The 144179-nt window shown below is 34.3% G+C and overlaps 4 protein-coding genes and 3 long non-coding RNA genes across 9 annotated transcripts; 4 read left to right on the forward strand and 3 right to left on the reverse strand.

Moving 5' to 3' along the window:
- Positions 1 to 1606: 1606 nt before the first annotated feature.
- Positions 1607 to 3005, reverse strand: LOC119066863. Its single transcript, XR_005085816.1, has 2 exons — positions 2348 to 3005; positions 1607 to 2018 (listed from the first exon to the last, which is right to left on the reverse strand). It is a non-coding gene; the product is annotated as an uncharacterized LOC119066863 (long non-coding RNA).
- Positions 3006 to 3114: 109 nt separating this feature from the next.
- On the reverse strand, positions 3115 to 3470 carry LOC119066864. Its single transcript, XR_005085817.1, has 2 exons — positions 3391 to 3470; positions 3115 to 3271 (listed from the first exon to the last, which is right to left on the reverse strand). It is a non-coding gene; the product is annotated as an uncharacterized LOC119066864 (long non-coding RNA).
- A 726-nt stretch (positions 3471 to 4196) lies between these two features.
- LOC119066862 (serine protease HTRA2, mitochondrial) lies at positions 4197 to 6091 on the forward strand. The gene is made up of 7 exons (XM_037169534.1): positions 4197 to 4665; positions 4892 to 5010; positions 5067 to 5294; positions 5348 to 5422; positions 5478 to 5570; positions 5634 to 5817; positions 5878 to 6091. Exons 1-7 carry the CDS (start codon positions 4325 to 4327, stop codon positions 6047 to 6049), a joined length of 1212 nt encoding a protein of 403 aa, XP_037025429.1. The 5' UTR covers positions 4197 to 4324; the 3' UTR covers positions 6050 to 6091.
- A 1318-nt stretch (positions 6092 to 7409) lies between these two features.
- LOC119066865 (structural maintenance of chromosomes protein 5) lies at positions 7410 to 13252 on the forward strand. Of its 2 annotated transcripts, XM_037169536.1 has the most exons (17): positions 7410 to 7586; positions 7627 to 7722; positions 8162 to 8303; positions 8362 to 8768; positions 8835 to 8981; positions 9043 to 9241; positions 9296 to 9592; positions 9654 to 9755; positions 9820 to 10189; positions 10290 to 10419; positions 10482 to 10687; positions 10754 to 10971; positions 11043 to 11267; positions 11326 to 11550; positions 11622 to 11779; positions 12759 to 12876; positions 12949 to 13252. In XM_037169536.1, exons 2-17 carry the CDS (start codon positions 7643 to 7645, stop codon positions 13054 to 13056), a joined length of 3132 nt encoding a protein of 1043 aa, XP_037025431.1. In that variant the 5' UTR covers positions 7410 to 7586; positions 7627 to 7642; the 3' UTR covers positions 13057 to 13252. The 2 variants fall into 2 exon arrangements, with proteins under 2 accessions (XP_037025431.1, XP_037025430.1); XM_037169535.1 differs by having other exon boundaries at positions 7410 to 7722.
- An 18082-nt stretch (positions 13253 to 31334) lies between these two features.
- LOC119066866 (protein cortex) lies at positions 31335 to 51494 on the forward strand. The gene is made up of 8 exons (XM_037169537.1): positions 31335 to 31581; positions 49159 to 49305; positions 49360 to 49627; positions 49689 to 49998; positions 50157 to 50416; positions 50830 to 50982; positions 51043 to 51162; positions 51226 to 51494. The coding sequence occupies exons 1-8, from the start codon at positions 31447 to 31449 to the stop codon at positions 51360 to 51362; spliced, it is 1530 nt and encodes a 509-aa protein (XP_037025432.1). The 5' UTR covers positions 31335 to 31446; the 3' UTR covers positions 51363 to 51494.
- A 3724-nt stretch (positions 51495 to 55218) lies between these two features.
- Positions 55219 to 81772, forward strand: LOC119066867. The gene is made up of 3 exons (XR_005085818.1): positions 55219 to 55234; positions 81095 to 81109; positions 81762 to 81772. It is a non-coding gene; the product is annotated as an uncharacterized LOC119066867 (long non-coding RNA).
- A 35545-nt stretch (positions 81773 to 117317) lies between these two features.
- Positions 117318 to 126091, reverse strand: LOC119066869 (ammonium transporter 1-like). Of its 2 annotated transcripts, none has more exons than XM_037169539.1 (8): positions 125933 to 126091; positions 118945 to 119196; positions 118704 to 118875; positions 118496 to 118633; positions 118396 to 118435; positions 118189 to 118337; positions 117924 to 118116; positions 117318 to 117862 (listed from the first exon to the last, which is right to left on the reverse strand). In XM_037169539.1, exons 2-8 carry the CDS (start codon positions 119134 to 119136, stop codon positions 117379 to 117381), a joined length of 1368 nt encoding a protein of 455 aa, XP_037025434.1. In that variant the 5' UTR covers positions 119137 to 119196; positions 125933 to 126091; the 3' UTR covers positions 117318 to 117378. The 2 variants fall into 2 exon arrangements, with proteins under 2 accessions (XP_037025434.1, XP_037025435.1); XM_037169540.1 differs by lacking the exon at positions 125933 to 126091 and adding an exon at positions 119281 to 119402 and having other exon boundaries at positions 118945 to 119194.
- Positions 126092 to 144179: the final 18088 nt, after the last annotated feature.

Raw genomic sequence — 144179 nt, forward strand, 5'->3', positions numbered from 1 at the left:
CTAGTATGTGATAGTAGATTACATACTTGTGCGGAAAATCGTTGTTTTGAAGAGTGTGGAGTTTGTATTCTGACAATGATAAAACAACGATTTTCGCACAATTATGTAAGTTATTTTACCTCTAAAGTGCGGCGAAAATGAATTTTTCTTTTGCGGGTCCTCTGCGAAAAATGAATTTTCGCAGCACGTAGGAGGTAAATATCCTTACGCATTTTCTAGTAAATTATTGTTTTGCCTCTGGTTTGTTCCGCAATTATCACACTCGCCAAACAACTTTACAAGCAGGTAAGTAACGTAATATACTATTGCTTCGAGCTATTTAACAGAAGTTGTAATATACGCGATGTTTCTACTGATAGTGATATGCTCACCGCGCTCACAGCCTTATGCCCAGTTTATATCTAGAGTACTCAAACTGGACAAGGTGTCTTCCAAATTTTGGTACTGCACAATAAAAAAAATGTTGAAAACATTTTCTTTCCAAATGGTACTCTATTTGGCAGGTGTCATTACGATCGCTTATGCTTTCAATTCAATAATGGTCATCATTAGACGTACATGATCAATAAAAAGTTACAAGGAGTTCAATCTGCAAATACTCTCTCTAGCAAACAAACTACAGAGATTTTTTTTTCGATTTTTTAAGAGAGTTTGATTGCTTGAGTTAGTTTTGGTTTTGAATTACATAGACGCTGATGTAGACGTCTATCATAGACGTCCCCTTTGAAATGCCGACATGACCTTAATGCTCAAATGCTGAAAACAAACGAGGCATTGAAAACGTGTTTTGGTCCTAGTTTTCATTGACAGATGCAGCAATCGCGATTTAGAATAGAAAAAGAGATGTGACGTTGTTTGAACCGAATTTCAACTCTTGGAGATTATAAATTTTTGAGTTACAAAAGGAAAGTAGACGATTGTAAGTGGTAAAATATAAATTATCCCAAATTTGGTACGATTATTTTACCATTGTTTTCCTTAATCTGAAAGCAACATATTTTCGACAGAATAATCAATACGGTCAGCTTTTTCTCATTAAAATGAATCAAAAACTTTGGACAAAGTCGTCCAAAGTTACGGTCTCTGTCCAAAGTTTTCAACTTGTTTTCATGAGAAGTAGCTGACCGTAACTTTGGACGACTCTGTCCAAAGTTTTCAACTTGTTTGTATGAGAAGTAGCTGACCGTAACTTTGGACGACTTTGTCCAAAGTTTTTAATTTATTTTCATACAAAGAAGCTGACCGTAACTTTGGACGACTCTGTCCAAAGTTTTCAACTTGTTTTTATGAGAAGTAGCTGACCGTAACTTTGGACGACTTTGTCCAAAGTTTTTAATTTATTTTGGACGACTCTGTCCAAAGTTTTCAACTTGTTTTCATGAGAAGTAGCTGACCGTAACTTTGGACGACTCTGTCCAAAGTTTTCAACTTGTTTTCATGAGAAGTAGCTGACCGTAACTTTGGACGACTTTGTCCAAAGTTTTTAATTTATTTTCATACAAAGAAGCTGACCGTAACTTTGAACAACTCTGTCCAAAGTTTTCAACTTGTTTTTATGAGAAGTAGCTGACCGTAACTTTGGACGACTCTGTCCAAAGTTTTCAACTTGTTTTCATGAGAAGTAGCTGACCGTAACTTTGGACGACTTTGTCCAAAGTTTTTGATTTATTTTAATGAGAAGAAGCTGACCGTAACTTTGGACGACTCTGTCCAAAGTTTTCAACTTATTTTCATGAGAAGTAGCTGACCGTAACTTTGGACGACTTTGTCCAAAGTTTTTAATTTATTTTCATATAAAGAAGCTGACCGTAACTTTGAACGACTCTGTCCAAAGTTTTCAACTTGTTTTTATGAGAAGTAGCTGACCGTAACTTTGGACGACTCTGTCCAAAGTTTTCAACTTGTTTTCATGAGAAGTAGCTGACCGTAACTTTGGACGACTTTGTCCAAAGTTTTTGATTCATTTTAATGAGAAGAAGCTGACCGTAACTTTGGACGACTCTGTCCAAAGTTTTCAACTTGTTTTCATGAGAAGTAGCTGACCGTAACTTTGGACGACTCTGTCCAAAGTTTTCAACTTGTTTTCATGAGAAGTAGCTGACCGTAACTTTGGACGACTTTGTCCAAAGTTTTTAATTTATTTTCATACAAAGAAGCTGACCGTAACTTTGGACGACTCTGTCCAAAGTTTTCAACTTGTTTTTATGAGAAGTAGCTGACCGTAACTTTGGACGACTTTGTCCAAAGTTTTTAATTTATTTTGGACGACTCTGTCCAAAGTTTTCAACTTGTTTTCATGAGAAGTAGCTGACCGTAACTTTGGACGACTCTGTCCAAAGTTTTCAACTTGTTTTCATGAGAAGTAGCTGACCGTAACTTTGGACGACTTTGTCCAAAGTTTTTAATTTATTTTCATACAAAGAAGCTGACCGTAACTTTGAACAACTCTGTCCAAAGTTTTCAACTTGTTTTTATGAGAAGTAGCTGACCGTAACTTTGGACGACTCTGTCCAAAGTTTTCAACTTGTTTTCATGAGAAGTAGCTGACCGTAACTTTGGACGACTTTGTCCAAAGTTTTTGATTTATTTTAATGAGAAGAAGCTGACCGTAACTTTGGACGACTCTGTCCAAAGTTTTCAACTTGTTTTCATGAGAAGTAGCTGACCGTAACTTTGGACGACTTTGTCCAAAGTTTTTAATTTATTTTCATATAAAGAAGCTGACCGTAACTTTGAACGACTCTGTCCAAAGTTTTCAACTTGTTTTTATGAGAAGTAGCTGACCGTAACTTTGGACGACTCTGTCCAAAGTTTTCAACTTGTTTTCATGAGAAGTAGCTGACCGTAACTTTGGACGACTTTGTCCAAAGTTTTTGATTCATTTTAATGAGAAGAAGCTGACCGTAACTTTGGACGACTCTGTCCAAAGTTTTCAACTTGTTTTCATGAGAAGTATCTGACCGTAACTTTGGACGACTCTGTCCAAAGTTTTCAACTTGTTTGTATGAGAAGTAGCTGACCGTAACTTTGGACGACTTTGTCCAAAGTTTTTAATATATTTTCATACAAAGAAGCTGACCGTAACTTTGGACGACTCTGTCCAAAGTTTTCAACTTGTTTTTATGAGAAGTAGCTGACCGTAACTTTGGACGACTCTGTCCAAAGTTTTCAACTTGTTTTCATGAGAAGTAGCTGACCGTAACTTTGGACGACTTTGTCCAAAGTTTTTAATTTATTTTCATAAGAAGAAGCTGACCGTAACTTTGGACGACTTTGTCCAAAGTTTTCAACTTGTTTTTATGAGAAGTAGCTGATCGTAACTTTGAACAACTTTGTCCAAAGTTTTTAATTTATTTTCATACAAAGAAGCTGACCTTAACTTTGGACGACTTTGTCCAAAGTTTTTATTTACTTTCATGAGAATCACCGCAACTTTGGACGATTTTTTCCGAAATATATTTCAAACATAAAATCATAACCACTTCATTATTTCACTTCATTTGTGCATAAGGTTTGAAGAAAAATTCAACACATTTGGTTTGTGCCCAAACTTTGGACATTGGACCAAATTAATCGACGTGAATTTCCTCTGCTTTACTAAGGTGCATCAAATGATATCTCGATTCATTTCCTTTATTTCTAGCAATTTCTAATTTATGATATTGAATTTTAGTAATTATCTTATGACACGAGTTCGATGACTGGTAGCTCGTGCTTCTAATTTACAGTACTGATGGCAATCGCATCCGAAGTACTTAGAAAATGCGTGAAAAGCCAGTGGCGCTCTGGATATGTGATATTACATTAATAACTGCGTCTTTAAGGCAAATATTAATAGAATAACCGTTTACGAATAGCACGAGATGTTCTTACGTATCATTTGTGTTAATTAAAAATGTTTATAGGAGGACACAAGAATGCTAAATCGCCAATAGAAATAGAAAATTGAAGAGTCGGAAATGTAAAGATTCCAATAGATAAAAACAAAATCGAATAATAGCACAGTCTTCGTTAAAATCACTTGGCTGCGTTCTCCATACTCCATTGATATTGTAAACAGATTGTGGTTTATCTATCGCCCGTCAGAGGACAGGTACAGCTTTAATGTAAATGTGCTTTAGATAAAGCTTTTGATATCTAAAACATCATGCAGATTGAACAAAAAGAAATACTTACGTACGTACTTTTGTAGAGTACTCATTTCATCGGCGCTTTGTTCTAAACAGCTGATCTACGGTATTTTTGACACTCGTTGACACCACAGTATTTTTGTTTTATTTTCATTGGCGATCGGGGTAAAAATTAGTTTCATCATCACTTAAAAATGACTTCTAACTTCTTTAACCGCTGTTCGGTGCTTCGGAATTATCTGTTTAAAAATGGTCCTCAGTCGATTGAAAATCGTTTAAATTTTCGTACTTATTACTACGAATGGAATAACCGTAAATTTTTGTTTCCTGTCATCGCAATTACCGGTCTAATTTACTGTGCCGAGTATAAGAAGAAGTATTGGCAGCTATTACCAGCTGTTTCAGCGGCTCGACCAACCTTTGAAAAAGGAAATCGAGAGAAATTCAATTTTATTGCCAACGTTGTGAAGCACGTTGCACCCGCTGTTGTCTACATTGAAATCAAAGACTTACGGATGAAAGATTATGTTACGCGGTGTGGCTCAGATCTAAAGAACCAACGCACTCCAAAAACAGGGAATGGGACCTATTTTATAGCCTGTCATTTGGTCCTTAACAACCTGAATTTACATGCGAATTTTGGACTACTGCCTCTTGGAAGCTTCTTATTTAAATTCAGTTCTTTTGCCTGTTCTTGGAGTGCATTGGTAGAACCGACTTCAAATACGGTGCTTTTCAATTGATTGTTCTTGATTTCGCAGGCAACCTCTGACAGCCTCAAATGGTTCCGGATTTATTGTTGATTCTGATGGTTTAATTCTTACGAATGCACACGTAGTCATTAATAAACCTCATACTCAAGTTCACGTTAAGCTGCAAGGCAAAAAGATTTGGTTGATGGTTCCGTTTAACTTTCACTAACGAAACACTTTTCAGATGGTCGAACCTTTATCGGAACCGTGCAGGATGCAGACCCACAATCGGATTTAGCGACTGTAAAAATCAACTGCAATAATTTGCCAGTAATGGCACTCGGCGAATCGTCGAGTGTGAGGTCCGGTGAGTGGGTGGTGGCAATGGGAAGTCCGATGTCACTCAGCGACAGTGTCACCGCTGGAGTGATTAGTTCTACCTTTCGACCGTCAAGAGAATTAGGCTTAAGAGGTTCGACTTAACAAACAGACGAGCAGGATCGCTTTTACAATTTAACTTTGCAGGCAAGGACATAAATTACTTGCAGACCGATGCAGCAATCACATTCGGCAATAGTGGTGGACCTTTAGTTAACTTAGGTAGTCTCTTTGCCATTAACTATTCGCGTTGAATTACATTACGTTTAACTCTCAGATGGAGAAGCTATTGGAATCAACAGCATGAAAGTGACGGCAGGAATAAGCTTTGCCATACCCATTGATTATGCTAAAGAATTTTTAAAACGAGGTATGCAGCACAGCCCGCACCAGTTTTGACCCAGCTTGAACAAATATTTCTAACTCTTTAAAGGAACTGAAACACGATCGAAAGGTCTATCGACAATGCCTTCGGTCAAACGTTACATGGGAATAACAATGCTGACGCTGACTGACGATATTTTGAGGGAATTACGACAGAGAAGTAGCACTGTTCCGGACGATATAAAACGCGGCGTACTTGTGTGGAAAGTCATAATCGGATCGCCAGCAAACATGTATGTTAAAACCACAACAAATGTAATCTTCTCCTGACAAGAAGAAATTCTCTTCCTCAGCGGTGGGCTATATCCAGGCGACATAATCACTCACATCAATGGTAAAGCTGTGTCCAGTTCGGGAAATATTTACGAAGCTTTAGGTGAAAAAGGATCAAATCTAACTATGACAATAGTTCGTGGTAATGCGCGGATGCAATTGGTTATAACACCTGAAGATTATGATTCATAAAATGGACAATAAAATTTGGAAGAAGAAATTTTACAAGCAAAATTCCCGTCTTTGTCCATTCAATACACACCCTTCGCAATCCGGTTTTTTCCGGCATCGTCTAATTAACGCGAGACTTTCGAGTCATAAAAATGTATTTACTCTCATGACAGAGTAAAACGTGCCTGGTTTGACTCTGCCGTGATTTCTCTGCAATAGATGGTCGGTAGCAAAAAATGGTGTTATAAGAGGCTAAAGTAATGTGCGAATAATTCAATTTGTTACTACCTGCCTCATGCAAAAGTCGACCATAACATAGCAATTTGCCCCCTGCGAAAATGTTTCATTGCGTGTTCATGAGCGCGTTGTGGTTATTTTCTCACCTCAATAGGCCATGAATTTAATTGCGATTGGTCCAATGGCAATAGAACTCTTCTCATTTGAACTGTCACTATGTTTATGTTATCGAAAATGGTGTGACGAATCGATGTTTTCGTTGTCCTCAACAAACGCACTCCAAGACGAGGCACGAGAACAGAATTTGATTAAGAGGCCTCCACGACGCAGTAGTCCAAAATTCTAATATAAATTAAGTTTTTTTATGTTGGTGTAGGCCACAGCGTTACGGACGTTCCATACAAAATAAGAGGCCAAATGACCGGTAAAAAAATCTGTTCTTGTGCCTATTGGAGTGCGTTGGTTCTGACAGAAATAGGAAATTCCAACTCGTGCGAAATTACGGCCCTCGCTTCGCTCTGGCGGCAAACATCGCTCGTATTGGAATTTCCTATTTTCGCCCCTCGGTAAACAAATAACTATTCCTTTTCCTATGTCGACAGGTAGAAAGCCAGAACACATTGGATGCTGCTACTTACGTCTTCGGAAACAGCTTTGTGATGTACGCAACCTCGCTCGTGTGTCTTTGAGCAGCTTGCTTCGGCAACAGTTTTTCGACAAGTGTAATTGTTTACCTCGCCTACGGCTCGGAAGCTTGTCGACAATACAGCCACTGAAGGTTGCAGTGTCCAATGTAACCTACTATTGTATGTCAGATTTGTCTCCAATCACCTTTCCGTTCAGTCTTTTTCTTGACTTGAAGAACCAAACAGACTTCAAGTCTCTGTCTCACTCACATCTGATAACACTCGAAATGTTGTTTCTATTCAACTATGGTTATAACACTGATACCATTATCACCTTGTATCATGTATCTTGTAACAAACCGCCTTCTTCATCACTCAAATTCATATCACCCAACGTTTTTGAATCTTCGCTCCACTCAAACTCGATTAATTTAGTACATACTCAATGGCTTAGTACCATTAGCACTTTGATACCATTGACTAAATAATATGTATCGTACCGGTATGACTATACATTTCGCAACATTCAAATGAAAACAAAACATTGAAAGAATCCAAAGAGGTTGGACGTACAAACGTAAAATCTCCAATCTTTGGGCGAATATAATAATTTTTGATGCTGACGATGCTGACCGAATCGCATGCATAAGTGAATTGAAACTGTATTTTTGTGTGTGTTTATGTTGTTTCTTTGCAAGCGATGCAAGAACACAACATCGAATAATTTTTATCCATATAACCTCCAAATAAAATGAATTCGCTAACAAACGGTCATCACAGTGAAGAATGGTACAGAGGCAAAATACACTCCGTCGAAGTCACGAATTTTGTGTAAGTGTGAAAGAACTGATCATAACTGTGTCAACGATTAATCAAGGTCGTACAAATCGATGTTCGATTTTTGATTCCGTTTTGTGATGCATTCAACATAAATGGCGGGAACATAATTGTAGATTACATGAAAACTTTTGTATTGTGCAACCGGTTGATTCCAAAATTTCGCTTTCAAATAAAAGAATTTTTATTAGACGATAGCTGTTATATTGAATATATTGAATATGCAGCCTGTAACATCGCAGTGCTTTGCCTGTAATAAAGGTTATGTGAAACCTACATTCAACGTACCGACTCTCTTACGCACAGCATTGCTCCTAGTATTAATGCTGAATTGACAAGTGTTAAATTTGGAAGCTTTAGTTATAAAAGAAGCTACCATGCAAGTCTATGCCTCAAGTAATCAGACATTACATTGTTTAAAACTTCGTTTCAGCACCTACGACCATGTTTTGTACTATCCTGGACAATACCTCAACATCATAGTCGGACCCAATGGAACAGGGAAATCAACATTGGTGGCCGCGATAGTTTTGGGCATGGGCGGCACTCCGAAAGTTCTATCCCGATCTCAAAATGTATGCTTCCACTCCACATCCGATCACATCCGTTGCTAATTCTGTCGTGCAATTTCAGATCGAGGACTACGTAAAGAACGGGAAACAAACCGCCACAATTGAAATCGTACTGCTAAGGGATTCAAAACGCAAATCGAAATTCAAGCGAGTGTTCAATATCAACGGCCAGAATAAGTACTACGTCGATGGAACGGAATGTACGAATAAGAAGTACCTGGAATCCGTCGCTCAGTTCAACATTCAAATAACCAATTTGTGTCAGTTTCTGCCACAAGACAGAGTACAGGATTTCGCAAAAATGAATCCGCAAGAGTTACTCCACAATACACAGGCATCGGTGTGTTCGCCGGAATGCAGTGAAATGTTTGAGAAGCTCAAAGATTTACGTAGCCAGCAGAAAGGTGATGGGAGTGCTTTGATCGCTCAGATCAATAAGCTGAACGAACACGAAGGGAAAATTGCTGGGTAAGCTTGTTGAAACGAAATGTCGGTTATCTCTTGGGTGATGTGATTTCCATTGAATCCTTACAGTATGAAAGAGCAGGTCGACAATATCAATTTGAAGACCAATTTGTCGGACCAATTGGATATTTGTAACAAGAAAAAGGCCTGGATGGAATTTGAGGAACTCTTTATCAAATTCAAGGAAATCGAAGTTGATCTGAAGAAGGGAAACGAGTAAGTTGTGACTTTTCAATCCGCTTGTCCAGGTTAACACCCGGGGTTACCTGCATTTCAGCAACAAGAAACGTGTTGAAGACGAACTGGCTCCACTCACCCAACAGGCGAGTCAGATAAACCGATTGAAGCAAGTGCATCAGACGAATATCAAATCGGAGGCTGACAAAGCATCGAAATTTTCGACTGAGTTGAATAAATTGGACGAAAAATCTTGTAAATGTGAGGAGGCGATAGTGAAGGCTGAAGGCGATTTAAAGGTACTTGCGACACTGCCTTCTGTACGAGAAATTAATTAAAAATTTTCTTTTCAGTTCGCTAAGCAGTCACACGGCGAAAGTAAAAAGGAATTGGAAGCGGCATTGGTCAAGCAGCGAGCCTTACTCGAAGACGTCAAACGCTCTGTGACAATTGCTGGAAGCGAACAAGACCGGAAAACTCAACTGGAGGAGATTAAGAAAGGGCGGGGCGTTCATGTTGAGAAAATTCACGTACTGAGCGAAGCAAATCGTAAAGCCGTTCACAAGTTGAATGAGGAGATCAATCCACGCTTGCGGTCAATCGACAATAAAATCAAACAAATGGAGAACAGTAAAAATGTCAAACTGGAGGTTTGTGGGCTCGGTGGTATAAAATTGAGACGAAAGTTTATTTATTGCTCGTTCGTTGTAGTTGCTGCGGTCGCAATTCCATGACGTTTATGAAGCAGTTATTTGGCTGCGTCAAAATCAAAGCCAATTCAGAGGAAAGATTTACGAGCCGATGATCTTAGAGGTAACAAATTTCCATCCGATTTTAGTAAATCGACTCCAGTCACCAGTTCCAACCCATATTTCAGCTAAATGTGAGAGAGGGCTATGCCAAATACTTCGAAAATGTGATATCCATACGAGATCTGACTGCATTTTTATGCGAAAATCAGGATGACATGGAAAAGCTGTTCAAATGTCTAAGAACGGACCAGAAACTGCAAGTTAATATCGTTTCCGTCAAACCTGTACGCGCACTCGAATTCTCATCGCCGTCAATATCAGAAATCAGTCGATACGGCTTCAATTGCTTCCTACTCGAATTGGTTGATGGTCCAATTGCAGTTATCAACCATCTGTGCAAGATGAATAAAATTCACAACATTCCACTCGGAACCGATCAAACGCTATCGATGAACACTGAAAATATTTCGTCGAAGTATCCGCTGTATTTCACACGTAAGTCTACGAATGGTTGAATAGATGATTCCGTTGCGCAATCATTTTTGTATTCAGACAGTTCGACTGTGAGCTAATTCGATTTCTCTTTCACCAACAGCGAACCATCGTTTCAGCGCTACACGATCGAGATACTCAAACGAAATATCGTGTGAGTCCAGGGAGATCACTGGTCACAATCTTCTCTCTCTCAACATCGACCTGGGTTTGCTGGAAAATCTCAAGTTGCAGTAAGTTAAATCGGATATTCATGCAACGAATGTTTTGAAGTGAAATGACAATTGATTTACAGACGGGACGAGGTGATCCGGCAATCTGACAGATATCGCAACGAACAGGGGAAAATCGAAGTTGACATCAAAGACCACGAAGTGAAAATCAACGATTTAGATCAACGAAAAGCCCAAATCGACAAGAATTTTTACAACATTGACATGTACCGCCGCAATTTGCAGCGGCATATGAAGCTCGTTGAAAATTTGCAAAACAATATCGTCGGTACGTGTTAACCTGTCCTTAAAATCTTAGCGAACGTTGTACCAACAATCGTTCAATTACTTTCAGATCTTGACAAGGAAAATGAGAAGTTCGTTAAGACGTGTGCAGAAACCATTCAAACACTAACGACGATACAGAAACAGAAAACGGAAACTGTGGAAAAATTGAAAGGTGCAGCAATTTCTGCCGAGTGCCACCGTAAGAAGCAACGAATCTTTCTCAGATCCACTGCTGAATTGGAAAATCGAATACAGGAGGCACAGGAGAAGTTGACTCAAGCAATTGTATGCGACACCAATCAGATAAATCAGCGTCGCGATTTTCGGTTCGATTAATTTGAAAATTTCCCTTTCAGCGTTTTGTCAACCACATAAAGACCGCACTAGAAGCTGCCAAAGAGAAGTGCAAAAGGCAACAGGCCTTAGCCAGTCAGTTGACGGACAACAAGAAACCGAGCGACGCTCGTAACTTTCCATACAAAAAACAGTTCGATGAACTACCCGATACCATGGACGAATTGGTAGATCATATGAACGAAATTCAAGGACAAATGGAATGTGTTCGGAACTATAATCCGGAGGTTGGTGCTTTCCTTACGGTGCATTGGCATTTCATTCGCAAATCAATTGAAATTGTAGGTTATCACCGAGTATGAGAACCTTCTGAGTGAGGTGGAGCGGTTAAAGGGCGAAATCGAAGCGGTCCGATTGAATCACAGCAATTTGGATGCACAAATGGATTCCGTGTTCAAGAAATGGAGCGACCTAATTCTGAAGGTTGTGACGGAAATTAATCAAAATTTTTCGAATTTCATGGAAATGATGGGGTTTGCCGGCGAAGTGCAGTTGATTTGCCCGAATGAGGTTGGATTGTGAAAATGAATTTTAGGAAATAAGAACACGGATTAATGCGAAACGAAATTTGCTGTTGACAGAGAGACTACGCTGACTATGGAATCGCCATTCGGGTGAAATATCGCAACGATGAACAGCTTCAAGGCTTGGATAGATTCGTACAATCGGGTGGTGAAAGAGCCGTGGCTATTGCTGCGTATACGCTGGCGTTGCAACATATGTCCCATGTACCATTTCGGTAGGTATTGCGTTTCTAATATATCTCGAAATCGGGTTCAATTCAGGTCAAAAATGAACGCTTCAGGTCTTTGAAGATGCTGAAGGTAAAATGTCCAGATAAATCGTTCAGGCTGGGTTTGTTAGCTAAGATTTGACAGTTTTCCGTTCGAGATGCTAGTTTTCACTGGATTTACAGGATTCAGAGGATGAAACCGAAGCTAATGAACCAATCAAAATTTGTGTAAACTGTGACCTCTCTGTACCTTTAAGTTTTACATATCTGAACCTGAAGCAATTAAGTTTTTCTTATCCCTCAATACCTCATGATAGAGTGGTAACACTGGATACGCAGAAATATGTGTCTAAGTGAGCTATATCGGGTGAAACCTTGTGTGTATGTCAACCGTCTCATATTGGAAAAGAAATTCTAAGTTCAAGTTGCCACAAAATTAATTGAAGGCCTCAATGTGTTAGGAAGAATGCCATTCCAAATTGAAGATGAATTGTTGAACATTTTTGAAGTTTGAGCTTGCTTTTCGATACAGATTTTATCTTTAAATTGCACTCGTTTAGAGAAGGATCTGGAAATTACGTTTGGGAAATGCGTTTTTAGCCGCGCTCTTACCTTTGCGGATATATTAGTAACTGTTTCCCTAATCCAAATCGGAAATGATAGAGACTGGACTTCTACCTGGATTTACCTGAAACCTGATTGACCTGAAACATAATTAAATGAATTTTGACCTGCCCTGAAACGACATGAAACCTCATTTCGAATTTAACTTCCGACCTGTCAGTTCAGATTGCGGCTCGACCTGAAATTTATGAATAATTTTGGAAGAAAGTTTCAGGTCAATCCGAAACCTGACCTGAAAGGTTTGAGATGTTCAGGTTGTTTCAAAGCAATTTTTTTAAACCACGGTCGACTTCGGTCGACCTTTGCTGAGCAATGACAAATTTACCAATCATGTCAACACTAATCTCGATTCTTTTGACAGATGTGTCGATGAAATCAATCAAGGAATGGATCCAACAAACGAACGCAGAATATTCGACATGTTGGTGAAAGAAGCATCGCAACCGGGCAAATCACAATTTTTCTTCGTCACGCCAAAGGTTTGTTTTCTTTGTCTAGGCTTTACGTTTTACTTAAAAGCCGATTTTTAAATCATTTTCCCCCCAATTCAGCTGCTGATGAATTTGTCATACAACGCGTACATGACTGTGTCAATCGTGTTCAACGGTCGTTTCGTGGAAAATGCATCCATTTTCCAAACATTGGACCAACCAAATTAGTTAAATGCACAAAGAGAGAGAGAGAGAGAGAGAGAGGAAATTCCTATGTGCCTCGCATTTGTTATATGTAAATTTATCGTTTTGTCTTTCGAAATGGATTTTCTGACTTTAAAAACAAAATTGAGTTGTTTTTACCATCTTTAATATGAGCAGACGTATGCATCAAGATCGTCAATAAAAGTACTTTCGTGAACAACTGTGGGTATAATTCCTAGAATAGCATAAGATACAAAATTGTCTAAGAAAACATTTTGCCTTTTCGATATTTTACGACTCAACGAGGCTTTTTCGAGCCATTTAGAAGTTGGAAATTAATTTGTATCCCACGGGCATGCAGAAATTAGTTGTCATTTTCACCACGGCGATTTTGAACGGTAAGCTAAAAATTTCCAAAACTTATTGATCTGAGCTCAAAGGGTGTCGGGGAATCTCGCACACGCGATCATAGTATGCGTCCTTTTACGACATGTAACGAAAAGTCATGACTGTGCGAGATTCACCACTTAGAGGTGAATCTCGCACACCATGAATTTGTGTGGTGTGCGAGATTACCCTACCCCGCTCAAAGTTATTTCCTTGACTGAAAGTGTTCACTACTATGATTGAAAATACATGGAATGTATGACCAAAAACCTTAAATACAGAAAATGTTTGTCAAACTTTGTTCATTCCTTACCACGATAACTTCAGTAATTCTAAACGGATTTCCAAAAACTTTTTTTTAATCGACGAGGAATTAAATTCTTCAGGTTAAGTTCGAAGATGGGCTATGAAGAACCGATGATCTTAGAGATATTCCAAAAATAATTTTTGTCTCGTCGCTTGTTGCCACGATAATTCGAGTAGTTTTCGACGGATTTCCATTTTTTTTTTTAATCGACGAGGAATTCAATCCTTTAGGTTAAGTTCGAAGATGCACTATAACAGACGGGTGATCTTAGAGATATTCTCAAAAGAATTTTTGTCTTGTCGCTTGATTCCACGATAACTCGAGTAATTCCTAACGGATTTCCAAAAACTTCTTTTATGCGAAGGGGAATTAAATTCCTGAGGTTAATTTTGAGGACGAACGATTGATCTTAGAGATATTCCCAAAAGAATTTTTGTCGCGTCGCTTGATAGCACGATAGGTTGAGTAATCCTCAACAGATTTAAAAAAAAAATATTATTTGACTAAGAATGAAATTCGTGAGGGTAACCAGACCATCATCTGTCTATATAGTCTACTTATCATACGGAGTAATTACTCGGGCTAAGTTCGTTAATCGAAATACTGGAGTAAAAATCTGCGATTTATTCAGGAAAAAACTTGCTGTCTATGCTAGAAAAACAAACTAACGAGTGTGAACTTTGCGGCCAGAGCGAAGCGAGGGCCATAATCACGCGAGTTGCATACCTTATTCATAAGCAAATAGGGCAAATTTCTGTAGAACATCGAAAATATTTGACGTTTCATTTGAAACATTCAGCTACGCTGATTCGACAACTTTGTCGAACGAAAATGTTCCCTTAGAATTATTTGCTAAAAAAGTCTTATAATCTAGAAAATTTCAACGAGTGCGAACTTTGCGGGCAGAGGGCTGTATTCACACGAGTTTAAATTTATTCAGAAGTTTAGCAAGAAATACGTCCTCATTAAAGCGTCTTTTAGCAGGCGATACAGTAATATCGAAGCATCTTTTGTTTGAAAATGTAGAAATAAGCAAGGTTCAGAACCTTGAAAATAAGCTCCCTTTGTTTATTCTGAAATTTGATTTTCAATAAAATAAAAGGAGCGAACAATTTATGACAAAACAAGACAAAGAGCTACTTTCAATCTATAATATTTTTGTAACAATTACAAAAATCTATTGAGAAAATATCAGTCAAGGGACCTGACCCACCCATAAGGTGAGCCTAGTATTTAAGAGATCAATATTTCATGGACAAAAAATTCTAACTTTTCGGATTTCGAGGAGGAGGTTTCTTAAAAACCTTACAATCAGTTGTAAAAGAAATATAGATGAGATGACTTCTCCTCGCGAGATTTACTCTTTCCATAAAATGTGAAAATGTGAATGTTCTGAACTATGGAATTCATCAAAAAGTATGAATTTGCTTAACAAAGTTGTCCTCCGCAGGAGAGCAGGACAAGTAGGACGAATTTCCAAAAAGTAAGACAAAGTAGAAAATTAGGACACTGTGAGAGCGCTGGTTGTATTTTTAGGCTGCTTGCTTGCTATTTTGAGACTACATTCCAGATGTTCTCTATCGCTTATTTTTCTCGTTACTGATTTTACTAAAATTGTGTAGTAATTGTGTACTGTGTAGGTTCATGCATCCAAAGAACTTAGCCTGTCACAGACGGCAAACACATTAACAGCTTTAATATACAAACTATTATATTTCATTTGATCGAAGATTTTCAGAGATTGATCTCAGAAATCTTTTACTTTATTTGTTTTGAACCTGCTTTATCCTATGTAAGACCTCATTAGTTAGAGCTTGTTGTTTATTCTTGCTGTCGTTGTAGATAACAGATGACAGCCGTCTGTAACAGGTTAAACAACTGATTTCTATGGTATGATAGCCCCCTTTTTTGTCACGATTCGATGGTACGATGCGATTCATCAACGGACTAAAAATGCACGTTAGGACTACCCGACAACAAACCAAACACAACGTCTAGAATTTGCACTAACACAGGTTCATTTCCTCTCTTCTTATCCTTAAATTCCACGTTAAGTGAACATGGAATGAGATGATTATAATCGGGGCAGGTACGCTGACAAAAAGAAAGAAGTTTGAAAATTCTCAACACTCACGAATTTTGTGATATTTCTGTTGTTTTACGTTACCTCATAGATTGTTCTTATAAGTCCTTTCCATAAGAATGTCTCCCCAGATTATATTCATCGTTAATTTGATACGAAAGCTTTTACAGCTTCGAGTAAGTCAATCAAGTCCTAAGACAATTTGACCGTGAGTGTTTTTATGGTCAAGCTTTCCTAGCTGCCGCTCGTATTTTTACAAAAGCTAAATTTTGCTACATCTCGCCTTCCTAAAAGATTTGCAAAATGTTGTATGGCATGTACAATGTATACTAATATTGTGATTCCGGCTCTAAATTATTTCGATAAGCGTTCAATCCTTCTGTAATACGATTTAAGCAGCATGTTCCCATATCAACAGACTCGTCTCACTCTAGCTTTGTATTGTATTACATCTCATGTGTAGCGTGCCATAAACAAAACAAAAATCGAGATTTCCATCCTTAACTATAACAAGCACAGAGACCACTGATTTACGATTTAGGTTTATGTATCGTAAATATAACTTTTTCTGCACAGCGCAATAATTCACATTTTTATTGTAATATCGACACTGTGAATATGCTTTTTTGTGACTTCCGCGGAGAAGAAGCAATTTCATTTGCTAGAGTTTATTTGCTCTGGGAACAGTTTCATCTAAACAACACATATACGTGGTTGCACATTATATAGATTTGTATCTACTTGTACCATATCGTAAGCTCGTATGTCAAAGTAGAGTGAAAGGTTTCGCATTGAATGTTTTTATGCTTCAAATGATTCCATTTTTTTCAATTTTATTTTTTGTTTAAATTGAAATATGTGAGCATAAATTCAAGCTTGATATCCTATTTTTGGACATTTGCAATATTTATTACGATTTTCAATATTTATCGGTGTCATAATGTATATCCGACAGGTGTAGTCTTTCCACTGAAAATAAAAACCGTTTGAAGCTTTTAAAATTGTGATTTCATTTGCATCTGCAAATCAGTTTAATCAGTTTGGTTTAATTATCATTAATGAAGATCTGGACGCTACTTCACATTTAGTTTTTCCTACGTTAGATTAAATCTGGTAGAACTGGAATCATTTTGAATGAAATGATCACACAATCACACAATATCCTTAGGTTGGTTGAAATACAATGAGATTAAGATTATAATTGGTCGTTCGATGTACACTCGCGGAATTTTGTGTGTGTTTTTATATGGAGAAATCCGAAACTCAAGTAAAACACAGAAAATGTGTCGGTTTTCGAAATTCTGTGTGTGTATTTCGTATGTGGGGTCACATTGTTAGACCATTTAAAAGTATTCGATCATTGTGTGTATTTAGAGTAAATTTCCAAGAGGGCTCAAAAAATCGGAATGGTCCCGGATTTTCACGGAAGATGGCGTATCGGAAAGCTCGAAGGAAAGCTTGAAAAAAAATGCATGCTGAAATCACACAATAATTGAATACTTTTGAATAGAAGTAGGTAAGCCAAGCGGCAGACCAATCAAAAGAGTTGCAATGAGTTGAATGAGTTACACGCTTAAAAAGAGAGTTTCACTCACAGTAAAAAGGGTTGCAAATTAGTTACGCGAGAGACGAAAAAAAGATTGCAGGTTGTACGGAAAAATAGTATTTTCATGCTTCGGTGCCGAAAATGAGGGAGTTTTGAGATTTTTCTCGGGTTTTCGGATCCTTACATGAAAATTTTTTTGAGTATCTGTTTTGGACGATTAATTTTCGCATGTACAACTCGCAAAATTTCCTAACATCAATCGTCCAAAACAGATACACAAATAACTATTTATGTCTTTCAAGAAATTAGCAGAACTGACGCTCTCTAGCCTGCCTTAAAAATAAAAAGAATGACTTCTGTAAGTTATATAAAAAATGCCAGTGAAGCACATCAGACAACGTAGCTGTTGATTTTTATTAAGATATATATTACATTTGATTGATTTCCACTTACCAACAAAGTACTCCGTGTGACCGGTGGGGGTTGAACAAAACTTAAATAGAGTCGCCACATCACCTCTGAATTTTCTTCATGTTCTCATTAAGGAACTCGAGTACTAAAAAGAACCACTTAATGTTCTCGAATCCATCCAGCCGTTTCGGAGAACCGGCACTCATGCCTCATGGCCGTACAGGTCCGACGAGTCAATTTGAATACAGATTGTTATCGCAACAGATAGAGAGACTAATTCTACGCTAATGAAATAATGAAATGGCTTCCCTCGACAACCTGACCACGTAGTTACAGCCAGCTAAGGTCGAAAATTCGATATTTTTAAATGAATAAAGCAAGGGCCCTCTCAATAGAACAAACTGACAAATTAAAATGAAAAATCATATATTTGAATGTGTGTGTGACAGCTCCGTGTACAGACAGTACACGGTACTCTACATGTCAAAAATAAAGGGACTCATAATGTCAAAAGCAAAGCAAAGTTGACGTTTTCGTGTTAGTGGTATGTGTGATATAATTTTTCAATGAATTTCGGTCATAATTCCTCTAGGTAGTCTACCTCTATGGAATAAAGTTTGAAACCCTTTGAACGGCGATATTGGTAGAGGATTCCATGCTGAGAATTGATTTTACAAAATTTGTCTGAATTGTACAATATTTGAAAAAGTTTATTTTCATCATAATCGGCGAAACTTGAACTTGTAATACACAGGTATACCAGGGCCTATTTTATGGAAATTAAATTACCAAAAATTCTCAAATTTTTCCATCACTTTTCGTCATTTCATCTAAAATCACAACAGATTGCATCGTAATGTTGTTTTTACTGCCTTTTTAGTTGTTTTTCATGTCTTTGAGCTTAACTGATTACTTCGGAATGAGATCTAACAGAAATTTTTTTTTGGAAATTTTAAGAATTTGTGTGAAATTTTGGAAATTTTTGGAAATTAAATTCCTTAAAATAGGCCCTGAGGTATACCCTTCTTGCACCAAAACAATAATGCCTGATCAGCCTGCAGTCTTCCTTTCACATTTTTGAAAGAAGAGTCGCATACGAAAAGAATTGCAAATGAGGTGCACTGAAAACGAGTTGCATACGAAAAAAAGAGTTGCATCGGAGTTGCACGCTGAAAAAAGAGTTGCAAATCGAGTGGTTTGCCCCTTGACGTAAGCTAACAATAACATTTTTTGCAAAGCCAACTCTCCTCCTGTACGAAAAAACAACACATGAAAAAATCTTCAAAATACATGGAGCGTATCCTCCCAACCCTAAATGTGTACATACTATGTGAATGACCCTAAAATATAAAATCGACAACTTTTTACAAGAGACAAGTGTATCAAGGTATGAGCAATCCTTAAATCATTAGATATACTGAAAACTACTTCCGTCAGCTACTTCCGTAATTTCCGGACAAGATATTAATATTAGTAGAAGAAAACCGATAAAATGTTGCAACTTGTTCAATACTATAACTGGTGTTTAACTGTTGAAGCACGTTCGGCCATATTTAAGTAAATTTTTCGAGAAAGAAAAAATGGAAATGGATTTTTTTATCACAAACAATCTGCATGAGCCTGCACTTACCGTTATGAATTCTTATGGAACAGCCTCATAAATAAAGTAAACTCCACTGAACGTAAAATGTTTATCCAAGTTTATTGTATTGCTTAAAAAGAAGAAAATAATCACTTGATTATACGATGACCGGAAAAATGGAAAGCTCTAATGTAAGTAACTCCATTCCAAAAACGTTTTCATGAACAGAATGCCTTCTTCACATACAATAAGCTCAAACATAAGTTTAAAAAATCCGTATCGGCTAGACCGATCTTTGTCGAGATATCGATCTAAAGTGTTCATGCCACCTGAATATGTGAGTCAAATACAATCGAATACACTTTTTTCTACGATTATATTTTTCGGGTTCGGGGCTTATTGCTTTTTTCCATTCTGCAATCTACCTTAATCGTTTCGTTGGAGGAATATTTATTTTATTGATTTGAAAGGAATGGGTCGGCTAAAAAAAATCGTTTTATAGACACAAGACACACACACACCACACACGTTGGTAAAATGCTGTTGCCATTATCAAGTTTCGTCTTTTAGAACATAAAATTTGATTGATACTGTGATTGCAAATTGCTAGATAATAATTTCATGATTGTTGTATAGCAAATAACAATTTCGAAAATTACAATTACGTGTAATCGTAAACTAAATTGTTATGCGTTCCACATATTGAATCGAAATTGAATTTATACCATCCATACCACACCACCAAGATATAAAATGAGGTGCGGACAGAATATTGGCCGAATAGACTGAGTGGCGACAAAATTGATTATTTTTAGTCGAACAACACAAAAGTTAATAATTTTGCTTTAGTACTCACCCGCACTGGCCCGCGCTTTGTTCCTTGGCTAAATACCCCTGATCGGGCTTACATCCAGTAGTCGATAATAAAGGCTATCAATATATGGGTAATTCCACCTAATTCGAAATATTTTCACCAAATGAAAACCGATTTCGGTAAGCTTTTTTTTCCTTGAAAGCTGTTCACCAGCCGCGTCGTTTAAGCTCCATATTAGGTCGGTGGCCGAAAATCTCGGGGAGATACCACCATTTATGCTTGTTTTTAGCAAATTTTTGAAAATTCTAGTTTATTTCACTAAACCTGAACCGATTTCACTAAACTTTCTTTTTGCTGGAAGCTATTGACAAGACGCGTTATTTGACACCATTATGACGCCATAGGCATAACGTCTCGGGGACCAAAAAGTATTTGTTTGTATTCGACATCTCAATAAATCTCAAATGATTGCACCAAATGACACGAAATTAAATTTTTAGAAGATTTTTGGTTCATTCTGCTTCGAAATAAGGTGAAATCACCTCGACCCAAACGTTGCCAAAATTACATTTTTTCATATAAAAACTGAAGATCGGTGTCATTCGAAAGCTACAGCATATGACTTCACTAGAAAAATAACTTTGACTCGATCAGGTTAGTTGAGTGAGTGAAGTAGGTGAAATCAGCTTCCCAGTGGTGATAAGTGTCATCCTCTAATTTTGACTCGTCGAGGTTATCTCGAAAAATTTTGTAACCATTTTTAGCCCCGTACGAAGTACTGGGGGCTTATAAGATTAATATGCCGTTTGTAACACGTCGAATTGGAAGCAGACAGTAAGGGCAAAGCATTTGGCTATGTTCATAGATGACGAATCAGCAATAAAAAAAATGTCCGTCCGTCCGTCCGTCCGTGACCCCTCTAGCTTGAGTAAATCACAACCTTTTTTCAAAATTCTTTTTTTTCCCGACTGGTATCGACAAAAGTAAGGTCAAGTTCGAAAATGGGCATGGTAGGGTCGGCCCCTCCAGAGCTAGGGCCCTATAGGTGTTTTTCAGTCTTTGAACGATATTTACCGAAATACGCACGCAATAGCTGCTTGTGATATATCAAATGAAAGGTATTGACGAGTTGAACAAAGTTGCTGAACATTGTTTTTGGGTAAGATGCAACGTGGGCTTGTTGGGAGGGCTCAAAGGTCGTTACTCGGCCCTAAGTGTTTTTTGCACATGAATCGAGTAAATCTCATCCGATTTTGCTAGATTTAGTTTTTTATGGAAGATAATTGAATACCGAAAAGAACGTGGCGGAAAAAGTTTCAAATTTGGGCCCTTGGACTAAGGCCGCTACTCGGTCCTAAGTGTTTTTTGCACATAAATCGAATAAATCTCATCCAATTTTGCTAGTTTTTGTTTCATTTGAGAGATAATTGAATGCCGAATAGAATGATGGCAAAAAAAGTTTCAAATTTGGGCCCTTGCACTAAGGCCGCTACTCGGCCCTAAATGTGTTTTTTGCACATAAATCGAGTAAATCTCATCCGATTTTGCTAGTTTTTGTTTCATTTGAGAGATAATTGAATACCCAATGGAAAGTTGGCAAAAAAAGTTTCAAATTTGGGTCCTTGGACTAAGGCCGCTACTCGGCCCTAAGTGTTTTTTGCACATAAATTGAGTAAATCTCAACCGATTTTGCTAGTTTTTGTTTCATTTGAGAGGTAATTGAATACCCAATGGAAAGTTGGCAAAAAATTTTGGGTTTCTAAAATAATGTCGTAAATTGTTGGTTTTATTTGAAAGGTACTTCGTACGGGCTTTCGTAATTGCGCTATGCGCAATTTAAAAAATGAACAGTTTCAGTAAATTTGACAATGCCCAACTTGACTTGCATTTTGGTAACAGACGCATTAGAGGGTTGTAGACGTATTAGGGTTCCGGGCTTATTAGGGCTACGGACGTATTATGGTTGCGGACGAAATAGGATTACGGGTTGTACGGGGCTAAGTCGCAGCAAACGCTCCGACTGTTCTGATGCCTTGTTTTAAACGATTTTGAGCGAAAGCAACATTTTCTGTGGGGCAACAACAACCAATTTCGAAAAAAAAAAATTCTGGCTATTAATGACCACCGAAAAATATCACTTTTATAGACATATCTCCCACACATATTGGGCTTAAACTGCGCGTCTTGACCATAGCTTTCAAAGGAAAAAAAAAGTTTACAGAAATCAGTTTTTATTTGGTGAAAATATTTCGAAAAGTCACAAACGTGTAACGCAACTAACCGCCGACTTCTTCGACCACACAAGTTACACTTCGCAGGCTAAAAATTCCAATTCTTCTTGGCTTCCTAAGTATTAGAAAATATATAGACTTTATGCCTCAGAAATGACGAAATTTGTAACGCAACTAACCCTGGAGAATGTGCTGTCCAAACTTTCATATTTCATATTTTTTTCACATTTGTTTCACATGTGTGAGCACACCTGTGAAACAAATGTGAATCTCAATTTTTCAGATTTCCACATTTGATTGGTAATTTTGTTGTGGCACTCATAAAAAGTATTTCTATCCAAGAAATGTGGCAAATATGCCACGTCTAGGCCAAAGTCGAAACCGGTCAAAAAGTGTTTCTTTTTCTGTTATTTTTTTTAATTTAGCTGTAACCGTATTTCTTATTGTTTTCTTTCGATGGAATTAGAATAGCTATTTTTATAATAAGGTAGTAAATGGGATTGTTTTGCGCACTAGATGTGAGATTGCCGATACGAGCGAAGCGAGTTCGGCAACACATCGTGTGCGCAAAACCCCCATTTACTACCGTGTTAGGAACAAGGTTTTATCTCCTGTAATGTCATAATCACCATAAAAAAACAAATTTCAAAAATCAAACTGAAACATAAACACGCCATGACGCCGTCACTCATTCATATTCCCCACAAATAAAACACACATCTAGTACAAGGCTGTATACTTTGGGGAGGTCACGCAGATCGCCATTTTATTAGATACGCGGGAACACACCTTTTCCATAGAAACAAATTCACCAAATTTGAATTTGTATGGCGTGGTGAATTTTTTGTATGAAACGTGGTGTGTAACCCGCGTATCTGCATCTGCGTGACCTCCCCAAAGTATACAGCATTGCATCTAGTATACTGTCAAGAATTTGTCAATTTTCAGTGAATAAATGAGAAATTATCGAAGTTTTCCGTGAATAAATGTGAAATTATCGAAGTTAGCCGTGCGCAAATGACCATGTATCGAAATTTTCAGTTAAAAAACGTACGTTCTGTGAATGACGTGTTTAAATCTAGCCCATTTTGATTCTAAAAGTGACACTCAAATTGTGAATATTATGACATTACAGGAGATAAACTTATTTATAATTACAGGGTAAATAGTGTCACCTTCACTCTTTTATGTAACCGATGTAAAGAAAGTTTTACGTAAAATAATTCCGAAAAAGAGTTAAACATTAAGTTCTTTTGGACTTGTCGTCTTTAAAAATGCAGAATTAACACGTTCATACTATCGAGTATATTCATAGTATCCATTTACTGAACTGAAACATCTTCGGAAATTCGATTTTCATTTTTTTAAATGTGGGACTGTGTCGTTCGGTAATAACGAGCCATTGTACAAATTATAAACGATTCCCGCAACTCTCTCTTAAAAAACATCAACCGTTACCTTTCACATGAATCCTCAACCACATCATCTGTTATCGACTCGACATCAATGACAACAATAACCAATAATATCGGCTAATTTGGTCTTATATAGTAAAAAGATTGTTAAAACAAATGAAGTAAAAGATTCTTTATAAAACACTGCTTTGAACAAAAGAAGCAACAGATTCAGTGATTATAATTGAAATACGATTTCCGTTTCTGAACCGTTATTAAAATTGTGGATTGATCTACGCTGTCGCTCTAAGATAAATGCGATGCGAATAGCAGAACTAAAATAAAAATATTTGAACAAGGAAATTACAAAAATTCTATATTTAGTTGCCATTTCACTTGCCTTCGCTTGTGGCTAATAAATCATTTCGAAAATAATTTTAAGACAAATAAGTCTTAAGAACAAGAAGTCAAAAGCCACACCCTAAACTGTTCTAATCCAATATCGTACGAAGCTGCGGGAATTTGCTCATAGATAGGCCTCACAGATAAATGGAATTTTTGGCTAATACTTAAAACATATAATTCCAGTCATTGAAAGTGTATTTAAAATTCCACGAATCAATGCTAACTTTTTGCATTATTGTTCTTTGAAGAACGAATTAAGTACAATGACGCTCTTAACGATAACTCGAAAAATTAGACCGAAGTTCTGTGAGATATGAAATCTCAATATTCCCATCTGCGTAACAAGCGCCTTTTGCAAACCAAAAAATCCATTTTATTATACGAGCCTATCACGCAATTTTTTTCGTTTTAATAATTTAAAATTAAACCTTTCCAGCTACCAGTCTAAATAAAAAAGACAAAATTTCGATTCTGTGAACAATAATCATTCAAAATCAAAATTATACACAAAAATGCGCGCCAACAATGCGAATTGAATGATTAAAGTGTGCGCATTCCAAACGTTTCAGATGTATGCATTGCACAGTGCTTTTTACGGCAATAAGATAGCCGTGCCTTTTCGCCCACAAATGTTCTGAGTGATATTTTGACCAAAATGTCCGATCAATCTTCACCAAACTTTAGAGAATGAAAGTTCCCCACGACTTTTAACGATATTCCCAAAAAACAAATCAAAAAGTTAATATTTACTATGAAAACGAACTCTCTCAAAAGGGCATTTGGGGTGCTATATAGCACCCCAAATGCCATTTTGAGAGAGTCCGTACGGGAACAAAAACAAAACTTTTTGAACTTTTTTTGGGAAGTACCGCTAAAAGTCGTGTGGAACTTTCATTCTCTAAAGTTTGGTGAAGATTAATCGGATATTTTGGTCAAAATATCACTGAGAACATTTGTGGGCAAAAAGGCACGGCTATCTTATTGCCGTAGAAAGCACTGTGCAATGCATACATCTGAAACGTTTGGAGTGCGCACACTTTAATCATTCAATTCGCATTGTTGGCGCACATTTTTGTGTATAATTTTGATTTTGAATGATTATTGTTCACAGAATCGAAATTTTGTCTTTTTTATTTAGACTGGTAGCTGGTAGGTTTAATTTTAAATTATTAAAACGAAAAAAATTGCGTGACAGGCTCGTATAATAAAATGAATTTTTTGGTTTAATTGCAAAAAGCGCTTGTTACGCAGATGGGAATATTGAGATTACATATCTCACAGAACTTCGTTCTAATTTTTCGATTTATCGTTAAGAGCGTCATTGTACTTAATTCGTTCTTCAAAGAACAATAATGCAAAAAGTTAGCATTGATTCGTGGAATTTTAAATGACTGGAATTATATGTTTTAAGTATTAGCCAAAAATTCCATTTATCTGTGAGGCCTATCTATGAGCAAATTCCCGCAGCTTCTACCGAACTACTTGTTAATTTCAGCATTTCTTGATTTAAACCGGCACAAAAAACAGTTCCGCTTATAAACATTTCGCATATTAACGTTTAGTGCCTGGCAATAGATTCGGTTCATGACATGGAAATGCGTAGGCGATCTATATTCTGCACACTGCGAATTCACGAACAATAGACAATAATAATAACAATAAAATATAAAATGTGCACGTACCGCCGTTCCATAGTCAGTGTCATAATGCAATTTCTATAAGCTAAATAATGCAATCCACTCAACTCCAAACTAAAATTGATATTGGAAACTATGCAAATTTAATAATTCGTATTAAATCACAAATTATTGCACATTTATGTATAACTGAATATAAAATGATTTTTTTCCATCGCTTAGTTTAGTAGCGCTAGAGTATCGTTGGCAATTCAATTTGGGTTGATCGCATAACTTACACGTTATGGCTGTATGTAGCACTGTAATTTATAATTATCGAAGGCGATAGTTAAAGCAAACGCTATAATTTTCCGAATTTAAATTAATAATTAGAGAGCATAAAACTGGTCAAACTATTTATCTGATTTGTCGTTGCGATTAGATCATTAAGGGGAAATGGCATTTTCAAACTAATTATGGATTTAAAAATGAAATTTAATTGAATTTACACATCAAAATGTTAAAAAGAAATATAATGGAAACTATTGGCTCTACTGGTCGGGCGGACGTGACGTTATTTCTCATCGCCTGGAACAAGTTATAGTTGCGAAAAGTCTACATAAATAACGAGTGATGATGGTAACTTATAGGATAGGTGATGGTTACATACTCAGATAAATAATCAGACAAACACTTTACTTGGTTTCAAAAATAATTTAATTGAAAAACATTATATAATGGTACTGCTTATCATCTTACTATTTACAAATATGAGGTCTTCTTATTCAACATATCATTAGTGTAGTCGACACATACTTTTCCTAGTTCAAATAGGTGTCTTAGAAAAAGCAAGTAATCAAGACCTTAAATTACATTAAATAAACTTTAAAAGAAATAAATTAAATATCAAGATATGAGGGATTCTTTTGAAAAACCACGTTCCGAAATCGGTCGCATTTTTTATTGGAATTTTTAATATGTACCTAGAAAGGACTTCGGCCCTTCGAGCCAAAACCACTTTCAAATATTATTTTTCGAAGCTTGTGGTCACGTTTTGTGTGCCTCGAGAAATTTCTGTAAGAACAGTGTAAGTCTTCGGTTGAAAACTTCAACAGCGTAAATTTCAGTGTGGATAAATTTCAAACCCAATAAGTCCCTATTCGGCTCAATAGAACATGTGATTACCTTTCTAATGACACCCCACACGACCCTGTACGGCTCGTGTAACTGGAGTAATTTTTGTAAGAAAAGTTCAAGTTTTCGGTTTTTGATCACCATTCACCAGCCACAGAAGCTGCGAAGAATTTTTTTGAAAGTGATTTTGGCTTCTAGGGTCAAAGCGGCCGAAGTCCAAAAAAATTCCAATAAAAATGCGTCCGATTTCGGTAGGCTGTTATTCAAAAGAATCCCTCTATACAACATTCTGTAAGAAGCAATACACTTACAAAAATTAAGTAATTATCACATTGGAGTTGTCAACAGATTCCACATAATTACCATACTCGCAAAGACAGTTATGAGATTGATTGGCTTTTTGGTTTTGTCCTAGTTAGCTAGTCGTTATACTTGTCCGTGTGTCGACTGCGAATCTGTGGAACAATAAATATCAGATCCTACAACAAAACAAAAATGTGATAATTCGTAATTCGTAATCACGGGCATGCTACGTGCGTCAAAAACCGTATTCAATCCCTACTTTCGACGCCATCAGCTTATGAAACGAATAACTTTGAACAAAAATAAAAAGTCTCGGCTACGCCTCGAATCAACAAAATTCACACGGAAACTCTACTTTTCATCGCGAGTTATATCATGGATTTTGTATGCTGAGAGCGTCGAAAGCGGTGCTAAAGCATAACAAGTACGGTTTCAGACGCGAGTAGAAGACTATTGATGCGCAAGATAGCCTTTCGTTTCCGTAAAGCTTACCACCATTAAAACTAACGAATCTGTTACTTATTTTGTTTCAAATATTAGTCAGGGCTTATTATCGCTGCTTTTGGGAAACATAGTACTATTTAAAAAAGATTATTTTATGTACGGCACTACATTATAACTATTGAGAACAGAGCATGAATCTAGAGACTTTTGTGGTAACTCGACTCAAGTAGTTTTCAATGTCGCGAATTCATTATGTATTTCCAACACTCTTACAAAAATGTACCCTAACTTCGGCTAAGACCCTTGTGCTGGAAACCTTTCATTCTCTAAAAAAAAGTTTTCTTTGCAACGGATCTGCTTTTATGCCTGTTTTGGAGAGTTTTCATTCAGGAAATTTTGGAAATCTTCAGCAAAGTTTTTTGAAATTTTAAAAACTAGATTTTCCAAATAGCTAATGACACCTTATCTGTGCTTCACATATCTTGCACAAAACTTTTCATTTTCTAACTTGGGCTTGATAGGAAAATAGCTATTTGAGGTTGTGATACGAGAAGTAAAAATATTCTTTTTTTATGTAAATCAAGTCAAACTAGATCAACATAATGTTGATAACTATATGTATAAAATTAAAACTAATGATGATTGAAAGCCAGCAAAAAAAACCAGATGACATCCTTCAGAATTTCCTCCTTTTAGTTGACATAAATGCTGAATTTAATGGGATTCAACATTTATTTACTATATTTACGTCCCTCGACACAAACGCATTCCAAGGCGTTCGCTAAACAATGGATTTGCGAGAAATTTCTCCCCCAAAATTGATGAACCTGGCAATCAAATACAAACCAATTTAGTCGGAATTAACATTAACATGCTTTCAGGAAAATGTTTTGAAGAGAGAGGTAGAACGAATATTTTAAAAGTTCCATAACCCATCTGTTATTATTATCATTGGTTTATCTTTGAAAGTAATAAAATATGTCAAAAGCCTGTCAATGTTGCGACATCTCGATGATCAATTATTTACGGGTATAAAGCTCTGGTGAGAGGAATTTGGAAATTTATTTTTGTGTAACGGAAAATTTAATTCTATTAGAAAAAGGTTTTCTAGAGTCACACAACTCAATTCATCGCTGTCCAAATCCAGCAACAACAAGACATTCAGACTCAGACTCTGATTTTAAAGTAGCGATCAGCTAATCTTGTGCTTAAATATATCCTATCAAAATACGTCGTTCAGATTTTGTTTATTTCTCCTCATTATTGATAAAATCCAATGAATCTTTATGGTAATGCTCTAGAAACTAATTTTTCTCATGTGTGTTAGTGCCATGTTTGACTGTTAAGCAATTTATCTTTTCCCATTAATTGTAACATTTGCATTTTGCTTGTCTTCAAGCAATCATCATGGATATAAACTTTTCTTTACAATATTTTAAAACATTGTGTTGTTGTTACCCATGTACCTTATAATGTAAGGAGATATAAACGTACATTAAATGAAGGGAAGACATTGAATATGAATAGCTTGAATAGCATTATAAACAGCCGGTACTAAGATCATGTAACATGAGTTTAAAGATTGTAATAAATAAACACTCAACATGGTTTCGTAAATTAATTTTTCGTATTAGGAGTTGATGTACAACTTGCGCAGAGTCAGTCAGTCACAAACTGTATCTTATATGCATTTAATGAACATGATATGTGACTAGTAAAAATAGGCGATTTATTCATTTGTTACAGTAATTATTCCTAATGATACGTCAAAAAATTAGTAAATGAAAATAAAACACAGAAATCTCGTTCTGCATTTAACAACTCTTCAACTTGTTGGTACAGTGTTGTCCAACTATAAATAGGTGAGAACGTTTATCCAGAATTTATTACTGTTCATTTCCAGTGTAAAAACGAATGAATTAATAGATCGTGCAGTTTAATAATACTTTACACATTTCACTGCTAAGTGACGAAAAGTGAAACTTTCCATTGTAAAAACTCGATAAATAATAGTTATTATGCAACTCATCATCATAATGAATCTCGGGGCAAAGAACTCAATTAGGCTCACGATGTGTATTATGACACATCTAGAACCACGACATAGTAAAGTAAACCAGGCAGGAGTGTATAATTTAACATCAGATCATTTTCATGACCTTGTAAACGTCAGACACGATCCCAACTGTCAGACATGTCGAGAAATATCGAATGAATTGAACGAACGATTTTCATATAAAAATCAGTAAATTGAACGCAGTTAACGTCAATTGATTGAGGTTAAGGACTACTTGACGAAAAATTAAGTGGGGTTACGTTGACAAGTACCGTATAATGAAAATGATCTATTGTTCTTTTTCCGAAGGAATTCCAAATTTTCGGAAAGAAAGAATTTGGTTAATTGGGGCAAGCGACTTGAATTACGTCAGTGTTCATTTTCATACAGTGTATTAGGTCGCTTATTTGACGTTTCAAAAATGAACTGCTCCTGCCTGGTTTATTTTACTCTGCCGTGCTAGAACGTAATAAATAAATTATTTTGCACTCGATGTCATGAATGACCATTTGCGTATATGTTTTGTAAAGATCTAAAGTCAACCATTCAACGAAGATTCACAAAAACATTTTGTTTTTTATGCAATAAGTTGCGAAATGGGTTTCTTTTTGTCACTAGATGTGAAATTATCAAACGAGCGAAGTGATAATAGTTACAAATTACAAACGCTTCTTAAAAAAATCATTTATCTCAGAGTTGAAGACAACTTTTTTTTTTCAAAAGAGCTAACGAAAGTTTTACATTTTGCCACTGTGTTGAGAGAATTCTTTTCTGCAACGTTTCCATTCATAAATTCGGTTTTTTCACTCAAGGTTTTGCTTTTTGTTACTAGTTACAAGCAGACACCGGTTCCAGTGGTGGCGATGGCAGCGAGACGAACATATTGTATGAATATTGGTCTTGCTTAAAAGATAACTGTCCTAAGCTTTCTGATTTCACAAGCACTTCACAAAGAAACATTTTTTTCTTCAATCTTTCACAAAGCCAAGCATATCTAAGGATTATGGGACTCTAAATTATTAAATTTTGATGAATTCCGAAATCCATTACCTCATTTTCGTTGTAAATGGACAGGACCGGTTGAAGTTAAAGTTCAACCCAAAATGAAACACGTATTTCAATGAAGCTCCTCTTTTTTTTGTATATTTGTATATTGAAATCACATTTTGGCCCTAGTTTTCATTCTATACATAGAGTTACACTCGAAAGGTGACATGGTGGCGCTGATGCTAACCGACATCCAAAAATTACATGGGCACCTAGACATGTTTAAAAATGAAAGCGCCACCAATGGTGGCCCACCATGCCATCTCTATGATTCAATCACGAATTTCGTTAAGAAAACTAGAACCAAAATATGTTTTCAATGTCTCTTGTATATTAAGTATAATCGAGAGTGGCGCCCCCTGCAAAAAAGTTCAGTTTCCAAAAAAGGGAGCCGAAGAACGTAATGTCCTATTAAATGCTTCAGCGATTGTATTACTATACGTATTTCGTCGTCCAATTTCAATTTTGCCTCTGGCGCCCTAGAGTTAAAGTAAAGACGGCACTGATTCTGCTAGTGCCACTTTTCGACGTCATAATTTATTTGTTCAAGTTGGCACACACGTTTTTACTCTCAGTATATTTGCAATCGCAATTAGTTTAGACCGTGTGAAGTGTTTCGTTTATTTAAATTATTGTAGTGAATTTAAGAATAAAATGAGTTCATCTCGACGTACTGGGATTGGTCCAGGTGATCGATCCAAAGACATTACTCGGACCGATAACACCACAATTCAGAAACCGGTCAATTTAAAGAAAAATAGAGATGCATTGCGGAACGAAATTATGAAGGTTAGATCGCTGATTTTTACTTCGAATCTGAGTATTTAAATGAACTGTGAAGCGTGATCAGGATACTGTCAAATTGGTACATGTAGCTTCATTAGCTCCATTGATCTTGATTCAATGAAACCGATGGAGCCCTAAGAATTCTTTTCGTAAACAAATCAATCAACTAACGGCAATTATCTCATGCATATCATGTCATTCATAAAGATGTGATAACGATGCCGCTTGAAGAGACTTCAAGCTGCGATAGTAAACAAAACATACGCATATGAGGGTGTTTCTCGTGTTGTAATCTTTTCTGTTATAGTTATGGACAGTATGAAGGAAAAGTTTTCATTTTATTTAGATTAACTTTTGCAAAAAGATCGAATTGCAATGCAATAAACTACACGACAAACACTGACATTCTGTCTTGGCATATAAGGTATTTATTGTTCCGATATTGAAACTATTGTGCTAAACTTGAGTATTATATTGTATTATGGGTGACGTTGTCGGAGATTTGAAATTATTTTTATCTTCAAAAAGAACGTGATACAATCTTGACAGCCACAAATGCATTTTCATCATATCGTTTTATAGCATTTCAGCGGAGTCATTTTATCGATTTATTTTGTGTGTGTTTAGCGAGGTATTAGAGAAATCTGATATGCTTTCTGTGATGCGATGCCGAATGTGATACAAAATTCATATCTATTCTAATAAATAATGTCGATCGCATAAATTGTAGCGATTCGAATTCAAAAAATATATGAAATCTCTGCCAATTGTTGACAAACTGAGATGAAAGATCGTGTGTAATGAACAATATCACCGATCTTGATCTAATGAAAGGCATAGAAATGTTTGCTACCATAGCAGCTCTGTGAGTGCTGCTATGTTGCGACACATTTGAAAGGTCTGTTGCTTTTGGTTATAGAAAATGCTTAAAATTTAGAAAGACACCTCGTAGCAATGCAAAGCGATCTCAAAACACTGCAAAAGTGATGAAATTTGTTTAAAGAGACAATCTTAAAGCGAATTTTTAGGTGAAGAGGTTACAAGATACGATTAAATCACGGAAATGTTCACAAAATGAACAAAAACTATCGTCCGTCCGGCATGAATAACCTTATGGTCTCACTGAAATGCGGTGAGAAGATGGAGTATTGTTGACGCTATATTCTGCCCCACAACGTATAATCCGTTACATAAATCCCGAGGTAAAAATGAAAAGTCACGTTTTCGTGGGTTTATTAACCTCGGCTTTTTGCCTCAGACCAACAAAATTCACACGAAAACTCTCTTTTTCATCTTTTTATCCCTATTATGTAATAGTATTTTACGGATAAAAAGATGAAAAGTATAGTTTCCGCGTGAATTTTGTTGATCCGAGGCGTAGCCGAGGTCAATAAACACACGAAAACGAGAATTTTTACTTTTATCCCGAGTTATGTAATGGATTCTACATGCTGAGGGCGTCGAAAGGCGTGCTTCAAACATGAAATGTACGGTTTTCGACGCATGTAGCATGTAAAATACTATTACATGACTAGGGATAAAAAGATGAAAAGTAGAGTTTCCACGTGAATTTTGTTGATCCGAGGCGTAGCCGAGGTCAATACACACACTAAAACGAGTTTTAATTTTTATCCCGAGTTTTGTTATGGATTTAACATGCTGAGGGCGTCGAAAGTAGTGCTTGAAACATGAAAAGTACGGTACAAACTATCTCTCTTTGCAACTGTCATTTTGTTTTGGTTTTAAAAAGTGGTGCAACAAATTGATGTATTTGTTTCATCTATAAAAACGTCTCAAGCCATACACGGACCTCGGGGAGAAATTAATGTCCTATAGGACATTCCAACTCGAGCCAATAGTGGCTCTTGTTTCGTTCTGGTCGTAAACTTTCGTTCTTGTTGGAATTTACTGTCTTTATTTAGACATTAGACAAAGTTGTCTTTCATTTCAAGACTAAATGCATTTTCATTGATTTTCACATAAATAAAAACGCATTTCAACAAAATCATTAAATCTGGTACTTCATTTGAGTTGTAGGTGTTGGCTCAACAAAATCTATTACTTCAATATTTTTATTATACATTACTCTTTATAAGATAACAATAGTCAGAGCTTTCTCTTATACTCATCGTCGTTGTCTGTAGCAGATGATTAGCTGTTTCTGAGAAGCTTTTGAATCAAATGTTAAATCTTTTCTTCACCACAAACACAGATCTTCGATATTTGTGCAACTGAATATTTATGTAATCTAACTGAACGTATATAATGCAGAAAAAAATGTCAAACCCACAAAACAGCGGTAGGGAGACGGAAAATGTAACAGCTAAAAGCAATTTGTCATTTCTAAGTCTAAAATTAAATTTTTCCCATTTCAATTTCGAAAATGTTGAAAGATAAATTTGAAAGGATCAATCGGTGTTCTCTTTATAATCCATTCTCTAAACTTGGAAATGAATTTTAAAATTGGCCCTATCGAAATTGTTGTGGTTGTGTTGTGCCATTATTTGGGATTTTCAAGGGCATTACGAATCAAATACAACGTAAATGTCACAGAAAAATCCCAATTGAGCGCAAACAATCAATGTACAAATACAGAAAGCTTTTTAGTGGAAGGGGTGCTGGAAATGAAGAAAATGATGAAAAATATCGACAAAATTTATTAATTAATTTTGATTAAATTACGATTTTGGAGTGTTTTTAATATTTAGAGTACAAGGTGGCAAAATACAGTTGGAAATTTAAGAAGGGTGTCTTAAGTTGATGAATAAATTGATTCAACTCCTGTTCGAGAAACGAAGACCATTTTCGCAATCTTTCCTGTAAAATTGCTAACTCTGTAAGGTACACTCGTAGTTCCTTTTGAAAATAAGCCGCTCCAGCTCACAATTTTTTATGAGCTGATTTAACAAGCATCCAAGCTAATTTCAACCTTTCGGAGAAGAAAGAAGAAGCATCTAAGCATGACCTAATCAAAGAGTTGAGATCATGCCTCTACAGTAGCACCGAAAATCCCCTTCATCGCATTTTGTAATAGATACTTCGGTCACAAGAACGAAAAGTTGAAAAATCGAGTTTTCATGTAAAGTGTTTTGATCCTAGGCGAAGCCGAGGTCAATAACCACCTGAAAATGTGACTTTCATCGTTGAAATGCAACATGTTTTCGTGTGGTTATTGACCTCGACTCCATCTCGGAACAACAAACTTCCCACGAAAACTTGACTTTTCAACTTTTCCGTCATTGTGACGTTAATATCTGTCCCACCATTTCCTACATTTTTTCAAATATATTTTTACAACACAGGCGAGAAAATAGTCATTTTCTAACCTTAGCTGAAACTTCGAGAGGCTTTGTTGTGAAAAATGTTATGTTGACCGAGAAAAAAGTAGGAAATTTCATTTTCTCTGGTTCTTGTTGCCCTCGCTACGCTCTGGTCACAAACAAAACCCTCGAAATGAAATATCTACCTGTTTCCCTTGGTGAACAAAATACTGTTTTTGACCAAGAAAAATCCAGAAAGATGTGGGAGAAAAATCTAAGAAAATTTGGAAAAAAGTTTTTTTCCCAAAAATGATTCCTTACTTTACTTTGATGATACTTTAATAGCTACAGTGGGTTTCAACATTGTTCCCATGCTTGTTCTACTCAGGTAATGCGAATAACTTCAATGAATAACCAACTAACTGGTCCATCACCTATCTTTGAATGTAAAAACGACGGCTTTACTTGTATGCAAATGCTTCATCAGTCGACAGTCAGTTTCATTCAAATAATCAAGTAGTTTTACGGCCGCATAAATTTTATCTAAACTAAACAACAAACACCAAAGTCTATGTTATTCATGTCGACCATTAAGCACACCGTGCGCACAAATATAAAAATCATTTTCCCATGAAATATTAGTGCCACTAGTTAAACGTCTTTAACTGGACGAAATTATATATGATTTTCGTTATGACAGAGAAATCATGTTTTTTTTCTCTCTTCTCCTATTTATTTCTATCAATTCTTTGAAAATTTTATGTGAAACCATAATGTTCAATTGGTAGTAATGGTCGTAAAAGATAGCTTATAAAAAATACGTATGGATCGTATAAATAATGACCAATTACGTGCGTTAAGAGCCATAGCTAATAAATTTTTGGTATAAATCGCTGTTGTCATTAAATCAATATAATAAATAAATTCGTTTTTTTTGTTCTCCTCTCTCAGCTAACTTTTTCGGTTTGATTGCAGCGTATACTATATATAAATACAAATGTGTTTGTACGTATTCCGTCTCTCGGATCAATAAAATAAAAACATAATCGTTAACATTTTCCTTTATTCCTCAATCAAAAATATATGGCACTTCACTTTCGAGAACTGGCTGTTTATTTATTTTTTATTTGTATTTTCAATAAAAAAAAAACACACGACGACCGAAGACGTTATATTGCATGTTGCACACATAAAAATAATCATCGACTATTCTATATGTGAAGCGAAAATTACAGGTAGTTCAATAAAATTAAATTTATCGTTTCGATGTAATAGGAATTTAATAAATAATAATAAGCGCCCGGTGAGGGAAGCTTTTCTATACTGTACCCAGATTAATTACACAGCGAAATTCTTCTATTGCGCACAGAAGAAAGAAAAGAAAAAAATGCGAATTAAAATCGCACCTTCTTTAGACACCAGTGCATGTTCAATATGTTCAGTGAGTTTATACATTTCCCTTGATCATATTCTCAGTAGGATAAGTATTTGAGCAATTGAGCATGCATGTTCTGTATCATTCGGCATATTTTTCACAGATTACCAGCTAACATAACATCAGGTGGTTAATTGCTGTGATGTCGAACTGAAACGCTAATTTATGGGTTGACATTATATTCTTTTGCTTATGAGCGAATTTATGTCATTGTCATTATAAAGGTGTTCTTCCATAAATTACAAATTGAAGCAAAGTTAGTGTGGTATGGTATTGTCGTTTCTGTTTAATTTCCAGTCGTTGCGCGATTACAATATTTATGAATTTGCTTAAAATATTCACTTGGATTGTGTCACTTCAAATATGGTGTGGTGCATCATTACAGTGTTTGTATTGGAATCGTGCGGTGTGGTTGCAGACACTTTTTTTTAAAGACATATAGCGATAGGAAATTAAGCAAGCAACGTTCTTAGGTTCATACTGATGATTTAATAGGATTTGCTTTAAGATTTGGAATAGAAATATGTAAATTTTTACGGTCGATTGGCACGGATCATTTTGTTGTTGCTAATTTCTTTTCACTATTTCTGGCCAATTCGAAATCATCTAGGCCACAATGGTTAGTCAACGAATACCTCTTCTGAAACCAAAAAATAGAAACGGTGGTGGCGAAAGTAGTGTCCTTAACCGGTACATCCGGTATACATTCAAAAATCAGTCTACTCGGTACCTGTTCAACATTTCCATGGTCCACTTCCACAAAACTCGTTCATATTTGTTGGACGTTCCTGCCAAGGCACAATACAGTGTCGATAAGTGATGTTTAATTTCCAACAAGTTGGGACTTAGTAGGCCAGTAGCAATCGAACTCAACTTCTGATCCACAAAATCCCATCCCGATAGAAATGGTTAAAATTAAGTTTTAATTTGGCTCTGCCAAAGTTGTTTCACATCAACAAAATACCTAAATTTTGAGAACTGAATGATGGAGCTCAATGGGTTTCCTATTCGATTTTAGTATTATGGTAGGAAACTCGAATCAATGTTGATTCTAATCAATAACCACGGACAATAGAGGTCAGATCTATAAAAAAAACGTCGCGTCTAAACTACAAGCCCTGTGACGAAATCATGTATGAAAGAAGATCAAAAAGGTCAAGACTTTCCACACACATTTTTCCAGGAATATTAGATTAGACAGGAAGAACATCGAAAATTTATGAATTTTGGTTTTCACCGATACCATGGGGAAGTGATCTTTAATTTCCACCTTAGTAAATAACAACCCACTTTTCGTAGGTCTAGCGTTTTCATCAACTCTAATTTATATTTATTCCTGAATATTGTTATCTTGGCAAAACCATTGCTGTACATGCACTGCACTGCACACATATTCTACTGTTATACATTAATTTTTACTTATCCTAAATTTAACATTACAAATTCTTTCACTTTAGGGCGTGAAAATGACTTTTCGATTGTAAACTCATAATTTAGTGCTTTAAGAAGCAACTCCTCTTCCACCATAAAAAAATATTTCTAAAACAGAAGTACATCATCATCAGCAGCATCGCGTATATAAAATGTTTATGAACCTGTTGTAGGCAGCGTGTTTCATTAATATATACGTATACCTCAGCGATACAAGACAATAGGCGATTCGTTTTATTGTATTGCAGATTTATTATATCTCCGCGCTTAAATAACAACCATATTATGGTCTGATTTTAAATTTATATATTTTTGCGTTGTTGCTGTTAACAACAAAAACCCATGACAAAACACTACATTGGCGCGACACATAACATTGCTTAAACGAGCGACTTTGCACGTTGCCTGTCATTATAACCAGCACATTATGGAATTTATATACGATTTGGAATTACCGATAGGTATACAGAATTGTAGTGTGCGGTCTTTGGTGTAACGTGGAACGAACTGGGTAACCAGTGCTATACAATAGATAATCATTTTATAGCATTTTAAATGACTTTTTTTTGTTCCTATAAAACATATTTTCTTTACGGGAAAAATTTAAAACATAAAGAGAGCTGCGCGCACACAACTTTTTATTTTGCTATTTGAATTTTGCAAGTTGATCATCTTATATAAAATGTATAAGAAAGTCGCTGCTGGATCGAGTTAAAAAGTATAATGCAACTTATGGTCTTAACAAAAAAAAAATTGCATGAATAAGATTACCATCTGCATCGTTACACTTTTTCATAATTTTCATGTTTGTATGTGTCACTGGCTTTTCTATTAAATTCCGTTAAGCCTTAGCTCATATTCCTTTTCGAACAGAATATATAGAGCGATAATGATTAAAAAAACCGATCTTTTACGAATATATTAGCTGCGTCAATTCTATAAAAAAAATAATTGGCAGAAATACTGATTGATAGGAGACACATACTCACTCATAACAGGCTGCTTGTCGTCAAACTGAAACTAAATAATTTATTTTTTATTTAAAAAAAAGTTAATAAAATCAATGAAAAACAACGCGTGTCATATAATTTGCGCAAAGATAAGTGTTGCATTAAAAAACTAGAAAATATTATAAAAATGACAGACCGTTATCAATGCTCCAGAAGAACCCAATGCAATGTCTCTACCAATTTTTTTAGACACACAAATTGCGTTTTCATATGCCGCAACATATGCCTTAAAGGACATAAAAATCGAATTCTTTCCAAAGTTCCTCATGCTACATAGTAATTTATACAACCGAGTGATAAATGTTTTTTTAGGCACTAGATGTGTAAATTGTCACTCGACGCGGTAGGGCGAGTGTGACAATACACATCGTGTGCCTAAAAAATCATTTATCACCGAGTTGTATACAACGTTTACAACGTGTATAGGACTTTCCGTTGCCTTTATTGCGAAAAATGTTTTATACAACTCGATGATAAATTCTCGGTTGTAACTAGTCCCGGTAACCAAAAATATGGAACAGACTTCCCGGTCAATACATTTCTTGCTGATTTTTTCGATTTCCCGGTATCCAGGATACCGCATTATTTCCATGGCTGACCTTCCGTTTATTTGATAAGTTGATCTAGAAATCGTAAAAATATTTCGTTCATCAGCGAACAATTCGTGAGGGAAATGGATAGTTCGAAGGAAATTTGCGAAACCATCACGCTAGCTATCTATGTCAAATCTCATCTCATCTCCTTGTTTTAATCTAGTACTATAGGAAATGGGATGAAATTTGGTGCCGGTTAGATCACTCGTTCCTGATACCTCCAGGAAATGAAGTAAGGTGTAGAAAGTTGTGAAGAAATTCCTAAAATCGACGATAATTCTAAGAAATATAATGAAATTTGACCATTTTAATTGCGCTGCATCAAAGACACAAAAAATGATAATTGAATGACCTCATTATTAAATGTGGAAATGGAAGCTTGAAGGCTTAAACGAAAGTTTGACGAAATTTGTAAAGTTACAGCGCTAAGGAAAACGTTACGAAAATATCTGAAAATTCGTTCTAGCATGATGCATTTAGGGCAAATACGGACGTGCTTGGCTTGTTTTAATTAAGTCAGTAAAAATCTACATAAGAGATTAAAGTATAGCTGTGTTATAAGATTTGTCTACACATTCTAAAATGCCTTTCACCTTGAACTCCACTGGAGATTCTCCAGTACACTACAGTGAACGACATCTCAAATGTCTCACTGTCATTTTTTTCAGAGAATGTCATTGTGAATTTGCAATGACACAATAAAATTCTCAGAAAAATTTGACAGTGAGACATTTGAGATTTGAGACTGTAAGTTGAAGAAATTATATTAAATTACGAAAATATTAAAATAATGGTCTAAGGTGGTTTTCTTAGTCATTTCTGCAGCTCCCTGATATTTTTTTAGAACAGGTTTTTCACAATTTTCTAAAAAATTCTAGAATTTCTAAAAAAATCTAAAATAAATTCTAGAGGCTGTGGAACGTCCTTCAACTTTTTTTTTAAATTGTTTGAAACGTTGTCTAAAAAATAGGCTTTGAGCAAGGGCTGAAACTACGATGCTATTTCAAATCTCAAGTTTTGAATTTGAATGTTATATCTAAAGCGTTATTGCAGGAAACGCGCCTAAATACTTCTAAAATCCGACTTATGAAACCTTCAGTCCTTAAAAGTATTTTAAGATTACAATAAGTCCCGGCACGTAATTTTGTAAATAAAAAAACTTCGCGAAACCTTTTCAAATACTCAGCTTAATTGTTTAAAAAAATATTAAAGCAAAATACCTGACCAAATTCATTCTTACCTTACGAAAAGAAAAGAAAAGAAAAATAAAAGCAGGAAGCTGCGGGAATTTGCTCATAGATAGGCCTCACAGATAAATGGAATTTTTGGCTAATACTTAAAACATATAATTCCAGTCATTGAAAGTGTATTTAAAATTCCACGAATCAATGCTAACTTTTTGCATTATTGTTCTTTGAAGAACGAATTAAGTACAATGACGCTCTTAACGATAAATCGAAAAATTAGAACGAAGTTCTGTGAGATATGAAATCTCAATATTCCCATCTGCGTAACAAGCGCCTTTTGCAATTAAACCAAAAAATTCATTTTATTATACACGCAATTTTTTTCGTTTTAATAATTTAAAATTAAACCTACCAGCTATCAGTCTAAATAAAAAAGACAAAATTTCGATTCTGTGAACAATAATCATTCAAAATCAAAATTATACACAAAAATGCGCGCCAACAATGCGAATTGAATGATTAAAGTGTGCGCATTCCAAACGTTTCAGATGTATGCATTGCACAGTGCTTTTTACGGCAATAAGATAGCCGTGCCTTTTTGCCCACAAATGTTCTGAGTGATATTTTGACCAAAATGTCCGATCAATCTTCACCAAACTTTAGAGAATGAAAGTTCCCCACGACTTTTAACGATATTCCCAAAAAACAAATCAAAAAGTTAATATTTACTATGAAAACGAACTCTCTCAAAAGGGCATTTGGGGTGCTATATAGCACCCCAAATGCCCTTTTGAGAGAGTCCGTACGGGAACAAAAACAAAACTTTTTGAACTTTTTTTGGGGAGTACCGCTAAAAGTCGTGTGGAACTTTCATTCTCTAAAGTTTGGTGAAGATTAATCGGATATTTTGGTCAAAATATCACTGAGAACATTTGTGGGCAAAAAGGCACGGCTATCTTATTGCCGTAGAAAGCACTGTGCAATGCATACATCTGAAACGTTTGGAGTGCGCACACTTTAATCATTCAATTCGCATTGTTGGCGCACATTTTTGTGTATAATTTTGATTTTGATGATTATTGTTCACAGAATCGAAATTTTGTCTTTTTTATTTAGACTGGTAGCTGGTAGGTTTAATTTTAAATTATCAAAACGAAAAAAATTGCGTGATAGGCTCGTATAATAAAATGAATTTTTTGGTTTAATTGCAAAAGGCGCTTGTTACGCAGATGGGAATATTGAGATTTCATATCTCACAGAACTTCGTTCTAATTTTTCGATTTATCGTTAAGAGCGTCATTGTACTTAATTCGTTCTTCAAAGAACAATAATGCAAAAAGTTAGCATTGATTCGTGGAATTTTAAATACACTTTCAATGACTGGAATTATATGTTTTAAGTATTAGCCAAAAATTCCATTTATCTGTGAGGCCTATCTATGAGCAAATTCCCGCAGCTTCCAGCGAGAGAGGTCGAACAAAAAAAAAAGACAATCTCATTTGTGGCGCTTGTAAGGTATTCAATTGTTGCGTATCTATGGGTAAATGCAAAGGAAAAACAACTTGCTTGTTTTCTGAACGTAATCAGTAACTTAAACACTTTGAATAAAATATTGTAGGCGTAGGTCGCTGCAAAGACCATACAGCTTTTAAATATACGAATGACTTTTGAATAAACATTCTTTATCACACTGATGTTATTTCCTAGTCGGTTCAGCAACATCGATATATAATATATTGTTATTGTGGATTGCCGTCTTTGTGGTGTTCTCCGACAAAGTCCAGAGCGTTTAATCTAAATTGTTAGAATTTCTATATTGATATTTGTAGCAGTTTCTCAGTAAAGTATCCACTAGTGTAGACTAATGCGTGCGATAAAATTCTCTCGACCGCAAACATACAGCGATGTCAATTGTGAAGTTATGTGAACGTTTACCTTTATGCCAGTATTATTTTGCCAGTAAAGATAGAGCCAGATGAAATATATATTTGTTGGTGATAATAGAAATGGCACGAATTATCCAATTAACAGAGCCATGACCTCATTTTCAAGCAGATTGTAGAGTTGTGTTTATACAGCGCTATCATGCTCGTATACATCATTTGTCAATGCACCCTTTCAGTGTCGTTTAAAAGGATGACATTATCTATTCGCATAACGGAACTTTATTTGAACAGACATTAGAGAGCGTTCACAGTTTATTTACTTTGGTGTCACACATACACACACAAACCATTTATTTAAAACGACAAGATGAATCGAAAGTTTATAAACTTCGTGCCGCATACGACAGGATATGTATTGAATGCGATGCCATCAGTTATTTCAATAACTCGAGTCTCGAGATTTATAAGCAATATCACTAATAAGGTGAAATATGTCTCAAAACCCTGAGTTAAATCACATCGTGAATATATCATCATACTGAATTATGCATCGTCATAGTCTTGGGATGGAATTCAATACGATTGACTGAATTAAGTTGGAGGACCTTTTGTTAGTTTTTATTCGATTTAATGATGTGGTTTGTTGGTCATAATTGTTCTGCATAATATTCTCAGATTTATTAGTAAATATGGAATGGTCATTTTGAACAGAAAATGCCATTCATAGCACAAACATTCATACTCTTCTATGAATAAACAATTTTGCGTGGAACGCTGTAATCAGGCTATATTAATCGAATATTCTCTAACTCGATTCATAGATTTCTTAAGTGCTATCGTGAGTTTTCAGTCAACCGTTTGATTTTTATGAAGAAAAAAAATAAAACAGCAAAAGCAGCTTCATTATCTGAAACCGGACTCTGAAGCATTCTACTAATAATGAGCTATAACACATTATATTCAGCGTCACTATTAATACATATCATGAAAGTCTTGAAATGCATTCAAACATCGACAGGTCCGGAACTCAATTAGCAGTCAATGTGTAGTAGAGACAATGATGCTTTCGAATAACTTTGTTACGTACATGGCTTGCTTTTATATGCAAACCTGTACTGACTATGCAGACATTCTACTATGATAGTATCTCACTTTGTTTTAGCAATACAAAATAGATTACTGTAAAGCATTCAGTATGCAGGCCATGGAAATCCGAAGAAATCATGGTGGTTAATGAATGTCGGCTTCACGATGCTTTAATACTACAGATTATAATGTACGAAAAATTCTCCGAATTTTGCACAATAACATTGAAATTTCGAAGATAATTTGAAGAATTTCCACAAATCATAGTGGTTATTAAACGCAGGCTTTACATTGTTTTGATGCTGCAGTCTCTATAATGAAAGACAAATTCTTCGACATTCCACAAATCAAGGTGGTTATGTGTGGTTTACATAAGCTTACTTCGCGTCACAGGTTATCAGCTCTGATAAATCTAATTCGCATAGACAAATTGGTTTCGATCTCGATAAACTTGAGTCTTACCCTCAAAGGGAGGTATGGTCATATGCAATCGGGGTTTATTTTAGAGAATTTTAATTCTGAAAAATTCTCAGACTTTTTCGGATATTTTTCCGAATTTTTCCGAATTAAAATCTAAAATAAGCCCTGGATGCAACGAAAGTATAAAACGCTAGGAAGACATAAAAATTTGATTCGCACACTCAAACGCACTCATTTCAATATTATTTTGACATAAATTATGAATAAGTTTAAGATGAGCTAGCCATACATACTCTGTACTTTCATTGACCGAAGGTCTTCTAATAGTATTTCAACATAAACAATGAGTTCCTTTAAAATGAATTGGCCGATTGGTCATACCCAGTCATCAACTTGCATTTGATTTTCGGCGGGTTATTCGTAGAGTTAAGTTTATTGAAACTGTCAGGTGATCTGACGGGAATCCAGCTATTATATTGCTTTAAAACTGTTGTTTATAATGCTACAAGCTGAAGTTCCAAACAGTCCTTTTAAACTAATATATGCCCATTGTTCACGCCATTCCATAAACAAATTGCTTTCGATTTTCCAGCTCGGAAATCATTCTGATTGTAGAATCATTCATATCGGATTAGTTCAATTTATTACTCATAAACGGCATGCATGAATTCATATTCCTCTGCCATAGCGAGCAATTCGCTGTTGTACCAACAAAAATTGGCAAAATTAATCGATTGCCGTTAGAACGTTCGCCCATTTTGATATTTTAATGAAGCCCTCTCTGCACGCATCACATTATGTCGAAAGCAATAAAATCGTAGCATGATCTCCAAGCATGAATAATATTCTCTAAACTCAATATTGTGCAATTTATGACACAACATATGATCGTGAAATTCAATTTTAGAAATATATTAATGTTTCATTTAGCATTTAGGTGACACCTTACAGCCATTGTTTGATATGCATGACATTGATGTATTGGTTATAGTTATAGCAACGACGGCATGTCTAGTCAAATTATCTTTTCAGTTCTCGCAACAGACATATCGTCGCCGAACTGCTACATATAATATTCGAAACGCTTTTCACTTATATGGCGAATTCTATATACCAATCGACAAAATGTAACGTGGTAACGGCAATAACACTCTCTAAAATCGAAATGGTGTATACCGATGTACCATTTTGAGAGAATTTTGTTTTTATCAAGTTGATTTTACATATGATCACCTTATGGTGTAGCGTTTAAATTAAATTAATTATGCTATACCATACCATACCATCTCGATGCGATGGTTTTCCTTCGCCAATACTCGCAATTTCAATAAGGCTTTCTTAATTTAACTTGAATTAAATTAATTTTTTCCACAAAATAAATTTATTTAGATTATCTAATTAATAATCTAGTAATTTTTCGATAGGGATTGTAGCGTCTGTAACAACATGGTTCACAATAGAATTACCGATATAATGAATGTGAATGTATCAAGGCATTTCTGCGTCACTAAGAATACTGCGGGCTTGTGATCGAGCAATTATTTCAAATTCTATTTTATCTCTCCAAAATCAACCGAAACTTGTAATTCCTTTACATCCAACCATAATAACCATAATCTTGTTGGAACGTCATCTTTACGTTTCTAATGATTAAGTCAAACAAAACCGCAGGCAGCATATATCTGCACCGACTCACGCCTGCATATGGAAAGCCATTAATTTTGTAAGATATGTGTTCGCCTAAAAGATAATTTGCAATTTGATTTATATCCTGTCATTTGTAACTATTAGACATTTTATACGCAGACAATATTGTGTACGGTTTTTAATATCAATAATTGATGTCAAACATTGTTTCACATTTCATTATGATAATGTTATTCGACAGCCATTAGACATTTTACTTAAAGTTGATACATTTATATAAAGCGATGGAAATACGGCTACATAGTTGTATGATAATCTAATATGAAAGCAAGATATTAATGTCTATATAAAACATGAGATACTTGTCGCTAAACTACATTTCCAGAGTACAATTTTTCAAAGGGAAATTAATAGATGTTTCTTCGTTAAAAATTGACTGATGAAATGACTTGAATCCATCAATCCATCTTACATGCATGAAATGGAGACACGTTGTTAACAATGTAAGGCTGAGCAATCGAAAGCCGATGATACATAGGGGAATAAATTGAAAATCGTTACGGCACTTAGAGCTTTGTAGACGCGTTGGCAAGTTTAAATGATTCAGCGACCAAGATTGAATACATGAATCAACAATTGCCAAATTGCGTAGGTCAGCAGTGCGATTAAGTGGATAATATCAATGATGGTTTCAATAGCTCGGAACAGGTCGGGTTTGACGTTTGACGTGACCCTAACCTAAAATCATGTGACCTGAAAAGTTCATATTGTTTAAGAATGTTCTGAACCTGGCCTGATTTATCGTTGACCTGATCTGACCTGAGTTAAATTTGAATTTTTTTCCCGCCCAATTTAGAATTTTTTTCATTAAAAATCAAATAACCTGTCAGGGCAGGGCGGATTAGGGTATTTTATTTAAGATCGAATCAGGTTTCAGGTTAGGTCAAGGATAAAAATTCAGGTTCAGGTGTACTCAGGTTTCAGGTTTTTCAGTTCAGGTTTCGAGTTAGGTTTAAGGTTTGTCAGGTCCGGTTTCAGATTGATCTGACCCGTACCGAGCTTTAGTTCAACTGTATGTCGAAGAAAAAACGAAGAATCAAACGTGATCTGAATGTCCGTTTGTACACTTGAAGCGTATATTGAATGAATCCATTGATCATTTCGACGGTTGGGCTCAACCAACTCGTAATTAATATACTCGCATCATAGCTTATCTGAGACGTTTTACATCGGTTATTTAAAGGCTGACAGCTTTTAATACAATAATTAAAAATAATGATGAAAATATGTCAAATAAATCATAATGAAGATTACTCGGTATCATATTTTAATCAGACTCGATACATAGCCAATATCGATGGTATAATATATATGTTTATGTATAAACAACTTACCAATAGTTGCATTCATAAGACGATGGTATATATAAGATGTGTAGGCAATTTATCATCATTTCGTCTTTTTTTGCTGCCATTACATTTATGTCGATGGGTTTGTCAGACTGTCCAAGAATAATCGGTGTAGTTTATGCTACGAATATTTTCAATTAATTTTCAAGTAATCAATTCTAATAAAATAATGTCTTGCGTCTACTCATGTCAGTTCAGTTTAGTTTAGTTACCGAACCAAAGCTCTTGAAGATTTCAATGTTTCAATACCATTGCAACATGTATAGAGCTTTCCGAAACAGCATTCTTAGACTGATTCCCCTTTACATTCTCACCTATCACCTATGTATTCATCATGGAAATTATTCTCCCAGTCCAAGCCTTTTTCACGTCAATTTTCGGGCACCTTATCTTTCAGCTTTGCTAATAATTTGATGTTTGCGATGGTATGTTTTCTGAGGAACAAAGGAACATCCATAGTCGATTTTACCTGCAAAAGCATTTAAAATACACAACTTCTGCATTAAAGTTGTTGCATGCATTCAAGAATCATTTCGTAGAAGTTTTTGATTGGTTCGCAAAAGTGTACCAAAAGAAAAACATGGAAAACTGTAACTTGCATTGGTAGCCCACAACCAGCAGAGTTAAAGTCTGAGTCAATAACATGCTTGAGGGGTCATTGATTGAAGTTATCTTAGATGTTACATCTCTCGCCGCACCCTATATCGAAGTCTTCCATAAAGTTTTATATTTTTAACTAAATTTGTGATGAGATTTTGATTGATCTATTTTTGATACAACAGTTCTTCCTTATACCGTGTTGTTACATATAGTACTCCTAAAATAATCTATTTAAAACTGTAGATCGACCTGTCAACTTTCCAACATTTAACGAACATCATTAATTCGAATGATATTTCGTTTCAGCTTTTGAAACAATAAATGCGAATGTAAATATTAAAGAAACATAAAAATTAAAATTATTTTTTAGAAATTAGTAAAAATTTGAGGATAGAAACTTGTATCTTTGAAAAACATATCTACACAATGGGTGGTCGACTATCGTTTCAGTTCGTGATTTAGTGAAGCGGTAAGCTTTTACTCTTTACCAATTGTCATGAAGACAATACACGATTATCATTTCAATTTAATGAATTATTTGGTAAGGTCCTCAAATGCATTGTACCTAACTCTTAGCTTTAAGAAATTATACGTGATATCGCAGTGAAGCAAGATTACCTATAAATCGTAAGTTATAAGTCGACTTAGATGCTATGATACATTTTGTACAGCTTTTCGCCTAGCATGTACCTTTATTCTCTATGTTTTGTAGAATTATCCTTTTACTGAGTTCTACTGAAATCAATTTTGCGAAACAGAGTTTCAATATTTAGCTTAAAATTTCCATCAATAATCCCTTCATTCATAAATTACGTAAAGCTTTCGCAGTGCTGTCATCAATATTAAATCTTAAAGAACTGGAGAAATAGGAAATTGTTCTAATTTCACCGAGCGCGTATTCCTCGCGTATTACGTAATTTATGAATGATAGCAACGCAAATAGAGTACTATTTTGTATGAAAACTTCTTCCACATTTTTTACTGTGCGAAAATTTGTTCGATACACTGTCCCGTTTCAGTACTCTACTTAGTGTACCACTCATGCTTGAAGTGCTCTGATGATAGCTAATAGCTTCCATAACGACAGATTTAGATGGGGTGGCTCAGTGGTTACGAACTAGGCTTCCAGAAAAATGATCCGGGTTTGAATCCCGTGTCAGACAATTCCACATGGAATTTTTCTAGCGATTATATCGCATTACTAACATCATAAGGTTCACTCAAGCTTCTTAATTTGGTTAGTTGCAGTGTGTTTGGTGGCTACAACGATGTACACACTGAATGATACGTATGACGTAACCTAAATACGATGTGTGCGTAATATCTAGCCTACATTTAAGCGAGATATCAATTAAGAACCTAACATTCCTCAGAGAGTATTTGCATACTTCGAGGCGTGATTCGAAAGTCACGTTAAGCCGGTTGTCCAGACTGTACTTGTTATTGGCTGTAAAGGGATCCTAGTGAGGCCTCTAAACGGACAACTCAAATCGATACCGCGACGCATGTTACAGTACCGGAAGTCATTTTAGGAACTATCAAAAGATTTTTAATTTACTTTGAGACTATTCCCTGGCATTGCACACGATTCTAACATTCTTATGTCATTATTTCAGGTCTCTCAACTGCTATCATTTATACCAAATAGTTACGGAGATCGATACATTTCGCGACGATATAACAAGTACGATCCACAACAGAATTTCGTTCGTCCGGTATTAATGAATGGCTTCGATAAATGTGACGACGATTTTGTCCAAGTGGTAATTCGGTTGTTCACTAAATGATACAAAAGTCTCAATTGAAAATATTTGCAGAAATATGACGATGGATTCTGGCGTCCATATGCACTACGAGAGTCACTAAAAACAAGCATCAAAATGTCGAAAGAAACCGTTTTACATTTCCATGATTATCTGACGAAAGACTTTTTAAATAAGAGTCTTGATCGTCGCTTTGCTTCCTGTCAGAACACCGAAATGACCGCGAACAAACAGAAATTTGATTGGCCTTGTTTACCCAGACGTAGAGCGATTGCAGCAACAGAAATATCTCATGTTCTATCAAATTATTGTTTTTATTCTGGTAAGATAGGGTCAAGTTTTACATGTCTTATAAATGGAAACTTAAACTTATTTTCTCCTAGATTTAAGCGTTATAACTTGGTCAAGAGCTGGTAAGATGACGGCATCGTTTGGAGAAGACTTGGTGATATGGATACCGAAAGGAAAATCTTCCATCACATACGAGTTGAAAGGAATTACTTGTCTCGCGTACAATTTCGACGGAAAGTACTTAGCTGTCGGAACAAAATTGGAAGAGAAGTTACCACAAATCCAAATATGGGACCTTTCCAGCGATTCGGTTGGAGTCTTTATAACTTCATGGAAATATAGTCGTCGTAAAGATGAAGTTCGGTCTGTGATTTGGGATCCAAAAAATTCCTTTATTGTCAGGTCAGTTGAATGCTTTTTCGGGCGCTTTAGAACATTTTCGTTTATATTTCCCAAGAGCTTGAAGAGGTTCCTCGACAATCGATTACTATCGACACTTCTATAGGTTTATAAGTCTTCTAGTCGTTTGGTCTAAATAATTTTTTTCAACTCGTTTTCAGTGGCACGTTATCCGGAAATGTCTATGTTCATAATTGCAGTATTTCGCTGAGAATCCTCAAGACACTGGTCTGTGCAAAACTTTGCATTAATACTGTACAGATATCAGCGAATCAGATGTTTCTGTCGGCAGCCGATAAAGGTGGAAATGTCTTTGTGTGGAATATGCAGACATACGAATCTGTATTTAAATGGAGCGAAAAGGGCGTTAATCGAGCTTTGATAGCCTGGCATCCATGGAAGGAGACTTATTTGATAATCGGTAAGTTAAGCCTTTTCAATTCGATAAACTTGAAGAATAGTTACGAATGCAGGATGGATGGTTTGTATTGGCTATCAGTTCTTGGTTAGGTTAAATCAAATGTGAATTAAACAATTTTTCTTTGCAGTGAAAAACTTTCGAAAATCTATTACTTCTTTTGATCAAAGTAACGTCTTGCAATTCATGCACTCTTTTACTTCATTAGTTTTAACAAAGACTTTACAATATATGAAGGCACTAGTTGATGTTTATCGCTTATTTTCGTAGTCGTTGTCGACAACAGATGACTAAAATGTTTGGTGTCATCTATCGAAAGGGTTTTTCCTTATGATGGCAATCAACCTAATTTTTAGCGAGTCATTCAGAAAGAAGTCCCATCATCACTCTCTCTCATTTTCAACCTATATTCACAGCTACACGACTTCCGGCAAGTATTCGCTTAATCGATGTAAGAGCCCATGAAATGATAGCGCACTACAACCGAACAGATGAGCTATGCCGAATCGATGCTATTACATTCAGTCCGAGATCTGCTGAACTGGTGGTCAGCGTCACAATATTCGATGGTATGCTGTCCAGTATAAATGCTAACCGATTTCATTCTAAAATTAAAATTTCATGACAAGATGCGGAAACATCCTATGAAATACTGGTTCTTGCCTCATTGGATCGAGTTGTTGATTTGCTGAGCATTCATGATGGCTGTGTTAAGTGTTTGCTATGGAATGCGGATGGCAGTATGTTAGGTAGACAGTGGTGTTGTTCAATTAACTAAATTATTCGAAACTGAAAATTTTAATTAATTTCAGCCACTGCTGGCAATGATAATATGCTGAACGTTTGGAATTTCTTTGGGCATTCGAAATTCGGTCCGGTGAAATCGAATCCGAAGCAAAACTATGTCAACTCTAAATTTATGCTCGGCAATCCTTCAATGCTGCGCTAAGAATTGTGTTCATTCCTTCGGTTAATTTTGTGATTATTTCAAATCTTTTTATCTTTGCGATCATTTTTATTATTTTATTTATTTGAGATTGTGTATATCGAGGTGCATTATAAAATTTAAATTGAGTCAAAATAAGTGTTGCTTTCATTCGGTGTGTTCCGCTCTACGTACCATCCCTACCCACCAAGCATTTTCTTTTATTTCCATTTCCATATGTGTGTTCACATTCATTCAAATGGCGTTCTCTTCAGCCGATACAGAAAAAGGTAAATTGTAATTTTGTTAGAGAAAGCGACCGATAAATTTTCATTGTGTATTGATGGCGATGACAAACAATTTTTTTTTTCCTTTTTTTTCGAAAATCATTGGATTTGAGCCCGATGGCAAAGCCATTACGACAACTTTATTTAAACTGTATTTTCGCAAGAATAACACAAAACCGAACCATAAATTTCAGTTTTCGCATACATCATACATTATTCTAACAATGGAGAGAGAGAGCATTCCAAAACTTATATTGCTTTATAATATAGAAGCTTTAATGTCTCTGAAACCTCTCAACGTTGCGAAAACGTTAATTCTATTGAATGGAATGAATTTCAAACAGTTGCAGAAACTTTAACGTTATACTATTTAGAACACCTTTCAAAAGCCTGACTTTTTGCACTGGCTACAATGTGTAGTGTATTGTTATATACAACAAAAAAAAGCTGGGTGCTATACCTGGGTTACTCTTTTTTTTGTGTATAAAGGTACGGTAAACAATTCAGAGTTCGTTTTTCTCATTTTGTGTATAGCGAAATAATTGCTCAGATTTAACGAGAACTAAGCAAACTCTTATGTACAGTGAACATATCTATCTATCTATAATACACACAAATCTATTCCATGCAGACCAATGCGTATTTTCATGGTAGTGAATAAGCATTTAATCCAACAAAAGTAAACTAATGAACACAAGTCCGATTTGATTTAACTCAAAAGAAGAAGTAAAATTTGTTTTATTCATTAACTTCTAGAATGGCAACCAGCTGCCGAGAAAACACGAAAAAAAAGGTAAAAACTTTTATCATGTTATGTTTTATATAGTGTACACATTGTATAACTATCACAGGAATTCAATAAAATGATCCACAACAAATGTTGTTTTATATTTTCTGTTGTTTTTGTTGGCGTCGATAAATTTTATTTTTTTTTCGGTCGGTTCAGTGTTCTTAAAACAAAATCATGGCTTTGAAGTGGAGACCTAGGAGAAAGATTTGCGTTCTGAAATGAGATGATATATATTAAATAACATTAAAACCAATTTTTTCCTCTTTAGTTTTCCAGTAAACTTTATACACAGCTCTTGAATATATCCAACAACTAAACATAACACGCGATCTTTCAAGTATTTAGTATTTCAACGTTTGGTTTTCCTATTTTTTTTTTATTCGTCTTTTTCTTCAGGTGGTACGCGATGATAATGTATGGTGGTTTTGCACAAAATAAATATTCGCTTTGTTATATTATGAACGAAATCACATTTGATATATATGTATTCTGCATCGTCGTCGTGAGCGAATATGAGCTAAATGTGTACGAGAACGTACTAATATAAATTAATGATAAACACACTTCTTTATTACACGCTCGTATTTTGCCATCAACAAACGGAAAGAATTCATGTTACAGCGAATACACTTTATGATGGATGACAAAGACGATATAAATTAGTTGGAATGCAATTTTTGTCAGGTGATGACAATTTGTTTGGCTCCCGTTTCACAAAACTACCGTTTTAAATCTAGATCTGACGAACTACAGAAAAACTGTATGAAAGTTGCCAAGTGGCCTACGTTCTGCTAGACACTGTAGCCTAAATAGCCTCTAAGCCTCTATACAAACAAACACCACTCTCCCCGAAGACAGTGGTGTTTGTTTGTATAGAGGCTGTTTACTGTACCCTAGAGTGATATGGATTTATGCAAAGTAAGAAGTATGAGAATAGTGCAAAGTGAATTCAAATAGGTTAGAGAAAGATTCGAAGTTTTACTTCTAATGCCAGATTGCTTTTCTCAATTCTTCTACTTTCGCGAACGCAGATTATCATTCTCCGATTCCGACTTCACTATACCCAGCGAAGGTCGTCTTTCAATCGATATGCCATTACGCTTGGACCAACCAAGTAAATGGTAAATGACAGTCACACAACGAGCTGACCCTTAATTGATATACAGCTCGACTAACTACGACATATGAATATATGTTCAAGCTTTACATCCAAAAGATCTCCGTATGGTATATAGATTAGCCATTTTTTTGTTTAAAATTCCTTATCCAATCTCCTGGGAGATTCACCTACTATACAAGAAATTTATAACTCTGTGGTCGGTATGCGTCCACCAGTTGCGATGTTAGTGGTAAACAAACTTAAAATAATACTACTTTTCCTCTGCTGATAAGAAATGGACTGTGTAAGGCAATTTCTTCCATTCAATTAGACCAAAGATTTTCCGTACAATCTCCCATACAAAATTTTGTTAATTGAGGCTCGGTATTTGAACTTACAAATGTCGAGGTACAGCATTCATAATAGATATCGGTTCTAATTTGATTGAAGCTTTTTATTCCTTTTATTGCATTGCGGTCTATACATCGACATTAAACACTGTTAACCAAACATTATTTCTCTCAATTATTCCATTGATATGACGTCATTATTATTTATCTAGGTAAATATATCCCACATTAATATATCGATACGAAAGCTGGTACCTTATTAGTTATTTACGTATCGATTGAGTAGGCCGAAAGAGTTACGTATTAAGTTTTGTATGCTTGCTAAGAGGACCGAAAGTAAAGAAATGTCGCTTTCGCCCCTTGAATTGACATTTCTTTACTTTCGGTCCTCTTAGCAAGCATACAATAGTTATTTGTGTATCTGTTTTGGACGTTTGATTTTAGGCAATTTCGCGAGTTGTAGCCCGAACGAAGTGAGGGCTACATGCGAAAGTGCCTAAAATCAAACGTCCAAAACAGATACTCAAAAAAATTTTCATGTAAGGGGTCGAAAACCCGAGAAAAATCTCGAAACTCCCTCATTTTCGGCCCCGACACATGAAAAACTTAATACGTAACTCTTTCGGCCTACTCAATCGATACGTAAATAACTAATAAGGTACCAGTGAATATACCACGCACTAATAATCTTCTGTAACAGTTTGTTTCGTTACACTCGTGTTTGTGCAATATACAGAAGAGTATTAATTCTCGGTACCTTAATGTACTATTATTTTCTTAACTTTTTTAGAATTATCTGCAAGGAGTAAAATTTGTACGTTGTTTTCAAGTCAACTCTTACATATTAACAACACCAGCAATACGGAGAATATAACTATCATTATCATGAAATCTGTCACTTCTTTTGATCGAAGTATTTACGACAGATTGAAAAAAAAAACATCTTTTACTTCATTGGTTTCAACAAACATCTTATAAGATAGTATACTATAAAAGCCATTAATAGCTATACCTCATATTCTATGTTTGTCGTCGCTGTAGATAACAGATGCGGTAAGTCAGATTTTCATTTTGAACGGCTTTTAGTAATCTTAGTTGGGTACTTAAACACAAAATAGTACAATGAATTTATTGCAGCAGAAACCTTTTTGATTAAAAAAAATATTACCTGTGTCTACGAGCTTACCAATCCAGGCATAACTCACACGACTGTATATGTCACGATTTGTTAATTTAGCAGACAAAACTAGCAAACAAAGTTTAAATTTTCGAAAAGTGTTATAAAGTGACTATTCGCACATTGTGCGAATAGCCTCTTCTTCGCTATTCGGACACTGTAAGGTAAAAAGCATGAATCAAAATATTGGACAGTATTCGTTCAGAAACTGAAAATATATGGAGAGATGATGAAATAAATGGAGAGATGATGATGTAAATGACCAGAAGATCATCGTGTCATAGTATTGGCAGCTTTCGAAACCAAATAGTATTAACGTCTTTATATCAGAATATTAATTAGAGAAAATAGTCAGCTATATTAACCTTTTATGAATCATATGGTTCAGGCGTTTGTTTTGTTCCTACTTAATCCTTCTACAGATTGAGTGAGGGAGGAGTTTAGTCTGATACAACTAAATTCATCCTTCTAAAAACTGTTCAGGAAGGAGTTTGGTTTGCTCCTACTGAATCCATCCTCCTACAAATTGAATGATGAAGATGTTCGGTTTGCACATTGTGCGAATATCCGAAGTATTATAAAGTTTTATCTTAATAGGCAATAGGCATGGGTGATAATGATTTTGATTATCGATAATTATGAATTATCGATTATCGATAATCAATAATTTTTTCTATCGAAAATTAATCAAAAAAATATCGATAATTGATAATTATAGAAATTTTGATAATTATCAAAATATCGATATTTCGATAAAGCAATAAAAATACTTGAAATTGTAATTCCATTTAAATATTTAATGCGTGTTGTACGCAACAGTGCGGGAAGTTGTCATTTTCGATCATTACGAACATACGAATAAGAAAAATTAAATAATTATCGAAATATCGATATTTTGATTATTATCGATAATTATCAAATTATTGATAATGATATGATTAATCACTTATCGATAATTTCTTTCGATTGATAATATCGATAATTTTGAACGCCTCCCATGCCTATACCTTAAATTTTTGGTTGAGAAGCTATGGTCGGGGAAAATATAATCATTGATGCAGAACTAATTGAAATGTCGTTCTCTAGCATGTTTGTGTCTTTTATGCAACTTCAATCGAGTGCCACGAAAATCGATATAATTTAATAGCCGAGTACTAAAATTCTTTTAGCATAAGTTAGGAACAACCTTTTTCCTAAACGATATTTTTACACTAGTTGGGAAAGACGAATTGTTTAAAAACCATTTCCCCTGTAATAAATTCTTCGGACCGTTTTGCGTTCAATCAGGAATCAGGCGTTTCGAAAAAAAAAATCAAAAGTAAAAGAGCGAAGCAGCTTATCTACTAATAGGTATAGAAAATGTGATTAATTAAAAATGAACCAACTCTTAAAAATTCCAGAAAAAATTCATTCTGCTGATAAAACGACTCCAACGAAATATTTAACTCACTGTTTCATTAAGTTATTCCTTCAAACATTCTATTTGTTCCGTCACTTCAAAAATTATTGATCGAATCAAAAGTTGATATATTTGTAAACAATGTCTACATCGAGAGAAAGATCGCATTCGCAATCTTAATACATTGTGAAAATAATGTCTTTCCATAGAAATTGTTTGTATTATTATTCGTGCTGTTTTGCTACCATAAGGTTTTTTATCTTAATCTTTTTTTCAAATAAAATAAAGAGATTGAATACCCCGCGCAAAAATAACATTATTGAGAATAAATTGTAACTTCTTTTTTGTCACCCACTTTGCTGTTCAAAGTGATTTATTTACATTTTTAAACAAAAAGATTGATAGCACACAACCTAAGATCGAACGATCGACCAGATATATCTGTAAGAAAAATTTTTATAAACCGTTTCCGAGTTGGAGCACGCTCTAAAAGTACGATCGTAAAATTGTGTCTTTTCTTTGAGTGAAGTTTTCAAGATTTATCTTTCCATGATTAAACATTAAACTGTCGTATATTTATAGCATTGTTTATTTTTGCGAGAAAGAAGAACCTTTCAATGCATAAATAGATATTGATGTCGATTAAAATAATTCTGTGATATTTGATTTCTACCTCAATTTGAGAGATTTGAATTACCACCGACATAAACTTGACAAAATCATATTAGCTTGTTGCGAACGGCTATCATCTGCTGCCGAAAAATACTGCAGGAATAAATGACAAGCTCCGAGTAATGCAATCTTAGATAGCAAAAAGCTTACTCGAGAAAATGAAGTAAAAGATTTGAAATCAATCTCTTGAAAATACTTGGAACAAATGAAGTAATAGATCCTTTAGCAAAACTGCTGGCAGATTGGAATATTGCTGTTCCATCTGGAATCCCATCTACAACATGTACAGCGACAGTATTGAAAGAGTACAGCGAAAATTCACATGCTCTACTACAAATTTCATTGGATAAAACCGGATTATCACATTCGACTGAAGCAACTGAACTTACAATCACTAGAAACACGTTCGATGAATTTTTGCTCCTTCAACTGGTTCCGGGTAACATCGACTCAACCCTGAGCTCTGCACTCAACTTTAGTCGCCCATTTCGAGTCACCCGCAAAAATCAAACATTCAGCGCAATTCATCAACCACAATGAATACTATTCTTCGATTGACATACTGGAACCGAATTTTTCTCTTTATTTTTTTCTTTTCTTTGATTTTCACTTTAATCTCCTTTTGAGACTATGAATTTAATCATTTAATGACGACAGCTTTTTCTTTTATTATTGCTTGCATTGAATAAATCCTAAATTTGTATCAGTAAATGAAACAAATTCCACCCATGGAGTGACAGCTTGTACGTAAATTAACGGTTAATATGTAATTAGGGTAGTGGCCTGTATATTAATTGGAATAAACAAACAAACTGCTCTTCATCTGGACAATGGTCTATTATATGGGAAATGTGTATGTTAAAATAAGTGTGGTAAAAGATTTTAAATTAAACTTTAGGTCGTACTCTGCAGTACTTTTGACCGAAGAAGTAACATATTTACTAATTTAATGATAAACGTCATTGCTGGTACTTTAGTGGTTAATTTTCTTGACTTAACACTACCAACTTCAGCTCTAGCTTACTAGATATAGCTAATATATGAAAATTAATTTACAGCAGTACCAGCGATAATTAGACCACGGTACTTAACAGGTTCCGCTGAAAGTCATCACAAACTTAATTTGTAGCCATTAAACAATGAACGAACGTTTAAATACTATTTAAGTGGACGATATAAAATAAACCAACAAACGATCATCGAAATTAAAACATTGCTTAGAAAAGAATAAAAGTAAAGGCGATTCAAATTGTTCGTGAGTACATATGATACAGATACACGCATGATGAACCATTTAATTTAACGGTTAGTGTTTAAATTACATCCATTTGAGCCATTCGATAAGCGTGCATGATCTAGCTAATTTTTTGATTAGATGATAATCACTTGATATGATTTAATTTGATTGGAAGATGAATTGCTATATTAATGTTTTAATGATAGGATCCCGGAGCAAATAGAAATTTTTTTTCGTGTAGGAATGCAGAAAAGCAAATAAGATTTAAACAGGTTGTGCAGTAAGTATATAAATGAACAGAGATTGGAAGCTCCTTTTGCTCTAAAAATTATTTTTATTAATTATGACGATTATGGCCAATTCCATTTAAAATTGAAGATGAATGCATATAAGTACAGCAATGGACTAGTTCCATTACGGTGCAATGGAAATGTAGCATTTTCAATCATTTTGTGGTGTATATCAGATAAAAAGGTGAACAAAATATAAATTTTGTTTTATTTTTCACTAATTTCTATCCGTGATAAAAGAGAAGTAAAATCTTTATAAAATTATTAATTTTCTTTCAGGGTAAATTTGCAAAGAGTGTAGCTTTGGCTACGGCCATGTGTATATCAGTTTAACGGTTTGTGCACTTAGAAAAAAAAAGTGCAAAGTCCAACGCAATTCCTACATCTATCTGTTATTTATAAAGGTTGCATAAATATGATTGGCCTCCGGGATCGAGCAAAATATTATTTAAAAAATGATTTTAACATGAACGATATAATAAGCAGATATGTGGTCACTTTTATAACAGATGTTATAAGTCGTTGAAATATAGCGCTATTAATCAAAATAATAAATCAAAAGTTGCTGTATTAATCACCAATTTCAAAATATACATTTCAATAAAAAGATGGCAATGTAAATGGGCGGTTCAGCAAAAAACCGAAACAAGCATGTAATTGAATAAGATCTTTAATCAAAATATCTCTCGAAATGGTCGAATTTTTAATTGAATGTATGATATAAATCTATTATTGGAGAGCCAATTGATGTGGTTATTGTGGTGGAAATTCGCCGGCTAAAATTATGCTAATGATAGTTCACTTTGCAATTTAAATGTGTAATGTGCAGCAAGCATAACGATAATTTGTAGATATCTAAAACAGAGGTTTTAACAACTTTATTTTCTTAACTTGGCATTAGCATGGCTATGCTTACCAATCACAAATAGTTTTAAAATGTATGTAATAATGTCTTTCGATGAGACGCGAAAGTAAACGTTCTGCCTCCAACTAATTTACGACAGGTCTGGATACAAATAAACTCTTTTCGTCACACTACTTTATACATTGATACATTTTTTAAATGTCGCATCTATTCCTTAATTTGATCTAAGAATTCAATTTAAAAAAAATTTAATAAAAATCTTTCACTTCATTTGTTTATACATTAGTTTTGGTATAAAGATGTCGTTTGATAAGCTCATTATGCACTTTTGTATTCTCGCTCGAAAACAGATGGGGACATACGTTTATAAAAGATCATTTATCGTAATAGGCATCCGACCTTTCAACACTTTACTTTTATAACAATTTATTTGTTTTTTGTATCCGTTGAAACTAAAATTGATTAAGTTCATTAAACATATCAACTTTTAGTAGAAGACCACCAGCGGAATATCACCAGCTGAATATCACCAGCTGAATATCACCAGCTGAATATCACCAGCTGAATATCACCAGCTGAATATCACCAGCTGAATATCACCAGCTGAATATCACCAGCTGAATATCACCAGCTGAATATCACCAGCTGAATATCACCAGCTGAATATCACCAGCTGAATATCACCAGCTGAATATCACCAGCTGAATATCACCAGCTGAATATCACCAGCTGAATATCACCAGCTGAATATCACCAGCTGAATATCACCAGCTGAATATCACCAGCTGAATATCACCAGCTGAATATCACCAGCTGAATATCACCAGCTGAATATCACCAGCTGAATATCACCAGCTGAATATCACCAGCTGAATATAACCAGCTGGATCTGACGTTAACATAGAAATGCACTGTGTAGATTGTCTTCAATAGAAAGTGTTTTTGTTTCTACACCAGCTGGTGCTCATTCTGCACATAGGAAACTTTTAGCATATTGTAGGTATTTTCTTAACGCATGCTAAAATGCCTTTTTAGCGAAAGAGAGGTGTCCATCTCGAGCCGGAGGCGAGTGCTGGAATCGAATTCGCTAAAAAAACCTTTTAGTATAAGTTAGGAACAACTTTTTTCCTAAATGACGTACGACGTAGCGACGAAGGTGAGATATTTTGACACTAGTTAGGAAAATAATTGAATTGGTTGGATTGAAATAGCCTGTTCTTATATTTCTCATTCTGTAGATAAAACCAAAACTGATATATTTTCATTTGTTTTTTCTGCAATACTTCATTTTTTTGCGCTCTATTTTCTGAATAGTGAAGTTTTGTTCAATTCATAAAAGATAGATTTGTTATCGACCGCAGCGACTACAAAAAACTGACGAGCTTTGGGCTAATGCGGCCTGACATATTATGTGTCAAGCTAAAACTTCTTACGTAAAAATAAGTAACAGACTCGACTTGGTGTACTAGCAACATGTTGGTTGTCTGTGAACTTTGGAAACTGACCAAACATGTGAAGTAATATTTTAAAGTTTTATCGAACTACAACCCGAGGTCCCACTATTCATCTCAAGCAAGCGTCTTTCTCATTAGAATGGAATACGTTACATTAGATTCCATTTAGTTCCCATTTCCCATACTGTGTTTCATTATTCGTCAAATACTGTTACATTTATACAAATTAATTTTACAACATAATACAGCGACTAAATGTAAATGAGTTCATTTATATCTCCTAAAAGCACACTTAACTTGCAAAAGCCACTATTTTATTATAGATAAACAACTTTATGATATTCGTCTCTATAATGGGCACCAATAAGTATTAAAGTTTCGTTATAAAGACATATCAATATGGAATAATTTTTGCATAGAATAGAATTTTTTGCATCTGATTGAAGTATGTGGAGTTGCACGAATGATAAATATGCAACGTCGTGCGCAACATACGTTTACAGAAGCACTAAATCATACGGATATACAATGATTTTTTTTTCGCCGCAATACTATACAAAATACAGACAGATATATGTGCAGAAATTGAATTCAGGTTGTTCGACATTAAATGCAACTATTCCATGTTATTTTCTCAATTACATTTTATAGTAGAAAATAATCCAGTTCACAAAAAAATAATATTAAAACCTATCATTGCCTCCATAAGTATAACATTAAATATGGCTATCAATTCATTTTATTCACAAACAAAAAATTTATTTTAATAATTTGGTAAATAATTTTAAAATTGGAATAACACTATATAATGCTTCCACCGCATATATTCGTAGTATTTCTGTAATATAAAAATTTCATTCGAATTTTGGCTTGATTACGAATTTCATTTATAACTCAAAATTGAATCAATTTTTTGTGCGTTAAATGACAAAAATGTAGATTTCTGTGAAGGCTATTATATTTTTGATTGTATTGCATACCATGCATACCGTCATTGCGAATAATTTATTGCATTGTTTTTTTCTGTATATACCTTCCGATTGTTTAACAAATAAATTGTATAAATAGCGATGCAGATGTGAGATGGGGTACGCGATTTTTATTAAAAGATCGACAATTGAGGTGTCAAAACTGTGACCTAATTATTTAAACTCATAGGGTGGTTCTGAGAAACGTTGTCAGTAAAATGGGACAGTTTAATGTTTAGAATCCGGTACCGAATTCTCATTATTATTTTTTTATTATTATCTCGGTTGGAGTTTTAAAGGTTTAAATCAAGGTCTCTACTAATTGACATCTGTGGGTTTTCCCATTTTATAAGGCTTTACTTCTGTGAATTCTTCAGGATTTTTTGTGGAAATGACTAAACTGCAAAACCTACACTTTAGGCTCAACATTAAATATAATAGAGAACGTCAGATGTTTCGCCGCTAAATGCAAAGATACAGTTTGTTCATGTCATTTTTACACAGTTTTAGATATGTCAGAGTTTTAAATGTACCCAGTCAATTAAGTTCTTCCCAAATTATGAATTTTTGGCGCAAAATTTAAAATTTCTATCGCGAATTCAAATATTGCGCAATTTGGGAAGAACTTAATTGACTGGGTACATTTAAAACTCTGACATATCGACAATCTTTAGAAACTGTGTAAAAATGAAATGAACAAACTGTACCAATTTCATTGTTTTTCTCGTTCATTATGTCATGAATTTTAAATTATTATCGCTTAGCAGATATACGTTCAATTGAAAAACTAATTACTTTACCGGAGTCCTGAGATCATGTGCTGCTCACTGATATTATGGTTGGTCAAAATCTGTCAAGTGAAATATGTTTTTTCCAGTCCACCATTCATTTATTCAGCGTGTCTTTGCATTTTTCGGTGAAAATTCTGAAGTTCTTTAATGTTTTTAAGTCACCCGGAACTTTTTTTCGGTAAATATTTCGAGTAAACCAAGAAAATTCATGAAAATATTTTGTCAAAAATAGGATCTGCCCGGTTGGGTGAAAAATAAAGTTTAAAAAATTTGTGCATCGAAATAGTATTTTTCGCTTCGCTCGTAAGGAAAAGTTAGGACTGGTGCTGAAAAAATCCATTTCCTGTCGAGGTACGAACAACGTTTTATGCATCGGACAACTGAAATAGACAAAACACGTCAATTTACTTGAAAACATACACACTTCACATTCACCATATTAAATTTAATCAATCGTATAGTCAAAGAAAAATTCACGTAATTCTTTTCCCTCACTATAAATTGTAAAGTTATGAAGTTTTTTCCCGCACGATATATAGTTCGGGAAAAACTGACATTTCTTAATGAAAAATCATGGCAAAATAGGTCGTATTTCAGTTGTCGGATGCACAAACGACTTTTGGATAGTCGTAGCGATTAGTAGTCATGAGACAACACACCGACTTTTGCAATATCTACCCACTAAAAATTTTCGGTTTCCATGAAAAATTTCAAAAAATTCTTTAAAAAATTCCCTAAAATCTTAAAATATTGAAACGAAAGATTTTAAGTAAACTTTAAGAATTTTATTGAATTTTTAAGAATGAGATTCCTAACAACAGACTGTAAAGTCTAGAGTGAAGACCCTTCGTCTATCTGATCAAAAAGATCCCTAATTTTCTCAGAAAGTATTCCCCTGCGGTATAACCTTACGTTCACCTTTCGTCTACTCGCGACGTCGCTTATCAGTGTCAGCACAGAAAACCGGATAGAGGTTCTGTTGAGATGAAGAGTGATGACAGGTAATGTGGTTATTATCATTATGAGAATTATTCTTATTCTTGGCTATGATGCTTGCTAAAGTTCTGCCATCGATCTATTATCTTTGAATACTGAACTGTTTGTCACTATTATGATGATTGAATCTGTTATTAAGTCTCTCGATCTAAAAAAAACTATCTACGATTTAGAACACTGTAAAACTGATAAAGATCTATTACTTCATTTGTAATAAAATACACTTTGCTTCTCAATAGAATAGAAATTTTGGTCGTCGTTGTCGATAACAAATGACTAGATGTTTAAAAGTTATAATTTAGAGAGTCGTTTCAACCTCTTTAACAAGTAATCAACAAAAATGAAAATGGAACACCAAAAATTATTAACGGAGACAACTTGTCGAAATGATTACTGTTTCGATGAAGGTTTCGATCAATTTTTTTCAAAATTATTTGGAACAAACAATTGCAAATAAAAATATCGTAGATTACGATATACACATTCGGTTTTATGGACACGAACCATATTTTGATGAAAAAAAGTTAATTTAAATTTTTCAATCATTGTTTGCATGTTGTGGAACATAGTAAAAATGGTAGCTATATAATACGATACACGATTTCTCAAATAAACAAACCATCAATCAAGCACTCTAAAACATGTGAATCATTTTCGTTTAATGCCCGAAATCGTTTGCTCAATTTGAGACTCATTGAAGAAAAAGAAAATACGAAAACAAAGTGAAACGGTAGAGAAAGAAGAAACAGGAAAAAAAACTCTATTCTGTGTGTATTGAGTGAGACACACCATCCAGAAAAAAAGAACGAAAAATTGGTAAAAAGCGGATACACCCAGCACACTTCTGTTCAAATAAAATAATTCAACTTTAGGATTACATTATATATACGTAGTCGTAGTGGTATTTACAGACTTGAATGAAGTTGAATAAGAAAATGCCATTCCATTCCCAATATTTATATGAAATGTACAACATAATACAGCAATGAGATTCAGCATTTTGATTATATTATTAAAACATTGAAACAGAACACATGGAAGTGAAGAGCATTATTCATTTCGTGTATGGTTCGAGACTGTACGAACAATTTGTTTTAATAATTTTACAAGTTATGTACAATGTCATAGTTTCATAGAGATAAAACCTGGGTTAAATCAGATTATTTCAATTGATAGCCGAGACTGCATTCAATCAAAGGGAATTGAATCGGTTCGGTATTGGTTAATGGCAACAGGGGGGCTTTTCTTGAACATATTTCCATATCAATATTTTTCATCCGTAGAGGCTGGATAGAGTTTTTTCTTTGCTTTGGTGCATGTATGGTTGCACAATTCGAATAAAAAGCGATTGCATACAACGGTCGATCGACAAAGGGGAAACCGTGTTTTCGTGAGTGTTTTAAGATTTTGTTTAAAAATAATTTGTTAGATAGGAGGATAACCGCGTAATATTGGTATAATGTGTTGGTTATCTGCTTACATGGATTTTAGTATCATTTACAAGAGTTACGTAAGTAATTCAGCATTTATACGAATGAACATGAAAGGTTAAACAACACAATTAAAGGTTACAATATCTCGTAATCTAAAGAGATGTCCCCTGGCAAAACAAACAGCCGTTTCAGTGTCAGATCTAACATAACATAAATTTTTGTCTACATTGAAACCGTCAGCGTTATATTTTCCAAGTAACTTGCTCCCTGCAAATAAAAATGGTTTTTGATTTGGTCGACAGTGGGAATGTAATGCAAAGGATATGGTGTTCAAGTTAATTGTAATATATGGTCGGCGATTTCCGCAACTACTAACGAAACGCTTTCGCCCACAAAGCGTTCATTAAATGTTTTATTCATTTTATTATCTTAATAATACTTCATACAGCAAATAAATGGGGAGTATAAGAAAAATATTAAATTTCCACAAAAAAGTAATAACCGATTCTCGTTAACTTTCTCTTCTTGTTTATTATGTTTGATGTTCGGTCTATGAGTAGTAGTAAATCCTTTTGTGAGGAACGTTAGCGAAAAAAAAACAGAACAACGTAAAAAATGAGACATATTTTATCTGAAATATTATTGAAGTTGCAGAGAGTAAAAAAAAATTCCATTTATACACATTACACACATAGAGCTTTAAGCAAATACATTTCTTATTCATGGGGCTATATTGTGTATGATGGAAGAAAGAGTTCAAATACTATGGCGTATGTAATACCGAACCAAAAACCATTCATATTATTTGAACAAACATTGTTCTATAAAAGGTTCTCTATATTAAATTATGTACTTTGAATTGCAATTGAATAACAGAACGAATCATATTCATGAAAATACAAAATATAATATTTCCTTTGCAGAAAATGTTCGGAGGAATCGGAAATTGTTTAGACAACCACGTCCCACATTCCAAATATGACGAAAAATTTATATATTTTTGTCTCGATTCTATTGCATATCTACTGTTTGTTTTATGTTGTTTACGTTATGCTGAATACTTTATTGATAATTACGTTGTTTTGTGCTTAAATTGCGACATGCGACAAGCTAATGGTTTCAACTCAATTCAGATGAAAGTCGGATGATCTCGACGCACTGCAGTTTTTTTTTTAGAAATGACTAATCATCTGTTATAGCAAATTCCAGTGAATTACAATATTTTAAGCAATATAAGAAAGTCAAATTCGACATATTTTCTGAATGGGAGTTGTTGCGGTTTGTGATTCAACACAAAATTTGTTAAACAAATACAAATATAGATTTTTAATTTTAGTACTTTGTTCTTGTTGGGATTTTCATTTGTTCAACGAAATTCTTGGGGAATCAATTACAAACCACAACAACTCTCAAATTGTCGTTTTTCACTTATCGCTGTAATTATACAATGGTTAGGTTAATGTAAGCTTTGCAAAGCTTTGGTACGAAACTTTCAACAGACGGCAGGCACGGATCTGATACTTCTCTCGTTTAAAGTATCCCTAAACACTGAAACTATACATAGGGTATGGTCAGAATTTGTGTGGAGCGGAGGAAGTAGCGATTGCTCTTGTTTCACCCTTAGACGAACTCATTTTTCATTTAATTTTCAGCAAATGCATTTAACGTAACCTCCTCACTTGCAGAAAACTTCAAATTTTAAACCTTTTTTCCAGAATTTATTTTTACAATTTTTTTTACCTAAATAGAATCGTACGCTTTTGTGCGTGTGACAGTGAGCTGGAAATATATATTCATAAATACAGTGAGCTATTGGCTAAATGGTTTGTATGTCTAGATGTAATCAAATCACGCGCAACGGATTGTATTTGTAGAAAAACTTCGTCCAGTTCACTGTCTCTACCTGAAAGAGCAAACGCATTGTCGATTTATGTCAAAACATTGAAGATCAAATCGTTTCTGGATGCGGTAAGTAAAAAAATGTTTCGAATTTCCAACTTTCTGCAAGTGAGGTTACATTAAATGCATTTTTTGAACTCGATAGATTTGGTTAAATATAAATGTTAACTGAGTTCATCTAAGGGTGAAGTTTATATGTATGGTCTGTCCATATAAACTTCACCCTCAGATGAACTCAGTTAACGTTCATTGTCACTAAAAAGTACATACATACCAAATCTTGTACTTCTTTAGTTTTACTAAACCTTTCACAATATAAGAGAAGTCTAGACTGAGCTTACTACTTATTTTTCGCCTTGTTGCCGATAACATACAGCAGTTTCTAAAAAGTTAGTCCCATTCCTAGGTTTGTACTTTACTTATTCAACGAATCATAAAACGAGTCCACACTTGAAACAAATCAAAAATTGATGATATTTGCAACACCGCATATATTATGAAAATGTCTAATATTTCAACGTTAAAAGATCATTTTGAAATGCAGAAGCTCTGCAACAGAACCACAATTCATGTGCAATATTAACGAGTGGACAACTGGTCGGCGAAGCAGGTTATGCTCAGGCCTAGAATCAACACACCTTCAGCTAAAAACATTTAATTTCAATTCTGTTTCCTTATTTTCTTTTCAATTAACTTGGACACATAATTTTCTATAGTGGCCACGCCATATGGCCATCAGTCAATTGGCTATAAAGGCTAACGCGGTGCAACATTCTCGAATGCAAAGCATCATAAACACATATATATTGGTTCCTCCTATTCATTTCACCTAAGCCCAAAGAAATCGCACTACCATCTAATTTGTCTGTGTCGACTAAAGAACAATTTAAATTGATTAAAAATGTTAAGTCGATGTTTAAACAGTAGTTTACTTGCATTGCACACTTAAATTTATTCCGCATTGCATTTAAATATAAAGCAATAGAAAACGATTCACGACTGCCACCGTTTTATATATATATATATTTACATGTACGTACATATCCATACAATCCACACTCCAAATGAAATATATGAGCAGAAATACATAAAAAAAAGGCGAAAAGCATATTCCGAAAGAAGATTTATAGGATTTATGCATGACCTTCGTTGGCAATAAAAATAAATTTGTATATTCTCTTAGTATCTTGTCTTTAACGTAAAATAGTGTTACAGATACGGGAGTGTGTCTTTTTTTCTCTGCATTCTTCTTCTTTTTTCCACTAAAACAATATGGTGAAATATCTTTCAATAAGTTCTTTATTGAATATAAATTTTGCATTCATAACTTCTGTGTGATAAAGTTTAACGAAAAAAAAAACATTTTAATAAATACGTAACACAGTGTGGCAGTGAAGTTGCATTTATTGTGGGGATATACATTTTTACAGCGAGTTATTTATTCGGAGTGTATTAGGTGTACCTTCAAAGAAGCATTTACTTTTTTCTGTCGTTTTTATTAAGACGATTAACGAGGATTGCCTTCGGCAAAAATTTGTCTCACCTTACTACCTGGTCTTAGTTCTATAAATATGCCACAAATTGATTGCTTCAATATAAAGGGTTGGTCAGGACTTTCTAGCCTTACTTACATTACTCACATCCAACCGAATCAATAGATAATTCGTCGACGTACAAGGTACCGGTAATTGCGAAATACAAATTGTTTAGACAACATTACAAGCACCACGTTGTAGAAAAAAAAACTACAAATTAATACGGAAAATTCACAGAAAAGAAACTGTCGTTATGGCAATTTCTAAAAAAAAAATCCCCACAAAGAAATGAGATTAGATGTACGTGATCATAATTCTGGAACTGAATGCTTTTGGTTAATCGTCATACAAGTAAACCGTTTAGCAATATGGGAAGTTTTTTGTTGTTGTTGTTGTATGTGACTGCTGAAATTATGTGACTTTTATGCGCTGTCTTTCATTCAGTATTTAATATACGTGATGTATTGGCATGTTGTTTAAATTGTACGTAGAACAGGATGATTAAAATACCTTTATCACATCGTTTCGTTTGTAAACATTACAACCTTTTAATTGATTCCTTTTTAAGAAGGCTGTTGCCATTATTACAGATTTTATTGCGATGGAAAAGCACGGTTCGGCGCGAAATGTTGATAAATTTAATTAGAATGTAAAGGCATTTAATGGTACAGAATTTCACGTAATTGTATTCGAAGCTAATTGTCGTAACAATAGACAGAATATAAGTGGTAATAAAACTTACATTGTAGGTCGTGTTAGGTATACAAAGTGAGTATTTATTGCTCCGCTTGACGATTTTTTTTCTCTGTGGAACTGAAGCTTTTCAAATTGTAAAAGATAATGAAAAGAATTTGAGAGATTCTAACGAAATTTTGTGTGTACATAACTAGGAAGGAATAAAAAGCTGAAAATCCAGTCTTCCATCCGAAAATTGTTATTCGAGGCACAGCCGAGATCATTAATCTCCGCTGCCTCGAGTAACAATTGCATACATAGTGCAGTTACTGCACTGCAGTATTTATCGAGAGGGATTGCTCCTTTTTTTACCTGTTTTATCAGTGAATTACCTGATTTACCAGCGGCTAATCAGTGATTAACCATTGATAAGACAGGGGAAACATCGAAAGTCGTGATAAATCGATGATATATAGTCTTTAACCTGGGTAAATCACGGAAATACCTGTTTTAATTTTTGGTAGATCAAAATGAGCAACCCCTCGATATATCACAACGTTCTTCTCAACAAAAGCAAAGTTATGTTTAATTTTTGTCAATGACTAGCGAAATACTTATTTATACAATTCAGTGATGATATATGCAACTTACGCAGCCTGCGTACAATGATGTATTACTCATTTTATCGCACAAGTACGATAAAAGATTTGCAAGGTTTTTTATTGCACTAGTGCTATAAAGGATTTGCAAGGTTTTTTTACAGCAAAAAAAGTGAAGTGTTACTGACGTCACACTACAGTTATCTTCGATATTTATTCGATTTTCTTCATTGCATAAAGCTTTGTATGCAACACATGAATCGTATGCTGGTATATAATCGCACACGATGTCCAGCCATCTTCGGCTTCGCTTCGGATTGTCAATCTGACATCTAGTGCGATAATAGATCATCTTCAAGGCCGTTTGAAATGCCATTCACGTTAAAAATATCTCATACAAATGAATGAATGAACGAAACATTTAACGAAACTTAAGTGAGGTTAAGTCTGAAAATACCGTATACTTTCATACGATTCTTGTTTCATAAATGAATTATGACCGTTGGCCGTGTGTCATAATACACATCGTGAGGCTTACTTTGCACCGAGATTACAACTATTTATGCAACAGAGACATCCAAAGTTTGCACATTGTGATGCTGAGTTGTATGAATAACTATAAATAACTCCCCTAGGGTGGTAAAGCATATAAATGAAAATCCATTCACCACGGTAAAAACATTTCCACCCGATTATTTTTTTGTTTGATATAAAAATACTGAACATAACTCGAAATTGAGGTGGATATGGGCGTAAATGTCTCAATTTAAATTAAACATTTGACTCCCATTTTAAAATATTATGAATTTATTGATTATTATTATTTCGTCGAACTGCTATTTTATTTCTGAATATACAAATGTCAGCAGTAATTCCACATAATTTTTTGGGGTCGGACATTGAGCAATTATGCATGTATCGAGTTAACGTGTTTTCATATCTCGTTTTTATACGCTTTGAATTAATTATAGGTTTTTTAGGATCATCGACCATGCATCAATAATATTTAAATTATACAGAGAGCTCGTTGGATCATTAAAAGCGTGTAGTAACACATGTGATTGCATAATGAAATCTATGAGAAGAATTTTTTTCTATTTTTTTTTAAATAAAATGTCGCTCGGTTTTTTTGTATACATTTTATACACACAAGTCATACACACATGTTGCATTTTCCAACCCACATTTCCAGTTTGTCTGATGGTGCGTATAGCTACACTATATGGCATCACCTTTGAGAATTATTATCAGTAACAATCTGGTTACCATCTCAATATGCGGGAATTGATTTTCTTTATTTTTTATAATTACACTAACCAAACGTGCTAAAGAAAGATTTAACTGACTTGTTATTATAAAAAGCGTGAATTATAAGCAATGTATATATAACTACTACGGACGGTTCAACTCTGCAGTTCCCAGGTATAAGAAAATTAATGGGTGATAGGTAATAATGTTCAATTCACGTTATAGATTACACTCAAGAGTGTGTAGATCGATTATCATCTGTATGTAGTTTAGATTTTTTCACTTTGTTTTGTTTTTGTATTTTATCGAAAATGCATAAATTTATCGGTCCATAAAACGAAGTGAAATTGAGCGGTAACTTCATCGGTCGGATATTGATAAAGCTGTTGCTCGTAGAAAAAATTTTCGATTCGTAATTCGTATGTTTAAAAGTCTTATCGATTCATTGAAAACATGATGATGAGTAAATTAACGGCCTGTCTTGATCCGTACAATGATTACTTTGCAGGCGATGGTTTATTATGGTTGTGATACTTTAATGTACAGAACCACGTACGCGTCTACTATTCACATTGAGTGGAATCGATTTTAAAATCGGTTTCAGCCAACCTAAAACAATAAAGTAAATCAACGAAAGTACATGATAAAAGTCCCATCTTTGTGACCAGATCAGTTTATTGTTACGGTCGTTTGTATGCGTTTGTTGCCCTGTTCGAACATTGGTACAGGGAACTAGCGATATTGAAGTTTTCTTTTCTTATTAATGTAATTGATGCGCTTGAAGAGTCATACTAGTCTGGATACATAAACCTTATACGAACCTTTATCCCCTTTCATTTTCATGTCGAAATTTAAAAAGGGTGGTTTGGATTTCAGTGCAACTCTTCGACGCGTAATAACAATTCTAAGCAACAAACGATATTACAGGGAGTTTTTGTGGTTTGTAGTAGAGTAAGCAATTTGTTCTCGTATTATTCGTTCGCCAAGCGAGGCGCCACCGGTCAGCAGTGGGTTTTCAATTTTGAATTTTAGAAGTTAGAACACATGTTTTTATACATTTTGACCTCCGAAATACCCATGCTTCCACATACGTAATAAACACATACTAAGCGAGCTAACCTTAATTTATTGATTTCCCAAATATTTTGCTGAACAATTGAAAATCTGGATTTTTATTTTTTGAATTTTTGTTAGGCAAGCTCTCGCAACGGGACTGAAATACTTAAAAAAATCTAGATTTTCATTTGTTAAACCAATTTTGTCCCGGTAGCTCCAGCGCTATATTCACTAATTGAGTCATCTATTTTAACATTTATGACAAAAGACGAGGATGTGTTTGCTGCATTCAACATTCACTTAAAAAGTAAAGTGTCGTCAAGTGTTTGATGCAAAATCTTTTACTTCATTTTGTTTCATATTCCGGTTTTTTGACGTCATTATTGCAAGAGAACACCACCCAGAAGCTCATCATTTCTTTATGTCGTCATTGTGGACAACTGATGGCTGAAAAAGGTTATCTAACGTAAACGACCTAAATTCTTTCTCCATTTTATCATTACTATGTATCGTGTCAATTTACACAAATTTTTGGACTTTGTCGTTAAAAATTCTGTTAATTACGTGTTCTCGAAGAGTAAAAAAATGTGGTCGACTGGATACCAGAAATACTGTTGTCACATCTAGATAAGTAATCTAGTAATTTATTCCGTAGCGTATACACACATTCTTCCAAGTCTGTCGCATAAAAAAGGAACTGCTCGTTTTTAAAACTATGTGCTCGAGAAATATTTCAAAAATGCAATAATTGGAGCTAACAAGCAACATTTTATCAATGTTATCGATCTCAATTAATTAATTAATTAAATGATTTTTAAATGTTTCTGTCAATACACCGATGGTGTTTGTTGTGTGTATGCACAGAGATGGTGTGTATATGGTTCATTATAAGCGCTTCACGCCACAACAGCAATTATTATATGTTTCCCTTAAGCAAATTAAATTGGAAATCGCGACTGAGATTCTGAGAAATAAATTATTCAGCCGAATTATTGCCAATTATAAATTCAATTTCGAGTTAAGCTGGCTGGAAGTCGCTCTAGAACTCAAACCGTACCACTTGTATGTGTCGGAAATTCAATTACCTTGCCATATACAACAAGCGATTATTATTTAATAAAATTTATTGTCAATAATGAACCATTCAATATCATTAATTTGTGATTGATGGTATATTCTTGTAACTTTGTGTGCGGTTAATGTTTATGGGTATACTAATATGCAAATATTATTAAACCTCTAATACCCGTTTTGCTTGACGATGCGGTTTTCGTACCTACTGAATTTATTATAACCGCAATAGAATAAATACCGCAATATTGTACGCTTTAATTAGATAACAATACGGTGGCTACAATTACCAAATTATTTGCAAGCATGAGAAACCGTTTCCTGTGTTAATTGATTGGAATAAAATATTCAATCCATAGATATTGGTTGCATTAATCGCGAATTCGATGTTGCCGTTTTCACATTACTCTGTGCATATATGTGCACACATTTTCTACCAGGAATTTCACTAACTCTGCCTCGGTAAAATATTTTAATTTGAATTTATTGAAGATACTCGACACTCGTGTGTTCACATTTTTTTTTTGTTAAAGCGAAATGTCCCATGTTCACTGGGTATAATTTGCATAAGAAATAACACGATAATTACTTAATTATAGATTAGAATTTATGTCATGCATCTGTTCCTATCAGAAGTTGGACAACTTTTAGGCTTACAGGTAATGATCGAAACAGAGTTGCTTTGCGTTGGATGGTTTGATTTGTATATTATACACATCGTCGTCCCCACTATCGTTATTGTAGAGGTCTGAATTTCAAATGTATCTCAACCGTTTTCCAAAGCTTCTCTTGTTTCCGCAATTTTACTTGGTGAAATTAAACAAAATTTAAGCCCACTAATTGACTTAAATGGTGAGATTTTCATATCTGTTCGATTCAATTAATTCATTTTTGATACGCATTTCGAAATAAGTAAAACAAATTTGCATTGATTCACTAGTTTAACGGCTGTAAAGTTCACATTGGTAATGGTTACATTAAATGATGAATCGTAAAATCGTTTTCCGTGCAATAAACATACAATAAAGTTGAAATACTTAGCCTATGAAAAGCTACCGATCATTTAATGATATATTTATTAGAAAATATAGCGGATTTAATGCGTCGATTGAAAAGAAGCTTTAACATTTTTAATTATATCATTTTGAAATAACGAGCGGTGCGTTTGAAGTGTTTAATTATAAATATGATAAAGTTAATGTATTTTCGCTCAATATCGAAACGAAAATTCGCAAACTGATTTATTAATATCAATGAGAAAATGTGCGCTTCTTTTGCGAAAAAAAGGAGAGTAAAGAAATGATCGCTTACATAAATCAGCATTGGGAATGTGTTCATTATCCGGCTGAGTGGTGTATTATGCTCTGCTCAATGTTTTAAATTGTAAAATTTTAGCCATTCAGATAAGATTTTCCGGGGAGCTTATTGTATGAAAGTTTTTGCGGCGATTAATTTATGGTTATATTGCTTCGTATTATTTTTATATAAATCAACCAACACGTATTACTGGCCCAATTTACCAATAATTGTCGATTTAAATAGTAAAATTGCTAACTCTACTGTTTCTTAAAACTATTAGGAATATATAAGACGCCATTAGTAGTCATCTCTAACTTATTTTGTGCAAAGTATCTTCAATAAATTGATGCAAAATCGGTTACTTCGTAGATATTGATGTTTGACCACAAATTTTCTTAATACTTTTTTTATGATGAAGCTAAAAACCACATTTTACATTATGGAATTATCAAATTTCCTCATGGAGTCTGGACCGAGGTCTGGACGTGTTTAGGTAGTCAAAAGAGTAAAAGCAAAACTTAGTTTTACTTTCAGAAACAGCCGTAATCGGACACAATCGGTAGAATTTTTTATAAGTGACTCGAAAGGTATTCGACCCTTGAAGCCGAAACCACTTTCAAAGAAATTATTCGATGCTTGTTTGGCTACTGGGAGGTGAAAACAGAAATCATAATTTTAATTTTGAAAATAGCTACAGTGACACGAAAGATACAAGGTCGAGTGTTGTGTCATTACAAAGGTAATTGCATGTTCTTTTGGGTAAATAGATGCTTTCAAATCCCCATAAAATGCCCTGAACGAATATGAACCTTTCTACTGTACGTTTCGTGAACCTGGAGAAATTCCCATAAGAAAACTGTAGGTTTTCAGTTCTTGATCAACTCCCACTAGCCACACAGGCTTCGAAGTATTTTTTTAAAGTTATTTTGGCTTCAAGGGTCGAATACTTTTATATGCACTGGAAATGCGTCCGAATGAGTCTAAGACTTACCAATAGATTGATCATTAGTTATATGTTGATGCGTAATCAGCTATGAAGGAATGGATCTGTTATTTCATGATTCTGGGAAGATCAAAAATTTAAGGTGCCTGGAGCAAGAAGTTTATACAAATGTATGAATAAGTTGAATGAGACAAGATAATGAATGATGTATACCTAGTCTTTCACCCAAAAAAATGAGATTTTGGATGTACATTAAAATCGCCCAATTTTAACGAGTAACTCGTAGAAAGTACGTTTTGGATGTACAATTTACGGATGAGTAAACCATTGGTCTAATCGTGTTTTTGGGAGTTTTATCCGTACATCGATGTACACTTGATCCGTACACAACTGTACGATCAATCCGTACGTATCAGGTGACAGTTGTGATTTCTATATTTGACACGTGAGACACCTACGACACTGTATATCCTCAAAGAAGTTAATTTTGATGTGCTTAGTCAATGCTTAGATTTGTTAAGAGGGCATACTACTTACTGAACAAGCCATCTGTTGGAAGCTTCATGTAAACAGCATCCTTTGTCTAAAATAAACCTCAATTTGTGTAATCATTATTGAACGGAATTCACATTAAGATATGTGTTGTACTGCAAAATATTAAAGTTTGGACCTTTCATCACCAAATTGCAAAAAAAAAAGTTTAAAATAATTTATGAAACGAATGATAATAACGTGTTAAAACAGCTCTACACTGAGCACAAAAGATGTAGAATTTCACATTACTTACACATATAGATGCTTTGGGACCATTATTTTATTATTGAAATCGATATTCCAAATATTCCCAAGTGGAATTTGATTCAAAACACTTCTAATTAATTAAAAATAGTAAAGAAAACCCGAAATGATTGAAGAACCGCCCTTTTTCTCATTTCTGGAGCTTTCATTTTGAATTTTATACAAAGGACGCCGTTTACGTGAAGCTTTTCAACAGATGGCTCTCAATAAGTAGTATGTCATCCTGTAAAAGCCGAGCTTTGCTGGCGGAAGACTGCCAAAACGATTCATAGTGTCGTGTCAGTTATCAATATATCCGTTCCTTTTTGTAGATTTGACCGACCTCGATCGGTAATTATATGTTTGATTAGTTGGTAAAAATTCAGTTGCAGAATAAAACTTTAATAAAATTTAAAAAAATCGACGAACATTTTGATAATTAGAAACTGAAACCTAAAAAACACAACCATGTTATATATTATAAGCTGTTCGAAAGTACATTCACTCTTCGCAGCAGCCCGTTAGTTCAGCTAGTACGTCTGAGCCTGGCAAGTAAGAGGTTCCGGGTTCAAATCCAGTGTAAACTTTTTACTTTTTTTTAAATTTTTTTGCTTGTTTTCCCGTCAAAAACCATAAAAGCAGATGATGTGATATGATTGTATCATATTACGAATTATCAATTAACTTGCATTTATTCTTAAATAAACATTTAAACGTCATTGTCTGTCTGACATTTACTGTACGTTTTAAATGTACATAGTGTACGGATAAGTAAACCATTGGTCTTATCGTGTTTTTGGGCGATTGAAACGTAGAACTTTTTTTTTGGTGTAGCGACTGAGCTTTGAAAAAGGTTGGAAGTTCTGTGATAGCTTTTCGAACCGTAATCTTACCAATACTTGTTCTAACATTTGTGGATAGCAAACTCAGGCTTCTGCCTCAATTTGAAATTTTTAAAGATTTTCGAATTTTTCTTAAATGTGAAACGGATTTTAAAAGTATTCGAAGAATCCGTTCGCTAACGAGTCTTCGAAGAAAAAAAAAATAACGAAACTGAAACTCTACACTCGTTTTAGGAATTGTAGTTAATTTCCGATAAAATTTATTATTAATGGTATTAATAAATCGACCCAATATACTGCTAATGTACGAATCTGGTTATAATTCCAAGAAATAAATTCAACTGAAGAACTGTATTTCATCATTGAAATAGATTTTACCAATATTATATAGTTTGTCACACATTATGAAATCTGTGGGTTGAATGTTGAATTCAATCTATACCAACAAATCGCTTCATTACATTTTCGATTCATTACAGAATTACTTCTTTTTTTTTGCTTATCATAATATTCACAGTCATAAATTGTAAATAAAATAAACGTAATTAAAATACGCATTTACACTTGAATCAGTTTCTATCGCTTTAATTCTGAACGATCGTATACAAATTGTATGGGTGTATTTCGAAGTGATACCACATTAAATATCCGCTTATACTTCAATTTCATGGAATTGAAGTCACAATAAAAAAAATATTTGTCAGAAATTAATATTTATATTTCAAATTTATTGCTGCGTTAGTTTGATTTATTTTACAGTCAACAATCTCAACAATAACAACTATCAAAGTTAAGTACACAAAGTTTTACTAATAATGCAAATACTGTGACAGTCACAGCTGCAGCAATTCTATCAAAAAATTCTACTACAGTAACTTCAGCTCCCAATCTGCTCCATCAGGGCCTACTTTTTCTTGAATTTCTCAAAGTTTCTTGAATTTCTCGAATTCGAGAAATTTCAAGAAATTCCAGAAAATTCAAGAAATTCGAGAAACTTCGAGAAATTTCAAGAAACTAATTTCTCGGGTTTCTTGAAGTTTCTCGAATTTCTCGAATTCGAGAAATTTTAAGAAATTCGAGAAAATTCGAGAAATTTCAAGAAATTCAAGAAATTAGTTTCCAAAAAGTAGGCCCTGCGTGTGACTACTGTGACTGACCAGTTGAGCGGAACTGATTTAATTTTATCATTTTATGGACGACAACCAGAAATCTGCTACTTCATTAATTTTCGACATATCTACTGTTTGCTGCGAGAAAAAAATCCGAAAGAACGCGCCATATTTTTATAGAAAACTTTGGAACTCTCGTCATTGTTCCAAATGACCACAAATAATTTCAATTTCCAATCTTCAAAGTAACTAAAAAATCCCTCTGCTACTTTCTTGGGTTGTAGCACAGCCCTGCTACTAGCATGAACACTGAATTGACAAATGTCAAATTTGGAGGCTTTAGTGATACGAGCTACCGCTTAGGATTGTATTGTATGTTTTAACTCGCACAACGAAAACAAGTCATCTGTCTGTACAACAGAAATGCAGTGCCTACTGTGATTTAATCAGCCTCCCAATATTTTCTATGTTCATGCTAGAAGCAGTGCCGTGGTTGTAGTTGTTAGATAGTAAGCTCCCCCAAGGAGATAGTGTTTCTAAATGTTTTTTGTAAACTTTGTGAACACCTTCTGGTTGACATTAAATCCGAACAGAATATTACAACCGCATACTCATTTTGGAGCTACTGCCTCCTGAAGTTTATGTGTGTATGGACTTTTGGACACTATACAGTTCGTACTGATTTTCTTTTACGGTTTTTCTTTCCATTTACATCCACCTCAATTATGTTAGAAATTTTTATGCGATTTCTTGTTTTTCTTCGTTCCATTGACTTACTGTTTCTACACACATCATACAAGTGTGGAAGTGTGGAACTGTTGGAATTCGAAAGAAAACATGAATTTCTTTCTCATAAAATTGGATGGAAAAAAAGTACGACTTCGTCGCACTTTTCGGGTCCTAGGTATGAAAAAGCAATTTCCTTAAAAGAGGTCCGGTACAGTTTGAAGTCGATATTCACATGCCATCAAGTTAATAATCAATTTTCAGAAAATATTTTTTCTAGGAATTTACTGAACTATAACGAGTTCATTTAATTTAAAATTTTGCAATTGAAAAAGAAATGGCAGAAGAGAACGCTTGTTCGTTGAAATGTTGATCAGCATTTCCAATTATTTGGTAACTGTGTGACAATCGAGGACAGTCACTTTTTCTCCATTTATCTTGCATCGAAAAATTTGCATTTGATTTGCTAATGTGCATTACAGCTAGGGGCGATATTCGTTGCATAATTTATTGCAACAATGTGCAGCTGATGCATCGGCCCATTCATTAGCATTTTCCATATAAGTAAAGATAATAGTCGTGGTTCAATTTGTCGCACTAATTAATTAAAATTAATTTCATTAGAATGTCGCATTCCGAGTCGTGTAGTTCAATATAATTATGCCATTATACTTTTATGCAGCATATAAAATGTATAAAAGCTCATAGATAAGAGAGCTAAAAACGGCATTAACATAAAACATCGAACGGATTAACTAATAGTTAATATTGAGGTAAAGATATCATTTTCCTTATAAAACATCACAAAATTACATTTGCATATCAATCTTCAATCTAATATCACGCTTTTCTCATTTCACATATCTCAATTTTTTTTTATTATTATTTTTCGCTTCATACATACTTCCAACATGTATAAATACATGGTCTAAGAGATATAATACACAACACTGTAATAATAATCATAACAACAAATAATGGAGGAAAAAAAATGCGACTCATATCAAGACAAGAGTGAAGTAAATATGTGCGGAATTTAATATACTCTAGTTTATGATATGACTAGCTATAAACTTTGGTTCGGTATATCTATACACTACAAATTTACAAAATATTCCTTCTGGTCGTTTTTAATATAAGCAGTCGCTGAAAGGAATAGAAACAATGCACACAGTAATATGATTATCTCTTTGGTTTCAAGCATATTACAAATACGAAATTGAGAGATAGTCTTAAGAAAAGGAATATATAAAAAAACGCCAGCAAAATATATGTAGAGAGAAACCAAAACCCCTCTAACCATTGCCATTGTGGTTCAGTGGACAATTTACATTTTAAATTTAACCTTATAGACAGATAAAATATAAATAAATATTTATAACAGTTGCACATGTACATACATAGTAATAGACGCTAAATGCCACACACTAAGTTCATGTATCCTAACAGATAGATAAAAAGATGCCAGTGGAATATGCTTCTGGATACTGTAATAGAAAGAAGGTGACCGTATTTTTTCTAAAAAAAAGCTCTTCTTAACCATGTAACTATGCGATACAATTTTTAATCGTTGATTATGTATGCACCATAAATAAATGAAATACGTTTGAGATATACATATTTTAAAGTCTAGCGAAAAAAAGGCAATTTTTTTCTTAGATTGTATAACAAAGATTCACGCTTTAGATTAATTAAATGTTTTATTGCCTATTGAGAGTTGGCTCTCTAAGATTTTATGCATTTTATGCGACATTGTATTGTTTTGCTCACTTGCTTACTGTGGAAGCCTTCCGTTTCATTATTATATTCCTTATGCAAAGCAGCAAAAATATTGGAAACTAATCGAGAAACGAACAATAAAGCCAAATCAGCTAAAGTAATTGGTGGAAGGAATAGGGATTTTCTGATGATGATATGAAAAAGAGGGGGGGGGGAAGGTTTTTAAACTTATAATTCATTTGCTATCAACAACGATAACAAAAATAAATTGTGACTTTTAGCTAATGTCGTCGTCTTATATAGTAAAACGTGTTAAAACAAATAAAGTGCTAGATTTTAGTCTTGGATTAAATTAAGTAATAGATTTGCTAACTTTTCTCATGACATGCAAAAGATTAATTAATGTTCATGTTCCAAAAGCTTACTGCTGCATTGATTTGATTCAGTAAGAAAAACCTTTTCTATGTTGAACTTTCTGTCACACTTCTAAATTGTGATAACGTGGAAGGACACTACTGATAAATTCAAAGGGACTGGAAATGGAAAATGAATGTGAATGTGAATTTCGCTTATGTGAACTATGGATTTAGTTTAAGAATAAGTTCTTTCTCAAATTAATCATGAGATTATAGCACTATTTATGATGTTATTTTCATTTATTTCATTGTGATAGTTAAACTATAAGTTTTGTTAAATAAAATCTTAGGATCTCGGAGAAAATAAAGAAGTCACAATTTCAACAATTTGTGTTATTCAATATTCATTCCACTTGTGTTATCACAGTTAATACACATATCCAAATGGAGTGACATTAATAAGGAAATTTGGATTGTAATTGTGACATTTTATTTTTCTCCATCAGTAAGCGTTAACAACGTAAAATAAAACGATAAAGTTGAATTTGATTCTAATCTCATTAAAACTATGTGTCCATTGTCCCTTGATTATATCTGAAGATACTATCGGTCAACCTTAATGTTAATATCACGGTCTGTGTGGAAAGATTTGTGGTAAATACTTTACCGATCTGCTATGTGAATCAATCCGAGATGACTAGTAAATGCGTTAACTCGAAGGAAAAGCATTAAAAATTGTCACAGCAATTAGGCTGCGATAGTAAAAAAACATAATTTTATTTCGCTTCTTCGAAATAAGTCCGGTCCCTGTTTCTTTGTTTCGATTTACTAATTATTTTAAAAGCGCACGTAAAACTGAAGGAAATGTTTAAATCATGGAGATACAGTCGATGTCAGTAAAATTGAGAAATTAATTTGCTTCAGCTGTTTTTCAGTTGGTCGACTGAACTTTATACGGTTTTACCACTGCCACGCTTGTGCGTGTAACTATTTCACACGTAGAAGCATTTTTTGTTTGTATGAGTGGACCAGCTGAAAAACATTTGCAGCAAATTCATCTCTCAATTTCTCTGATATCGACTAAAACGTTTAAGAATCATATCGAGAAATCTTCAGGCGTTTTTTTAACTTTGGGAACAAGCGGTCTCCGATTTTAATGAGGTATAGCTCGTTGAATTCGTCTTTTAATTCAAGGAACCACGTATCTTTCTCTTTTTCTAAAAAAAATTGTTTTCTGTGAAAAGAGCTCAAGAGTAAAGACATGTCAGAGGGTACCGAAAACAGTTTTTCGGCAAAAGAAGAAATTATTTTAAATTGTTGTAATGTTGTACGAATGTCGGCCTTGGAAAGACCTACAGGTAGAGTATACGCACTGCTTGGTGCGAATACATCCACGAGAGTTATGACTAAAAATATGGTGAATGTTCGGAGAGTCCGGATTCTCTTCGTTGTTCCACGGAACTGAGTATGGGGTGTTGTAGCTGGCCTCACCCACTATCGTTGCACATATAAATGAACCCAGTACTTTTGTGCTGCAAGCCCACAGATGTGAGAAAAATCATTAAATTTCACGTTCAATTGATGCATGCGTATGCATGGTCTTTTTTTCGCTGGTTTACTGGTGGCTTTACTTTTCATCACGAGTGACACGAGTCACACGATGTGGTTATAATCACATCACATCTAGTGACGAAAACAACCTCTTTTCGCAACTTGTTGCATAAATTTCTATTATGCACCCCGAGATCATATTGTTCGAAAACTGCAAACTTTAGATCCCTCTGTTGCATAAAACGGTGTATGAATCTCGGTGCGAAGTACTTCATTATGCTCACGCAGTGTATTATTTTTACACACCTAGAGCTTGATCTAGAACCTAATAAAGTACTTCGCACATTGAATAAGTATTTCTATGTCGTTTCGTTATAGCAATGGACGTTTTATCGCATTAGTTCTGATGTAGATTTTTAGCTATCTGTCTTGAATGTCTTATCTTAGGCAATCGTTGTGCATGCAAAGGAAAAGTTGCTAAAATCAAACGATACAAATACGACACTAGCGTTATAAAGAGTTTTTGGCAAAGGATTGATTTTGCTGTCTTTGTGTCGTAAAAGAAATATTGTTCGTTAATTGTATTGAAAAATGTTGCTTTACGCACAGGAATGTGTTGCCAAACTCTTATTGAAAATCTCACATCTAAACTATTTTAACATAACTATTTTTATAACATCAGTTCCTATCTCTACTAATTTGTCATTTAACTAGATGTCCTAATAATATAGAAAAATGAAATTTACCTCTATATGTAGATACAATTACGCATTGTATTATTTGATATTAATATCGGAATTTCGGTTACACTAACGAAAATTAATAATCATAGTTTATAGCAACAAAAACCAGAATTATAAATTATGGGCGTTAATATACAATGAATAAAAGCAGATCGTACAAACATTATAATATAACATACAAGTACCGTGCTCGTACTTACAGCAAAAGATATTTTATTTATAAATCTATACGTTAACGATAACTCACTCTAATTTAGTAAAAACGAACGAGATGGAAAATAAATACAAAAAATAAAATAAAAAATAAAAACAAAAATAAACCGTAAAAAAATAGAGCATCAAAGTTATTTCTCTTTGATTTACATACAAAAAATATTGTAACACAGAACACGTAGGTGTAATGAACTATGATTACCTTGCAAGAAGTTAATAATGTGTATCAAGTCCGTCGTCTGTAAAAGATCGTCGATGTCTTTTGTTTACGTACAAATTTAGAATAAATTTGTTGCTAGTTTACGTTGGTGTCACAAATATATTTATGACGTTTCGATTAAATTAATGTTCTGGTAATACAATATAATTAGTGAAACATACATTTTGTCACTGAATCGGTTCACCGTTTCTTGAAGAGAAACACAAAGTTTCTGTTCCCGTAATTGCATAAAGCTTTTATCACCAAAATTACTCACAAATCACCGATCAAACGTAACGAAAAATGTTTTCCAATTTAGTATATTCTTCACGCTTTCATTTAGTAAATAGTTCAAAAATTGATCAAAGTGCTGTTTGTTTCAGTATAAAATCAAAACCCAACGATCGCAATGAAAATACTCAACTGGTCTATGCACAAGTTTTACGCGATCTGTATTCGTCAGATGGTAAAGGTTTACTGAATTGAAATCATGAAGTCTTATTTCTCTGTACCACCTGAATAACTATTCAATGTCGTGTGGTACCTCTTATATGTAACAAAATAAGATTATTGAAGAGGTATTTGCGAAAAACGATCCTTAACCATTTTATAGTGTTATGGTAAATAGAAATAATTTAATTCAGCTAGAGAGATTCGAACATTGTGTTTACAGGAAAAACGGATTACATAACGCTTTTTTAAGATGCAATGGGCCAATTGAAATGCAGCTGCAAGCATTACGGTTGTGAAAAAAATATTCTTTAATTCGAATTATTGACTATATTTTTCGTCTTTATTGAGTTGTTTAATAATGTGAGATGAGGTTGAAAACAAAAAATTTAAATGGAAATTATTATGCCGTAAAATATCGAGTGAAACCTTAAGACACGTAAATGATATCAATAAAAAAAAATTGTTAATACCTTCGCCGAACATCCTCAATTCAAAAATAATGGTCTAGTATTTAAAACGAATTAAATTAATTAATTTTTATTCAACGTAGCTGCCATACGCCTTCTCTTAGTTTACTTATTTTAGTGTAACTAAATAAGTTTTATTAGAATGGCAGATTTTCAGATTCAATTGAATCTGCAACCATTTCTCTTAACACTTTTTATAAGAGTCCATCAATTTTTAATTACATTCCTGAAAAGAAGCTCATTTGATAGATTAAATTTGACTTGATGATAGCATAGAATGGGAATAAATCGTAAATTTTAATAAAAGAAAAACGTTTCCCTGAGTAACGTGATTTTACTTCAGAAAAGAGAGTAATAGTGGCATACCTTCAGCTCAGCATACAAACCCCACACTCTTCAAAACAACGATTTTCCGCACAATTATGTAGTTGTTTTGACCTCTTAAGAGCGGCGAAAATGAATTGTTGCAGGCTGCAACTTGCAGCTCATAGGAGGTAATATTGTTTAATTTGTGGGTGGAAAATTTCCACTAGAAATAATAACATTTACCAGATGAACGTGGACAAACATGAAGGCGAAGAATCAAAATCTACTATTTGCATCCGTTTGTTGTTTTCGCAATTCCGGGACATGATGAACATTGAAATGGAAACTCATTCGAAATTTTATTTTCACTTGATCATTGATCAACTATTGAATATATTTCAAAAACCATGTGTTTTACTTCTTTCCAAATATAGACTTGATCAGGGTCCTTCGGAAACAGGAACTTGTGGGACTTGCAATAAAACAACTTTCTATCAGAATGAATGTTCTGTATTAACTATTGACTTGTTCACTTGTACAGCCATCTATTGGCAATGAATTGAATAATCGTAAATCTAACCGAACCAAATACAATGAGACCACAGTGTGGTGAATAAACTTTCGGCAGTGATGCCAGCTTAATTATTACCTGAACGAACACCATCGATTTTCTCTCTATGGTGCTGGAAATATCCAGGTGTCACGATAAAATACTCACATCGGATACTCAGTAGATCTTACTGTTATTTGTATAAATAGATTCGAACTGCGGGATAGCCTTTGAAAAAGCTAAATCTGTTATAGCTCATTAACCTGTTACAGGCGGCAAGCATATGACCAGTATTATTATTGGCTCATTTACTTCCATCGATCAATGTATTCTCAATCGATTGATTTCAAATCGTGAACTTCAATTTTTTTAACATGCATTTTATATATAAAGGATCATATTACCCACATTCATTATTTTTGTCGTCGTTACCAATAACAGATGATTTTTTTCCCTTAAATTTCGGGATCAACAACGCCAAAAGTTTTAAAAGCAAGTGGAGTGAACTCGTAGTGTTGCTTCGGGTCCAGGTGATTGTTGAGCTTCGCTCGCTCTGCTTGGTCTGCCGCGGATACACATTCAACTGATGTCAAACCGTCTGGTCTTTTGACATAACGACGTGAGAGTCGATAAGGTTCAAGGTCGGTGGGAAAACCCGCTGAACTGAAGGTCATCGAAAATATTTTGTTAATTTCGGCATGCTGAGCGTATTTATCTTCGTTCTGTTACAAGTTAGTGCTTGGTAACCCTTGGGATCGTCAATTTCGCCGCAGATGCAGCGATCCTAGCTGATAATGTGTCTTACAGACACGGAATTTTGAAAAACGACACATTTTCGGTTTCAGCGTTTTACTTGAGTTTCTGATTTCTCCATATAAAATTACATGCAAAATTCACAAAAAAACAGTAAGCCACGAAACAGAAAATGTGTCGGTTTTCAAAATTCCGTGAGTGTATGACACTGATAAAACAATTTCGTCAACATACGTCCAGTACCATACCAATTGATTTATATATTGAACGTGAAGCGCTGACGACGTCAAAGAGACTGAAAAACGGAAACTGCTGGCATGAAGCAGTAACAGGTCATGCCAATATATTAAACGAAAAATCGGTAGTAATTCCAGAGTTAATGATGAGCACTGACCAATGTGCTTCACAATATTTTTTTGACAAGAATTTCCAGGTCACTATCACAAGTAGCTCTGCAGTCTTTCTTTCGACAAAAAAAATTAAAATTATCACCAAGCGTAGGACTTTCCTAAAAAATTCAAAGAATTTAAAAGAGTCTGAAATAACCTGTAGAAGAAAAACTAAAATGAAGGCAATTTGTAGGCTTCAACAATGCAAAAACATCACATTACAAGAACTTGTGCACAATTCTTCTCCATTTCATAACAATTCCAAGGACTTAAAGTTAAGTATAAATATATTGTTTGTCGTTCATTTAGCTGATTTGTAACGAAATAATGTAAATACCTGAAAAATGAAACCCATTTAAAGCACAAAAATAAATAAAGGAATTAAAGTGGAACAAAATAATTTCTTTTTCAGCAATAAAATTGTCTTTTTGTAATTCAGTTATTTTATTCGGTACCGACCGACAGTATAACCGACAACATTTTATTGTGTTGCAGAGTTGAACTATTATAAAATTACAAAGAAACTGTTAATTTGTTATCGTCTTTCAATACCCAGATATATAGACAGCGTTATGCATTTGACCTTTAAGAGATAGGTGGTTAATACATAAAATAGATAGTTTAGTATTTGAGCCGAACCATTTTAAAGTGGACTATTAAAATTGTATCTATCTTCAGACATATACAACAAGTTACGAAGTGTGTAATATAGATTGCGAATTAACAGAGATCGATAAAAATCTTCTATATTAAACATGTATATCAGCAAGATAGTGAATTTTGCTGCATATTATAAATTTTCATCTAATATCCACATAACTATCAAGTCGTGATCTCTTGATCTTCATCATTATTAAAGAATATCTTAATAATGGTAAGTTAATATACAAGAAGAATGTTTATAAAAACATTTTTTTTAGAAAGTTTTGATTATTCTTTTCCTAGATTAAAAACTAGATGTAGTCCTACTTAAAAAATCATTTTTTTTTGTGTAAGATACGATACACTCATTTCACAAACGAAATATATCAGATCGCGCGAGGAGATCATTCTCTATTTATTAAAAAAAAAAACGACATGTTCCGCCCATCTCATATTCTGCGCGCGGCATTCGTTAAATGAATAAGTATGATTTGATCATAGAGATTGAAACAAATTTTTATTTCTAAACAGTGCTCTTTACCAACAATATTGTTATTTGAGGTATTTTTCAACTACTTCTCAAAAAACGAAAAAAAAATCGTCATGCCAAATACAAAAACATTTACTAGGTATCCCATCTTGATATACCAATTTCAACTTGTCTAATAATTTTATAATGAGATCTTTTAACTGCCAGCTAATATACCATTTTATTGACACAAAATTGTTATTTAAAATACCTTTTCGTTATCTTGATTTCGGTAAGAAGATGTTTGTGTTGTCTTCGTACTTCTTTTTTTTTCGTTTATTTTATATGCGGATCACGAAACAGTGCTATCCATGTGCGCGTCTACTATGAATTTTATCGCAGCTGTGATATTTTGGATAGACATTTTATGGAATGAATGACAAAATATAATTTACAGTAAAATATTCAAGTGATGCAGATACAAATGTGAGAGAAATATTTTATAGACATAATCAGAGGGAATGCTTCATGGATTTCGTTGTATATCCCACGAATTTGTGACGTTATTTTTGAAGATCAGAATAATACACATTGTTCAATATGACACGTATAAATACACACATGACGAAGTGCTTTTCGTTTGATTTTATTCTTGATTTTGACTAGAACATGCGTCACTTAATAAGGCCAACCGCAATAACACTTTACTATGCAATTTTTGAACTCCAACATAGGTTCAGACGAAAAATAATCATTAAATCAATCATGTTTCAACTCACAATCAGAAGGGCAATTATTTTTTGGTTGGTGGTGTCCCGTAACTTCAGAGCCCAGACGAAGCTTCTCTATCTGGAAGATAGCTTACATTTTTTTCGGCTGATTATATACATTGAAATACGCCTCTGGATATGACTTCTATGTGAAAATTCGTTGTCGTATAGGCTTTCAGTGGTTTCAAAACATTGAAAAGATTCAGAGCTTTTGATTATTTAAAAATTGCATCCGTATGGTCGTATAATCTATTTCGTGTTTTGTTTAAAATATCCCCTAGTGGCAAACACAAAATCTTTTACTTCATTTGTTTAACCATTTTTACTATTGTGATTTTCATCTTAGATCATTGCTTACTTTTGTCGATGCCACAGTCGATAACAGACGCTCTTTGTCTAGAAGAGTGACCCACAAATATTCCAGAGCCGTACTTCTCGAAAAAAAAACCTTCGGTCGTTGTATGTGAAAATATGTAAAACGTCCTTCGTTGCCCTTTGTGAATACAAAAATGAAAAAGTTATTCGGGTATCGCCTTTTATCAAACAAAATACTGTCCCCATGCGAAATGATGTACAGGATAGTTCTCTGGTGAAATTTTAATTTATGAGGAAGTGATTATTTCATGGCAAAAAGAGCATATCGAAGCAGAAAGTGTCATCGACTTTTAAAATCAGAAAACCTATCAAAAACCCCGACTGATTAGTCTCTCCTTACACAGAAAGGTCAATTACCATAAATATTTTCAATAAATCGGTGGCAAAACCAATTTCCATCGATAAGTATTAGCTTATTGTTCACCTTATGGGTTTACATTTTAATTGAATCGGTTCGACTCTTATTTACCGAACATCAAGCAATTGATTTCGAAATTAGATTTTTTTTTGTGTGTGTCTGAAATGCCATGCTTATACAATATAAGCATTTGTAATCGTTTCTTGCTGGAATTGTATTACTAGATTCGAGGAACACGAAGCATACGGTCTTGTAACCATTTTCATATCGGTTCTGTTGAATCGGCGCGTGCTGTCGGTCGTGAACGTGATCATATAGATCGTTAATGTTTGTTATTTTTTTTTTGCATTTTCATTACATAAAAATAGAGACGAATACATAAATCGGTTCGAAGATCTATTATTACAAGAAAATATTTCAAATTCCTTCCATTAATTTTATTTTGAATTTATTATATCAAATTCACGTTAAGTTCTGCGATATATTTTTTTTAATTCCTTTTTCTTGTACATATCTCAACAAATACGAAGCATGAAAATTATTTTGCTGCAATTTGCAGGTAACTGATCGGTTCGAATCACTTTTCTACAAACTGATCAATTTCTCTTTTTTATAGAAGTATGGTTATACGTATACGAAAACGCCATCACCATCACTTAACTAGAGCCAATATCAATTTATATTTATGCCATATCTCCTCATGATGGTGTACATTTTATTTTACATTAAAGATTTATTATGTTTGGTATACAAGAAACTCATTTTAGGTGATGTCGAACGCTTTTAATGTTATGTTGGAAAAACACTTGTTCGGTTACGTGCGATAACTTAAGTCTTCAAGAATAATTAATATTCAACTAATCAACAAGATATTGCACGCAATGAAGTGAAACTTAAATAGTACTCATACTTTGGTTGCTGCTTTTCTTTAATAATTAATAAAATACGTCTCGAGTCCTGGGAAAGATTTCATTTAGCGTTCTATTGATAAAATATTAATATTATTCAAAGTTACTAATCAACTAAGAGTAATTTACATGAGATGAGCAAAATGCTATGCATAAGCATGTGAAGAGAAAACGGTGAAGTGAATACCTCTCCTATCTCTAATGGAGAAAACAGGTGTTGCTGAAGGAAACGTATGCATGCATACATGTGTGTTAAATGTAATTTGTCAATATTGTAACTAATGACCGCCCCACTACCATTCCGCCTTAATCGAATAAATGTGAGTAAGCCAGAACAACTGGAAACTATGAGCGATGAGCTGCCTTTCAAGTACTGCTGTGATAAACTGGGATTTTTAAAAAACCTATAAGGCCTATAAGGCCGAAGAAGTTCGTGACTTTAGTTCTCCAATGGAACCCATGGTCATACAGGCCGCTTACTTCTCCATAAGCGACACGTCATTTTTTTTTAATTTTAAAGGACTCCCAGTCGCTATATAAAGTCTACGGTAAGACATACATAGGAACCCCTACAAAAATGGGCCCCATTTTCGGAAGTCGATTTTCAAAAGTTTCACAAGCTGAATCCACATTTACTTTTTATTACTATCAGTCTTTGAAGCACTAGATTTGACATTTACCACATGGTGAATACGATCGTACTAAACATAAATCTAGTACTTCAACGCCAGCACATTGAAGAGTCAGAAAGCAGAAAATGAAAAACTTTTGTGTTGGCTGATCTATTCTTCACCAAGAATAAAAATATTTACGAGATTGTTATAGCACAAACAATGCATTGTTCAGTCAGGAGTGGTTACGGCAGTCATTTTCTATCGTCTAATCTGCTTCTATTTTTCTGTTTACATTCAATTCAATAACTAATACCGGATTTATTACTACAACATCTATTAGCTAAATATCGAAGCGTATTTGTCCTGGTATAAGTAGAGTAGACGACAGAAAATGACTACCGTAATACCACTCCCGTTTCTTATCAACTCAGCGTGGCAACGTAAAGAACCATACATCCGCTCTTGCTCATATAAAATTTAGTTTTCTATTTATATTATTGCTAGTGATGCCATTTTAGAAAGAAAGGAGGAATTGGAACATCAATTTAAAATCCTCTTATGTGTTTTCCATTGTTCCATTTACTTGATTCTATTTTCAACTAAAGCTGGAAGGTGAAACTGACAATACGGAATAAAATGTTAAATGTGTGACTATTTCGCCGCAGGTGAATCTTTCTCTTTATTTTTAAAGAGTGAGGATGCCTTTGTGTCACTTTGTGGTTTCGAACAGTGGCTGTTAGTAGATTTAAATTTGAATTATCTGGTGGAAATTAACCTTTTTTTTAGTTTCTTTTTCAACAAACAACAGTAAGCTTTTGTGCTGCAACTATTTTTGCATTATTTATTTATTGAGTAAAATTTAACAACTTGTCGAGTCAGGTCAAGTCCAAGAATTGGGCTAATTCTTATTGCTAAAATTATAATTCATCTCTTATGTGCTCACCATAATTTATCCAGCGAAATCGACTTTCGCGGGCATCATGTTTGTTTTTCAAAACAAATACTGACAACATTCTCATATTACATATCGTCGCTATAACATCATGTCATGACCATTAATTGATGGCGATAACAATAAATATTTAGCATAATATCCATAAAACCGTTTTTTAGCAAAAAAAATTGTTTTGGTTCAGTTTATAAGCGCTCTTTGATGTTATTTGCGTGATAAAGCTTAATGTATCTCCAATCTGGTAATAATGACTCTGTTTTAATGGTATAACATCGTGTTATATGAACACGTCTCTATGTGTCGTTGGCGGCATTCATTGCTCGGTACTCATAGATAAAGCTATTGATCTTTAATTAAAAATAAAAGAAAATAGAATAGATAAATAATGAATATAATTAACTAGGAGGAAGCATGTTCGAAAGTAAACTTTAATCTAAAATTTTCAAATTGCTAATCGACATATGAGCCAGTAAGATGTTGTAAATGCAGATAATTTATCTGAAAATTCGTTTATTTTCTAAAGTTCCAGTCAGATCGTTATTGACATCAACAATATCGTTGAATACACGCACTTGTATTCAAGCAGTAAGGACGATTTGAATTTGCAGATGGAGAATAGTAGCAAAACGAAAATTTATTGTGAGTTGAGCAGTAATAAAAAACCTGTAAAGTTCGCTCGTTAAAACAAGAAACAAATTAAATAAAGTGACGACCGGAAATTTTCTTGTATATAATGCCTGACTGTGATGAAAACACCACCATGAAAATGACTTTTTCGACAGTCTTCACTGATGAAAAAAAACTTTGAGGGGCCATTCACAAAAAACGTACCTTTTAGGGGGAGTATGGTCTCACGAATGCTTCATACATGTTTGATGTTTTCTCAAAAATGAGTATGGAAATGAAACGCAACGGATGGAAGTTCTGGACAAGGAGTACTGCATCTGTTTTCTTTTATCAATTCTATCTCAACCTCAACTCTACCGATAGAGGACGATTCGCTATTTCACTGAAAGATGTCGCTGCAACAAAGCCAATGTTAACAGAAAAATAATTAATTTTTTACTCGATGGATGTTAGTCAAATAAAATACTAGGGTATAGCACATGACCTCAAGACTCAGGAGCAGGAATCAGTTTTTCAATCGGTCCAACATTTTCTTGGAGATAGGGGTTTGCTATCGTATAATCATATCCTTTTTTTAAACTCTTATCGCCAAGCCGATACAGGGCCGATTAAAAACTGATTGCTGTTCCAGATTCCTGAGGTCATGTGTTATATGGCATTTTATTTAACTAAAATGTTAGGCTTTATTACTGCGACATCTTCCAGTTAAATAGTCAATCTTACTCTATTGGTAGAATGACGATTGAATTGAGAAAAGAGAACACTCATGAAACTTGTCACCTGATTACTTTGTGAATGACCCCATATGTATCATGGGATGAACCAGCGTTGGGCGGACAAGGCGGTAATTTTACCCAATTTATAGTCAACGGCATCATCATGTGCTTTTTTTCCGTTCTCTAATTTATTCAAAACTACCACACAATTCAATTACTTGTTCTATTCTAAATTGAAGCGTATGCCGCTGCAGACAGTGCTCACATTTTTTTACTTTGAAGTTTTCGCTTCCCCTTTACTTCGTATAATTGTCATTTATAATTCATCGCATTTTATCTTACTCACAGCATACAACCGTAATGCGCTGTTCTCCGCTATAGTTGTCTTTGTTAACAAGTCACATTACCGCCATTTGAAAGTTAGTGTTAATCAAAATATCAACCCCCATTTGCAGCCAACCGGAAAGCAAAATTTCCATTACAGCTAGAACCAAATATTAATTCCCATTTTAGAATAATAATCTATTTGAACGTGAAAGGTTTGTTGAATACGAATAAAAAAAAATAGAAACGAACGAACCATCATCAACAACCTGCATTTGAATTAACAAACCGAAGACTGTTAGTGGTGCAACGATTTAATCTCAGTCGGAGAATATATATACACGAAAAAAAAAATTAATGAAATCATAAACCTTCATACTACACGTGAACGACGTGTGCCGTACTAAACACACAATTATAATTCAACTCACGGTGTATTTAATATGGTTTTTCAAAGAGCACATGCTCGATTTATTTGAGCAATTTCAAAAGGCACGTAATTAAATTGTCTTTTTAAAATTTATTTACATATATTCCATCCCGAACACACTGATTTCATTTCATTATATTATTCTATCGTGTACTGAAGGTACAACCAACAGCAAATAATCTGCAAAATGCATTCGAGTCGAAGATATATACGTACGAAAACTCTTGATAAAGGAAGCGAGATCTAGAGTTTTCTGTTTATTTTTTTCTTCGTTCCTGTGTGTTAACCAACGAGCATAGCAAAACCAAGAATTTAAATCGACAGAGAGCAAACACAAAAAAAAATCGAAAATAATTCAAAACTCCGTGTGTTTCATTTTGTGAACAAATTAAGTATTTTAATCTATGCACGATTCGAACATGATTTGGTATCAGATCAACCAGAAAATGTATACCATTCATCAATATAAAAGTAAAATCTTTCATTTCGAATTCTTTCAACAAATACAAAATATTTCGAAGAACTTTTTTTTTGCTCGTCGAGTCCTGGCTACACATTGTAACAATTAAATTGTGATGTGCATTGAAAAGTAAAATTCGAAACAAATTAGAATATATATCGCCTACGCTTCTGGAGCTTCATTGGGTCACGAATTTGACCCCATGTTTAGTATTTAGATAGAATATAGACGAAAAAAACAACAACCAGAAGCAAGTTTGTTAAGCATTAATCCATTTTTCTTTAAAATCCGATTTATAATCGTATATTGCATACGTATATATAAGCCTATATCTATAACCAACACCAAGTGTTTGTATACACTGATATATATACGTTCACAATTCCATGCTAAATATATCTAAGCCACCTACTTCATTCACGTAAATTAGCAATTTGGAAAAGCTTTGAATTAATGAGTTATAATGAACATGTTGGATAATTGATTTCAGTATTAAAGATCTACTCAATGAGCTTATAGACATAAACTGTACTAGTACCGGCTACTATATTACACACATGAGTAATATACGTATATTTATTTACTGTAACATTATATGGCTCAGAATAGAAAATATACATTATCTCTACCACATAATTTATTTTCGTGAAAAAGTGTTGATTGGTTTCACGTTTCATTTGTTTTAACAAAATAGAGAGAAAAAAAAGAACAGAGAAGTAAAATCAATTTAAAACGGCTATTCAATATAAATTAAATTCGTTTCAATTTAACATAATGAGTCGAATTGGTAGGTAATGCATGTTTTATTTATTTGCATTTTATTTCTGTGTAAATATGTGCCCATCGTGTACGTTTGAATGCAAAAATTTCCGCATGAACTTAACATTGAATTTCGAAATTAAGCGACAACAAAATGTTAGCCGACAGTGTGAGGTTTTGATTATAAATTTTTGATAGATTTGATGAAACGGTGTAATGGTAATGTTGAAGATGGGCAGTTGGGCACATCAATTTTCCACTTTTTTTTTGGTCTTAGATAAAATTGAGAATTCTTGTTAGTCAAATGTTGAGGGATTCTTTTGAACCGGACCGATTATTTAGTGGCATCATTTTTATGTACTTAGACACAAATAGAACCCTCGAAACCAAAACCCACTTTCAACATTTTTTTTCTGTCCTGAAATCTGAAAAGCGTAATTTTCTTACCAGTTCTTCCTCAGGTGACGAGGAACATTTCCGATTATGGTTTAATTGGATAGCATGGATAGCATGCGTTATGTGGGTCATCGATCTCATCTACAGTGAGAAATGTCACTTTGAAAAAATGACGATTTAAGACTTAAATAAGTGGACTTTGTTTGAACAAACAGCATTCTGCCTCAGCTATCTAACGATACCTCACATATGTGAGTAGTAGTAGTCGTTCTCGTCAGTCACGGTCAGAACTTCTTTTTTTGTCTGTGTACACTACACTATTCACCGGGGATTATTCCTACTCATGCAGAAAGCAATGAAAGGGTATTGGTAGACGTTTTCTTAATATCGAAAGTTGTCGAAAGCAGAGCTACAGCACCCTTCAAAGTTCAACCATTTAAGTGTAAGATCGTAATTTTTTCAAATTGTTGTTTCTCACTGTAGATGACATCGATGATCCTTATAACCCATGTAAGTAGTTAGTTAGTTAATTAGAGTTAGTGAAGCGAAACTTCAGCACCTAAGCCTCTAATGGGCCTGTTGTGCATACCCACAGGGTTACCTAAATCCTAGCTGTGCGATTTAGATAATCCAAAATATTGCTGGGCGGAAGGCTCCAGATTATGTTGTATGGGAGAATGTAGGCTCCAAAGCTTTTAGCTCTAGCTGAGATGTAAGCGGGGCACTTACATAAAAAGTGTTCGGCTGATTCTATGTCTCCGCAGTTGTTGCACAAGCTACTTGGGGATAGGCCTATAGTGTGAAAGTGCTTATTTAGGAAGCAGTGGCCAGCGAGAATGGATGTTAATCTCCTTATGTTTATTCTGCTAAGTGAGAGGAGATATTTAGCATTCTTCGCGCTGATCTTAATGCAGTTTTTTGATTGTCTGGCGTGGTTCGTTGAGTCCCAGTGTTGTTTGAACTGTTTGCTTTTCCATTTAGAGATTAGATTTGTATAGAATGACGGTGGTCCTTTTAGGAATGGTTCTGGTCCGCATAATAGTTTTGATGCACCCGCTTTCGCCAGAGTGTCGGCGATTTCGTTGCCTTGAATATTACTAAATATTACCCATGTAAGTATGTATGTAACTACCTGACCACAGCTATCCAATGATACCATGTCCCTCGTAGCCTGTGGGACAAAAAAATGTAAGAAAATTGCACATTTCAGATTTCAGTTACCTTGTACAGGAACCGGAAAAAAATGTGAAAGTATTTTTCGATTTTAGAGTCCAATTCGTGTACAGACACATAAAAATGATTCCACTAAAAATCGGTCCGATTTCGGTAGACTGTTTTTGAAAAGAAACACTCGTAAGCTTCCCGACCAAATTTTCTGAAAATTTTCGAGTTTTTTGAATTTGCACCATATTTAGAGCCACAGGCCTTACAGGTGAAGACCCTTTAAACATTTTTTGATTTTAATAGATTCTCCTAGCTTCAATGCACCAGACCGAACAAAAAAGTTCGACTAGTCACTTTTTGATGGGTCTACCGACTATAAAATCTCGTCGAATAAGCTAACTTTTGTACCTGGTTTCATCCACGACTACAAAAAATTATGGAAAATTGATGCACCCCAAAAGGCAGTTCTTCCTAGGACCATGCTGATGGTTTGTGTCAGAATAATAGTTTCCGTAGAATAAAGAGCTCCATTCATCGAACGCAGCCTTTTTAAACTGTTGTCCATCTTTATCTTGAATATTAACCGGATTAATTTTGAAGTGCCAGTCTTAATATGTGACCCAGATACACCCTTGAGACTATAAATCGATTTATCACGATGAAATACGTTGTCTTAAGGCCAACACACACTAGCATCTAGTATCAGTTGGGAATATGATATTTCTATTGTTAAAACCGGTTTCAACAATAGAAATATCGTATTCCCGATGACACTAGATGCTAGTGTGTGTTGGCCTTTAGTTATCCATCATTACTCACTTTATCTTCGTAAAATGTCAAAAATACAGATTCCAACCCCGCAGTACTGACCCTTTTATAAATTTATAAGAATTTTTCCAATAAATAAAGAAAAAATTAAATTCGTCCGATTCGGTCTTAACTTCATTTCTCATTCTTAATAAATAGACGGGTCAACAGTCTTCCAATAAAACCTTCCGAAAACTTTGAATTAGAAACTAGTTTTGTGAACTACATAAAAAGGAACTTTATATAAAGGTGATAAATATAAATACAAAACGAAATTCCAATTGAATATTTGATCACGTAACGGCCATCAAAATCAATTAAATTTAAACTATTTATACTTTGTCCCAGTTTCGATAAATTTGTAACAGATTAAATGAGAAATTATTGGAAAGAATGGGAAGCCATTGAAATGGCAGATATAATTCATAAAATCGTTGGATGGAAACTGATGTTGTTTACAAACTTCTTAACCCCACATAATATAAACCACAGCCAATAGATTTATGGCTGTTGACTCCGTTGTTGCTCGCTACAAAATACATTTTCGACCTTTCAACCAATTTATAAAGTCTTTTTTTTGTGCTGGGCAATATATTAAAATATTTGATATTGCCACAGGTAAGGCACTATCGTCCAACAATATATATTGAATTTATTCGAAGAACTTTATGTCGTAATATACATATAAGTTTGTAGCTTTTGCTCTCTCTCTGGATGTATGAAATATTAAACAAAAGTATACCGTGTGCGGTTTGCAGCATAATTTATTGATTACATTTAATGACGGCTCCAGCATTTTAACTGCAGCTCTAAAATTTGAACATAGATAAATGGTTCTTTTTTTTTCGAGAAACGGGTGTATACGGTGCGGTGGGTTCAATATTGAAATGTCTAAATTAGACTTCCATAAAAACGGTACTGGATTATATGGCTACCACTTTTCGAGCAAAACAATAATGGAGTAAGATGCATTTTAACTATCTGCTGATGATCCGTTTGCTTGTAAGAAACGTTTAGCAAGAATATGTACGAATAGAGGTGTGCACCGCCGATTTTACGCCGGCGCGCCGCCGATTTTTTGCTAAATTTTCGGCGCGCCGCCGCCGAAAAATAATAGCTCACGCCGCCGCCGCCGCCGATTGTATTTTCGTCGCGCCGAAATTTTATACGTTTAGTGCTTTCAGAAATTTTAATGGGCGACAATAAATATAAACTTAAATTGAAAAATCTATACAAAAGTGTGTGCCTGAGTACATGTACAAGGTTTTAGCAAATGTTTATCGCTCTTAATTTATAAGTCAGGTTTCTATATGCTGCTATGTTTCTATATGCGTAGAAAGGAGTTTTTTGTTAAAAATTTTTTGTTGAAACTTTGGGTTTTTCTTCTTACTTGCACTGTACGACGGTGATTTTGTTTCTGATGCTACGATAGGGTTATCTTCGAAGTAGCTTTCTATAACGTATCCTATTTCTATCAGTAGATGGCAAGTGTTTTATGCATATTTTTAAATACTTCTTCTTCTTCTTTTTCAGCCTGTTTCTATCCACTGCTATCCATTGCCATTTGCTGCCAGTTTGTACCTGCAATATTCTTAATTCCGTTTGTCGATCTCTCTGGTGGTCTACCTATAGCTCGTCTTTTATATGGCGCGCCATATAAATACTAGTCCAAAGAAAAAGTTTGCTGCTGTCTTGGGAAGGGTATCGATGGATACTACTGAGGATGGTCAGATCACGCTGGCCCGAGACCGCCATCGATACCCGAGGTCGAAACAGCATTTGTCTTTTCTGTATCCTCACTTAACGTGAACTCTTGGGTACGTTACTCTATTTTCTGTGCATATAAGAGGAAAAAGAAGGAGAACAAAATTCAGTGAATCAGTCAAAACTACTGTAATTGTAAAGTGGCAAACTTAAGACCTTATGTGGAATTTGGGTGGAAAATGGCGCAAATCACGTGTTTTAGGAATTTATAAAGTGGAAAATCTTTCCGGTTTCAAGTTTTTTCGTCAAAAAGACGAGACACGGGTATCTTTATTTTCAATTTTTAGCTGCTTTATTTAAAAAATTTGGGAAAAAAAATCATTTTGGCGTAGTCTATGCACTTATTACTTATAAATTTAAGTTTATCTAAATCTCTTATTTGCGAAAACCTTCTACTACGATCTCACTCCTTCATCGAAGATGGACTAAAGGCAACGGGAACGGTTATTGCATAAATCGAAAGATAATAGTAGTGAGTTTGCGTAAATGACATAAATTATAAGTTGGAAATAAGAAGCCTGCAGAACATCTGGTATGAAGATGTGACTTAAAATTTCCAAATTATAATTTGACTTATAGCTTACATGTCATTTACGCAAACTCATTAATCATTCTTGGATTCATTAAATTAGATGTTTTCAAAATAATAGGTGATTGTACATTGTACACAATATAAAAGGTGAGATACGCCTCAGTTGATTCCCCTTGTATAAGTGGTTGATACTTCAGATTACAAGATAGTAAGATTTCAGTGTTCGGAAAAATGATTGCGCACGCTTTTTCAAATGTTTTTGCATTATTTTCGAAAGTTTAGATTTTTTGTAAATTTATCGGCGCGCCGATCGGCGCACCGCCGCCGACTATAAATTTCTTCCGGCGCGCCGCCGCCGATCCCTTACCAGTCGGCGCACCGCCGCCGACTATTTTAAGATCGGCGCACACCTCTATGTACGAATCTAATCGTCCAATTAATTATAACCTCTTAACATTATAAGTGATATACTCCTTGTAACGTAAGCCATGTGAAATTTTCTCCTTTTGGCTATTAAAAGCGAACTCATAGTCATCACTCAAGCTTAAACTACTCTCTTAGCTCAATGATTTAACGCCAAAGATATCATTAAATGATTATGAAATGCTTTATTGATCCAATTATTTTAGTTGAAGCAAAAGAAAGAAAGAAAGAAGGCAAAAAAAACTTGAGAAATTAGACGATCTCTAACTACTCAGTGGTACAGTGTATAAGTGATATAGCCTCATGACGAATGGAAAAAAAATATTTTATGCAACTTCGGGCTCTCTTATATACAATTTTAATGAATAGGTAAACTTTATAGGAAGCTGTTTGCAAATAATTTTATCAAATAAGTTATGGTTTTTAAATAAATTCAAGAATATATCTAATCGAGACAGCCGTTGGCTAACAAGACAGGTTTATTATTCGTGCCACAGTATTTTAAATGGTATTTTGAAGAGAAAAAGGGTTTTTCTGTACAAATTTATTGTAATTAAAATGAAAATATTGTTAAATGCTTTTGTTGGTGTATAAACAGAGCGTTCGTTGCTACGAATGGAAGCTACGATACCAGACAATAAACCGTATGGGTATTATAGTCTAAGTTGAACTTGTTTTGTTGAACAAACTCATGGGCATTTATGGAATTCTGTGTGGAAAATTTATGTTTCACGCTCAATTTCCGCACAAATATGATTTAAACGATGTAAAATGCGGTACATACTCGTATGTATATATGTGATGTGGTCGGAGTTATCTCATCTGTTACGTTACACACAATATTTGTATCAGTTTAAAGCCAATTTTGGAATGTTTTATATATTTATTCCATATAGAAATGATAGAATACAATGGGAATATATGTTGTTTTCGTATGAGCCTCAAGGGTTTGGCATTATAAATTCAAACAAGGAACGTTAATTCAATTAAAGTTTGATATCCATCTCACATTAAGCGAATTGTGACTATTTTTAGATGATGGATCTACGACTCATTGTATTACGAAGGCGTATCGTACCGAGAGATTGTTTGAACACTGTGGAGAGCATGTATGAGATTGAAACACATTCATAAAAGCTTCACGTCCGTGATCGTAATTTAATTAAAAAGAGTTAGTGCGGTGTAAGCTGCCTAAAGCTCGAATTTTATTTGAATACATTCCGGATTTTTGTGATTTTCGTTCACAAAATGTTTCTGTTTAAACAAAAACAGACAAATTAGTTTAAATAAAGATACAAAGAATTCTGGAATTAGATTTTTCACAGTAGTAATAGCACGCTCTGCATCTCATAAAACTCTAAATTAATTTGGTTTATACGGCATCGTTCTAAAATGTTTTACATTTTCATTGACATGAGCGTTAAAACTCATTTCCCAGAGGCTTAGTGAGTAAAATAGCTTACATAACGGTTTGCAAGTTCATGTATTACTTCGTGTGAACGCCTTCACTTGGCAAAATATAAAGTTTTAAACAACGACGTATTATACTTTATCACATACGCGCGGTGCTCGGATGTCAAAATTACTCACCTAGGAGAATAATTCAAAAATTACACTTCAGGTCTGTGTTGTTGTCTCGTTTTCGCTTATGTGATAAAATAGAGTACACACTTGTCACTATCAGTCTCGGCAAGCCTCAAATTCTTCGTGACAAGTGTGTAATATATACTATCACATAAGCATTTTCAAAAAATTATAGCAAATCTATTACTTCTTCAGTCTTAACATTTAATTTACTATAAAAGACGATTGTAGGAAGAGTCCAATATTTATTTCTGTCGTCGCTGTCGTTAACAGATGAAATGACACGAAATCAGTTAAAGACAAGAGAAGGACACGTAAAAACTTCACAGCTGCCGTTTGCACATTTCTGGCTGATTTTCAGATACTTCAGATCAAATCATATACAGTCATGAACATCTAAAAGTTCCGCCGTGCAGACTAATGAAAATAAGAGATTAACACGGCGGCACCTTAAGGTGTTCATGACTGTAACAAAAGTAATCTCAGGTTTTTCTTTTCTGATTTACAGATTACTGTTGACGTTGATGAAAATAGATTCTGACATTAAATGGACAATGTAAGACAACTTTTTTCGCTCAAATAAGAAAAAACTCAGTGCAAAGTTTCAATTATATCGCAGTGAGGGATTCTTTTGAATTTCGACTGACCGAAATTGGCACTATTTTTTCCGGGAATTTTTTATTTATGCCTAGTTTGGCCTTGGTGCCTAGGCCTCAAAACCAGTCTCATATATTTTTGATCTTCCATACCTGGCTGGTTGTAAGTGGCCAAAAGTCGAAAAATGGGGTTTCGTAGTCAGAGCTTTAACCTGACTAATGCAATTATTTGATTAAATTATTACTTGTTATGAATGTGGAGAACCTCAGTTTTACACCGATGCCCATATTTAGTACTTTGGCACGTGACTACGAACAGATAAAAACTGTGTGTTTCACTCCGCCAAACTACTAAATATGCATATCGCTGTAAAGCTGATGTCCTCCAAATTTATAATAAGTAATAATTTAATCAAATAATAGCTTTTGTGAGGTCACAGCTCTCATTAAAGTTCACCGAGGTTACATCGATTCTGAGAAATTTTCGGCCGTTTACCATCAAATTTTTTGAAGTTAATATTTGCCCCGGGGGTACTTGGCCTCAGCTTTCCAACGAACCCATACACGTCTGTGTCATCGCCACTTTACGGAAATGAAATCCGGACTACGAAGCCCCATTTTTCGACTTTTGGCCACTTACAACCAGCCAGGTATGGAAGATCAAAAATATCTGAGACTGGTTTTGGGGCCTAAGTTTAAAGGCCAAACTATATAAATATATAAAAAAGTCCCGGAAAAAATAGCGCCGATTTCGGTCAGTCGAAATTCAAAAGAATCCCTCAGCAGAATCTTTGCAAATTTAGACGTCTATTTCTTCGTGAAAGAAGAAACACATTAGATCGATTTCCATGTTTTCGGAAATTTTTGGAAACATACGCCGTGCCCTAAAGTCATGACAGCTAAGAAGCGTCTAAATATATAAAGATGAAATATTATTACGATCAGTAGTGTGTTAGAATTAAAGCCTTTGTCCGGAAACAAATATCAGAACTGCGCACTAGAGTACGAAATAGCTAATTTCCTATAAAACGCTATATGCCGTGTTGTCACTATATGTGAAAAGTTCTCGCTGTGTTGATTGCATCAAGCATTAACTGTACACATTTTCCAGAAGACCAATTTCATTGAATTATTCGCTAATTCTGCAATTAATATTTGAATTGATGGTGTCGATGGCGGACTATTATTTCCGTTCAAATATTTTAAATTTCTAAAATGTTCATAATTAATGTGATCTAATTCATCGTTTTCATCCGCATGCATTTGCAAAGCTCATTGCACCAGAGCACACAAAGTAAATATGTTATGCCATTCCATAAAATACCACAGAAATTGTACACAAGAATCATGACTAATTTAAATGAAATCAATATAAATATTTCCGAAGACCACTCTCTTGTTGGTTTCACATGAATCGTATCGAAAATTATTATAAAACGAAATGAAATCTACTGTGGTACAAGATCGATAAATTCAATTTTGTCATATAAATCAGTGTGTGCGACATATACCACGTACGTGCATTTAACCGATTTATTTTCATTTTTTTTTCTCTTTCTTCACAGAAAGATGCTTTACATTTGAAAAGGTTTGATTCATCGATTTGCATGTGCGAATAAAATATTGTAAGGTAAGTTGAGATTAAATAGTACACTTATGAGAAGGAACATTTTTTTGTGTGTGGTGCAATTCATCTTGATTAATAGGAATTGCTATGCCAAAGTGAATTTTCGAGCAGCCATAATACATTGTGTGTGTGCTGCAGATTTATGGCATAAATATGTGTGTACAACCCTAGCACATATGTTCAAGTATTATCAATTCTCTTCATTAGCTGTAATATTTGAATGTTCATTGACAATTCAAGCAAAATATTACCTTCATATCGAATGGAATTCGAATTATTAATCCACTAGTAATAATAAATTCTATTGCATAATTTGCGTATTGTTTAAATCTCGACAAAGGAATAGTGCAAAGGCCACTAATTAATTGAAGTAACCAATTAATCCCTAACAGCATTAGCTATATTACAAATCGAATGATCTATCATAATTCATAACATACACAATCTTCGTGTGTGGTCTATTAGTTAGACCTCTTTGATCCGTTCCGGCTGGTATATGGTTTTAAAAGTTATCGAAGACTATTGGTCTGATGCAGGCAATATAAACCATACAAAAATATTGCAATATTGCAATAAACATAAACAATTCAACATGCAAATAGATCATGCAGCAGAACTCTATAAATATCAATGTATATAATCCTATAAAATTGTATTATGAAAAGGTATAGAGAGATGCTTCTATTTGCCGTAATAATGAAAGTATCCAATCCATGCCTTCACGTATTTATACTACGAATATCAAAGTTGCATACATGGTTTAATAAAATTTGAATTAAGGCGAATGGATTTTGGTCGGTATAGCCAATGCACGGCATGGCAGCTCAACAAATTTGAATATATGAAAGCCTACGTTTATCCGGTAGGACATATATAGAAGAAATTATAATTCGGCTGAAGACATTTAAGCTTGAAAACAATTAAAACAGCAATAATGACTTTTCATTTTCTTTTAACCTGTCACAGATGGTAAGCAACAGTTTAATATCTGATCTATTACTTCATTTGATCGAAGATTTTCAGAGATTGATTTCAGAAATCTTTTACTTCAGCTGTTTTGAACACGCTTTTTGCTATATAAGACTTCATTCGTCAGAGCTTGTCGTTTATTGTAGTAATTTAATGCTGTCCTTGTCGATAACAGATGACAGGTTAACGACTCAGCCAACGTCCAAGTGGCCACTTTTGTTTCGACGTCAAAATATCCAGCATGTATATAAATTTTTGACAATAAATAGTTGAAAATCTTACCTATTGCAGTGAACTTTGACTACAGGTCTCCAGAGCTTCAGCTGTGGTAGCTAATGTAGGTTACCTAATGACAAAGTTACCCGTCCATTGTCTTTACGAAACTCTGCAATCACAAAAACGTGACAGATCTATTTACGTAAAACGTTATTTGCAACTTCTGCTATACGCTGGCTTTTATCGCTCATGATGTGGTGTCAATCTCGGCTTCGCCTCGCAATCTCACATCTTTTGTGATAAACAGCTTTTAACACTCGATTACATTATTAACTGTTAGGTCATACTAGAGCAAACGAGAAAGCTGCTGCCTCAAAATCTGCAGATTTACCCATAAATAGAACTGAGGAAACCTTTTTGCGTGAAACAATTAGTAATATTTTGTGGATATCAACCGTCAAAATAAACGGTGATTCCTTGTTTTTCTCTTATCAAAAATGTCTCTAGAAATTAATTAAGTAAAAGATTGTGTATCAAACACCAGACTTTGCTTTAAACAAGTGAAAAGCGAAGTAACAGATTTAATGATTGTATAGTGCACGGTGGGGTTTAACAAAACTTAAGTAGAGTCGCGACACCACCTCTGATTTTTTTTCCATGTTCTTAATGTTCTTAATGAGTACTATAAGGAACCACGTTCAGTTCGCGGAGATCCGGCACTCATGGCTGTGCGGGACAGACGAGTCAATTTGAATACAGATTGTTATAGCAACGGATAGAGGGGCCAATTCTAAGCTAATTCGTGTTAAAATGGCTTCCCTAGACAACCTGACCACGTAGCTATAACCAGCTAAATTCGAAATTTCGACATTTATACCGTGAGTGAAATTAATAGAAAATTAAGGAAATTAGTTAAGTGGTCATGAAATAATAGGTAATACGTTTAAAATAGACATTGATCTGCAAACTTTATGCAGTTAAGATGCTAATCAATATCGTCCCTAAATGTATAAATGTGTGAGCAATATTTCTCAGTACTGAAACTAATAAGAACAATATAAGAACAACTCGATCGAAGTTATTATTTTTTTTAACAATTGTTTGTTTTTTCAAATTTTGAAACACGAAAGACCGACTCGACCGCAGTGACAGCGCTGATTTTTACGGGAGACTAGAACAATTTCCACAATCTATTCACTCTTATGAGTTATGATCATTTTACTCATTTTCTGTTAATTTCACGATAGAATGATTAAATCTGTTACTTCAATTGTTCACAGTAGTGGTAGGGTTTATTGCAAGATATTTTACTTCATTAGTTTTTAGAGACATTTTATATAAAAGACAACTTGCCCGAAATCATCGTTTATTTTGATGTATTACAGTTCTAAAAGCCTCTAAAGCCATTTACACAAAATTTTACTGAAAAATCACATCAAAAAGAAATCTCGTTTAATTTAGTATTTTCCTTCACCGTCACTCAATATCTAGAAGTTCTTGTTCTTGTATCGTGTAGGTAAACATTAGTAAATTACTACCATCTTGCGGCCCTAAATGTTAACCTATACCTTTTATTCATGAAAACAAATAAAATTTCGCTTGCGTAGACTCACCGTATTTCCTACTTCGTTAATTTATCGAAAGAAATGGTTGATCTATAGCATCCAAAGTTAACGGTAAAATAACACAATGAAATCGAAATTCACCCAACATCTTCCGATACCAACCGAGACTTGGGGCTAGGAAAAATATAATCAAAATGATTCCTTTTGTGCATACCATATTAGATAAAATATGCGTGTTTTGCTACACACACATACTATACACCTTTTCTTAAAGATATTTTCCCTTTTTTAGATTTATATGCAAAATCTTTCGGTATAACTTGCTGTAACGCAAAAAAGTAATTTCAGAGGTCTATGTCAATTCGCATTCTACTTTACGTGATCGGAATAAATGGTAGAAAAAAGTTATTCTGTAATAAATATATTGTAATTTAAGGAAGTTATTTCTTTATTGCATTACTTGGTTTGTTTAACAGTTTTTTTTTGTAATGGAGTGTATTTGAGTGGATTAGTTACAAATTGTGTTATACTAAGTTTTACACGTCATTTAATAATAATTGACTTCCACCAATAAATGCTAAACTGTTTTGCAAAATTGGATCGTGGTATATACATACACACACATATACCCTGGATGTAAGAGAAGTTGAAAAAGATTAGGATTGAGGAAATAAAATACTTTGTTTGATTTCGACCGAAAAAGTTTAGATCCGGTGCGTACGCTTTGAAATCATATCCGGAATCGGATATAAAAGTTTCGTGATGAACCGTTGATGTAGTCTGATTGTATCCATACAAAATGTTTAGTATGTTACCGATACGACTGTGGTGTTTGGAATTTGTTTCTAGTATTGGGCTGGATTGAGTGATGTCTTAATAAGCTTGCACCTTTTGTTTGCAAGGTTGCACTAGCGTCGCTAGTCATTAGCGACGCTATTAGCGCCGCTAATAGCGACGCTAATTTTTAAAATTTGTCGCTACTAGCGTTAGCGCTCGCTAGAGTGTCATTAGCGAAAAAATTTTCGCTGATCGCTAATCACTTCGCTAATGAAAAATAGAATTTTTTAGGTATTGAACATTTTAATATTGAATTATTAGAATTGTTACTTGCATAATTAGAAGTGAAGTGTTGAAAAATCGAGTTATGAAACGTACTTCAACATTCATAGTCTGTTGAAAGTTTATGAAATTTCATGTTATTAGACCAATTTCAACTCGCAATCGTGTAAAATACTTTCGATGCTTTGGATTAACAAAATTCACATGAAAGCTTGACTTTCCAATTGTTCATCGCTAGTATGGAAATAGCTACTATACACAATCTTTTGCAACTCCCGTAAAAAGGTAATCTTCAACATTTATTTTTGGAACGTTACTGTCGAACTTTTGTCTACATTGTGAACAAAAGGCAATTATTTTGGAACCAGCTTTATTTTATATGACAAATGGTAGCCGGCTAAAGAAAACAATCCCTTAGTCATTATTAAAGACATTTTCGGTAGAAACAGCTAAACATTAAAAAAAAGATGTCCTTCTGCATGTCTGGCAGTTTTTTGAAAAGCCATCCTGAAATTGGTCGTATATTCATAAAATACAATGCAGTTATACGCAGTAGTGCCGCTTCTGAAAGCCTTCCCAATTTTTCGAAATTCGTTTAGAGAACCAATCGCTGTCAATTGAGAAATGAGAGCTTTGCAGATTCGTAATAATAAAATCTAATAAATTTTCCTCAAAAAATGATTGAACAAAATTCAATCAAAGTTCATCAAAAATAATATGTAAAAAATGATTGAGATTTCAAAAATGTTTTGAAATTTATAAATTTAAAAATCGTTCTATCATAAGATCTTTTAGTGAAAAATTAGCGATCGCTATTAGCAGCCGCTACTAGCGCGCTAACTTTTTTTTGGTTAGCGAATAAGTCTAGCGACGCTAACATTTTCCGAAATTAGCGTTAGCGTTAGCGTCGCTAATAAAAACCGTTAGCGATCACAACCTTGTTTGTTTGTTTTATATCATTTCGTTTCTAGATTGAATACAATGAAGCTATAGTGTTTATACATCAAGGACGTCTACAGTAGTTGTGTCTTACGCTACGCAGGAATACACATCTCACCTCGAAAATTTATATTTATAGAGTCAAGAACAATTTTCTTGAGTGTTTCAATATTTTCTTAGATTTTCTCTAGTTTTCCCTAATTTTCCCACAAAAACATTTTTTTGTTAACCAATTTTGTATGAAAGTCTATCGTATGCTTCTCGCATCCTCTTCCATAGGTGACAGCTGTCATTCACATGTTCCTTCTATCTCGCCACATGCGTACCAACTTAACGTTTCTCTGGATTTTAGAGTTTTAAAAGCAGAGAGATGCCAATATGACGACTGGATCGTTTCGACGGATAGAGGGAATATGTCGAATGACAGTTGGGTTTTTGAGAGAGAATTCAATACATTTTCGCTCAACCAATTTCAAAATCATTCGACATATTCCCTCTATCCGTCGAAACGACCCAGTCGTCATATTAGCATCTCTCTGTTTAAAAGTCATCGATTTTCCCAGTCAATTGAGTGTTTGTAGTTTATAATATTTTGGCGCAAAATTTGAAACCTCCTTAGCGAATTCAAATTTTGCGCCGAAATATCATAGAATGTGAATAACGTAATGGATGCTTTTCGAAACTTTGGTAAGCCTAAAATAGTGTTTTCTTAAGGTGAATAAACTGTAGTATTCAGTTGAAAATCGCTTAGAAAATAAAAATCTAGCTTTTCATTTGTTCCATTTGGAAACAGTTATAAACTTATGTTGCATTGATTATATTTCACTTTTCCGAAAGTGCATTTTTATCTATCAGCTGACTTAAACGACTTACATAACCTGAACTTATGATGAGAAAAGGGGATTTTCCAGGTTGTTTGGTAGTCTTTCCAGGTCATTTACGTATAAGTGGGCATAAGAAATTATCAAGTCTCTTTCAAACCACAGCTCTTATTCACGTTTTCGATTTATTTAAGGTTCATAAAAGACAAAATTTTATTATTGTTCATAGACTGAAGCTTCTAATTTGATTTTCCAGATTTACAGAAAGAGAATTTTAACAGCCACTTGCATAGCATTTTATCGTTAGCTTGTATCAGGTGACCAATGAAATCTTTTCATCGAATTTGCTTGGTTCATTATAAAAAAAAATAGTCTGACTCGTTTCATCTGCTTTACCTGTGGTAATAGGCTAGCATAATTTCAAGCAAAAGAGGAAAACGAGTACTTTTATACAATTCAATTTATGAATTAAAAGATTAAAAATAATTTTCCATAAGTTATAAGAGATAGTCAAAGCCATTTTGCTCGAAAATCTTCTTTTTTTGCATTATTCTACAATAATGTACCAAAGTTTCTGTTGCGGGTTTCTTGTCTGCACTCTGTGATTAAATTTAAGAGAATTACGTAATACTTTTGTGAAAGAAAAATTATAAACTTTTCTAACAAAATGTATTTTAATTTCAATTTAGTTCTTTTCAATCTAAGAAAATTAAAGTTCTATTTGCAAAAATTAAAAAGTTTCCCTTTCAAACAATTTCCCAGAAGCCCTGCTTGGATATAAATTCATGTAAATGAAAAATAATTATCGCATCTACATTCAGAGCCTTTTCAATTCAATTAACATAATTACACAAAATTATCGGGAAAACTTTAGCTTCGGCATTTTCAATTCTTTTCCCATTCATAACATTTTGCGAAAACGTTACGAGACTCGATTTTAATACACTGTTATCTGTGTATAGGGGGTTTCCCATCCATCAAACATCGAATGTATATTAATTACATCACACAAAATTTTAAATTGATATAAATTGTCAGAGCATTATTTCAGAATTAATAAATATTTTTGCCTACACACAATCCATTTGTATACCGAATACCTATCATATATAATACAACACCTCAATGTTGTATAGCCGAACCATTGGTATTTAACCGCGTTAAACGAGTTTGAGACTGCGGTTAGCAAAGAATCATTTCGCGGAGGATACAATGTTTAAACAGAACACAATAATATATATTTCCATATCCATTAAAAACTAATTAATAATCGTAATTAATGGGTTAAAATAGAAATTCAAAAGATTCATTAGGCGCGTTACATTAGTATTATCATACCGTAGATTATAACACCCAAAAATTGAATATATATAGAATATCCGTCCATGTTCCATATACATACCTACATAATGCACTGCATATATAGATAGAATAAATACATTATTCATTGCGAAATAACCACAGATGGTGTAGAAAACAAAATTTTTGGGATACAGCATTGGATTCGGTATACGAAAACTCACACACCCATTTTGTTCGGAGATTATTACTTCAATTAATCCATGATTTCCTACGTATAATCCATACATCCCCTTTTCACTTATAAACACACGGCAGAGTCTTGCAAATGGTCTTTTTAATCATGTGATATTCTTTCCTCTCTTGCTAATGGTAAAACAATACAAATTACCTTAATTTATGTTTGAACATTTATTTTCCGGAAAACGAGTGTATGTGATTTGAACACATTTAAGTGTGTAACTTGTAACACCGAAAAATAATACCCGAGCAATTTTAATGTTATAGCACGTAGTTATTTTGGCACGTGTCACTTAATGCTTCTATTTTATTCGAAAACATTTTTCAAGGAAGAACTCAAAGGATGGAATTAGTGACTTCTGAAAGCGCGTGTTGCACTTGCATGAGTTCTGCATTCGGTGTATGAAAGAACATAAAAGATATGCCGCAGTAATTGAATTTTATTCATAAGTTTGATAGCACTCTCATCTAAAAGTTTTTGCAAAAGTGGAAGATGAAAAGAAAGAATTGAATGTCTTGATAGGGGTAAAAGGAGGTGACCGTGCGGACAATTGTTTGTCTGACGTTGAGTGGTGGAGCGGGTTTTCAATAAATGAAATTGTCAATGAATATTATCAACACAATAAAACCGAAAGGTCGTTACACTTTTAGGTTCGCCAGCTTCACTTAGATTCACACAGCTGCACTTGCATAGAAATTCCGATTCGCTAGAAATTGCGGTTTTCTCGGAATTACGTTTCCCCATTAATTACGATTCCGTAGGATCTACGATTACTTCGGAACTACGATTCCTAAGGAATAACTAAAATTAAATAAAAGAGGTAAGACATTGTGTCAGTTATAAGGAGAATCAGTGTAGTTAGGAGTGTCAGTGTGGTTATGAATGTCAGTGTGATTAGGAGTGTGAGTGTTGTTGGTTTTGGTTGTTTCAGTGTGACTGAGATTGTCAGTGTGACTGAGAGTGTCAGTGTGACTGAGAGTGTATGTGTGACTGAGAGTGTAATTGTAACTGAGAGTGTACTGAGACTGTAAGTGTGACTGATAGTGTCAGTGTGACTGATAGTGTCAGTGTGACTGATAGTGTCAGTGTGACTGATAGTGTCAGTGTGACTGATAGTGTCAGTGTGACTGATAGTGTCAGTGTGACTGGGAGTGTCAGTGTGACTGATAGTGTCAGTGTGACTGATAGTGTCAGTGTGACTGAAAGCTTATAAGTGTATCTAAGACTGTAAGTGAGAATGTCAGTGTGACTGAGAGTGTCAGTGTGATTAGAAGTGTCATTGTGGATTGTGGTTAGTATTATCAATGTGGTTTGGACAGTCAGTCTGGTTAGAAGTGTTAGTATTGTTTTGAGTGTCAGCATAGTGACGAGTGTAAGTCTTGTTGGGAGTGTCGGTGTGTTATATCTTTTGAGTTTAGTGTGTCAGTGTGGTTGAGAGCGTACTTATATCGCGGGCGAAGCCCGGACCACAGTGCTAGTGCTATCATAACTTCAAACATGAATACAATCACGAGTTTGCAGTGATAATGAATTGTTCGCGGAAATGCTATTTCCTTTCCATTTCATTAGGAATACTATTATCAAATAGGCATTTTGCCATTCGATTCTCTTGATAAAGTTCACGTGCTCACGAATCACGAAATGTATTCATACCTAAATTAGTAAATATACACCTGTTTGTGTCATAGATAAACGAACGGATGGATGGACGTATTGTTTACCTATGAAATGAAAATCAAAATTTTAAACGCTTGTTTACCTTGATGTGCACCGTTCATGCATTGCGTAAATATTGGTTGTACTAAATTTTCAAAACGAGCTTCATTACTCGGTGCTATTGATTAGAGATTTTGTTGATCATTCAACAAAATTAGTTTATCAATCAAAATGGTCAATGTCAAGGTCAGAGCTTGGGTCAGAGTTGATTGAGTGGATTGGCTATGGCTATGGACATTTTGGATTGGGAAAGTATAATATTTCAGAGGAATACAACAGAAGAAGCTTAGAAAAAGCATAAACATAAATGCGATACGCTGTTTTGAATTTACACAGCGGTCTCAGGACCACGGCCAACAAAAATAGAGACAATTTATTAAAATTCGCGAAAACATTTTCCCACAAATTTTGGGAATTGACTTCTATGGTTCTCTGATAGCCACATAATTGGTAGCAGCTGCTTGGCACAAAGATTTTAGAGCAACAGCTCATCATATGTTACTGACAAAGGCATCAATAAGAAATGTCGATCCCAAGCTATTGTTCTCTTATATAATATATTGTAAATCAAAAGAAGTACAAGATTTGGTACCACACATTAAACGATAATTAAAACAAATTGTCAAGAATTTTAACAAATTCTTCTTTGTTCGTCGGTCGGCCGCTGCATCGATGGTTCTACTTGTACTGGAGGGATATTCTCCCCAACACGCATGTGCCAGTACATCTACTTTGAGAATGAAACTCGTTACTTAGGGCATGTTGCCCGTTCAGTAATTGTGTTTATTCTGAATCTTTTTCATATAAATTCGCCGTATTTATAGGCCTTTTCGATGTCTACTTGATCTTATTCAATTGAAAAGGACACTTTGATTTGTGATTTTAGTAAAGTGAAAACACTTGCCAGTGACTGCTAATAATATTTTCGACACTCCCACCAGTTTCCGTAGGTCTCGAGGAAACTCCAAAACGAAAATATGCTAATTCGACTGTTGTCTTTTGCCAATGCGAATTTTACCAATGCTTCCGTTTGAACCAATGCTTGCTAATGACTGATGTTATGCGAATTTTACCAATGCTTTGACTCTCCCACCTATGGTATCCGAAATGTTGAGGAAACCATAACATGCTTTTCACTTTCTTTGCTGTTAACGTTTCTTGATTGTTACAACCATCATTCGACCACGGAATGATTCGACCAACCAGGCTGCTATTTATCTTCGTGCTGTTATGCCCATAGATTTCTGCCAATTGAAATTGAAGTTCTCCCTTCAGACTGTGCTATCTTTCTTCGTGCCAATTGACCATCTCTGCTGGGCGTTACGACGCCCATCAATTCGGTGTCGCTACCAAATTGGTTCGACCAGCCAGCTTGCTCCAATTCTCCTGCCGACTTTACTCTTTTTGCTGCTGCCGATGACGCTTACCAATTGACCTTCTCCTCTGGGCGTTACGACGACCATCAATTTCCGAATTGACTCGACCAACCAGCCTTGCTAATTCTTCTGCCGACTCTGGTCTTTTTTCCGCTGTCAATGACCTGCTCTGCTGGGCGTTACGACGACCATCAATCTCCAAATTGATTCGACCAACCAGCCATGCTCATTTCTCCCTTCTATAACTTTCTTCTTCTTGCTGCTAATGACGCCTGACAATGAATCTTTGACGTTACGACGACCATCAATTTGATTTTGACCATCAAATGACTCGATCAACCAGCCTTCCTCTTGTACTGACCATCCTCTACTTGCTGCTGCTGTTAACGACTTCTTTTGCTGGGCGTTACGACGACCATCAATTCGATTCTTCCACCAAATTGACTCGACCAACCAGCCTTGCTAATTTCTTCTCTTCTGTGACCTTTTCCTCTTGCTGCTGCCAATTGACGTCCTTTGCTGGGTATTACGACGACCATCAATATCCAAGTTGACTCGATCAACCAGCCTTGTAACACCACGACCAATGTTACCAAACTGCTAATTCTTCTTTGTGCTGCTGCCAATTGACGTTCTTTGCTGGGTACTACGACGACCATCAATCCGATTCTTCCACCAAATTGACTCGACCAACCAGCATGTAACACCACGACCAATGTTACGCTTGTTACTGTTGGACTTACGTCTTGCAACTGCCGCTTTGTTACTGTTGGACTTACGTCTTGCGACTGCCGTCTCGTTGTCAATGACGCCTGCCAGTTGACCTTCGTTGCTGGGCGTTACGACGACCACCAATCTGATTCGATTGACTCGACCAACCAGCGTGTAACACCACGACCAATGTTACACCTTGAGTAGCTCATGCTGCTGCTGCTGCTACGGGACCACCAATGTCACGAACTTTCCACACACGTTGGGCGCCATGTCAAGAATTTTAACAAATTCTTCTTTGTTCGTCGGTCGGCCGCTGCATCGATGGTTCTACTTGTACTGGAGGGATATTCTCCCCAACACGCATGTGCCAGTACATCTACTTTGAGAATGAAACTCGTTACTTAGGGCATGTTGCCCGTTCAGTAGTTGTGTTTATTCTGAATCTTTTTCATATAAATTCGCCGTATTTATAGGCCTTTTCGATGTCTACTTGATCTTATTCAATTGAAAAGGACACTTTGATTTGTGATTTTAGTAAAGTGAAAACACTTGCCAGTGACTGCTAATAATATTTTCGACACAAATGAAGTAATTTAATTTTTATGTGAACACATTTTTAGAGGTTTTCAAGTAAAAACTACAAGCTCAAGAAGTTCCATGCGTAAGCTAAATGGTGAACTTAAAATTCGTTTCGATTTCATTAAATACAAATCAACTGTTACTTTTGTCTGAAGAGGTAATTGAATCATTTTTTTACGACATTACCTTATTTGTTAATTATTTAATTATTTAAAGGTAAAAGACACGTCTAAACAAAGACACATGAAATAACCACAAGTCTTATTTTGTCTGGAAATATACTCATTTCGGTACACACACCTCCACCAACATTGAAATTGTTAAACCATACGTCTAGCGAAATAACTCACACCGCCATTGAAGTAAGTCTACATTCAGTATCGAATTACAAGTTGTATTTAAAACGCCAACATGTATACCTTACGGTTAAATTAATTTTATTGTGCTTAACCGCTAAACTGCTTTGATTCCAATTGCTATATCGTTCTCTTCAAACTGAATTTTGTTGAACAACATCATTCCATTTTCATGTTAAATAATACCTAAATATACTTCATTCACCTAGAAGGCAAAGGAATATATATATAAACCAATGCCGCTACATGGATTTTGTCGAGAAAATAACAATGCAGATAAAAGCGCTCTTTACGTATCAATAACATGTAACAGCGACAGGAAAATGTTGACTAAGAATTTCCTGTAATTGTGTATACATATCTCGGTAGCTCCCCTTTACGTTCGTTTATGGTTTAAAACATTTGCATAAACTAGAATCATCATACGAAATGAAAGTACCCACTGTGAATCTAAGTGATGGTTAGTTGGTGCGGAGACACATTAATTTTGTCATTGTTAATTTGAATCTCTGGCTACCATATATAACGGATGTCGTTGTGTTTGGACGATGGACGGTAACAGGTAACAGCAACATTGTACTAAATTAGATGTCTAAGTGGGACTGATTTTCGGCAATAGCAAAATACACCCTGCACCGCATAAAATCCATTGTTTATTGAGTTGACTAGCATTACAGCAAATGCGGTTTACTCAAAAACCATTATAATAAGCCAATATGTAATAAGATTTCTTTCCTCTCGATTCTTAACCACTTTCCGGGGAAACAGTACATTTTACATATTCACGCATGATGCGCACACAAATACCTTATCAGCTTAATATACCCCTCATCCTTTGAACGAACAAAAAAAAATCGTAAAATTACTCGGGTGAGCTTATATAACGATGGAACAAGTAAAATGATGAAAAAAAACATAAAATGAGCTTTCAATATGCCATGTAGTAATACAATATGTTCACATTGTGTGTAGCGTAACAAACCAAATCAAAAAAAAAGCAGAGGGAGGAGAATCATTGCGACGAAATCCACTGGAAGAGAAAGGAAAAATTGAAGGGAAAGAAAAATCTACAAACAAATTTAAAATCACATAAAAGCATTATTTGGTGATCAATAGAATTTGCAAATATTGGATATGTTATTAAATTCGCATTTTTCTTTTGTGTGGATATATGGTCGTCGACCTCCAGACTCTGTCACAGTATGCAGCATCCTTACAGATAGAAGGGAGCGTTATACAATTTCTTATGATTTTTTTATGAAGTTTTTCTAACTTTTCATCTCACTTTTCTCATTTCTTTCTTCTTTCGTCTCGTCTCTGTGAAAACCTATTATAAACAGCAAATGTGTCGTCACATAACGATTAAAAGTACTTCTTTTGTTGAAAGAATAGCTTAGTATATGATTCAAAATCTAGTACTTCATTAGTTTTACTAAATGTTTGACTTTATAATGAAACAGATAGCCGGAGGACACCCTCATTTTATCGTGGTTGTCGATAACAGATGACTAGCTGAGTAGAAAAAGTGAAACGGTATGATCTTTACGGTACTAAGACATAATGTAATTTAAAAAAAAAAATGGAAGATAATAACACAAAAAATTCATCTACATTCTTGACTGTTCCACCTCAAACGCTTGATTTTTAATTCCATTACGAACCATATCCTGTACGCTTATTTGCTCCGTACTTCCTTTAACTGATCGAACATCTTCTACATGCTCGTAGCAACTGAATCCTAATTCTCCTTGATCCAGTCCGACTCTCTCCATTTCGATGTCGACACGAAGACTGAATCCCGGAACCTTATTCATAACCCAAAGAATTATAAACGTTACAACAAAACTCCAGGAGAGGCCAGCAACGGTGTCAATGAGCTGATACACAACTTGCATCCAATGTCCATCCAACCATCCGCCGACAATGTCATCAGCATATTTCTTCTGTGCAAATACTCCTGTTAAAATATTGCCAATAATGCCACCGACTCCGTGCACAGCGAACACATCCAAGGCATCATCGTATTTCAAAAGATGTTTCAAATTCAAAGCCATGTTACAGGCCGTCGCACCGACCACACCGAAAACAATGCTTAAAGGGAATTGATAGAGTTTGAAATTGTGAGGAACGTTAAAGTTTAATGTCGCAATACCTGCTTGCCGGGCTAATGTAACCACATGCCGGTGTACAACAGACTAATCCCGCAACAGCACCAACACAAAATCCCAGAGCTGAATACTTCTTTTCGTGGCGATAGTCCAGAAAGACCCAAGTAATGCCACCAACGGCTCCACTTAGGCTGGTAACAAAACATGCCATCACTGCTCGCATATTCGGTTGTAGGGCTTAGATGTTTTGAACAACAGTAAATGCATTATTGGTTCTATTAAATTGAATTTGCAGTTACGAATTCATACCAGAACCACCGTTGAAACCAAACCATCCAAACCAAATGAAACCGGTTCCCAAGAACACATTTGCCATATTGTGAGGCTTAAATTCTTCGTCAACGTGTGTCTTTTCGCGTTGGCCTAAAACCACTGCATATGCCAAAGCAGCAGCCCCACTATACAAAAATTATATAAATGAATATATATTTGCATGCAACTGCCCATGAATGTTACCTCGATATGTGTACAGGTGTTCCACCAGCAAAGTCAAGTCCTGCGATGTGAAACATACTTTCAATGAGATGTTCGTTGTCTCTTTCTAAGTTATGCTTACCGCCCATATTTAGACTCCATCCGTTTGGATTCCATGTCCAACAAGCCAGGAAATCATAGACAAGTGTAGTCCAAAGGAAAATAAATACTGTTGCTGGTAAAAATCGTGCTCTCTCAGCTGCAGCTCCGATGGCTAATGCTGTAAAATTATTTATGCATTTCACGAATGGTCTTGAATTGACTTTATGAGCTTAACGTCAAATATAAACCTGGTGTGATGGCAGCAAACATTCCTTGATAGATACAGAAGACCATATCGGGTATTTCTGGATTAACAACATTTGGTTTATCGTTTACGTCCTTCAAGAAAATGTTATCAAAGTTTCCTACTAATGGGGTAGCAGTTTTCGAAAACGCCAAGGAATATCCAAACAGGAACCACTATGTGATTTGTGTTACGAAAACGTTTGATTATTCATTTCTGTTCTAAGCTTATATCTATCTCCTCACCTGAACACAAACTATTGCCATGGACCAGCAACTGAGCATAATGAGAGACAGAGCACTCTTACTTCTAGCCATTCCGCTGTAAAAATATCCTACACCGGGAATCATCAGCCATACGAATGCAATACATGTTAGCATGTATCCAATATTTCCCGGACTGTATTCGTGGACTTGTTCCGTAGAATTGTTTTCCATACTTAGAGCAGATTCAGTCAGAGAAATTGTATTCTCTTTGGTGCGTTCCTATGTGGATTTCTATAAATACCAGAATGTTAAAATAGAAACGAAAAGAAAATAGGAATTTTCATGGAAAGTTAAATATGGAAATCTTTTTCAAATTTGTATTGAGCTGGAGAATTTGTCTGTTTAATAAAACTTCCATTTCAGTTACGTTTCCATTTAAAAATATTACATTTTCAGAAGGAAAATTCTACATGTTCAACCCACATGTTTACTAGTGTATCTCAGACTTTGATTTGATTTGGCGTTTTGTGGAAAAATGCGAACAGTATACTGAATATACAGTCGTCAATACATTTTAGGTGGGCTGGGAAGAAACAAGACAAATAATAGAATCAGTTAAATGTTTCTGAGGTAATTTTGTCGGCTGAACTCTAGTTTCTTAAAATATAAACGTTTGAATCAGGCTCATACGTCAGAAGTTAGATTCCGTGTTTAAATTAACATTTAATAAAACAGCAGTCATTGGGTCTATTACTTCTTTTGTTTGAATACGGCCAATAGTTCGATAAAAAATCGTGTACTTCGTAGATCTATAATGACACCAATCTCTTATCGACGACGAATACAAAATAAACAGTGAGCTTCAGCTAGGTGTCTCATATTAGCCTGAAAATATTTTCATTTCGGAAAATACCGTGCGGCAGATAGTCTGTCTCCAGGAAATATAATTTTTGTATTTGAAAACAGATTACCCACGGGGCGGTTGAATGAATTTTAACTGATTATTTCGATGCACTTTTGATATTTTTGGATATTATTAGTCAGTGGAAGGACAAATTTTACTTATTCACGCAACATGTCGGCATTGTTGACATGAGTCATTGTAAGTGTGGTGTCGATGGACAGCTGAGACTTCCAGCATTTCAGAATTACCCATTTTAATAACATACAAAATTTGTAAGTATGGGTTTCAGGTGCCTCTGAAACTCGCAAATTTTACCAAATATGAGGGAAAAACTTTAAGCTACTGTCGGCTGCTGCGTAGACTGTCTCCAAAAATAATTTTCTGGTCATTGGTAGAGGAGATGTTGCTTTACTGAGAGAACTATTTATTAGCTTCATCCCTCAAGTATCCACGCCTGTATGATTGTTTGAAAATCACGTTTTTTTAAATTTAGCGTGTCTCTGCCGGCTTCCCTTGCACTAATGGTAATTTTTTTTTGTACAATTGTTATTAGAATTTCAGGCACTACCGATTGCAACCATAACCAGTTTTCCACCACTCTCTCTGTAGACAGGATGGGCTATGCACCACTGTCACCGACGGTACGGACTAAAATCAAAAATTTTTGTGGAACCTTGTTCAGTGCTCCGAGCTGACTAATAATATCCAAAAATATCAAAAGTGCATCGAAATAATCAGTTAAAATTCATTCAACCGCACCGTGATACCTGGTCACAGATAATCTGCTGCAGGTAATTTTATGAAATCTTTTTTGCACAGGCTAATATGAGAACACTAAAGGACAGACTTCAATAAACTTCACATTTGGCTTCTGAAAAAGCTGGTGGTAGATTAAAATTGAAATTAACGAAACTTCCGTACCTCTTATTTGAATTGACTAACATTTTTAAGAAAATGCTAATTTCGGGGCTAATTTGCAAACTTTGTATTTGTTTCTTTCAAAATTAATTTGTTGCATACAAACATCTTCATTCCCGTGATAGTTCTGAGCAATTAAACAGCAAATTTAATTTGAAACGCCAACAAATACTATACTAACAACAAGCTCAATTTGTTATGTTTGTCTAAAGAGAGTAAAGTCGCTAAAATTCAAGGTGATGCATGCATGATCCAAAACACACAAGCTTATTGTATATTACTTCCAATTACTTTTAAATGAGATATTATAAAAATAAAAACGCTCATCTATTATATGTATTATTATAAAACATTGACAAGTTTCGGGTGAGTATGTAACGAACATCCAGCAAATTAGTTGAATTTTCAGTAAAAATTATCAAAGTTTTTGATTATTTTTTTTGCTAACAAGATTGAGTGTTCAGAACCATGAATCTTGTATCATTCAACAGAAAATATAGATTTATTTACAACCTCAATGAGTACTATAGACATTACCTACATGCAAATAAACTCGTGTATAGTGTACGTGTACGTAGAACCGAAAACCGAAATTTTAACATGAATTTCAATTAAAGATGTCGATTTAATTGAGACCATAATGAAAGATAATAGCTCATTTATTGAACATGACAATACCACTAAATAAATAAATTTGTAAAAAATATTCAGCATAATTTCCGGTGGTTATTCTGAAACCGGACTGGAACATTTGCCAATTAAATGGTGAACTTTAAGCACGAAAACAAACAATATTGTTATGTGTGTTTATAGGAAGCTACAAAGATTGTCGTACATTTTGTAAATATTTTTAAGTTCTAACGATTTATGGTCTCACAAATTTAGGTTTAGTTCTTCAATATCTTAATTCAATTAGCGACGCAAAGGTACTACTACCTACAGTTTGACCAAAGAACAATTAGTTAAAATGCTGTCCGATTGAAAGTGTAGTTCTTTTTGACGACATTTAGTGATAAGCAAGGTGATAGTCGCTAATGACTTTTTTTTAGCGTCGGTAACGCTTACACTCAAATAGAAAAATGTTAGCGTCGGATTCGCTAATGAAAAATAAACGAAGATAAATTTGTTATCGGAGAACGTCAGATTTTTTAATGCTAAATTACACACGCTAACGCTAAATCCGTACAGTAATGGCAAATGTAAACGGATAAAGGCAAATTAATAAATGAACCAAAAAAAATTAAATTTTTACTCGACGGATTTTGATGGAACAACAGGCCTGTGTGTCATGCCCTATGATTTCAGGACTCCGGTAAAATAGTTAATTTTCGAAACGGACTAATATCTGGCGAGCAATAATAGGTATTTTTGTACAAATGTCACCTCATGATTTTGTAACAGGCATGTTGTTCCACCGAAATCCGTCGAGTGAAAATGCAATTATTTTCGGTCAATTTTTAAATTTGCCTATATGATTGTCATTTTTGTCATTACTGTAAGGAATTAGCGTAAACATTTGCGTGTTGGTTTAGCGTTAAAAAATCTGACGTTCCCTTTTTTCTTAATTTGTTAATGGAAGACAATCGAACCGATTGAGCGACCAGTTGATTTTGAGTAGTGAATGGCGTTAACTCAAGAAAATAATTTTATGACTTGAACTACAGTTCTTGAGTAGTTTATAGCTCATAATACATTACAGGTAGAAGGTAGCCAAAGAGTTGATCTTCATATCAGAAGAACCTTCATTTTTTTAGGGGAAAAGTGTTTTAGCGAACTTTGCTGATAAGTAGTAGCACAGCGTTACTAAAAGGTAAAACTTTAATATTTTGACCAATAGTTTAACATTGGTTAAGCTCACAACAAAGGTATCGCATTCAATGGAAAGCTGAGATCCTGTCCATTGATCGTCTACTTCCTTATATTCTGCGTTCTCAGTGAAATTTCTTCAATATTGTCAAAGTTTAACATTTTCAAATAATTACCCTACTTCTGTGCTTCCCAAGCTTTCAACTCGTTTGCCGTAATTATTTTTAATTCAATTATGTATATGCGGTATGTTTTGCTTTGCTTTGCTCTAAAATATTCATGTTCTTTTCACATCCAGTCGAGTTATACACCTCATTCTGATTAAACTATTTAATTTTATTCATTATCCTGGGTTGTAAAGGAATTTAGAATTCTGTAACAAGTTTCCCATATCATGGACCGAAGCGAACAATTTATGTAACAACATTTTTTTCCTGCTACTATTTTGAAAACTTGAAATGCATTTTACATTCACAACTTAATTCAGAACAAATTAATATTAAATTAGATTAAATTAAAATCACTTCGGTAAAAAGTATGCAAATGAAGTTAAACTGATTTTAAACAACTGGAAAAACTATGCGAATGCATAAATGATATATAGTACAAAATGTGAATCAAGAGCTGTGCATTGAATGTGCATTGTATTGAGATTAAATCGAAATGAGCTCAGCTAGTGGAACAAACAGCAACGGGAAGAAAAGAAAAAAAAATTGAAGAATAAATATTGGATTAAATTGCACGTTTATTTCGTTGGGTGGAATAGAAATATCAGCAGTTCATGCATAGAAAATCATCAAAAATTATCGGAGGTTAGGGTGGATAGCACTTTAGGTATTTCTCTTAAGCTCTTAAAACTTTCATAAGCTCATAGCAATAGCAATAGCTTTGTGATGAAAGCATATATCCATGAGAGCAACAACCACTAACTGCACTAAATTTCCCCCGGAAAACAATAATATACCCACAACATAGAAAAACATTTAAAAAGTTAGACCTAATTTAAGTAAAGGAAAGTGATAAGTGAATTGGATACAGAATACGAAACAACTTGGGTACAACATCGCCTCAAGCTTTCAAACTGTAGCTTATTTTATTACTTATACATATAATTTGGTGCAGACGATCTTAAACGGAGAAACAGGTATAAAAAGTACTGATAGAATAAGGTAGAAGAGAGGTAGATGCAAATAACATAATTCGGATAAACCTGCACGGAAAGAAACTTTTTTTTCGTGCATTTCTTTGTGAGAGGAATGGAAACCTCCTCACTTATTTTGCAAAAAAGATATTTTCTTTGTTACAAAGTCTGTACATTTTCTATCAAAAGTATGACACGAAAGATGAGTTCCCTTTAAGTATCTCGGGGACAAAGTGACATAATTTTAAAATAAACACACGTTGTATAAGACGTGCAATATTTTCGCAGTCAAAAGTCGTCCGAATATGTATAAAGTATAAAGCTAATGAAAAAGACGACAGTTGCGAATCTTCATAATTTTGATTATGAAATTTAAAGTCGCTTTTCGCTTCGCTTTAATATCATTTTCCGACAAATGATACTTGAAGAAAGCTTAGTAGAACTGGGATATAAGTACCAAGGATGACCAATGTTTTCGACGAGTTTTCAACTGTATAGTGAACTTATTGATTGTGCAAGACACTTGAAGTAAAATTGCAGCTTTTAATCAATTAGGTTTTGGACTTTTATGCAGCAAAATTCGCCATGATCCAGCGTTTAAATTTTTCAAATTATGATAAAACATCATCCTTGTTCTTACGTAGTAGAATAGAATATCATAATTCTGAAAACGCATAGAAACGCATAACGCATGGTAATGTATAGAAACGCATGGTAAAGTATAAAAACGCATGGTAACGCATATCAACGCATGATAACGTATATAAACACATACGTTTTCGATTGCGTCGCTCAGAACCAATTTTTTTATCAATTATGATGCAGTAGAGTTTTCTCCGGAAGTTTTGAAATGGATCTTTTTAACGTAGGGCTATTTTCGAGATGGGTAGCTCTGACTCCATTGAGTCACAGTAAAACAATTTTATAGAATGCAACACTGCGGCAACATCGCAAATCATTTGGGTCGCAAAAAATAAGTTGACGAACAACAATAATTCAATTATGACACCATATAGCTTAAAGCATCACATCGTCTCTTCCCCAAAAAAAATCAATTAAAAAAAACCCTCCCACAAAACTAAAAACTTTCATTTACGTTTGTGAGAAACGCACATTTTTTTCTCCGTGTATGGCGAATTTTATTTGAATGACTGACCTATCAATGAAAGTTTCATCATGTCTACGCTGATTTTTTTCTGCATTTCATTTTAGAGAATAAACTTTTCGACATGTCAGGTACCAAATTTTTTTTTTTCACTGATACCTCTGCCTGTACTAGGGAAATAACAGTTAAACCGAGAGTTCGTTGTATCCATCATGTTACAAACACTATGATTAGAGTAAACGTTAGCATGATTTGCAAATTATATAAAAACAAAAACCAATGTAATATTGAGATTTGTTGTCACTGAACTTGACATGTGACACGGTTTATGCTTTTTTACTACTAACTGTTTCATTTAAAAAAAAATGTTTCATGTTTACTTACCGTGTTTTCTTCGTGTATCTCTACGTGTCTTCGAGCACTATACGTCTGTATTCTTATAAATCTAAATAATTAATAAATATAATTACGACAAACTGAGCTCATCAAAAAACCCAATTATTATTCTATCAGACACTTTCAGTTTTTTAGTTTCTTTTTGTTAATGCAAAGAAATTGAATTGGCAAATTCAACGTAGTCACTCACTAAATATAACTCAGAATCTGAATTTAAGCTCATTGAATTCAAATAATGCTTTTTTAGCGCTAACATATTTCATCTTCAATGTTGAAGTGAACTTGAATCTGTGATCTTGGCTATTTATTTCCAGGTTATCCGTTTATTTATCTTTGCAATTGATTTAGAATTCTTATACTCTTTCTGGAATATATTTAGGAAATATTTCACTAATAAATTTTGTAAGTTAAGGCCAGTAAAGGCATTATCACACATAGAAACGGACAAAAATTGTGAATTTATTGTGGATTTTTCGTGTATTACATGTTTTGGGTTAGAAAATAAGAAATAGATATCTTCGTTATGACATAAAAGAACGAGAGAATTTTGCGTTGATTGGATCTACAACTACGCTTTTTCCATTGTAATCCAATATTCACCACAGACTAAACAATGGAACACGTAGAATAATTCTCGATTCCATTAACGCAAAATTACTCGTGTGTTTTCAGCCTAAAGCATTTTCATATCCAACAAAAATTAAAAATGGGAAATCTAGTACTTCGTTTGATGAGGTAACTAATGAAAACGCCATACCAGAAATTGTGTCGCTTTTCACTTTTCTTCAAATGGAATACGTTTATAAATATTCACTTGTGTTAAGGATGTTATTTTGAATAACTGAATTGATCAGTTCTCGAAAGTTTTTAAGCCGTTTCCGATGTAACCGTCTATACGAATAGCTAGTTAACAACTGAATATTCAAACTCATATATCTAAATAAAACATTATTCGCACAACTATACATCCAAATACCCATGGAATTAAATTACGAGACAATTTTATTTTTTAAATTTTGATAAGGTGAACAGCTCATCGATTATCTTCTCTCTTGTTTTTTGTATTATTAAAAAATAACATAACACAAAGATCATTGTAATGAAATTTTTTTCTCAATTTTTTGTTGTTGCAGAAACAAATTGAAATTAAATTTCGAATAGCAAACGAGCTTGAATTCCGTTCAGCAGAAAAGTTTGTTTTTATTTAGCTTTCGTTTTTTTGTTGCTATAATTTTGTTCTTTCTTTTGATTATATGCGTAAAAGTTTCTCAAGCAATATGCTCTAAGATTTGTAGATTTTTGAAACAAAACTTTTAAATGACCTTGATTCAATTTTGGAATGATAATTTTCTAGAGTAAGTAAGTATAAATGTAAGTTGCAATAAGTTTACTTCTCTGTGTGTAATCAAGCAAAATCTAGATTTATATTCAAACAGAACGAGAAGCTTGGAATCTAGGTTATTGAAAGCTAATACACTGAACTACCAATAAGGTGTAAATAGCCATTGAGTGTTTTGATTTCCAAGGCGATGCTATGACATTGATTGATATCGATTTATCGTCTGACTATGTTCCATCCGACGCGACATATGAAAGCCATTATAAATATAATTCACAAGTATTGTCGGAAGCGGCGTCTTCATATCCAATAATAGAAACCCCAAATCAGTTAAGACGAAATATCACACATCGAAAATGAACGTTCACCAATTGAAGTAACTAAAATAGTTCATGGTGTGGTAATTGGGAAGCGGCATCAGGAATTATTTTAAAATTCACTCAATTGTAACACTCATCTGAAAACGGTTTACAATAAAACTACTCCTCATTTTATAAGTTTGAGTCACAGAAGTCACCGAATCTAAGACATCTTTATAATAAAACAACGTCAGTGATTTAAACAAAGCGAAATCAAATGTTTATTTTTCGTTTTAATCCAAATTTTAATTGTCCGTAATGCTCACAAAACCATTTTGTTGTTTATAGCTGTGCGATCAACTTTTATGTAAGACAAATATTACGTTGCATGTTCTTGTCTTCTTTTGCAATGCATAAAAAATGCATATAAATCGACGACATATTTTGTGGTCGGCAAATTTGTCAATTTTTATTTAATTTACGAGATCTCAGAACTATTTCTTCCCCACAAATAATCCATGACTCGGTTGTATTCAATTCTATATGCATTCAATGTAACTTTTTTTTAAATGAATGGATGTAATTTAAAATTAAAAAAAAGTCAAATACTATTCGTACCACGGACTAAAAGTCTCACACGCCAAAAAAGACTTTTAGTCCTAGGTACGAAATGTACTACAGTCAAAGGCAGTCAAGTTTCAGCATAAATTAGCTTCAGCTGTTTTTCAGCTGATCCATACAAACAATCACAACCGTTTATACGTCTTTATACGGTTTTACCACTATCATGCGCGTGCGTGTAGCAGCTTCAACCGTATGAACAAGGAAAACCAGTTTTGATTGTATGTGTGGATCAGCTGAAAAACAGTTGAAGCAAATTTATGCTGAAAATTGACTGCCTTTGACTGTATTTGTCTTACATAAAAGTTGCCTGCAATGATATAAAAAACCAAATGGTTTTGTGAGCATTCCCGACAATTAATCTGTCACAGACGGTAAGCAAATTAACAGTTTTACTATCTGATCTATGTAGAAGATGTAGAAGATTTTCATAGATTGATAACAGAAATCTTTTACTTCATTTGTTTTTAACACGCTTTTTGCTATATAAGACTTTATTAGTCAGTGCTTGTCATTTACTATTGCTGTTGTTGTCGATAACAGATGACAGCCGTCTGTAACACCTTAGTGTTGAAATTAAAAATATGTTTTCTCTTTTGTTAGTTTAAATGTCAATAAAATGATATACTTCGAATTGTTTAATGAAATATTTGGATTGGATTGGATTAGATGGGAAGGGGGTTAGCCCAGCACCTAAGCCTCTAGTGGGCCTGTTGTGCTATTGCACAAGTCACTTGATCATATGAATTGTGATTTTTCATCATATCTCTTCGGACTCAGATAGCTCACAAATCGACCGTGTAAACGTCCCATACGTTGTGAATTCTCTGAGCCACGAGTAGTATGCGAAGACCACAACCATCACTAATGACTCATGCATTTTCCCAATGAGCGACTAGTCGATCATAGATGGCGCTTATCCTACAGTCTGTTGTATATTGTGTCATTGACATTATGTCAATATGGCGTGATTGTTGCGAAGAAATCGAATATTGGATTTCTTTGAAATTTGCGACTTTGTTACGGTCGTACAGCCATTAGATAACTAATAGCGAGTGCTTAATCACCAAGTGATTAGAATAAAACCAGGCAAGCATTTTTGCACCGGGAGTCGAACCCGGGACCTCTTGGGTATGAGTCCTATGCTCTACCGATTGAGCTACCTGGACCTACAACAGCTACCTGGATTAATGAAATAAATTTACAGTTAGAGGCAGTAAAATTTCAGTTGATCTGCTACAACCGTGGATCAGCTGAAAACCCGCTTATCTTTTTTTTGAGTCCACAAATTTGGATAAAGAAGAGGACATTCCTCTTCCACTTCTAAGGCTACATATTGAAAAACTTGTGGATTTGTTTTTGATCTTCGTCACAGGGAGTGAAATTCGACATGTTTTGTGATTCGGGAGTTGTTGTGGGCTGTAAATTATTTCAGATAAAATTTCCGTAGCAAATGAAAAACCAGACTTTTTGTTTTAGTGCCTAACAAAAATTTAGAAAATGAAAATCTAGATTCTCTTTTGTTCAACGAAATTCTTGGAATCAATTAAAAACCACAACAACTATTAAATCAAAAAATATGTCGAATTTCAATTATGTAAGCCAGACAGTTAATTTTAGATGATACTTCTAAAGATCTACGAACACATATAATCTGGGAATTTTCTCGAAATTTAAGGAATTTTGAGAATTTAATTGCTTAAAATAGGCACTGACTGGTATTCATTTATTATGAACTCGCATATAATGGACGAGTTCCTGACGGAGGAATGTTATTATTAAATATATAAGTGTTGGGATTGATTTAATAATGCGGGGGAAATCACCTGCAATGATAAAACTCTTCACTACTCCACTTTAATATTTTGTAACTCTAACATAACTTGTCACAGCTCCCGCATAAATCTTGTTGAACTCCTGACTCACGCATAACACTTGGTAACACACAAGCATAACACCTCGCATAACTCTTGCTAACTCCCGCATAGTTCTTGTTAATAATTTCGGCTCTCTTAGTAAACTTCCGCATACCTCTTGATAATTCTTATAAGTTTCCCCCCAAGTATTGAAACTGGTGATGTTTATATTGTTAAATCTATTCCCAAAAAGTACCTATACTGACACAAAAATAATACTGAAAATTCATCTAACGCGTCGTGCGAAGTCGAAGTGTTTACTCGTAGTATACTCCAGTGAAACTTGTCCATTAGGAGTATAACACACAATAATAATTTTGTTTTATATAAATTTATTCCATTGCCGACAACCCCAAATACAATTTTTTTTCTTCGTATAGTTGAACGTATTATTACCTGCATTAGATTTTATACATTTAACTATTTTCTTCTCTCTCTTCTGAATAGAAGTCATCTCAGCGTATAGTTCCCCGAACTGTGAAAATGGGGTAAAAAGAAAAACTAAATCCCATTTTATGTTTCTTACATTACTGTGTACACTGTACAGCGTCCTACACCATATATAGTATAGTCTTTTGGGTAAATTACTAGAAACTACCCAATCAATGACTGTAATGGCCATATAGCTTTCTCGTTAATCCCTGTTATATACACAAAAATTTATCTGAAATCAACTTTTAGGGTTATCGTCGTACGCGTCGTAGTTCGTGTGGATGGATATCTGCTTAAGCATAGTTGATATTAGACTCTATAATAATATTGAATATGTGTTTAGGTATTGGAGGCATTCTTGTGCGCTTTGTTGGTTAAGTTATGTATTCCCGAAGAATTTTTGCTGTTCTTTAACTTATGGCTGGGGTGTGTATAAATAGCGGCCGTTTCCTTTCTAATTAAATTGATCGTTTAAGGAATTTGAACGAAATTCGATAAGGCAATTTATAACTAATAATTAGTTGTATATGATCCACCCCAAAAGCATGCCATCATGTAATATTAGAAAATTGTTGGCATCACCCTTTTTCTTATATTATGTGATGTTTTAGTAAAGTTCCCGAAACACGAAAGTTGATGTTTTTTTTCTTATTTCATTTTCAAAATTTAATAACAAAACTTTGGTATGTAAGTTGAGCATAACGATGTTGAAATTATAGCAGAGAGTTGGTGGTACACACTGATGAAAATAATGAAAAAAATGTATACGACTCGACGAGTTGTTTGGAGATATTATATTTTCTTATGCTTATTATACCAGAAAATGTTTAAACTTTTCTAGTGGAAAGTAATTTCAAAGTTATTCGGTTTTAATTACCTTTGGTTTGTCGGATTTCTTTTAACGATGGGATTATAATACAACTTTGAAATTAACCTAACGTTTTTGCATACTTATACTGCTGATGTTATTGTATACTAAAGCACTTACAACAGTTTAGTTTTCTTCCTACTTTTGCCACAGGGACCGAGAAAATGCTGAATACAAAATTTAATTTTTTTTCTTCCTCGAAAATGTTTGCTTTTCCCTCTTACGTAACTGCTGGATGCGGGATTTTGTTAAGAATAAATTCAATTTTCTTTACAAAATATTGATAATACGAAGTGGAGTTTCACGTAATTATATTGCTTTTCAGAAACCTGGACTGAAGTTTTTCCAGCATTGCATATAGTTATGTGCTCGGGCATGGATTTATTATATAGATCGAATGTACACATTTTCTTATTTTAAGATTGGACGCAGAGCATTGAACGGTTAATTCTGAAGGGGTTGCATTAGTGAATGCAAGGTTTTTTGGTTGTTACTTCGCAAAAATTTCAATCAAGCTTTTCATAACGGAAAATAATTAAGAAAAGAGTTTAGATTTGAGAGAACTTGTTTCTTTATGCATCAAATTTAAAAAAAGAAAATTCTTAACATTCACAAGTCAAACACAAAAATGTTGAAGGTGACAAGAGTTTAATGTGAGTCGAAAATTGGTTTTTATTGAGTTGAGTTGGGCTATTAACTCTTGTATGGCTTCAACTTTTATGATTGAATTGCACACAATTTCGGTGAGCTTAACTTCCCATCGATTTTCATTCTTTTTTTTTTGTGCAGTTCTTTATCCACTAGGAACATAAATAAAGTTAATGGGATAAGCAGAAAATAAGGAAAGCATAATCCACAGCACACCATTTACAACAAAAATTCAAAGAAGGTGTAGAACAAAAGCTTCGAACTTTATACCTTTTCCCCGGCTAACAGAAGATCTATTATTCGACGCTTTTTCCCATTTTATTTTTCACATCATTTTTTACTAAGTTGCTAATAAATCTTTTTATTTTAACTTAACGTTTTAGAAGAACCGATTTCAAAACCAGCTACACACAATTTACATAATAAATTATGTGTCTGCAATTGCAATGTTTCAAAAGACAGACAAATGACTTGTAAAAATCCGGTTATAATGAATAAAATACTGTGTGGCGTTTTCAAGCATGTAAGCTATGTAAATTTCTGTAAAACATTTTCTCAAACGCCACCATTTATGCTATTCCGTTGAACATAAAAATATTTTACGCCATGTGTGTGGCGTATACAATCGTCGTGAAATATTTATACATTTTCTTATATCAATGGCTTTCTTATGGCTTTTTAATGGACAATGACCTATTTTTAAGAAGGCCATTTATTTGAAATGTTACGTCTACGGCTGGTCCTATTAATTTAAATGTGGAGAAAAGGAATGCATGTGTCTGTATGGTATGGGGTAAAGTAGCGAGACAATTGGAACGCATATTTTCCTTTCTGATATATCTGTCTGGGTCTACTACATTCATTAAACGAACAACTTTAAACATCAATTCACTTGGTAGACGAAAAAATTATGGAAACGTTTAGGTGGTGATGGATGTTTTAACACACATATGATGCGTATAGGCGTCCGTATATAGGGAATACCGCATTCTATTTCGAAAAAAATCGTTCCCAAAGTCTAGCCGGTCACAAATTAGCGATAGCTTGGTGTATACCAGTTGCGAGAGCTGTCGAAACAGATTTTGTTAAATGAGACTTGACTTCTCAAACGAATTCTAAAACCGATGAAGTAATAGATTCCTTAAAGAAAAATGAAATAGTGAAAAGCATATCTAATATTGTGTCGCATTGGCAATCTCACATCTAGTGCGTAAAAACATCATTTCGAACTATTTGACCTCAGTTATGTACAATTTTAATCAAGGCACTGCAAGCATGAGTGATCGTAGTGCTAAAATTTGTATGACATACTGTCCAGTTTCAGTACTCTACTTAAAGTACCTCTCATCCTTGAAGGACGTTGTAGCTCTGCATTCTACTGTTGGATGACTTGCCTCTCAGAAATGAAGTGGAGAAATGAACTACTTAACCTACTAGATCGAAAATAAGGCTAGTAGTTTTCGAACCACTGCAAGCTTAATGATCTTCTCCACAGAATAGATCGACCCTATCTGTTCTTGTGGTGTGGCACCTGAAACTAGTGTACATATCCTTAGGTATTGTCCACTTTACACCAATCTCAGGTTTTGCACCTTCGGGTATCATAAACTCGAAGATGAGGATCTGTCATAATTAGATGAAAAATGCCTTAACGACTTCTTATCGAAAACGAGGATATTTCCCTTACAGAAGTAGTAAAGTACAGGGTAGGGAAAAAAGGATCTTTGAGCTCAGTTTCTGCTTCTCAATTGAAGAAGCCTCTCAAATACTCTTAATCTATCTATCCAACTCTCAGTTACTTATAGATTGTGTATGTATCCGAAGCTACAGGTGCTAAGTGATCTGTCTATCTCTAGGATTGGGTGATGGATTGGGCTTAGTTACTCCATGTATTGTGTCGTCTGATATGATTGTACCACAAATTCCACTGAAGGACTGAAGTATTTTCATAGTACATTACTATGCATGGGAAGTAAAGTGATATCTCGTATCCAGATGAGAAAAAGTATCCGAGGGCGGCAGCCCGAGGTACTTTTACTCATCGTGATACGAGATATCACTTTATTTTCCGTGTGTAGTACGACGTTTTACTATGCGAGTGATGTAAAGGTTAGTGCCTATACATGTTATAGCCTTATTACATGCACCAGCATAGTAAAATTCATTACCGAGTCTGAGACTGATTGATTAAGGAGGCGATGAAAGGAATGTTCTGTTGTAGAAACTAAAACTGCATCAACAAACACAAGAATTAAGAATAATTGACCTTCTATTTGCTCAAAAGGTTAAACAACTTGACCATGATGTGTTCACAAAAGTATAAATAGTCAAAATTACGATACACAAAAACACTGAAAGGCGTAGCATATCCTTCTCGAACTTTTCGAGATAAATAGTGTGCGATACCAAAAACGCTTTCAACCTAATAAATAAAAGATGAGGATGGTTATCTGTTTGAAGAAAATATTATATGATGAAGAAGATATAGAGGTACCTATTCCATGTTCAAATATATACCCTACGGATTTGTGTGACGGGGTTAAAATGTGTATTTTTTTGCCTCTTCTCTCGACAAAAAGGGTTTATATTCCAAGTTAAAAGGAATGTACACTCAGTTTAAATATGTTTGGCTCAAAGTGAATTTGGCTTTTTATCTAAAAAATTTTTTTATTCCTAAGAAAAGGATTTATTGTTGAATCTCTAAACAACCGTAAACCCATTTGATGTATACATCCCGATCAATTTAAAGATTTCATTTCTTGCTTTTTCAATATTACTTTTAGCTGGGAAATTATTTTAATTTTAAGATTCATAGTAAATTGAATATTGTAATCGGGTACTTACAATGTAGAGGGATAAATCAATTGCATATACAGAGTAGAAAGAAGAATGTCTACCTGAGTTGAAATGATTCCCAGACATGAAATAATCGACCTTGCCAATCGACTAGAGGCACGATATTGCGTTGGACATCTTGAATGAAATAAAAATACAATTTATAGCTTCAGGGGCAATCGCTTATTGATTCCAAAACTTTCGTTGGTTTTCCATTCAGTGTTGACGCCGTTTTGGTAGAGCAAATCTACTACAAAGTATAATGGCGTGGATCTAGTTTTTTTATCTTGTAAAGGTCGTTATAGCAAGAATTGTTTCACTGAAAGTGTTATCTAGTACAAAACATAAATATCACATTCAACTCGTTAACTCGTAGCGCAACCATAAAATCCCTGGAATCATTTCTATGTTTTAGTTTTCACAATATGAAAGAATACCACTGGCAGAACCATTTTCTGAATCGCAAGGTTTCCAGCTACAAACGGCATTGAACCGAACATATCATAATATTACAGAAGAAATAGCTTCAGGTAAAATATATCCAGACTCTTTATCATGCTCTAAGTACGATACCATCACAAACACTACAATATACCGAAAGCGATACTCCCCTACGTAAAATACGTTATGTGTGGGTGATGCCATATAACAGCCATATTATGGAAATCTGTCAAAAGGAAGAAAAATGATTCATTTTTTGGAGTGTTTTTGTGTGCGGAAATCATTGACCCAGTATTATACAAATTTTCTGTTCGTTCTTTCTTCTTTACACTCAACATCAAGAGATCTTTTTTTTGCCACCGAAAATCAGCTGATTCGTCGAGAAGAATGTGTATGATGGACACATCTCTCCCCCATTGAAGCTAATCAATGGATTTACCTGAACACATTTTCTCTCCATGAAAAAATATAGGGAAATGAAACACGTACGGCAATAATTCATAGGCATCTTGTGGAAGTCTATGGGCTATTATACAAAATGTTCTCTTTTTAGCCGCATAACATAAACAAAACACTGCATGAACGGAATTCTGTTTCATCTCTGTTCTTCAATGAACGGTATATATACATAAAATGAAAGTAGAAAGATGCTCGTATGTATATTTTGTACATTCAGTCAATTGCTTTGTGACTTACTCTCCTTGGAGCTGAATGCCCGGGGTATTTTCAGAGAGGTGGTAAATTTACAGAAAATCAATACGTGAAGGGGTGCATAAAATACTACGTGGCACTATGTGTATAACTGTTATATACATATATAAATGGATGTGGGGTATATGATATACGTTAAAATGCTACTCGAATGGGGTTATTCAAGTGCAAATGGAAATTTTGGCAGCTGAGAGCTTTATAGATGTTACCCCATAACACGGTGAAAATGGATGAGGAAAATATTTTTTTGGAGAACTATATGTGGAGAGATTGAAGTGAAAAGAAATTGCTAAAACTGAAGTATTTGCAGAAAAAAGGTTATAACATGATTTATGTGTATTTTTTTTCCTCGTCTCTTCCATTGCTTCGTCCAAATATAACGTTTTTATTAAAGTTTTGGTTAATTGAGGGAATATATTAGAGAGATTCGAGGACGAGACGTTTCCACGTTTTGTTGAATTAAATTAATTGGGAAGCCTACATCAATTACGGTACATGAATGTAGGCATCTAAAATATGAAAATATGGAAACCGTAAAATGTGCGGAATGTTCAGAGCCGGATGTGTGTGTGTGGGGTGGAAATGTTTTTTGGAAGTAATATTGAAGGTGTTTAATGGAATTCATGCTAGTTGCTAATGAGATATTTCAATTCATACGACAAAAGAATACATAAATACCAAACTGATGGAACAATGATTATTTATTGTTTATTAAATAACCGAGAGTTATTTGGCTGTGAAGATCAACTATTTGTCATGTTGAAATAAATTATTTATTTAATTGGAAAAATGTGTTCTGGGACTTTAGCAATTTTTGATTGGACTTGCTCCGAAACGTCTGTTCTTGTAGTTTGGTTGAAGTTTTGACCCTCTTTCAATTACATCATTCAAATCAAGAAGAGCTTCAGGAGTGAAAATGTCAAAAAGTTTTTGGAATCTTTCCATATTCCATGGTAAGATCTACCTAACACATACCACCTGTCTGTGTCCAACTATCTACATACGGGGTTATATTAAAACGAGTTAAGGTGACTGTTTTGGAAATTCTAGTTATGCTGGGTTAATATCGATGTCCACTATCGATTCAACGTTAACATAAATCGAAAGGTACAAGGGGTGTCCTTATAATTATTTGTCTTCGTTATGGGAACACAATTTTAGTAAGAAGGGAGTGAGTTCACCCGAGCTGAAAATTTTGAACTCGAGGTAAACTTCAGGTATTTCGAGTGAATGTCTAACGGATATTCGTTTGTTTATATAGTGTTGAAATATTGCGACTTTGTCGCTCATTTCTAACACAATATTAACAAAACGTTGTTCCTAACGCATGCTAAGAGGCCTTTTTAGCATTCATTAGGAAATATACTATTTTGTCTACTTGGTAACGCGAACAAGACAAAATATTTCAGCACAACAAATTCTAGGTGCAGCAGTAAAGCCATTGATTTTGATATAGGCATTGTGGACGTTAATCTGAGCAACGGGATCATTCATAAATTATTTACCGCTTTTTCAGTGCTGTCATCACAATTGAATCTTTAAAAACTCAATAAATGCGAACTCTACGAATTTGGAATTATGTGCTACCGTTCAATATACCCCTCCAAATGGAGGGTAGAACATAATTTTAACGTCGTAGACTTCACATTGATCGAGTTATTGAAAAGGTAGCGATTACTCATACCTCGAAAACTCACAACTGCAGCGAGACGTGCTAACAACGATATTAAAATTACGAAATGGACGATACACACTTTTGATCGTTTTTTGATATTTTGTTGATCTATAAAACGGGACTCAAAACAGCTTAAAACAGTACAGTTGTAGTTCTTGTGGCTACAAATCTTGTCCAACTAAACTATACTATTACTTGAAACGCAACTTGCTTCATAAACAAAAGTCAGTGTATTTAGCATACCTACTGCAGAGCAACTTTTCACTCAGAATAGTGTTCTGCATCGACTTTTCAACATTTAACTTCAATTATTATTGCACTTCATTCAAAATACCAGCCCCGATGTTAACATTTCCACTATATTGTTTTAAACCATTTCTATGGACATTTCTCGTTTTATTTTATCCCTCGCGTGTATGCACTGCAAACAAACGGGAAAAAATAATTTTAAAAGCAATCGTTTCGAGAGTGTACGTAATAATGTACAGCCACAAGTATATGTTTTAGTCCAAAGAAACCTCAGCATTCACCATTTTCTGGAATCAGCTCTAACATAAGATCAACAAAACAAGCTCCTTCACTTATTAATTCTACTTGGCGGTTACCCAGGACAACTCGAAAACGTTATTGAACAACCAATAATCCTGCAAAATTGGGAAGTTTTAGAGAATCGGCTTTGAAACGATTTCGATTTTCGGTATTTTCTTCTTTATATACATACGTTGTTATTACATAACCATTGTCTATATTTCAGGAAAACGTTTAAAACAAAGAAAATGCCACAATCGATATGAGCGTATGGGTTTTTCGACTCCTTTCATCCCTTTACTGAAGATCCTTTAGATTGGAGCAAACCCAGGAAAATCTGTGGGTAAAATATTGTTCTTTTCAGAGGACATATCACTTTTATAACACCAAATGTGTCAGAGTGGTAAGTTTCAAATTTATGCCATTCAGCTATTTTGAGCTTCATATTGCTTTGGTGAGACTGTCAATTCGGTCAGACGACAATTTTTTATTTTTGTCTGCTCCCGGATTATGGCAAAAAGTTATTGGCAGTTGTTGAACGCCTATCTGCACCAACGAATGAACGAATAAATAAGCTTTAACTTTCCTATTTACTCGAAATAAAATAGAAAATACTTCACTCTCCAAATTTTGTGTATGTGGAATAAAAAAAAAAATCCGAACAAAAAATGTTGAATTGACCAACAAGAAGTTAATGCGTTTTTCAGATTTTATCAACTGTCTGTTAAATATCTTTATACTCTGAATAAATACAGATTTGTATTGAAATAAATATTTTGTAGTTATAAATTAAATGTAGGTCTGCGTATAAATTCAGTGTTTATAGAAATGTATAGCTCTAGATCTGTACATTAATTTCATAATATTAATTCCATACCAAATGATAAATGAGAAATGAGAAATTCGAGTCTGTCGATGATAAGAGTAGATCAAAATAAAATATGAAAGTTAGCTGGTTGTTTCTTAGAAAATGTGGTTGAAAGTTTTAGGGTTATTCATTTACATTCCTGGAAATTCGGAATGCTGATTACTCCAGATACTTTTAATGGCATTTCGTAATTAACGTTTACATAATTAAAATTTGTTTTTTTGATATGCTAAGCTAACGTAAGTATAGCCAGTAGGGTGAAGCGGTTTTGACAAAATGTCTTAGTTCATTTTGGGCTCAGCCTGAAATCTACTCAGCTGGTCCATCTGATCATTTTATGAAAGAAAAAAAAATTTCAAACTTTGATTTTGTGCTGCCGCCAAATCGATTTTTGAAAATTTTGTCGTTTATGGTCTTCGTCACATATATCGATTTTTTACGGTGCGTCAGTATAAAATGTTGGGTCTATATGGTTATCTCATCTCCACACTTCATAGATTATTTTACAAAAAAGATCAAGTTTAAAAAATATTTTTTCAGTTCGTGACTGATTGTCAAAGTTCCCCGATGGTGTTTTTGAGACTTTAATTTCGCAACAAAATGTGATGAAAATGTGCAAAAATTTAAATTAAACGTTAAATATGCTAAATGGACCGCTATGAGTCAACCACAACATCTCTTTTGAATGGGAATGTCTAAATTTGTTATTTATCTGACAAAAAGTTGTGATTTTGGTTCATAGAATATTGGTGCGAAAGTCGGATTACTTGAAATCAATCATTTTTTTAGCTGCTAATTTTTCCAAATTTATATAGTAAGTATGGTATCAATCGAAAGCTGCAAGCACTGGCTATACTTACGTTAGCTTAGCAAATAAAAAAAACGTCCTACACATGCATGAGACAGTCTACAAACAGTTGAAAAGTACTTTCTGAAAAACGGCTCGGTGATTTTTTTTAATTTTTTATGTATATTATCTACAATCAATCCATGCAACATTTCATGAAAAAAAAGTTGAGGTTATCCGACCTTTTTATTTAAATTTGGTTCAGCCCCACCGTGCCTTTTTAATAATCGTATGGTCTTATTATCATCTTTGAAAACTCAAAAGTTAATCGACTGATTCTAGTATCGAGTTTTTAGAATCTCGCTTTGATGGTTTCTCTGGTCAATGTTTCGGTAGATGCTTGTTACACTGCAAAAAATATAGGTTCAAAATTGGATTCTTTTTTTCATACACAATATGCAGTCCAATTTTACCAATCCATTAAGGATTGATGCTTAGCACTGACGACTCATTGAAAACACGTTTTGCTCCTAGTTTTATTGATCGCAATTTTGGATAGAAAAATTAACTTCATTTGACGGTGTTACGACATTTTCATCATCAAAAAATGGGCAACTCACATATTTATTTACAAAAACGAAAAAGAAAATCGAACTTGACATACGTCACTCTCAAGCTCGGTGCTAGAGAGAGCATTTTATGTGCCAACTTCTGTGACACAAATTCACAAGTAAGGCGCCGTGACGAAAGTCGTAACACCAAAAATCTGATTTTTTTCGGAGGACTAAAGAATCATAGCACCACGTTAGAAACTAAGTTGAAGGAACTTTTCCAACAGTCGCTCATTGGGGAGCTATGAGCGTTTTAAGTGTGAGCTATGTGATATGTGACCCATATATTGGTAAATATGCAATTCTTCAAACATTTCTATGTGCCGAATAAACACCAAGTGAATATCATCAGCTGGTGTACAAACAAAAACACTTTGTAGTGTAAACAATTCAAAGGCAGCCTACACACGTGCATTTCTACGTTAACGTCATCTTTGCGCGTACATAACACGTATGAACGAAGTAAACACATAGTTAAGAGTATGTTTTGATTGTTTATCATACAAGAAGTGTGTGTTAGTAGATCAGCTGGTGCTTATTCGGCACATAGAATTCTTTTAAGAACTGCGGGAGATAGAAAGTTTAGTTCAAATCCAAAGTTATAGACTTTTAGATTCTAGTCTACAGGTGCTTCAATGTTTTTTTCGTATATTCCGCTCTTTTGGGAGCTATGACAGTTTTAAGTGTCTGGCTGTGTCTTTCGGCTGAGGTAGATATAATCGCATTGTAAGTGAATAAAGGGACTTGTGTCACACTTACACTCTAAGTTGTTTTTGGACGATTACCAATAAAACTGGTAGATTAACAGTGCCTTTTAATTCGTTGAATTCATTACATTATATACTCCCTTAACACATCAAAATTTCTAGCGTCAAGTATGTACAAATACTTTTTAGTCTAATTAAAAGTTACGTCAAAATAAAATTTCGAATTCAACTTGAACTAAAATTGGTTTCTGTGGACTTTATGGAACTTTTTAAAACTGTAACCCAAACAACTTTTTTATTTGTCAGCGCTTACGACCTATCAAATCTCAGATGTGGGACTGACTCCCACTGTTAAAAATTAAACTTTTTTATTCGAATGCACTACCACACTCAACAACTACGACTCTGGCAAATTCATTTATTAAGTATTTGTTAGAGATACGTACCTTTGCATGATCCTATTACACTAAAATATCGGCATAAAAAAGTAAAAAAAATATTTAATACTCTGTTATTAACAGTAATTTTCCGAGAAAAATTATAAAAGTTATTGATCCATGATAATTTTGTTTTAATGTTTTATGACGGTATGAACGCCATCAACACACTCGCGATTCCATTTTCAGTATGCCCATAAAAGTTTTTACCTTTTTTCCAACCACCGAAAATACCTTTTGCGCCCAGATTGTCCGTTGAAAGTTTACATTACATAAGTGGGTGAAACACCCAACACATTGAAAGACTTTTTTTTCGAAGTTGTTGTTGTTGTGTTACTGTTGTTTTATGTATACGTTCAGCCGAGCTGAACTAAGAACTTAATCCGAAAACGTTACTGTTTTAAAAGCTCGTCTGGGATGAAATTATTAAAGCACTAATAAAATTAAGAAAATACGAATTTATGAGTGGAGGGAACATCAAAGGCTATTTAGTGGACGTGCTTTTCTGATGAGATTTAACGGTTTGAAAATTCTTATTTGTCGCATGACAGACTTCTGTTTTGATATAAGCTGGTGTGTATTGGGGATTTACTTTTTTTTCTTTTCTTTGTAATTATGTTCCAAACACAAATACATCCATCATTATATTGAGGGTTGGTGTTCTTCATTTCCGTTACAATATCCATTTTAATTCACTCATCGTCTAAATAGAAATAGTTTTGGTTCAACAATGATGAACATTGGAAGATAATAAAGTCGCGGAACTGGGAAAGGTGTGAATTGTGAATGTGCTCGTACCGGATACATCCTGAACTTTTATTTGAGTATTAAAACTTAGTACAGAGTTTAATAGGGCCAATCACTCGTCAATCTGTGGCCCATAAATGTGTCATAAAATGTTGATGGGTATTTACGAGCAAAATGCTGCTAACCCCTTTTCGAGGTTAATCTGCAATAAAACACACCGGTTCAACGTAAAATATACAACACTTCCACAATTCACCACAGTCAATTCAAGTGAATTTTTTTTTGTTTATAAAAAGCGAACAGTTTGCGTTTGTTTGTGGAATATACAGTTTATGTTTCGCAAAACTGAAGTCATGCTGAGCTACTGTTGCATTTTGTTTTTCACAGAAGGAGTGGCTCCCACATAATTAATAATTGAATGCACATTTGTCACAGGAAGGCACGTGTATATAGTTGTTGTTAGACATTGTATTGTTGTACGACGACGACGACGCTTGCCGACGTAGAATGTTTTTAATCCTTGTTACAGTTGCTACACTCCTAAATAACAGAATTATTAATGGAAAAACACATCTGGGCATTTGAACCAAAAATTAATTGCACTTAAAGTAATTGCGATAAAGTGGAGAGTTTTGGTTCGTCATTATTTTATGTATGACCTGACCTTTAGAGCTTTTGTCCTGTATTTTCTTACACTAAGCGAATTATTGCAATTGTTCAGTTTTGTATTATTTTCTTCGTCTTTATTTCACTTAACAGAAGTGCTTTTCCTTAACAGTATTCTTCAACAATTTATCTTCTTGCCGTTCTTTTACACATTACCTTCAACATTCTATAGGGTAATAAATTTCTGAAAATACTTTTCGATCTTTTTTCTTCAATAAATTATCGGTAGCATCGCCACATAAGCATATATCTAAGGGAAAAAAATGTACACTTCAAGATTATTGGAAAACACATGATCGGAAAAAATCTAGTGCCATGACACTTCCTTATATCACATTTTTTTTTGTGACCGTCCAATCCAGGAAGGGATTGAATTTATGGACAAACTTTTTTATGGGAGATAATTCAACGGACTGATAACATCAAAACTTTAAATTTCGCTGAAATGGAAACGCAAAGTTGTCAACGATACAATAGAACACTTTTCGGAATGGGACCGGGTTTCAATTATAACAAAAGTGGGAATGGCAATTAGAGTTTGGAAGAAGTAATTTTAGGGAACTGCGGGAAAGAGTGAAAAAACCATTTTTAATCAAAATTATATTTAAAATTACAGCCGTTATACCGTATCTGCTGAGACTGTACTTTAAGGTATTGAATGAGTAAAAAAAAAAACAAAATTATTCGTTGCTCTCAAAATTGTTAATTTGTTTAATTCAACTTGTGACACGTTTCTCATTGGAGCTGTTAACGCAATTTATAATAAAACATGAGTAGTCGCAATTTTATTTAAAAAAATAATTTTTTTTCACACTTTCCCGCAGCTTTTTTAAGATTTTTTTTAAGAATACTACCCCACTCCATAATGGAATGGAAGACGATTTGTTTAACAGCAGTTTTGATGTCAACTCTTCAAGGAAAAAGATTATCAAAGTCAAAGCACTTACACTGATGTTGTTCTCATAAAGGGGCGAATCTTTTCTGCGAAATGTATCAACACCAGTCTTTAATTGTAAATTAGGCTAGTTTTCGTTAAGGACTCGTTAAGGACGTTAGATAAATTAAAGAACTTTCCGAGAACTGCGGATATTAGGGAGATTACGATTTATAAGATGACGTAAAACGTTAAACTCATACTTTGTATGATGAAGTTATTTCCAAGGTTTACGGCAACTTACAATTCGCAATTTTCATATTACTGTGAAAACTGCTGAGAGACCAGATGGTAACTATATAACAGCCAGATGTTCTATTCTAACTGTTTGCGGTAGCAACATTTGTTTTCGACAAATAGACAATCAACAATAATTGAACATCTAAAGCAAGTTAATTGACGATAATATTATTACTTCCAACACTCGAATCAATTGCTCTATCAATATATACAATGCGGTTTTGTAGCAAAGACAAAACCACCGATATAAACATACAGGGGCTACTTTCATGCAACAAATTCATTTACATCAAAGAAATTTCTTTGCATTGCAGCGAAACGAAAAAAACTAATTAAAAACTGAAATCGTAGAGATAATTGGAATGGAATTTCATTAAATAAAATGTGCAGCTATTCGACTGTAAAATAGCCCCTGTTAAAATTGATGGGGATGGTGAAGCGCACCATCCAACGACCGAGCGCAACGAGCAATGTTGACACAAGATTCGCGATGCATCTACATATAGAATTTATTTTATGATAATTTTATGTGCATTACAACAGTCACTGAGCCAACCATATGCTATTCACTTCGCACATATTGCGGTAAATTTATGTGGCAAATTATACCACCCACAAAATACTCACATTCAAACCTATGACCCAAGTGACATATTTGGAATAAATTAATTCCCTTAATCATTCTATTGTCGAC

This window comes from Bradysia coprophila, chromosome IV (genome assembly GCF_014529535.1).
Source record: "Bradysia coprophila strain Holo2 chromosome IV, BU_Bcop_v1, whole genome shotgun sequence".
Lineage (NCBI taxonomy): Eukaryota > Metazoa > Arthropoda > Insecta > Diptera > Sciaridae > Bradysia > Bradysia coprophila.

Bases quoted from the DNA above. Each gene is read 5' to 3' on its own strand.
- LOC119066862 (XM_037169534.1), top strand. From the start codon at position 4,325: ATGACTTCTAACTTCTTTAACCGCTGTTCGGTGCTTCGGAATTATCTG. The intron at 4,666-4,891 runs GTGTGGCTCAGA...TTGATTTCGCAG, and splicing joins ATGAAAGATTATGTTACGCG to GCAACCTCTGACAGCCTCAA. The intron at 5,818-5,877 runs GTATGTTAAAAC...TCTCTTCCTCAG, and splicing joins ATCGGATCGCCAGCAAACAT to CGGTGGGCTATATCCAGGCG.
- LOC119066869 (XM_037169539.1), bottom strand. From the start codon at position 119,136: ATGGAAAACAATTCTACGGAACAAGTCCACGAATACAGTCCGGGAAAT. The intron at 118,876-118,944 runs GTGAGGAGATAG...CAAATCACATAG, and splicing joins TGGCAATAGTTTGTGTTCAG to TGGTTCCTGTTTGGATATTC. The intron at 118,117-118,188 runs GTATGAATTCGT...AAAACATCTAAG, and splicing joins TGGTTTCAACGGTGGTTCTG to CCCTACAACCGAATATGCGA.
- LOC119066866 (XM_037169537.1), top strand. From the start codon at position 31,447: ATGAGTTCATCTCGACGTACTGGGATTGGTCCAGGTGATCGATCCAAA. The intron at 49,999-50,156 runs GTCAGTTGAATG...ACTCGTTTTCAG, and splicing joins AAAAATTCCTTTATTGTCAG to TGGCACGTTATCCGGAAATG. The intron at 50,983-51,042 runs GTATGCTGTCCA...TTTCATGACAAG, and splicing joins CAGCGTCACAATATTCGATG to ATGCGGAAACATCCTATGAA.
- LOC119066865 (XM_037169535.1), top strand. From the start codon at position 7,643: ATGAATTCGCTAACAAACGGTCATCACAGTGAAGAATGGTACAGAGGC. The intron at 9,242-9,295 runs GTACTTGCGACA...TTTTCTTTTCAG, and splicing joins AGGCTGAAGGCGATTTAAAG to TTCGCTAAGCAGTCACACGG. The intron at 10,190-10,289 runs GTAAGTCTACGA...TTTCACCAACAG, and splicing joins GTATCCGCTGTATTTCACAC to CGAACCATCGTTTCAGCGCT.